Source organism: Linepithema humile, chromosome 6 (genome assembly GCF_040581485.1).
Source record: "Linepithema humile isolate Giens D197 chromosome 6, Lhum_UNIL_v1.0, whole genome shotgun sequence".
Classification (NCBI taxonomy): Eukaryota; Metazoa; Arthropoda; class Insecta; order Hymenoptera; family Formicidae; genus Linepithema; species Linepithema humile.
This window is the reverse complement of record NC_090133.1, coordinates 24,596,178-24,717,108: the sequence shown is the minus strand read 5'-3', so window position 1 is coordinate 24,717,108 and position 120,931 is coordinate 24,596,178. Positions and strand designations below refer to the sequence as shown.

The window sequence follows — 120,931 nt, the reverse complement described above, 5'->3', positions numbered from 1 at the left end:
TATTTATGTAACTTACAAAAAAAACTTAAGAAAGGTTCTGCAACCTGGAAATTCTAATAAATCTGAAACTTTGCAGAAATGTAATGAATATGAATCTAATCGTAAAGCTAATTGGTTTAGATTTTTTATAATTTTTAGATTGTCCAACTTTCCTTGTCAGGCGCCAACAGTGCTGCCACATAAAATACTGATTATAAAAGACTGTCAAATTTGCATGCGTAGCTAGCTGACACTTTTCACCGCCGTCTAATGTATAAAAATTGTAACGCACACGACGACGATGACTTGATTAGACTTTTTGACTTTTGAACTGTTACATCTTTGTTTATCGGGGAGGAATCGGGAACAAAAAACATTTTTCTTATATAATTTGAGTATGCACAATCAATTGTTATCAAATCAGTTGACCCAGATGTTATTGAAATCCAATAACTTCGGCTCTTCTCAACTCGTTTGCTCGTGTACAGATACACGGTCGCTTTTTACACATTATACGCGTGAACTTGACACGAGACACGTCCGTGCTTTTTTTATGTAGATGCAAGATAAATGTGAAATATACACGGTGGCTTTTCTGCGTACTGCGCGTTAACTTAACGCGAGACATGACTATGTTTCTTGATGTAGTAATAGGATGTGGATATTAAAGATAAGTACACAATCGCATTTTTGCGCGATGGCATAAAGGTGATGCCAGACACAATCGTGTCTCTTGGTGTAGAAACAGGATGTAGATGTCAAGGATGAATATATACAGGATGACACATTATAATCTATGTATAGATTTTTCTCCAAAAGTTCAAGTAAAAAAAAAATTATGTACAGAGGTTAATTTGTATCGAGAAAAACATGACATACTGCACGTGTTTGTCTTAAGAGTGGAGGCATTTTGGACATTTCAAGGTTAATTTCATTTTTTTAAACAATGCCATCTATTTTTTTATCATAAATCAGTCCTTTCTATTATTCTGCATATAAAAGTGTTAGGGTAAGATATTATAAAATGAATAGTTCAGAAGATATTTCGATTTTTCGTACCTTTTATTTAACGTTTGTTATGAAATTCAATTAACTAAAATCTAATATGGATACTACTTGAGAGATTATCGTAGACATAACATGAAATAATTAAATATATTTATTTTATGATAAATGTTCAAATACACCTCGTTTGTATTTGTGTTTGCCTCGGACATCATTACATTTTTAAACATGAATCTTGAAGCTATGTTGAACTGCTATTATTATAATATTATTATTATAATATAACTATTATAATTAATATTAGCATTTCTGGGGTGATACGTTGAACTACATCTGAAATATTTTTTTTTATAACTTCAGAACTTGTTGATTTAATAAAAAGAAAAATAATTAATATTTTGCCGTAGATTATTGTAAAAAAAATATTGGACAAAACAATGCTTATAATATGTTTATAGTATTATAACTTTTCTGCAATAGTCGCATTTCTTATTTTATAATTATTAATTGTGCACAAATATGTTTAGGTATTTTTTATAAAAATAAGAATTAAAAATTGTACTAAATCACGAATGGAAGTATGTAAGTTTTGTTTAGTACAATTTTTAATTTGTATTTTTTTAAAAAGCTTTTTGATTTTTAATTATGTATTCAGTCAAATAGTTAAATTTCTAATTATTCTTATTTTAAGGTTTCTTTCCTTATAAGATCGAATTCTATGGTTCTGTCAATGTTTTATTTTGTAATTAAGAATCAGAGAAGAATTTTATTTATTTATAACGAATAACTGACTTATTTATGGAGAATGACTTCTGATAGATGATTACCTTCATCTTAGTCCTTGTGAATAATGTTTCAATATGCGTGCGAAAGGAAAAAACTAGATTCGTTGTTTTTCTGGTTTAAAAACAATTCTGTTGGCGTTAAAAATTTTATTTTCGATACACTGAACAAGGCTAAAAACTATGGCCGAAACGTATATACTTAACATGTAAATAAACAATTTGAGCACGTTAAACTAGCGTTCTGGCTCTAATGGCTCATATTTTTTGAATCTTTTTATTTTATTATTAATATGTTTTTATGTTTCCAATCCAAATATTTATTAAATCAAATTAAATAAGCACAGACATTTAAAATAAAAAAAAACTTACATTGCAAGAAATGAACAATAATGAAAAAATTGTTAATTATAATTCAATTATTGAAAAAATTGTTAATTAAATTGTTATATTGTATATCCAATGTATGATAAACGAATACATATTGTAATACATATATAAAAATGTTATATTATATCAACAAATTTTAAAAATGTATACATTATTTATAATAAATGTATAAAGTAAGTTATAAATTATCTACATTATCATATAAAATATATGATATTATACATTATCACACATTAAATATGTCAGTATATAAATAGAAAGAATTAATTAAATTATGAGCACTTCAGATGTATACTATGTTGAGTCACATGAATATAACTTTTCAGAAGAAAAATCTAAAGAGATTTTTTGCTTTTGATATACTCTCAGTAAAATGCTTATGATGTTTTACAGATCTGTGATTAATGAATGATTAATGAATGATTATGTGATGCGATTTTTTGAATGTAATGACCTACAATTAGTACTGTTCAATGTCATCACATTATGACTTTGCATTTTGCGTTATTGCACATTGTACGCTACGCAATAACGTCACATTCAATATGCATTTACAATATTTTTTATTGATTGTATCAATTATGTTGTCATATACTGTGCCTATATAAAGTCTGTCTTGTATTGGCGTCCAACAGACACTTAATAGCAGTGACAGTGTTTAAGTCATTACATTGAGATTGTTACAAAATTATTGGAAGTTGTGTACACGATTTTTGGTACAAAGAATTAATATTAAAAACTTTCTTAAAAATAAAGCAATATCTTACGGTGAGATCCTTAGAAAAATAACGTAATAAAATAATTCTTAACAAGGTAAACTCTACATTCTTATTTATACTAACAATAGTGCATAATATTAGAGTATTTGTTATATCATGGGTTTTGGATATTAAAGAAAAAGCTTTTAATCTTATTGTAAAACATAGTTTATGCATGGTTAAAATTTCATAAAATGTATATTTTATATAACTTATTCTATTTAAAATTTATATCTATTCGAAAAATATGATACTTTTATTCGATTGTAAGATGTTTATTCGTTATAATAACATATTTTTTAATGCAAAATATCTATTTTGTTACAATTCGTAATTTATATAACAATTTGTTTTAGGTATATTTATTAAAACATAAATAATTTTAAATATAATTCTATTAAAAAAAGCTGTGGTACAAAGAATATTGCAAAATTATAGTAACACAATGGAACTTGTTAATATATTTCTTTATTATTTTTTAAAATTATGTACAATTTTTATATTTAAATTACAAAGGCAGTGCATAAAGTTAATCGCGATTAGAAATGTATTATGTATTGTTGAAAAGGTTTCGCTAAATAGAGTCCATTTGTGTGACGCATTATATTAGAGAATTTATTGCTTGCTAGCAGTGTTATTATATAAAATAAATATTTATAAACTTCTACAAATTTTAAACAATATTTAATAAAATTATAATTAGCGCGCTTATAGCTGTTTTTACATATGAGCTATTCAATTATATATTATATAAACAATAAAAAGACAATAATTGTGATTCCATATAAATGCAAATAAAATATAAATGTTAATATTTTATTAAAATTTTACAATGAAGAAATTTTATAAGATAATTGTCATATAAAATAATGATAATGCAAGAACGCGCTTTCGACAATATTAAATCATATGTTAGGTCTACCGAAAAGTTTTGTTCATTTTGCATAATTATTTTAAGCACGTAAAAAAATGTTATAATGAAAGATATATGACTCATTCTTTTTACCGTTATATTTTATCATTGGTGCCCTTCAACATACATTGAAACAAATATTTTATTCTTCTTATAAACAAATATTTCATTCTTCTTATAAACTTCAAATTATTAAATATTTTATTATCTGTAGGTACTTACTAAGGAATAATAAAAGATAGATGTCTGTCAATTAGATTTATTTACGGCACTTTATGAATACGCAGACTTTAACCTTGAAGATGAACCACGAAAAATCTTTTGTGATCGATGATGATATTCTTCGTAACATTTTGGAAAAAGATCCGTTTTTATTAAGAAGTTGTTAATATTAATGGAAATTATATCTGTTAACTAAATATTAATAAATACTACAAACATTTATTATTTTCGCTTACTTAAAAAGCGGATAGAACTTTTCGGTAGACCTAATATTTTTTTTAGATATAACTGAATATATAAATCAAAAAATTACACTTTTATATTACTCATATCATTATTTCTCTTTACTACAAATTTTTTATTTTTTTTTATTTATACACAAATTTATTCACAGATAAATAAAATGACTTTAATTATTGCATAACGATTTGTTTATCGATATTCTTATTTATAAAAAGTACAAACGAGATAAAAATATTGATGTATTGAACGTAATATAATTCGTCATTTCGTAATTTCTTATCGTAATTTCTTATCGTACGATACTGCAGTTATTGCAACATTATTTTTGCGAGTGTAGATCGAGAAATTGGCGAGTTGTTTGCCAGCGCTTGGTTGGGTAGTTTTAATTTGTCACAGCACTTTTGTATTTTTGGGTATGAATAGAAATATGAAATATGAAATATGAATACAAATTTACAAAAATACACATTATAAATAAATCATTAAACAAGCTAATTTAGAAAATGTTTTATTAAATTTATATATTATTATGCGCGCAAGTGACAAATTTTTTATTATAATATAAATTAATACATTAATTTTTAAAAATATAGTGATAAATGGGATCGAGAGCCAATGCCGGATGTTCTTCGTTGTTTATTCTTTTTCCAAATTTTCTTTATTAATGAGTATACGTTTTGGCCACTATTGGGTTATCTTCAATACAATAACTAAAATTCGACGGTTAAAAATTACCAATACATTCTCGACAGTGTAAATTAGTTCGTTGTAACATATCTGGTATTTAAAAAAATCTATTTAAAACAGTCTGATTTGCATGTTGTATGTGACAAGTGAACACTACTGTGTGATAAAAGATGACAGAATTAGAGAAGAAAAGACCGGAAAGAAACTGGTCACGAAAAACACATTAAAAAAAAAACAAAAAAAAAAAAAATAATAATTAATAAAAAAACAGAAGAATGAAAAATGTCTAAAATGTTAATTACTTGTGAGACGTGTTTGCAATTGACGCCTAGTGATGTCAGTGGCTGACTGTGTGAGGTCGAAACTGGTAAATCTTTATTAAAACCCACCTTTATTAAAACCCACCAAGACAACTTAAACAAATTCTCGCAGTGCAATGTAGTTTACAAAATTTCTTGCAATGATTGCCAAGCAACATATATCGGACAGACAAAAAGACAATTGAAAACCAGAATCAACGAACACAAGAACAACATTAATTCCAACAATCTCTCCGTAATATCGTTGCACCGCAATGATTTTAATCACAGCTTTGATTGGGATGAGGTAAAGATAATGGACAGGGAGAACTCTTATTGGAAGAGACTATCATCTGAGATGATTCAAATTAAACGCCAAAAATCGGCCATAAATAAACAGAGCGACACAGACCTTATGTCCGAAGCCTATTTACCTATCATAAAATTGTTATCGTATCCTAATTGTTATCGTATACCTAATCCTCCTTCCGAAATTCCCCTTTCCACAACGTTATTCTCTTTCTGTACCATACGTTTTACCAGTTTCGACCTCACACAGTCAGCCACTGACATCACTAGGCGTCAATTGCAAACACGTTTCACAAGTAATTAACATTTTAGACATTTTTCATTCTTCTGTTTTTATTATTAATTATTATTTTTTATTTTTTTGTTTTTTTCAATGTGTTTCTCCAGTTGACCAGTTTCTTTCCGGTCTTTTCTTCTCTAATTCTGTCATCTTTTATCACACAGTAGTGTTCACTTATCACATACAACATGCGAATCAGACTGTTTTAAATGGATTCTTTTAAATACCAGGTATGTTACAACGAACTAATTTACACTGTCGAGAATGTATTGGTAATTTTTAACCGTCAAATTTTAGCTATTGTACTGAAGATGGTCCGATAGTGACCGAAACGTATATTCATATATAAAAAAAATTTGAAAACAGAATAAACAGCGAAGAACATCTGGCATTGGCTCTCGATCCCATTTATCACTATATTTTATTAGTTATTGTGAGCTCTTCAAGATTACTTGTTATTAATTTTTTAATATTTTCTTAAAAATATTAGTAATAAAATAAAATTAATTTATTTTAATGTATATTTTATGGCGTTTAAAATATCAAGACAGCAGGTTTTTATTGTATGAAGCAAATATATATTTTGCGACATAAATCAAGAAGGAAAAGTCTTACGAACGTAAGAAAGTAAAAAGTCCAAGGAAAAATGATTATCAGTATATTGTTATTATTTTTCTTTATCTTATTGATGTATAATTATTACGTACATCATGGAAGATCTGGTCGACTCATTAATCTTATACCGGGACCAAAAGTTACTCCGATTTGTGGTAATGCATTTTTATTCCAAGGTTCACTCGGTAAGTAAAAATATTTATTATGTTTCCATTATTTTAATTATTTGTATTAATATTCATGTAAGTAAAAATTAAATTTTCTGTTTTAAAGTATATTTATAACTGCCAACATTGTGAACTAATTCCAAATAATCGGTTAAGTTCTTTAAAATTTTTGTTGTAATAATATTTATATTTTGAATTTTTATAATTTATTTGTTAATTTTTGTATATTTATTTTTAATATTTATGCATATTTTTTAGAGGACATTTGGAAGAATTGGCGTTCTCTCTCTGATGACTTTTATCCTATAACGAAATTCTGGATGTTTTTTACGCCCGCAGTGTTAATTCGTCATCCAGATCATGTAGAAGTAATAAAAAATAAAAGAAATTTATTTCTGTAATTATTATTAATAATTAATGGATTTCAAAAATTTATTGTTAATGTATTTTTGCAAAAAAATTTTGGCTCGTAAAAAATGACTTTTAAACATATACAAAATATTTAATACAGTTACAAAAATCGACTGATTGATTATTTTTGTGTAAGAACTAACGTAATATATAATAAACATATGTACATAATTTAATTTTTTTACGATTTTAGAAAATACTAAGTAATGTGAAATATATTAATAAGAGTTATTGGTATGAGATTTTACATCCTTGGTTTGGAACCGGTCTTCTCACCAGTCAAGGTAACATAACAACATTAAACTGAAGAGTGAGAGATTTAATATAAATAATGTTACTTGTATTTTATGAGAAAACGTTTTGATTACAAGTAATACCATAAGACGATTTTGCAATGTTGCAATGCAAGTTTTTGTTTTAGGTGCCAAGTGGCAGACACGACGAAAGATACTAACTCCCGCATTTCATTTTAATATATTGCAACAGTTTGTTGATATTTTAATTGAGGAGAGTGGTCGTATGATACAATCATTGAAAGATGTTGAAGGAACAGTTGTAAAAGATTTGGTACCATTTATGAGTGAACACACACTGAACGCAATATGCGGTAATTCTTTATATTCTGTGTTTATATATCATAATAATTATATAATAATTTTATTCTGAATAATTAAAAGTAAAAAAATTTATTCTCTTGCGTGAGATACAGATATCAAAATAGAAATCAATATTAATATCTGTAATGATTATTGTTAATATTATTTTTTTGCACAAGATATAACTTTGTAAATGTACTTATAGAAACTGCTATGGGTACCTCTATGCAAGGTCTCGGTGAGTCACAGCATCGGTATCGAAAAGCGGTTCACGAGATAGGCGAACTTTTAGTCCGCAGGTAATTTGTTGATATAGAAAATGATGATAATATATATTTATATAATGGATAAATATATTAATTTTTGGGGTGGTCGCACGATACAAAATGAATTATTATGTTTAATACAAATCGTCGTTTAAATTGACAATTAATAATATATTAATTAATAAGTATAAGGTTATATATACAGGGTGTATAAAAAAGGACGGGACCCTAAAATATTTTAAAAAGTTTAAGTTTTATAAAAAACGTTTAAGATAAAAGTTGTAGGGTTTAAAAAGGTCTATTTATTGATTTTATCAGTTTAACTTTGGGTAGCGTCGTCAAGGCCATGGCAAAGTAACTTTCAATTTTTTAAATAGAATCCCCAATTTTTCTACTGCATATTTTTATAGCTCTATTTGAGACCTTTTCAGAACACTATAATTTTATCCATTTTGGATCAACCGTTTCGAAGTTATCGAGGTTTATGATAAGACGTCCAGCCAACAAAGGCAAGATTCCAAACAATGAAGGCAAGATCGTGATGGTTATAAGGGCGTCAAAATAAAAACTAATCCTTGATTAGAATATGACAATTGGCTTACACATTCTGCTGATGTTTAAGTAGTAATAGTAATCGTAATAATCATTGTAATTCGATAACTTTGAAACGGGTGACCCAAAGTGGATAAAATTATAGTGTTTTAATAACATTCTATATCTGAGACATTCTTTAGTAACACTTATACATATTTTTCAAGTTGTTCTGGGGTCTCGACTTTTTTTATATACTCTGTATATATTCGATACACAAAAATCGTATAAATTTGGTTACAAAAAAAGCTAATTAAATTAATTTAATAAGTCGTATATCAGAATATCTATTAAAATACGAAAAGTATTAAATTTTTGTTATACTTTTGCTCATATTAAATTCAACGAAATTAATAAAAATGCTTTTAAAAAATGTAGTAATTTTTAAATTTTATCTATATAAACATAAAAATAATAAAGTGTAAATTTTTGAATAACAATAATGAAATAGGAACGTATCAGAACTGAAATTGATACTGTGATACAAAAGAAATATATAACAGGTTTGATTTATATATATAAAAGTCAAATCTATTATACACTTTTTTGGTGTATTTAGTTTTAGATTTTATATATTATTTTCTTATTTATTAAATACACTTGTGCAATTCCATTTAGAATGATGAGGCCATGGTTTAATTACACTCTAGTGTTTGAGTTGTCGCCAACAGGATTTCTGCAAAGAAAGATTTTGAAAATATTACATGGATTCACTGAAAAAGTGTGTAAAAATTGTGTTATTTAAGATGCTTTAAATGTTTTATTATATAAACTTCTAATAGATGCAGTAATTTTTGTTTACTATGTAAATTATTATAAAAATATTATTAGCGTGTTGTTAGTAATAATATTAATAATAAAAATAATTAATATTTTGCTCATTCGTAGATTATTGCAGAAAGGAAACTTTATCATGAACGTACCAATAATCAATATTTAAAAAGTTTTGAAAAGTACAATATAGGAGAAATAAATGGAACCGAAGTATATGGAAGTATGTGTACAATCACTATAATTTGAAATTAATTAGTTATTAATTTCTATTGTTTAATCAAAGCGACAACAATATATACTAACATATTAATTTTTTTCGTGTGACTTAGCTCGAAGAAAACGACTTGCTATGTTGGATCTTTTAATAGCAGCGTCTAAAGAAAACAATATAACGGATTTAGACATCAGAGAAGAAGTTGATACATTTATGTTTGAGGTATGTATAATTTTTTAATTTTTAATATTAATAATATTAAAAATATTAATATATTATTTAAACATAACAATGTTTATAATATGATTGTAGGGTCATGATACTACTGCGATGGCCGCATGTTTTACTTTATTATTGTTAGCAGAGCACAAAGATGTTCAGGTACCTTTCGATACACACGGACAGTATAAATTTTGTTAGAAGAAAAAACTAATTAAATTAATTTGATAAGTCATATATTAGAATATTTATTAAAATACAAAAAGTATTAAACTTTTGTTATACTTTTGCTCATATTAAATTCAATGAAATTAATACAAATGTAGTAATTTTTCTATTTTGTTTACATAAACATAAAAATAATAAGATGTAAATTTTTAATTAACATTAATGGGAAATAGGAACGCATTAGAACTGAAATTGATACCGCGATACAAGAGCATGGAAAGAAGTATACGATGACATTGTTGCAAAATCTGCCATATTTAGACAGATGTTTAAAGGAATCACTACGATTGTATCCCAGCGTGCATCTCATATCACGTGTTGCTCCAGAAGACATAAAATTAGGTGCGTATCAATTATATGTTGTGTATGTTCTTAAATATGTAACAATACAGAATATACTATTAAATAAATAAATACATGTAATGCATTAAAGAGAGAATATTACATATTTTATTTATAAAATATATTTCAAAAATTTATTAAATATAATGCGTTTTATATACAATATTTAAAAAATTAACTGTATATCTTTTTATAAGTTCTTTTACGCAAACTCTACATAAAATATAATGTATTTTACATATGTGAGTTTTTGTTTTGCAAGATTTAACGAAGTTTTTAACGTTATTTATATTATACATATATATACTTATTATATATTATTTTTAGATTCATATATAATACCTGCTGGAACATTCATGCATATTAATATCTATGATGTTCATAGAGATCCCAATTTTTGGCCTAATCCAGATGTATTTGATCCAGATAGATTTTTGCCAGAGAAAATACGAAATCGTCATTCTTATTCCTACGTACCTTTCAGCGCAGGACCAAGAAATTGCATAGGTTAGTATTGCAATTTTTATTTCTTTTGACATAAACAATCTGATATATTATAAATAACAGGTCAACGGTTTGCCATGTTGGAATTGAAAGCTATAATAGCCCCTTTAGTGCATAACTTTTACTTGGAATCTGTTGATTATTTGAAAGATGTTCGATTTAAAAGCGATCTTGTAATTCGTCCTGCACATCCAGTCCGTGTAAAATTTATTCCAATTGACCGCAATAATTCATGCGAAGCAACAACAAATTCTACCAAGATAACAGACTGACTAATGTTATGAATAAAAAACAAAATGTATGTGTGGAAACATTACATTTAATTTAGATTTAGAGTACATATCTACGAATATAAATTGTTGTAATAAAAATGAAAATTATAAATTAACTTGTGCCATAACTTGTGTCATACATAATAGATATACTAAATGTATCGATAAATATTATAAATAAAATTTCCATGATAAGAATATTTTAGATAACAGATATCTAAAGTACATACATATAATATCTAAATACACAAGTGCTTTTTTCAACAAATATAATTACAAATCATATGCAACAAACTGAAAATTTTATACAAATCTGGTAACATATTATTCTAAATATATTATTAGAAGACACGTAGTACACAAAAGTATCCGCATAGCGGTAAGTCCTCTCGCGCCGAGTTGCTCTCGACCGCCAGATAAGCACTACGTAACGCATGTTTGCCACGCCGAAGGGGTTAAAATAATTATGAAATCATTTACTTTTTTTAAATATTATATAACATATTGAAATTCAGGACGAATTAAGGAACCCAAAGAAGAAATAAAAGAAAAATTTAAGAAATTGTAATTTATTCAACAAGAAATAGTTATCACTTTACTGCTATTGTGCATCTTTTTCATATTACTTACTAGTGAAGGTAACATAATTCTCATTTCTAATATGTAGAATATTTCGAATCGGAAATGTATAAAAATTGTATTCTTTAATTTTTTATATTTATATAATTTCCGTATCCTAAATTCTGTATTTAAGTACACAATTATAAGAAATAAAAAATTAATTTCAATACAGGATTAATTACTGTCATTTTTAAATTATAATATATTTATTATAATATAAATTATAATATAATTATAATATATTATAATATATATTTTAAATTATAATATACTTTTTAAATCTTAAAAAAAGTAACATTTAGTAAAATTTTAAAAAGGTAAACAAGTAGTTTGTTACATCATTAAAAGAATTATTAACTCAGTTGTCATATGCATTATAAATATTTATGGTTATAAATAATATAAATATTTCATAATTTATTTAGTACAATATTTTACTTGCCTTTTCACAATTATAGCTTGAAAACACTTTTTAATTTGATAAGACGTACCTTATTGTAAATTCAAACCGACAATATATATAAATGTATGATTAATGCGCATTAAATGGTGTCTGTGTTTGTTTTAACTCAAATACAAGAAAACTAGCGTGACTGTTCAGCACTTGGTGACGTGCGTGTTAGAGCGATATCGAAATAAGTGTAATAATAGTAAAAAATAATTTTTTTATGTATTCTAAAGAAATATAATAAATGTTATATTTTGACAGTTATTAATGTTCAATTATGCCATAGACGGAACTAGCTTTAAAGTTAAACAAATTACAACAATAATAGAAATTTTGTTTGAAATAATTATGCATGTAAAGATGCCATGAGTTCGAATTGATCTCGGTTAGTGCGGTTGCCAGAATTACTGCTTGAATTAAATGACATAATTGATGTAAATTATCAATTGTTTCAGATGGTCGATTGAATTATTTTCTAATCATAACTTATTTTGGCGATATTTAAATTATTTACAGCAATAATATGGTAATGCAATATATGTCTGCTATAAAAAATTAAATCTATTATTTATGTACTTACAAGGAAGGTTCTGCAACCCGGAAATTCTAATAAATCTGAAACTTTGCAGAACTGTAATGAATATGAATCTAATCGTAATGCTAATTGGTTTAGATTTTTTACAATCTTCGGATTGCCCAACTTTCCTTGTCAGGCGCGAACAGTGCTGCCTTATAAAGGATTGATTATAACGACTTTCAAATTTGCGCGGCTATCTGACACTTTTCAGCGCCATCAACGCATCTAACGTCTAAAAATTGTAACACAGACGACGACGATGAATTAATTAGACTTTTCGACATTTCGATTTTTGAACTGTTACATCTTTGTTTATTGGGGAGTACAAAAAAACATTTTTTAAATATAATTCGAGTATGCACAATCAATTGTTCTAGACGTTATTGAGATCCGATAACCTCGGCTCTTCTCAACTTGTTTGCTCTCGTACAGATTCACGGTTGCTTTTTTACACATTGTGCGTGAACTTGACGCGAGACACGGCCGTGTTTTTTTACGTAGATACAATATGTATGTGTCAATGATACACGGTGTCTTTTTTGCGCACTGCGCGTCAACTTAACGCGAGACATGACTATGTTTCTTGATGTAGTAATAGGATGTGGATATTAAAGATGGGTACACGATCGCATTTTTGCGCGATGGCATGAACGTGACGCGAGACGCAATCATGTCTCTTGGTGTGGAAACAAGATGTAGATGTCAAGAATGAGTATATACAGGATGACACAATATAATCTATATATAGATTTTTTACTGAAAGTACAAGTGAAGAAAGGGTTATGTACAGAGTTTAAATTGTATCGAGGGAAACATTATATACTGCACGTGTTTGTTTTAAGAGTGGAGGCATTTTGGACATTTCAAGGTTAATTTTATTTTTTTAAACGATGCCATCTATTTTTTTATCATAAATCAATCCTTCCTATTATTCTGCATATAAAAGTATTAGAGTAAGGTATTAAAAAATGAATAGTTCAGAAGATATTTCAATTTTTCGTATCTTTTATTTAACGTTTGTTATGTTCAATTAACTAAAATCTAATATGGATACTTGAGAGAACTACTTGAGAGATTATCGTAGATATAACAAAAAGTAATTAAACATATTTATTTTATGATAAATGTTCAAGTACATCTTGTTTGTGTTTGTGTTTGCCTCGGACATCATTACATTTTTAAACATGAATCTTGAAGCTCTTTTGAACTGCTATTAGCATTTCAGGAGTGATACGTTGAAATACATTTGAAATATTTTTTTTACATAACTTCAGAACCTGTTGATTTAATAAAAATAAAAATAATTATTTTGCCGTAGATTATTGTAAAAGAAATATTCTTTGGACATAACAATGCTTATAATGTGATTATAGGATTATGACTCTTTTGCGATAGTCGCATTTTTTATTTTATTATTATTAATTGTGCACAAATATGTATAAGTACTTTTTATAAAAATAAGAATTAAAAATTGTACTAAATTACGAGTAGAAGTATGTAAGTTTTGTTTAGTACAATTTTTAATTTTTATTTTTATAAAAAGCTTTTTGATTTTTAATTATATATTCAGTCAGATGGTTAATTTTCTAATTATTCTTATTTTATGGTTTCCTTCTTTATAAGGTCGAATTCTATGGCTCTGTCAATGTTTTATTTTGTAACTAAGAATCAGAGAAGAATTTTATTTATTTATAACGAATAATTGACTTATTTATGCAGACTTCTGATAGATGACTACCTTGATCTTAGTCCTTGTGAATAATTTGTTAATAATAGTTTCAATTTGCGTGCGAAAAGGAAAAAAACTAGACTCGTTGTTTTTCCGGTTTAAAAACGATTTTGTTAGCGTTAAAAATATTATTGGCGTATAAAATATTGTTTTCAATACACTGAACAAGGCCAAAAACTATGGCCGAAACGTATGTACTTAACATGTAAATAAACAATTTGAGCACGTTAAACTAGCGCTCTGGCTGTAGTCTTATATTTTTTGAATCTTTATATTTTATTATTAATATGTTTATATATATCCAATCCGAATATTTATCAAATCAAATCAAATGTGCACAGATATTGAAAATAAAAAGAAATTTTACAATGCAAGAAATGAACAATAATGAAAAAATTGTTAATTAAATTATTATATTGTATATCCAATGTGTGATAAATGAATACATATTGTATATATAAAAATATTATATTATATTATATAAACAAATCTTAAATATGTATACATTATTTATAATAAATGTATAAAGTAAACTATAAATTATCTACATTATCATATAAAATATATGATATTATACATTATCATACATTAAATATGTCAGTATATAAATAGAAAGAATTAATTAAATTATGAGCACTTCAGATGTATACTATGTTGAGTCACATGAATATAACTTTTCAGAAGAAAAATCTAAAGAGATTTTTTGCTTTTGATATACTCTCAGTAAAATGCTTATGATGTTTTACAGATCTGTGATTAATGATTATGTGATGCGATTTTTTGAATGTAATGACCTACAATTAGTACTGTTCAATGTCATCACATTATGACTTTGCATTTTGCGTTATTGCACATTGTACGCTACGCAATAACGTCACATTCAATATGCATTTACAATATTTTTTATTGATTGTATCAATTATGTTGTCATATACTGTGCCTATATAAAGTCTGTCTTGTATTGGCGTCCAACAGACACTTAATAGCAGTGACAGTGTTTAAGTCATTACATTGAGATTGTTACAAAATTATTGGAAGTTGTGTACACGATTTTTGGTACAAAGAATTAATATTAAAAACTTTCTTAGAAATAAAGCAATATCTTACGGTGAGATCCTTAGAAAAATAACGTAATAAAATAATTCTTAACAAGGTAAACTCTACATTCTTATTTATACTAACAATAGTGCATAATATTAGAGTATTTGTTATATCATGGGTTTTGGATATCAAAGAAAAAGCTTTTAATCTTATTGTAAAACATAGTTTATGCATGGTTAAAATTTCATAAAATGTATATTTTATATAACTTATTCTATTTAAAATTTATATCTATTCGAAAAATATGATACTTTTATTCGATTGTAAGATGTTTATTCGTTATAATAACATAATTTTATATGGAAAATATTATCCATTTTGTTACAATTCGTAAATTAAATAACAATTTGTTTTAGATATATTTATTACAACATAAATAATTTTAAATATAATTCTATTAAAAAGAAACAGTGATATGAAAAATATTGCAAAATTATAGTAACACAATGTAACTTGTTAATATATTTTTGTAATATTTTTTAAAATTGTGTACAATCTTTATATTTAATTTACTAAGGCAGGGCATGAAGTGTTAATTGCGAATAGGAATGTATTATGTATAGTTGAAAATGTCTCGCCGAATAGAGTCTATTTGTGCGATAATGCATTAGATTAGAGAATTTATTGCTAGCTAGCAGTGTTATTATGTAATATAAATATTTATAAAATTCTACAGAACTCAATTTATATACATAATTTATTACATAAACAATATTTAATAAAATTATAATTAGCGCGCTTATGTTAGCTTTTTATACATTCTCTATTTAAAATGTATGATAATAATCACGAAGAAACTCTATATTAGAACTTAATCTGCGTATGTGCAATTTTGCTTCTACGTACAACACAATCCAAGCAATTTGAAATAGAAACTAACGAACAAGTAGAAACTTGTGAAATAATATTTTCATTACAAATAATTTTGAGCACTGGTTTATAATTATTATAATTATATATGAGGTTTTTAGAGGAAACATTTAACAATTAGTCTACACAAAGGACATTTGTAAATAATTATTAATTGTATAATTGAGTAGCTCATTGGCAAAAGCAATTAAATCTACTTGAATTTTGTTTAGCTAGAGCAGAACAACTTGTACTCTTGAGTATAATTTATCTCATTCAAGCTATCAAGATCTTTTTTTGAAAAATTAAAAAAATTTATTGTTTTAACAAACTGTGTATAATCAGTGTCGGATTAACACAGTAGTAAAAGTAGCATATGCTACGGGCCCCGCGTTTTCAAGGGCCCCGCGCAAAATGCCTAGAAACTATCAATCCCGATTCATCGATTCTGTACATCCTATATTACTATCGTACAATGATGAAAACTCGAGCATCCTGCAGTACGACAATATGAATGGTAGGGGCCATGCACACAAGTGGGAATCATACGCAAATCTGTGAGCGCTCGGTTGTATTCTGAGTGATAAATGAACAAAACAATTTCTATAATATGTTATAAAGCGCGTTCTAAGACTAAAATTTTATAGAGATCCCGTATTCGAGATCTGCTTCTTGCAATTTTTTTTCCGCATTTGTTTATAACAATTCTAATTAATTCTAATACTAATTCTAATACAATATTTAAATAAATTATTAAATTGTTTGTTTCGTAAAAGATATTACTTTGAAATTTAAACTAATGGTACCATCTTATGTCCTCTTCGAAATCGTTCCATTTTTATCTGAAACATTTTTCGTATCTCCTTTAGTTTTCAGAAAATCAACTGTATTTATTAAAATAAGACATCCAGTATATATATATTAAATATAACAAATATAATAAATAATATATACAGGGTGTTTCATAATGTCCGTGCCAACACTCGTGTGCGAATAGTGTTGCGACATTAAATATCAGTTGCGATAAAAACACGCGTGGGCCCACGAAAAAGGTTTCGCCGACTTCAGTCGGCATGCAACAAAGGCTTCGCCGACCTAAGACAACAAACAACCAACATGTCCGGCGTTAGCCGATAACCGCGTCACATAAGATTATGACCATTTAGATTGGTTGCTTAAAATGTATTTCTTTTGATTGGTTCCCTTCTACCACCGCAAGATGCTATATAAGCAACGAGATTAATTCACGAACCTCAGATCTATATAATATCGCGACTTTATAACAAGCCGAGATACATACGAGGCCGAATCCTCTGAAACTTACAGTATTATTTGTACGAAATATAACATAATCACAAATAAACATAGATACGAAACTAATACATTGAGTGAAATTCTTTGTATAAAAATCACGAGACGACAAATAGAGTGCGGTAAACTGAATAGAAAAGTCCTTTACCGTTTTGCAATTTTCGCAATAGTAATTGAGATATTAATTAAAAGGGATTGACGAATAATCGCGCGTTGCGCGTAGCTAGATCGTGGGCTGTACACTCTAAACGTGACAACAACGAGGATCGCATGGCAACGAAAAATAACACGTAGCGAGAGCAGGAGTGATATGCGTTGTTATTTTTCGTTGCCATGCGATTCTCATTGCTGTCACGCCTAGAGCGTACAGCCTACGATCTAGCCGCGATCAACGCGCGATTATTCGTCAATCCCTTTTAATTAATATCTCAATTACTATTGCGAAAATTGCAAAACGGTAAAGGACTTTTCTATTCAGTTTACCGCACTCTATCCGTACACGAGCGTTGGCACGGACATTATAAAACACCCTGTAGATTAAGGGCCCTGTTATAACACATGCTACAGGCTCCGCGCTTGCTTAATCCGGCACTGTGTATAATATAGCATGAGAAATACAATTTCCATTTATTAAAATAGAATAGAAATAGAAACTTAGCTGGTTGTGCAGCTGGATAAAAGGATTTAGCTGATTTTGGAACTGGTATTTGCCATTTTTATTTTAATTTAAATTAAATTAACTTTAAATTAAACATAATTTTTATAATTTGAAGCATTTTTATCACCTTAATAATATAACAAAAATTTACTTACTATATTATACTATATTATAAAACACTATACACATAACTAATAACATGTAATATTTTATATGATCATATAAAATTACATATGTTATTAGATCTTTTAATAACAAATTATATGTATATTTAAATCTGACCAATTATATCATTTTTTCTCGGGTTAAAAATGTCATGATAATTCGTAGTTTCATGATTTCTTATCGTAATTTCTTAATGTAGAACGCTGTAATTATTGCAACATTATTTTTGTGAGTGTAGATCAAAAAATTAGCTAGTAGTTATTTGCCAGCGCTTGGTTGGATAGTGTTAATTTGTCACAGCAGTTTTGCATTTTTGGATATGAATAGAAATATTACAAATTTACAAAAATACACTTTATAAATAAACCATTAAACAGGCTAATCAGACAATGTTTTTTTTTTAATTTATACATTATTATGTACTCAAGACATTATGACAAATTTTTCATTACAATATAAATAAATACATTAATTTTTTAATATTTTCTTAAAATTATTAGTAATAAAATAAAATAAATTTATTTGAATATATATTTTGTTTATTGCGTTTAGGATATCAAGAGAATAAGTTTTAATTGTATGAAGCAAATATCAAATATTTTGCGACATAAATCAAGAAAGAAAAGTCTTACAAACGTAAGAAAGTTTAAGAAAGTAAAAAGTTCAACGAAAAATGATTATTAGTATATTGTTATTATTTTTCTTTATCTTATTAATGTATAATTATTACGTACATCATGGAAGATCTGGTCGACTTATTAATCTTATACCAGGACCAAAAGTTACTCCGATTTTTGGTAATGCATTTTCATTCCAAGGTTCACACGGTAAGTAAAAATATCTATTATGTTTCCATTATTTTAATTATTTGTATTAATATTTACGTAAATAAAAATTAAATTTTCTGTTTTAAAGTATATTTATAACTGCCAACATTGTGAATTAATTCCAAATATTCGGTTAAATTCACTGAAATTTTTTAAAAATAATATTTATTTTTTAATTATTGTAATTTATTTGTTAATTTTTGTATATTTATTTATAATATTTATGCATACTTTTTAGAGGAACTTTGGAAGAATTGGCGTTCTCTCACTAACGACTTTTATCCTATAACGAAATTGTGGATGTTTTTTACGCCCGCGGTGTTAATTCGTCATCCAGATCATCTAGAAGTAATAAAAAATAAAAGAAATTTATTTCTGTAATTATGTTGATAATTAATGGATTTTAAGAATTTTTTATTTATGTATTTTTGCAAAAAAATTTTGGCTCGTAAAAAAATCTTTTTAAATATACACTAAATATTTAATACGGTTACAAAAATTGACTGATTGATTATTCTGGTAACTAACGTATTATATAAACATATTTACATAATTTAATTTGTTTTCAATTTTAGAAAATACTGAGTAATGTGAAATATATTAATAAGAGTCGTATGTATGAGATTTTACATCCTTGGTTCGGAACCGGTCTTCTCACGAGCCAAGGTAACATAACAACATTAAACTGAAGAGCGAGAGATTTAATAAAAATAATGTTATTTGTATTTTATAAAAAAACGTTCTGATTACAAATAATACGATAAGACGATTTTGCAATGCTTGCAATGCAGGTTTCTGTTTTAGGTGCCAAGTGGCAGACACGACGAAAGATACTAACTCCCGCATTTCATTTTAATATATTACAACAGTTTGTTGATATTTTAATTGAGGAGAGTGGTCGTATGATACAATCATTGAAAGATGTTGAAGGAACAGTTGTAAAAGATTTGGTACCATTTATGAGTGAACACACACTGAACGCAATATGCGGTAATTCTTTATATTCTGTGTGTATATATCATAATAATTATATAATAATTTTATTCTGAATGATTAAAAGTAAAAAAAATTTATTCTTGCGTGAGATACAGATATAAAAATAGAAATCAATATTAATATCTGTAATGATTATTGTTAATATTATTTTTTTGCACAAGATATAACTTTGTAAATGTACTTATAGAAACTGCTATGGGTACCTCTCTGCAAGGTCTTGGTGAGTCACAGCATCGGTATCGAAAAGCGGTTTACGAGATAGGCGAACTTTTTGTCCGCAGGTAATTTATTGATGTAGAAAATGATGATAATATATATTTATAGAATAAATAAATATATTAATTTTTGGGTGGTCACACGTTACAAAATGAATTATTATGTTTGATACAAATCGGCGTTTAAATTGACAATTAATAATATATTAATTAATAAGTATAAGATTATATATACAGGGTGTATAAAAAAGGTCGAGACCCTAGAATATTTCGAAAAATATAAGTTTTATAAAAAATGTTTTAGATAAAGTTGTAGGGTTTAAAAAGATCTATTTATTGATCATATCAGTTTGACTTTAGGTGGTGTCGCCAAGGCAAGGGCAAGGTAACTTTGAATTTAAAAAAAAAAAAAACCCCTCAATTTTTTTATTGCATATTTTTATAACTCTACTTGAGACCTTTTCAAAACCTTATAATTTTATCCACTTTGGATTAACCGTTTCGAAGTTATCGAGGTTTTATGATAAGATGTCCAACCAACGAAGACAAAATCCGAGGATGATCCAGACATGAAGACAAGATCGTGATGGTTATAAGGACGTCAAAATAAAAACTGATTCTTATTAGGATGTGACAATTACACATTCTGCTGATGTTTAAGTAGTAATAGTAATTGTAATAATCATTGTAATTTAATAAGCTTGAAACGGTTGACCCAAAGTGAATAAAATTATAGTGTTTTAAAAACATTTTATATCTCAAACATTCTTTTATAAAATTTATACATAGTTTTCAAATTATTCTGGGATCTCGATCTTTTTTACATATTCTGTATATATTCGATACACAAAAATCGTATAAATTTGGTTACAAGAAAAAGCTAATTAAATTAATTTAATAAGTCATATATTAGAACATCTATTAAAATACAAATAGTATTTTATATAAAAGTATAATGTAATAATTTTTAAATATTATCTATATAAACATAAAATAATAACATGTAAATTTTTAAATAACATTAATGAATAAAGAACGTATCAGAACTAAAATTGATACTGCAATAAAAAAAAAGTATATAACAGAATTGACTTATATATATAAAAGTCAAAGCTGTCATAAACTTTTTTGGTATATTTAGTTTTAGATTTTATATATCATTTTTGCTTACTTATTAAATACATTTGTGCAATTCCATTTAGAATGATGAGGCCATGGTTTTATTACACTCCAGTATTTGAGTTGTCGCCAACAGGATTTCGGCAAAGAAAGGTTTTGAAAATATTGCATGAATTCACTGAAAAAGTGTGTAAAAATTGTGGTATTTAAGATGTTTTAAATGTTTTATTATATAAAATTCTAATAGATGCAGTAATTTTTATGTACTATGTAAATTATTATAAAAATGTTAACAGCGTGTTGCTAGTAATAATACAATAATACAAATAATAAAAATAATTAATATTTTGCTCATCTGTAGATTATTGCAGAAAGGAAACTTTATCATGAACGTACCAATAATCGATATTTAAAAAATTTTGAAAATTACAATACAGGAGAAATAGATGGAACCGAGGTATATGAAAGTATGTGTATAATCACTATAATTTGAAATTAATTAGTTATTAATTTCTATTGTTTAATCAAAGCGACAACAATATGTACTATCATATTTATTTTTTTCGTGTGATTTAGCTCGAAAAAAACGACTTGCTATGTTGGATCTTTTAATAGCAGTGTCTAAAGAAAACAATATAACGGATTTAGACATCAGAGAAGAAGTTGATACATTTATGTTTGAGGTACGTGTAATTTTTTAATTTTTAATATTAATAATATTAAAAATATTAATGTATTATTTAGACATAACAATGCTTATAATATGATTGTAGGGTCATGATACTTCTGCGATGGCCGCATGTTTTACTTTATTATTATTAGCTGAGCACAAAGATGTTCAGGTACTTTTCGATACACAGGGACAGTATAAATTTTATTATAAGAAAAAACTAATTAAATTAATTTAATAAGTCATATATTAGAATATTTATTAAAATACAAAAAGTATTAAACTTTTGTTATACTTTTGCTCATATTAAATTCAACGAAATTAATAAAAATACTTTTAAAAAATGTAGTAATTTTTAAATTTTGTTTACATAAACATAAAAATCATAAGACTTTAATTTTTAAGTAACATTAATTGGAAATAGGAACGTATCAGAACTGAAATTGATACTGCGATACAAGGGAATGGAAAGAAGTATACGATGACATTGTTGCAAAATCTGCCATATTTAGACAGATGTTTAAAGGAATCACTACGATTGTATCCCAGCGTGCATCTCATATCACGTGTTGCTTCAGAAGACATAAAATTAGGTGCGTATCAATTATATGTTGTGTATGTTCTTAAATATGTAACAATACAAAATATACTATTAAATAAATAAATACATGTAATGCATTAAAGAGAGAATATTACATATTTCTTTAAAAAATATAATATTTCAAAAATTTATTAAATATAATGCGTTTTATATACAATATTACAAAAATTAACTGTATATCTTTTTATAAGTTTTTTTACGCAAATTCTACATAAAATATAATGTATTTTACATATGTGAGTCTTTGTTTTGCAAGATTTAACGAAGTTTTGAACGTTATTTATATTATACATATATATACTTATTATATATCATTTTTAGATTCATATATAATACCTGCTGGAACATTCATACATATTAATATCTATGATGTTCATAGAGATCCCAATTTTTGGCCTAATCCAGATGTATTTGATCCAGATAGATTTTTGCCAGAGAAAATACGAAATCGTCATTCTTATTCCTACGTACCTTTCAGCGCAGGACCAAGAAATTGCATAGGTAAGTATTGCAATTTTTATTTCTTTTGACATAAACAATCTGATATATTATAAATAACAGGTCAACGGTTTGCCATGTTGGAATTGAAAGCTATAATAGCCCCTTTAGTGCATAACTTTTACTTGGAATCTGTTGATTATTTGAAAGATGTTCGATTTAAAAGCGATCTTGTGATTCGTCCTGCACATCCAGTCCGTGTAAAATTCATTCCAATTGACCGCATTAAATCATGCGATGCAACAACAAATTCTAGCAAGGTAACAGACTAACTAGTGTTATGAATAAAACACAAAATGTATGTGTGGAAACATTACATTTAATTTAGATTTAGAGCACATATCTGCGAATATAAATTGTCGTAATGAAAAAGAAAATTATAAATTAACTTGTGCGTGTCATACATAATAGATTTACTAAATGTATCGATAAATATTATAAATAAAATTTGCATGATAAGAACATTTTTGATAACAGATATCTAAAGTACATATGATATCTAAATACACAAGTGCTTCTTTCAACAATTAGAATTACAAATCAGATGCAACAAATAGAAAATGTTATACAAATCTGATAACATATTATTCTGAATATATTATTAGAAGACACGTAGTACACAAAAGTATCCGCATAGCGGTAAGTCCTCTCGCGCCGAGTTGCTTTCAACCGTCAGATAAACACTACGTGGCGCATGTTTGCCATGTCAAAGAGGTTAAAAAAATTACTAAGTCTTTTACTTTTTTTAAATATTATATAACGTATTAACATTCAAGACCAATGAAAGAACCCAAAGAAGTAATAAAAAAAGAATTTTTTAAACTGTAATTTATTCAACAAAAAATTGTTATCACTTTACTGCTATTATATATGCATCTTTCTCATATTACTCCTATTCATACTACTTACTAGTGAAGGTAACATAATTCTCATTTCTAATATGTATAATATTTTGAATCGGAAATGTATAAAAATTGTATTCTTTATTTTTTTATATTCATATAAATTCCGTATTCTGTATTCTAAATTCTGTATTTAAGTACACATAATTGTAAGATGTGGAATATTAATCTCAATGCATAACTAATTGCTGTCATTTTTAAATTATAATATACTTTTTAAGTCTTAAATACAGTCATTTTTAATCATATTTAGTAAAATTAAAAAAAAAATAAACAAATAATTTGTTACATCATTAAAAGAGTTATTAACTCAGTTGTCACATGTATTATAAATATTTATGGTTATGGATAATATGGATATTTTATATTTTATCTAGTACAATATGTTATTTGCTTTTTCACAATTATAGTTTTAAAACACTTTTTAATTTGATAAGACGTATCTTATTGTATACCTTATTGAAACCGACAATAAATGTATGATTAATGTGCGTTGAATGGTGTTTGTATTTGTTTTAACTCAAATACAAGAAAACTAGCGTGACTGTTCAGCACTTGATGACGTGCGTGTTAGAGCGATATCGAAATGAGTGTAATAATAGTAAAAAATAATTATTTTATGTATTCTAAAGAAATAAAATAAATGTTATATTTTGACAGTTATTAATGTTCAATTATGCCATAGACGGAATTAGCTTTAAAGATAAAAAAATTACAACAATAATAGAAATTTTGTTTGAAATATTTGTGCATGTAAAGATGCCATGAGTTCGAATTTATCTCGGTTAGTGCGGTTGCCGGAATTACTGCTTGAATTAAATGACATGATTGATGTACATTATGAATTGTTTCATATGGTCGATTGAACTATTTTCGAAATATCATGATTTATTTTGACGGTAGTTAAATTATTTACAGCGATAATATGACTATGGTAATGCAATATATGTCTGGTATAAAATTAAATCTATTATTTATGTAACTTACAAAAATGGTTTTGCAATCTGAAAATTCTAATAAATCTGAAACTTTGCAAGAATGTAACTTTGCAGAATGTAATGGATATGAATCTAATGGTAAAGTAATTGGTTTGGATTTTTTAGAACTTTGGGATTGTCTAACTTTTCTTGTCAGGAGCCACCAGTGCTGCTTTTTTAAGGATTGATTATAAAAAAACTGTCAAATTTGCATGTGCGGCTAGCTAACACTTTTCAGCGCCGTCAACGCAACTAAAGTCTAAAAATTGTAACGCAAACGACGACGATGACTTAATTAGACTTTTTGATATCTCGACTTTTGGACTGTTATATCTTTGTTTATTGAGGATATAAAAAACATATTTTTCTTATATAATTTGAGTATGCACAATAAATTGCTATTATATCAATTGACCCAGACGTTATTGAGATCTGATAATCTCGGCTCTTCTCAACTTGTTTGCTCGTGTACAGATGCGGGTCACTTTTTTCTACGTTGCGCATGAACTTAGTGTGAGACACAACTATGTCTCATGTAGTAACAAGATATGGATATCAAGGATGAGCATATATAGGGTGACAAGAATACATCATAATCTACAAACAGGTTTTTAAAGTACAACAAATGAAAAAAGAGGTATGTACACAGGTTAAATTGTTTCGAGAGGGACATAACATACTGCACACCTTTATTTTAAGAGTGGAAGCGTTTTGTAAATTTCAAAATTAACTTAATTTTTTTAACCAGAGCCATTTATTTTTTAACATAAATCAGTCCTTCCTATTATTCTGCATATAAAAGTGTTAGGATAAGATATTCAAAAATAATTAGTCCAGGAGATATTTCGATTTTTCGTAGCATATCTTTTATTTAGCGTTTGTTATGAAATTCAATTAACTAAAATCTAATATGAATACTACTTGAGAGATTATCGTAAACATAACATAAAGTAATTGAATATATTTATTTTATGATAAATTATGATAATTCAAATACACTTCATTTGTATTTGTGTTTGCCTCGGACATCAATACATTTTTAAACACAAATCTTATTTTGAACGGCTATTAGCATTTCTGAAGTGATACGTTAAAATACATTTATAACTTTGTTTTTCATGTCTTCGGGACTTGTTGGTTTAATAAAAATAATCAATATTCCTTTCTCCGTGGATTATTGTTGAAGAAATGTTCTTTGGACATAACATTGCTTATAGTGTGATTATAGGGTAGGTCATGATACTTCTGCAATAGCCATATCTTTTACGTTATTATTATTAACTGAGCACAAAGATGTTCAGGTTCTTTTTGATATACAAGAGTCGTATAAATCTTGTTAGAAAAAAAAACACTAATTAAATTAATTTAGTAAGTCATATATTAGAACATCTTATATTACAACATCTATTAAAATAAGAAAAGTATTAAATTTTTGTTATACTTTTGCTCATATTAAATTGAATGAAATTGGTAAAAATAATGTAGCTTTCAATTTCTCTTTATACAAGGTGTCTCCCAGATCTACCTTATGATAAGTCTGGGACACGTTTTATATATAAACAAAAAATAATAAGATATAAATTGATGCTATTTATATCCCAGAGTGCACTTTATATTACAAACTGCTACAAAAGACGTAAAATTAGATGCGTATCAATTATATGTTGCATATATTTTTAACTATGTAACAATACAGAATATACTATTAAATATACATATAAATACATGTAATGCATTAAAGAGGAAATATCATATATTTTATTTAAAAAATAATATTTAAAAGTTTATAAAATATAATGCGTTTTATATACAAAACTCTATACATAAAATATAATGTATTTTACATATGTGGGTCTTTGCTTTACAAGATTTAACAATGTTTTTAATGTTTGACCTCCTCTACTTGTATATGACCGGTGGGGCGATTATTGCCAGACACCCTGTATACAGTAAGAATATATAATAAGTATACAGGGTGTTTTATAATGTCCGTGCCAACATTCGTGTACGGATAGAGTGCGGTAAACTGAATAGAAAGGTCCTTTACCGTTTTGCAATTTTCGCAATAGTAATTGAGATATTAATTAAAAGGGATTGATGAATAATCGCGCGTTGCGCGTAGCTAGATCGTGGGCAGTACACTTTAAATGTGATAACAACGAGGATCGCATGGCAACGAAAAATAAGACGTAGCGAGAGCAGGAGTGATATGCGTTGTTATTTTTCGTTGCCATGCGATTCTCATTGCTGTCACGCCTAAAGCGTACAGCCTACGATCTAGCCGCGATCAACGCGCGATTATTCGTCAATCCCTTTTAATTAATATCTCAATTACTATTGCGAAAATTGCAAAACGGTAAAGGACCTTTCTATTCAGTTTACCGCACTCTATCCGTACACGAACGTTGGCACGGACATTATAAAACACCCTGTATACTTATTATATATTCTTTTTAAAATTATATAAAATATCTGCTGGAACATTTATGCATATTAATATCTGTGATGTTCATAGAGATTCCAATTTTTAGCCAAATGCAGATGTATTTAATCCAGATAGATTTCTGCCAGACAAAATCATCATCCTTATTCCTACTTACCTTTCAGCGCAGGACCAAGAAATTGCATAGGTAAGTATTATAAGCTTTATTTCTTTTGACGCAGACAGTTTGATAAATTGTAAATAATGGTTTGCCATGTTAGAGTTGAAGGCTATTATAGCCCCTTTGGTGCATAACTTTTACTTGGAATCCCAGTTGATTATTTAAAAGATCTTTGAAGAACGATCTCGTGCTTCGTCCTGTACATCCAGTCCGTGTAAAATTCATCCCAATTGATCGCAATAAATCATGTGAAGCAACAACGAATTCTAGCAATGTAACAAGCTAACTAATGTTATGAATAAAACACAGAATGTACATATGTGTGAAAACATTACAATTAACTTAGATTTAGAGTGCATATCTGCGAATATAAATTGTCTTGATAAAGAAAAAAATTGTAAATTAACTTGTGCGTATCATACATTATAGATATATTAAATGTATCGCATGTTATAAATAAAATTTTCTATATAAGCAGATTTTAGATATCAGTAATTAAAGTATCGCTATCTACACAAGTGCTTCTTTCCGTACTTAAGTTGTTGCCATGCCATTATATCAAAAACATGATTGCAATAAAATAAATCTGTGATTACCTTATAAGACTGCTACACAAATATACAAAATCATTCATGTTTGAACGTTCAAGAAATTTACACGTAATGTTGAAGATTTATAAAATTTTGTTTTAAAGCTAAAGCATAATATTTTTAGTGGAAATTTCTACAAATGTGATTAGAATGTGCTTTTTGATCCTCGTCGAATGATGCCTAGATCTAGTCAGCTTCAGAAAAAAACACTTACTTGACTATTCAGTACTTTACAACAAGCGTCACTTGTTTGGAGCGATAAATAGGTGAGCGTATCTCGAAACGTATCTTACAATTAGTATATCTCGAAAGTGTATCTTCTAACAGAGTTTATTGTAATTTTTGAAAGAAATATTAAAATGTTTGAAAGCTAATTTATCTCATTGAAATAAATGTCATTTTTTAATAGCATTTCTATCGTTTATTATGCCAGAATTAATCTTAGAAGTAAAAAAATTATTAGTCGTCCTAACAGTAAATGACATGTGGGAAATGACTACCGGCGAGATAATGGCCCAGTACCGATTTCTGGTACTGAGTATTGGCGCGTTACTAGATGCCAGTACTGATGTGATACTGGAGAAATACTGGGATGATAGAATTGGGCCAAGACTCGAATTACAGTACTACTTTGGTACAGAATTCCAGTATTGCTGCAGTACCGATTTCCATTATTGTTACGGTACCGATTTCCATTATTGTTACGGTATTAAATCAGTACCGATTCTCAACATAACAGTACTAAAAATCAATACCAATCCCCAATACAGTAACAGTATTAAATATCTGTTCTGTTTTCAAATACTATTATAGTATCAAAAATCAATACTGATTCTCAATACTGTAACAATATTTAAGATCAGTATCAATTTCCAATAATTAGTATCAATTTTGTGTGCGATAATTAAATTAAATTACAGTATTATTATTAGAATTATTTATTATACACATATAAAATAAATTAATTACATTATAAAATATATCAATTAATAATTAATATAAAATATTTTATTTATTAAATAAAATATTAAAACAATCTAAAAAAATTAATTACCAAGACCTCAACGTCCATTGAAGCATCCAAAATATTAAAATCATCTAATATAGATATCGGTAATGTAAGTTCAATAATCTGTTTTAAAGCAGAAACTGGATTCATTTCATCTTGATAATAACGATGATGATGATATAGTCTTTAGTTTCTTTAAATCTTGATATTTTTTGGTGTAAAATTACTTCTTTTTCAGCATTTTCTATTCAATGTTTACCACTGGATATAGCTGTAATTATGAGTTATGAAATTGATATAATTGCAATTAAAAAATTATTTTCCATAATACAAAAAAAGAGAGAATTTGACAACTAGTAAAAATGATAAATAACAGAATTATCACTCACAATAACTGTTATTACTCCGTTTCTCGGCCAATTATTCAAGGTTCTCCTTTTTCGTAAAGAAATATAATTCTTTTTTACTAAGTTTATCCGTTTTGTTAATAATGCAATGGACTAGAATATAGTTTCACTTTCTGTCACATTAAAATATACAACGGTTATACTCTTTGACATTGCCTCCTATGATGTATACTAAGTATTCGATGTTCTTCTTTTGCCAATTTTAGTGCTAAAAAATTTACCGGCATTGTACCATTTCGGTACTGGCATTCAACGCTCTTCTTTTGCCAATTCCAGTACGGGCACAGTACCTTGAATTTACCGGCAGTATACCGTTTCGGTACTGTAATTTGACATTTCTTTTACTAATTTTTGTACAGGTATAGTACAAAAAAAACTACCGGCAATGTACCATTTCGGTACTGGCATTCAACGCTCTCCTTTTGCCAATTCCAGTACGGGCACAGTACCTTGAATTTACCGGCAGTATACCGTCTCAGTACTTGACATTTGACATTTTCTTTTACTAATTTTTGTACAGATACAGTACCGTAAATTTACCGGCAGTATACCATTTCAGTACCATTATTCAATACTGATTTAGATAATGGGTTAGTACTAAACCATTGTTATTTTAATACTGGTTTTGTACTATGCCAGTACCGAAACGTAAAACTCGTTTTTCGGTACTGGATCTGTAATAATAGCAATTGCTATTTGGACTAATGATAAATACATAATATTGAGGTATTAAATACATTACATCGTAAAAGCTTTAATTTTTTTATTTTAGATAAATTTTTACAAAATATATGTTTTGAATAATTTATTAAGTTGTGTCGCGCTTCGAAGAATGTTATTTATATTCAATTATGAGATTATTTTAAGATTTATTTGTTGTAATGAAATATTTTCTTATAGAGAATATAGTAACACAATGCAACTTGTTAATATCTTTTTTTAATATATTATACATATTTAATATTATGTACAATTTTTATATTTAATTTATAAGGACAGTGCATGAAGTTAATTGTGAATGGGAATGTATTATAATATTGTTGTAAAGGTCTCGAAAATAGAGTCCACTTGTGCAATATTTCTCAAATGGCGGTTCTAGAAGACGCTGTGCGCAATAGAAGCATATATTTTTAATAATCTGTAAGTTCATCATTAAGTTCAAAATAATACAAAAAAATTGGAAGAAAAGCAAAACGAGGAGAAAAAAAGCTTTGGAGTCCCATCTGGCTCGCAGCAATAGGCAGCGGTAGGCAGCGCTACAGCACTTCTCGGTGCTCGACTGCTACCCGGTTCTCCGGAGAGGAGAGGCCGGCCGTAAGTCTACCAACTTCTGAACTGTGCTCATAGCATGCTTTGCAGGAAAATATATTAATCAAGACATACGCAATTGGTTCTACTATAGATTTTTTTATACCATTTTTGCATGAATTATATTGCGCAAAGCGTTATCGAGTAGTGCCAAGTTAGCGAGACACAAGTCTCGCCTATTACTGTTGCACAAATAGACTCTACTTGGTGAGACCTCGTCAACGATACATAATACATATCCATTCGATTAATACTTTGTGCTTTGTTAGATATCTCTATGAATATGTAACTATTATCTAATGTTGCATACACCTTTTATGTAACTTAGTAAACGTTACATTCAATATGTGTTCAGATAATGTTTTTTTATTTAATGTATCATTTGCTACGCCTATATAGGATCTGTCTTACATTGCCGTCAAACAGAAACTTGATAGCAGACAGCTATATTATGATCAGCTAAAGTGTACGAAATTTATCAATTCCCGGCTTAGCTACTCGCGCCCTGATATTTTTTCTCTCTTTCTTTCTTTCCAATAATTCCTATACGTACATTAAGTTTCTCGATATATGAGAACAATGTACTTTAAATTTCATACTTTTTAGGTATGTCGATCTGAGATCGGTGTACAATCTAACTGTCTCATGTAGACTAATTTATTAATTTCTTTAAGAAAAATTAAAAATTTAGCACTAACATCCTGCAACGGCTCTTATCTCGCCATTTCATTATATTTCTCGTTTAAATATACCATTTATGTAATTTATTAAATGTATTTTTTTACGTTAACTTTTTTGATACGAGCGTTGACTATAATCGACAACCACCAACTGCAACAAATAGAAAATTTTATACAAATCAATAATACATTATAAGAAGACACGTATTACACAAAAATATCCGCGTAGCAATAAATCCTCTCTCATCAAGTTGCTCTTGGCTGTCAGATAAACACTACGTGGTGCATGTCCACCGTGCCAAAAGGGTTAAAAAATTACTAAATTATTTACCTTTTTCAAGTATAATATAACATAATAAGTATTATATAACGTTTTTAAATATTATATAACGTATTGACATTTAGGAGCAATTAAGGAACCCACAAAAGAGATAAAAGGAAAATTAAGAAAACTGTAGTTTGTTCAACAAAAAATGATTATTATTTCACTGCTCTTATGCATCTTTCTCATTTTACTGTGCCATTACCTTATTCATCATGGAAGATTTTGGCAACTTATCGATCAAATACCAGGACCACCGCCGCTCATATTACTCGGCAATACTCTTTTATGGTGCACCGGTTCATTAGGCAAGTAGAATTATGTACATTTGCAGATTAATGAATAGCATATAAATATTATGTAAAAAATGTTTCTTAGTAAGACACAAAGATATGAACAGTAAAGATGATTTGATTGCACAACATTTTATCGATAACATATAAATATAACGATAATCGTAAAATTATCAACTGTAATAATATATATATTTAAAAGCTATAATATTTAATTAGATTTATTTTTATTTTTTATGCAATAATATTTATTATTTTTGATCATTGTATATTTTTATTTTCAATTCTCACACTTAAATATAAAAAATTATGACGCAAAAATTCAGAATAATGATATTGTATTATATTATGATCAATGATACTTGTATCAGAAGTTATACAGAGATAAAAAGGGGATAACACTTATTCTATAGTTAATCAGTAGCGCACATGTATAGAAATAATTGATTGTAGCTCTTTAATAATTACGTAAATTTAAGGAAATTATTTACCATTTTCTTAAATTTGAATTTCCAGAAGAGCAATTGAAGACTCTGGAAAAATACGTTAATATTTATTATCCTATTGCTAAAATATGGTCTATTCATATTGCAATTGTTATGGCTGGTCATCCTGATGATGTAGAGGTAAAAGAAATATTTAAAGATAAGCAATCTTTATTATTATATTAAAATTTTATTAAAAATATTATTTACTTCTAATCGTTTATTTCTTTAATATTTAATAATTATATATTAGTGTTTGTTCGAACAATATAAGAATAGAAAAGTATTAAGTTATCCATACATATATGTATATGTAAATATATACATACATACACACACGCACGCACGCACGCACGCATGCACGCACGCGCACACACCAAATTCATTATAAATAAGGAATCAAGAAAAATCGCCAATTTTTATTGTATCCTGAAAAAAATCACTTAGCGATTCATCCGCTCAAATTAAAGATCCCGTAACCAAAATAACAGCCTAGTAACAGAAATTCTCTACAAATTTTTTTACGTTAGGTGTAACGTAGCAAAATCGTATATTAAAAATTTTATGTGAATTTTAATGAATCAAACTTTATCATTATACTGTTTTATAAAAAAAAAAGGATAATTAAAAATCGCAAGAGGTGTACGAAAAAAGAAGTTTCAAGTTTCAAAATGTTTTTCTTGAAATTAAAATACAACGATTTTTCGCAGAGTTACAATACTTTGCTTTACAATTTTCACCATAAAATAATTTCAGAAATGTGCAATTAGTACAGTTCATTTCGTATCGAATGTTGAAAGATATATAAAGAGTGTCCCACAGAAAGTGGGATATCCAAAACTAATTAACTGTCATTTTTAAATGCATATAAGAAACAAAAAAAATAAAATATTTTGTAACAGAGGACACTTTGCAGTTTTATTTACATATAAATCAAATATTTGTTATATATAAACTAAAAACAATATTTTTATCATTAAATACACGTTTATAAAAAATAACAAATATCATTAATCACATTTTTGAAGTGCGCGCCGACAGAATTACAATAAAACTCATGTCGCTTTTAGAAACTATAACTGTAACTCATGTTACATAAAAGATTCCAAAAGCGACTTAATTTTTGTTATAATTCATTTCAGAAACATATACTATAAAAATGAGCAAAATATGACATTTTTTAATAAATGTTTATTTAATTTATAAAAATATTTCCGATCGTCTTTAGTTTATATGTAAATAAAATTACAAAATATCTTCTATTGGAAGATATTTTACTTTTCTTGAATGTGCATTTATAATTTTTTTCCCTATGTGCCTATTTTTCCCTATTTATAATTCGCAATAATGTGCAATAATAATTTAATAGTTTCAGCAACTTCCCATGGAACACCTCGTATATAGGATACAGGTTTGGTGGGAAACGTGATTAACGCCAGAACTTTTATAAAAAATTAATATGCGAGGAAAAGCTAATTTTAGGAAAACGTAAAAAATATATTTAAAATAAATTGAACAAATAAAAATCGATTATTATTATATTAAATTTTTATAAATGATAAATAATACCGATTTTTATAATTTGTATTTTTATAATTTGTATTTACAGCTTAATACAAATAAGAATTCTTCAAAGAAAAATTAACGTTTGTTAAAACATTCTCTTAGACATAACTGTGTAATAACAATTATACTGTAGCAGGTTAACACACAAATTACATTCCATTTTTGCAATTTTCAATTAAAATATTATTATTTATTACTATTATATATAATCCTTTATATGGTTGTAGACAATATTAAGCAACCCGAAAGAGCATATTGGAAAAGGGTTTATATACACAATGATGCAGCCTTGGTTGGGAACTGGCCTACTTATTAGTGATGGTAACATAATGAATTTAACATAATTCTTATTTCTAATATGTAGAATATTTCGAATCGGAAATGTATAAAAACGGTATCCTTTATTTTTTTATGTTTATATAAATTCTGTATTATGTTAAATTATGTTTATATAATTCTGTACTCTAAATTCTGTATTAAAGTACACATAATTATAAAAAATTAAAAAATAATCTCAACGCAAGACTAATTATTGTCATAATTATATAATATACTTTGTCATATAAATCGAATAATATGGAAGAAAAGTAATTTTTTAGTCAAACTTAGTAAAATATTTTACTTCAAATATAAATTTTAATTACTAAATTTGTAAGGCAAGTATTGAATCCAATATAGTAATTTCAAGTGTTATTGCGATAAAAAAGGATGTTATCTTATTTCTATTACAGGAACAAAATGGCATGAAAGAAGAAAGATGCTAACACCAGCATTTCATTTTAATATTTTGAAACAATTTGTTAATATTTTGATCGAGGAGGGTAATCATATGTCACAATGCTTGAAAGACAATAAAGAATTGATTGTTAATGATTTACTTTCTTTTATTAGTCATCATACGTTGAATACAATATGTGGTACGTCAGTATATATTTACAAAAAATCGTTTCTGCAAAATTATTTCGACATAATCAAAAAATTATCTTAAATTATATAATACGAATCATTAAACAAATATATTATATAACTTATTACGATTGAAATAAAAATCATAATAAATATTTATATAACTTTAACAATTTAGAAACCGCTATGGGAATTTCTATGAAAGATATGGGCGAATTTCAGCAACAGTATCGCGAAGCAGTTCATGAAACCAATCAAATAATCGTCGCTAGGTAAGTATGCAATGCAACTTAACAAAATGTATAACTATTTGCAACAACACATTTAAAGATATTCGTCATTTTAAGAGGATGTTTGAATATAAATATAATAGTTATATATGTAATATTTATATATAATATAAAGTTTTGATTAATGTTTTATAAAAATATTATCGTGTAACTTAAAGAATCATTTAAACTCACACACAGACTTTAAATGTAATGCTATTGTTCCCTTATATAACGTTATATAATTGTGGACACAGATTAGCAAGACCCTGGCTTTATCCTGATGTGATATTTGCACTTTCGTCACTGGGTAGAAGGCAGGCTAAGAATTTAAAAATATTGCATGGATTCACCGAGAAAGTGAGTGAGAATCGTGCGTTATTAATATTTTACAGAATTTTTGTGTAAATATAGTCATAATAATACTTTAGTAAAATTAAAACAATCTAATTCGTATGTCAGCAGTACATTTAGCAGTACGACAGTATAAATGATAATCAGAATTTCTATTATTTTTTTTTTAGATTATTGCGGAAAGAAAACAATTTCATAAAAGCACAGACGGACAATATTTGAAGCAATTTCACAATGATTCAGTAAACGACGATGAAGATATAATAGGAGGTATGACCTTACACACATATGTATATAAAAGTATAAATATGTGTACTTGTATGCGTACATATGTGCGCTGCGTGTTACAGGATGTGTAAGTTTTCTTACCATAATCGCGCGCGCGTGTGTGTGTTGGATTAATCCGAAAATTTTCCTTTAGATTTTGCACATAGAATTTTGTCAAAAATTCGAAGAAAATTTCTGTTCAATTCAATAAATTAAATACAACATATATTAAACTAAAGTAGTGTAATCTTTTTCAGCAAGAAGAAAGCGATTAGCTTTGTTGGATCTTTTGATAGCGGCGTCCTATAACAATAAGATGAGTGATTTGGACATCAGAGAAGAAGTTGATACCTTCATGTTTGAGGTAAATATCTGAAATCATTTACATATACAGTCCACTCTGGTATTAGGGTTAGTAACGAATCTGTAAGGGTAAATAATTTACCAAAAATGTGTGTCCTTACTGCTCCAGTATACTTAAGTAACGGAAGAGAATTGAGATTATACTCTTGCATTGGAGCCGGCTTAAATACTTATTTATACATCGATTTGGTTGTATCGTGACACATGTGTGAAATACACTTCTACATTCTCGTCATACGTATACATCTTTAAGTAAAACCTAGTGAAGCCTGACGTAGTTGCAATGCAATTGTTGATTTATGCGAGATTCACCAAATATTTTTTTTATGATGACATGGTGGGAAAACAAAAAATTCAACAAAGACAAGCCCAGCTTCAATGCCAGATTAGACTGTATTAAGTAATAATATAACAAATATATGTGTAACAATGAAAATTCTAAATATGTTGTCAAATTACTTCAGACAAAAACAAATTATTTTATATAAGAATGCTTATTTATATATGACTTATTAAATAAAATAATCATTCCTACTTTAATTTTTGTACAAATATGATAGAATAAACAACGATGATATTTTTCTGAATGATAATTGTCAATAAGATTGATATAGAATTGTTCATTTTTTGAAATATTTGTTCGATATGGACGCAATATATTCAAAAATTATATGAAAAGAAGGACTTTAAAAAGTTAACAATATTAAAAATATTTTAATTTGCGTTTTATTTGGTAAGTCTTTTTATAAATGTCGTCTGTACATAACGCACAGAAATAAACAACATATCTTCTTTGCATAACAGGGTCACGATACAGTAGCAATGTCTATATGCTTCACGATATTATTATTGGCTGAGCATAAGAATATTCAGGTATATTATACATAAATGATATATTTTTAAACACACACAATAAATACTTTATTAACAGTATTGACTAAATATTTAATCAATATTATTTGTGTTTTCTGATAATATTTAAAAAATCGTTAAGATTATTAGTGTAATAAATAAATATGCAAAAGTATTCTGCTTTAATTTGTAATAAAATAAGATTGTTATGTGTTTAAATACATCAAATTAAATATAAAAAGATATATGTTTTTTTTATACTATGTGTGTGTCGCATATATAATTTAATGACAAATGCAAATCAAATAAAACATGTAAAAATTTGTTAAATAATGTAGGATCGTGTCAGAAGAGAAGTTAATGCAGTGATGCTAGAGAACAATGGAAAACTTACTATGACAGCATTAAACAATATGCCATACTTGGAAAGATGTTTGAAAGAATCGTTGAGACTGTATCCTAGCGTTCCTAACATAGTGCGAGTTGCGTCTGAAGATGTAAAGATACGTGAGTAATTAATAAAAAATATTTTTGATATCCTGGATGATCCACATAATTATGTACATTTGGAAAATGTTATTTCTTTACATCTCGGCAACTATGCAATCGATTTTAAAAGTATAAACTTTGAATTGTATAGGTCTGAATGATCTTTCAATTAGAAAGGAAGTTAGTCTCCCAATCCCGGTTGCAGGGATGGGGGTAAACATTAAAATTTTAAATAGAAATTTTTAACTGGAATTACATTTCCAGATTCTATGAAAGAAAAGAAGTTGTTATTGAAAACATTTTTTTGTCAGATAATTCTTTGAAAAAATATGACGGATTAAAGTTTTGGTTCAAGTAACTACTTGAAACGCTTGGGAATAGTTATAATGAAATCAAAATCAACACTCCATTCTGACTTATTTTATTTATTAAATGTTAAAAATGTTCATTATGGACTTGTAAACATTTATTTTTTTGAATTAGTAAAGTATTTTTAATATTTAATAGCATTTCAAGAAGATAAGCGACGCATGCGCTAAGTAGTTTGGTGACTCTCGAAATGCTATCAAATATTAAAAATACTTTATTAACTCGGATAAATATATATTTACAAGTCTGTGGTGAATATTTTGAACATTCAATAAATTAATAAGTCATAGTAAAATGTCGTGATTTTGATTTTTTATGATTATTCCTGATCGCTTTTAATAACTATGAGCCAAAATTTTTAATCGTTATATTTTTTCGAAGAAATATCTAACAAAAATATTTTGGATAAAACTGAGTTATTTTTTTTTATAGAATTTGAAAATGTAATTTTGTATAAGAATTTCCATGAAAAATTTTAATATTATCCCCTATCCCTGCAACCTTGGATTGGGAGATTAACTTCCATTTCAGTTTAAAGACCAGTCTCATTCAGTTCAAGATTAAACTTTTGAAATCAAATTGCATCATTTCCGAGATCGAGTCATAAAGAATTATGTGGATCACCCTGTATATTTTTATAAATCTTTAAAAGAAGATATGCTCATATTGATAAATCAGCTAGTTTGTGATTTCATATTGAATTGTTTCCAACGTAAATATTATTTTAAGGAATTAGTAATTTATTGTATGAAAAAAAAACTTTTATTTAAAACAATAATTTATATAGAAATGTTTATTTTACAAACTAAACATCTCTTTGTAATTTATTCTAATAAATTGCACTTTGTTTCATGATTCTTTCAGAATCATATATTGTGCCTTCTGGAACATTATTATATGTTCCTATTAAAACCATTCACAGACATCCCGATTTATGGCCAAATCCAGACGTGTTTGATCCAGACAGATTTTTACCAGAAAATTGTCAAAATCGTCATCCTTTTTCTTATTTACCTTTTAGCGCAGGATCACGAAATTGTATAGGTAATATTTGAAATATTAATTTCTTAATATGTAAACGAGTTCTAATGTTTTTAGAAATGTTTGAATGTTAATAGGTCAGCGATTTGCCATGTTCGAGTTAAAGGCTACAATAGCTCCTTTGGTGCATAACTTTTACTTGGAACCTGTTGATTATTTGAAAGATTTTCGATTCCGGTTAGATTTATTAACTCGAGTTGTACATCCAATTCGTGCAAAATTTATTCCAATCGAAAATGCAGCCATTTAAAACTAATTAAAATTTTAAAAAAGTAAACAAATAATTTGTTACATCATTAAAAGAATTATTAACTCAGTTGTCATATGTGTTATAAACATTTGTGGTTATGGATAATATGAATATTTTATTATATATTTTATTTAGTACAATATGTTACTTGCTTCTTCACTTCAATTAGTGCTTGAAAACACTTCTTTATTTGATAAGATATATTTATTATAACTAGGGCGCGGATGTTCGTGCACGATCCCGTGTCGCGCGCAGAGAACCGCTGCGTGCGAGTGAGATAGATGTATTGAATTCGGATGAATTGACAATCGGGTCTTCTCGAGAAATGCTACCTTAGCGAATACTCGACTCACTCGCACGCAGCGGTTCTCTGCGCGCGACACAGGATCGTGCACAAACATCCGCGCCCTAATTATAACGTACTTATTATAAATTCAAATCAATAATAAATGTATGGTTAATCCACGCTGAATGATATCTGTGTCTGTTTGAACCCAAATATAAAAAATTAGCGTCCTTCAACACTTGATGACGCGCGTTAGAGCAATAATGAGTAGAGCACTAAATATGTAGGTATTCTCACGTCTGCGCCATTTTCGCTCCATTCCCCCACTCCTTGCCCTCTCGCCTAATTACCATAAACTTCTTAGCTTAGCGAGGGCGAGCTAAGAAGCTAAAAGGGCGAGAGGGCAAGGAGTGGTGGAATGGAGCGAAAATGGCGCAGACACGAAAATACTCACGTTTATAGTGCCTTATATTGAGAAGAGCGTAACTATAATGTAAAAACCACTTTTTTGTATATTGTAAAGAAATGAAATAAATGTTATATTTTGATAGGTTTTTATTTTTGTTATTTGCTTTTAAGGCCTCTTTCCAGCGTTGCTCCGATGATTCGCGTTAGACATGTCATTGAGCGATTGTCATCGAGACGATTGCGTTTGACAATTTGTACGTCTGACACTGTTTAACAGCTTGTAACCTTTATTATTATACACAGAGAAGTGTTTTGAAAAAAATAAAAATGTAAATTATTATAACGAAAAAAAATGACACGTGCATTGCATGCGCTTGTGTGGCTTAATATAAATAAAAACTTCATCATAAGTAACTATCGATGATAAAAACGATGATAAAACGTTTTACATAACAGATAGATCTAAAGTACACGTGTTATCTAAACGCATAAGAGATTTTTTTCGTACTAATTGTAAATTGTTATTTATGCCGTCATTGCAAAAATATGATAATAGTGCTATATAAAACTGCTGTATGATAATGCAGATCAAAATCATTTGTTTGAGGGTCAAGAAATTTTCATCTAGTGTTCAAAGATTTACAAGATTTTGTTTTATAAATAAGACATAATAATTAAAGCGGAAATTTCTACAAACGTGTTAAGAATATATTTCTTTATATTTTTTGAACGATGTCTAGATCTAGTCAAATCCAGAAAAAGACACTTACTTGACTATTCAGCACTTTACGACAAGCGTTACTTGTTTGGAGCGATAAATAGGTGAGTGTATCTCGAAACGTATCTTACAATTAGTATATCTCGAAAGTGTTTCTTCTAACAGAGTTTATTGTAATTTTTGAAAGAAATATTAAAATGTTTAAAAGCTATTTTATCTCATTAAAATAAATGTCATTTTTAAATAATATTTCTATCGTTTATTTATGCCAGAACTAATCTTAGGAGTAAAAAATTAGTCATCCTAATAGTAAAAAAACTTATTTTAAAATATTGATACAAGTGAAAACAGTATCAGTCCGAATTTACTCATGTGTCGTATTCTGTGCGATTACCGAATTCATCAGTATTGTGAGAGTTAGTAAAATAAGCTAGTACATTGCTATTTGTACTAATAATAAATACATAATATTGTAACATTACATACATTACATTGTAAAAGCTTCAATTTTTTTATTTTAGATAAATTTTTGCAAGATATATGTTTTGAATAATTTATTAAGTTATGTCGCGCTTCAAAGAATGTTATTTATACATATACAATTATGAGATTATTTTAAGATTTATTTGTTGTAATGAAATCTTTTCTTACAGAGAATATAGTAACACAATGCAACTTGTTAATATTTTTTTTTAATATACATATTTATAATTATGTACAACTTTTATATTGAATTTGTAAGAACAGTGCATAAAGTGTTAATTGTGAATGGGAATGTATTATAATGTTGTTCTAAAAATTTCGAGAATATAGTCCACTTGTGCAATATTTCTTAAATAGCGGTTCTAGAGGACGCTGTGCGCAATAGAAGTTGTATATATTCTCAATAATCTAGTTTATTATTAAGTTCAAAATGATACGAAAAAATTGGAAGAAAAACAAAACGGAGAAGAAAAAAGATTTGGTGTTCCATCTGGCTCGCAGCAATAGGCAGCGGTAGGCAGCGCTACAGCACTTCTCGGCGTTCAACTGCTCGGTTCTCCGGAGAGGAGAGGCCGGCCGTAAGTATACCAACTTCTGAACTGTGCTAATAGCATGCATTACAGGAAAATATATTAATCAAAACATACGCAATTGGTTTTACTAGAGATTTTTTTATACTATTTTTGCATGACTTATATTGCGCACAGCGTTCACGAGAAGTGCCAAGTCAGCGAGACACAAGTCTCGCCAATCACTGTCGCACAAATGGACTCTACTTGGTGAAATCTTTCCAACGATACATAATACATATCCATTCGATTAATACTTCGTGCTTTTTTCTTGTTAGAAATATTCATGGGTATGTAAATATATCTAATTTTGCATATACTTTTTATGTAACTTAATAAACGTTATATTGGATATATGTTCAGAATATGTTTTTTTATTGAATGTACCAAATGCTACGTATATATGATCTGTCTTGTATTGACGTGAAAGAGAAACTTGATAGCAGTGACAGTGTTTAAGTCGCTACATTGAGATTGTTGCAAAAATATTAAAAGTTGTGTATATGATTGTTGGGGCAAAGAATTAATATTGAAAGATTTACAAGCTTACTTAGAAATAAAGCAGCATCTTTTACGCTGAGCTGTTTAGAAAAATAACGTAATAAAATAATTCTTAATAAGGTAAACTCTACATTCTTATTTATACTAACAATAATACCTAACATTAGAGTATTAGTTATATCATTGTACTTGGGTATCAACAAAAAAGTTTTTAATCTTTTTGTAAAACATAATTCATGCATAGTTAAAATGTATATTTTATATAAATTATTTGTATCCATTCGAAAAATGACATTTTTATTCGATTGTAAGATATTTATTTGATACAATAATATATTTTTTATGAAAAATATTATTTGTTCTTACAATTCATAAATTACATAACAATTTGTTATAAATATATTTATTACAAGATAAATGATTTTAAATATAATCCTACTAAAAAAAGCTACAATATAAGGAAAATTGCAAAATTGCAGTAACACAATGCAAGTTGTTAATCTTTTCTTTATATTTTTAAAAATTATGTACAATTTTTATATTTAATTTACAAGAGCAGAGTGCAAAGTGTTAATCGCGAATGGGAATGCATTATATATTGTTGAAGAGATCTCGAAAATTTTAAATATACTATTTATGTAATTTAATATATGTATTTTTTCACGTTAACCTCTTTGATACGAGCGTTGACTATAGTCGACAACCTCCAACAGCAACAAATAGAAAATTTTATACAAATCAATAATACATTATTAGAAGACACGTATTACACAAAAGTATCCGCGTAGCAATAACTCCTCTCGCACCGAGTTTCTGTCGACTGTCAGATAAACACTACGTGGTGCATGTCCGCCGTGCCAAAAGGGTTTAAAAATTATTAAATCATTTATCTTTTTTAAGTATAATATAACATAATAAGTATTATATAATGTTTTTAAGTATTATATAACGTATTGACATTTAAGAGCAATTAAGGAACCCACAATAGAGATAAAAGGAAAATTAAGAAAACTGTAGTTTGTTCAACAAAAAATGATTATTATTTCATTGCTATTATGCATCGTTCTCATATTACTGTGCCATTACCTTATTCACTATGGAAGATTTTGGCAACTTATCGATAAAATACCAGGAGCACCGTCGCTTTTATTACTCGGCAATTCTTTTTTATGGTACACCAGATCATTAGGCAAGTAAAATTATGTACATTTGCAGATTACTGAATAGCATATAAATATTGTGTAAAAAATGTTTCTTAGTAAAATATCAAGTATAAATGATTTGATTGCACAACATTTTATTCAATTAGATTTACTTTTATTTTTTATGCAATAATATTTACTATTTTTTATCATTGTATATTTTTATTTTCAATTCTCACACTTAAATATAAAAAATTATGACGCAAAAATTCGGAACAATGATTGTATTATGATTAATGATACTTGTATCAGAAGTTATACAGATAAAATGAGATAACACTTATTCTACAGTTAATTAGTAGCGCGCATGTATAGAAATAATTGATTGTAACTCTTTAATAACTACATAAATTTAAAGAAAATTAGTTACTATTTTCTTAAATTTGAATTTCCAGAACAGCAATTAAAGACTCTGGAAAAATACATGAATATTTATTATCCTGTTGCTAAGATATGGGTTTTTCATAGTGCAGCTGTTTTTGTTGGTCATCCTGATGACGTAGAGGTAAAAGAAATATTTAAAGATAAGCAATCTTTATTATTATTTTAAAATTTTCTTTAAAATATTAATTTCTTTTAATCGTTTATTTCTTTAATTATGTATATATTAGTGTTTGTTCAAACAATATAAGAATAGAAGAGTATTAAGGTATCCATATAATTTGTATATGTAAATATATACACATGTACACACACACGCGCGCACGCACGCGCGCGCAAACACACAACTCATTATGATTAAGGAATCAAGAAAAATCGCCAATTTTTATTGTATCCTCAAAAAAATCACATAGCGATCCACCCGCTCAAATTAAAGATCCCGCTAGTAACAGAAATTCTCTACAAATTTTTTTACGCCAGGTGTAACGTAGCAAAGTCGTATATTAAAAATTTTATTTTAATGAATCAAACTTTATCATTATACTGTTTTATATAAAAAAAAATATATAATTAAAATCCGCAAAAGGTGTTTGAAAGAAGAAGTTTCAAGTTTCAAAATGTTTTTCTTGAAATTAAAATACAACGATTTTTCATAGTTACAAAACTTTGCTTTTTTTGAGCAATTTTTCTTGATTCCTTAACTATTGTGAGTAGTGTACATCTCAAAGCTATATAGCCTCGACATTTTGATATTTTCACCATAAAATAATTTCAGAAATGTGCCATTGGTACAGTGCATTTAGTATCGGATATTGTAAGATATATAAAGGGTGTCCTAAAAAAAGGTGGGATATCCAAAACTAATTAGCTATTATTTTTAAATGCATATAAGAAACAAAAAAAATAAACTATTTTTTAACAGAGAACACTTCGCAGTATTATTTACATATAAATCAAATTTTTGTTATATATAAACTAAAGACAATATTTTATCATTAAATACACGTTTATAAAAAATGACAAATATCATTAATCACATTTTTGAAGTGCGCGCCGACAAAACTACAAAAAAAATCAAGTCGTTTTTAGAAACTATAACATTAACTCATGTTACATAAAGGATTCCAAAAACTACTTAATTTTTGTTATAATTCTGACGGTGTGCATTTCAAAAACATATACCATAAAAATAAGCAAAGTATGACATTTTTTAATAAATGTTTATTTAATTAATAAAAATATTCTCGATTGTCTTTAGTTTTTATGTAAAAAAATTACAAAATATCTTCTATTACAGAATATTTTACTTTTCTTGTATGTGCATTTATAATTTTTTTCCTTATGTGCATTTATAATCTGCAATAATGTGCACTAATTATTTAATAGTTTCAGCAACTTCTTATGGGACACCTTATATATAGGATACAGGTTTAGTGGGAAACGTGATTAACGCCAGAACTTTTATAAAAAATTAACATGCAAAGAAAACGTAAAAAATATATTTAAAATAAATTGTACAAACAATCAATTATTATTATATTCAATTTTTATAAATGATAAATAATACCAAAATTTACAATTTGTATTTGGAATTGTGCTCTAACCGCTTAATACAAATAAGAATTTTTCCAAAAATTATTAACATTATTTAACATTTTCTTAGATATACATAACCATGTAATAACAATTATACCGTAGTAGGTTAACACACAAATTACATTCCATTTCTGCACTTTTTAAATTATTATTTGATATTATTATGTATAATCTTTTATATGGTTGTAGACAATATTAAGCAACTCGAAAGAGCATACCGGAAAAGGGTTTATATACACATTTATACAGCCTTGGTTGGGAACTGGCCTACTTACTAGTGATGGTAACATAATGGCTTTAACATAATTCTAATTCTTAATCTGTAAAATATTTCAAATCAAAAATATATAAAAACGGTATTCTTTATTTTTTTATGTTTATATAAATTCTGCACTCTAAATTCTGTATTTAAGCACACATAATTATAAAAAATTAAAAATTAATCTCAACGCAAGACTAATTATTGTCATAATTTTATAATATACTTTGTCATTAAAAATAGAAAATATGAAAGAAAAGTAATTTTTTAGTCAAACTTAGTAAAATATTTTACTTTAAATATAAATTTTAATTACTTAATTTGAAAGGCAAGTATTGAATCAAATATAGTAATTTCAAGTGTTATTGCGATAAAAAAGGATGTTATCTTATTTCTATCACAGGAACAAAATGGCATGAAAGAAGAAAGATGCTAACACCAGCATTTCATTTTAATATTTTGAAACAATTTGTTAATATTTTGATCGTAGAGGGTAATCATATGTCACAATGCTTGAAAGACAATAAAGAATTGATTGTTAATGATTTACTTTCTTTTATTAGTCATCATACGTTGAATACAATATGTGGTACGTCAGTATATATTTACAAAAAATCGTTTCTGCAAAATTATTTCGACATAATCGAAAAATTATCTTAAATTATATAATACTAATCATTAAACAAATATATTATATAACTTATTACGATTGAAATAAAAATCATAACAAATATTTATATAACTTTAACAATTTAGAAACCGCTATGGGAATATCTATAAAAGATATGGGCGAATTTCAGCAACAGTATCGCAAAGCAGTTCATGAAACCAATCAAATAATCATCGCTAGGTAAGTATGCAATGCAACTTAACAATATGTATAACTATTTGCAACAACACATTTAAAGATATTCGTCATTTTAAAAGGATGTTTGAATATAAATATAATAGTTATATATGTAATATTTATATATAATATAAAGTTTTGATTAAATAAAAATTTTATAAAAATATTATCGTGTAACTTAAAGAATCATTTAAACTCACATACTTTAGACTTTAAATGTAATGCTATTGTTCCCTTATATAACGTTATATAATTGTGGATACAGATTCGCAAGACCCTGGCTTTATCCTGATGTGATATTTGCACTTTCGTCACTGGGTAGAAGGCAAGCTAAGAATTTAAAAATATTGCATGGATTCACCGAAAAAGTGAGTGAGAATCGTGCGTTATTAATATTCTACAGAGTTTTTGTGTAAATATAGTCGTATTAATATTTTAATAAAATTAAAACAATCTAATTCGTATGTCAGCAGTACATTTAGCAGTACGACAGTATAAATGATAAACAGAATTTCTATTTTTTTTCTTTAGATTATTGCGGAAAAAAAACAATTTCATAAAAGCACTGACGGACAATATTTGAAGCAATTTCAAAATGATTCAGTAAACGACGATGAAGATATAATAGGAGGTATGACTTTACACACATATGTATATAAAAGTATAAATATGTGTACTTGCATGCGTACATATGTACGCTGCGTGTTACAGGATGTGTAAGTTTTCTTACCATATTCGCGCGCGCGCGTGTGTGTGTTGGATTAATCCGAAAATTTTCCTTTAGATTTTGCACATAGAATTTTGTCAAAAATTCGAAGGAAATTTCTGTTCAATTCAATAAATTAAATACAACATATATTAAACTAAAGTAGTGTAATCTTTCTCAGTAAGAAGAAAACGATTAGCTATGTTGGATCTTTTGATAGCGGCGTCCTATAATAATAAGATGAGTGATTTGGACATCAGAGAAGAAGTTGATACCTTCATGTTTGAGGTAAAAAAAAAGGATAATCTGAAATTATTTACATATACAGTCCACCCTGGCATTAGGGTTAGTACATGTCTGTAGGGGTAAATAATTGACCAAAAACGTGTGTTCCCACTACTCCAGTATAAGTAAGAAAGGAGAATTGAGATTATACTCTTGCATTGGAGCCGGCTTAAATATTTATTCATACATCGATTTGGTTGTATCGTGACACATGTGTGAAATACACTTCCACATTCTCGTCATACGTATACATCTATAAGTAAAACCTAGTGAAACCTGACGTAGTTACAATGCAATTGTTGATTTATGCGAGAGTTCCCAAATATTTTTTTTATGATGACATGGTGGGAAAACAAAAAATTCAACAAAGACCGGCCCAGCCTCAATGCCAGATTTGACTGTATTAAATAATAATATAACAAATATATGTGCAACAATAAAAATCCAAAATACGTTATCAAATTACTTCAGATAAAAACAAATTATTTTATATAAGAATGCTCATTTATATATAACCTATTAAATAAAATAATTATTCCTACTTTAATTTTTGTACAAATGTGATAGAATAAACAATGATATTTTTTCGAATAATAAGTGTCAATAACATTGATATAAAATTGTTCATTTTTTGAAATATTTGTTTAATATGGACGCAATATATTCAAAAATTATATGAAAAGAAGGACTTTAAAAAATTAACAACATTAAAAATATTTTAATTTTCTTTTTATTTGGTAAGTCTTTTTATAAATGACGTCTGTCCATAACGCATAAAAATGAACAAAATAACTTCTTTGCATAACAGGGTCATGATACAGTAGCAGTGTCTACATGCTTCACAATATTATTATTGGCTGAGCATAAGACTATTCAGGTATATTATACATTAATTATATATTTTCAAACACACACAGTAAATACTTTATTAACGGTATTAACCAAATATTTAATTAATATTGTTTGTATTTAACATTGTCAGTGTTTTCTGATAATATTTAAAAAATAGTTAAGATTATTAGTGTAATAAATAAATATATGCAAAAGTATTCTGTTTTAATTTGTAATAAAAAATAGTTGTTATGTATTTAAATATATCAAATTAAATATAAAATATATAATTAAATATAAAAGAATATATATTTTTTTTATATTATGTGTGTGTCGCATATATAATTTAATGACAAATGCAAATCAAATAAAACATGTGAAAATTTGTTAAATAATGTAGGATCGTGTTAGAAGAGAAGTTAATGCAGTGATGCTAGAGAACAATGGAAAACTTACTATGACAGCATTAAACAATATGCCATACTTGGAAAGATGTTTGAAAGAATCGTTGAGACTGTATCCTAGCGTTCCTAACATAGTGCGAGTTGCGTCTGAAGATGTAAAGATACGTGAGTAATTAATAAAAAATATTTTTGATATCCTGGATGACCCACATAATTATGTACATTTGGAAAATGTTATTTCTTTACATCTCGGAAACTATGCAATCGATTTTAAAAGTATAAACTTTGAATTGTATGGGTCAGAATAATCTTTCAATTGGAATGGAAGTTAGTCTTCCAATCCTGGTTGCAGGGATGGGGGTAAACATTAAAATTTTAAATAGAAATTTTTAACTAGAATTACATTTCCAGATTCTATGAAAGAAAAGAAGTTTGTTATTGAAAACATTTTTTTGTCAGATAATTCTTTGAAAAAATATGACGGTTTAAAGTTTTGGTTCAAGTAACTACTTGAAACGCTTAGGAATAGTTATAATGAAATCAAAATCAACACTCCATTCTAACTTATTCAATTTATTAAATGTTAAAAATGTTCATTATGGACTTGTAAACATTTATTTTTTTGAATTAGTAAAGTATTTTTAATATTTAATAGCATTTCAAGAAGATTAGCGACGCATGCGCTAAGTGGTTCGATGACTCTCAAAATGCTATAAAATATTAAAAATACTTTAACTCGGATAAATAAATATTTACAAGTCTGTGGTGAACATTTTATACATTTAATAAATTGAATAAGTCATAGTAAAGTTTCGTGATTTTGATTTCGTGTGTTTATTCCTGATCGCTTTTAATATCTATGAGTCAAAATTTTTAAGTGTTATATTTTTTCGAAGAAATATCTCACAAAAATATTTTGGATAAAATTGAGATATTTTCTTTTATAGAATTTGAAAATGTAATTTTGTATAAGGATTTCCATGAAAAATTTTAATATTAATCCCTATCCCTGCAATCTTGGATTGGGAGATTAACTTCCATTTCAGTTTAAAGACCAGTCTCATTCAGTTCAAGATTAAACTTTGAAAATCAATTGCATCATTTCCGAGATTGAGCCGTAAAGAGTAATGTGGATCACCCTGTATATTTTTATAAATCTATAAAAAAAGATATGCTCATATTGATAAATCAGCTAGTTTGTGTTCCATATTAACTTGTTTTCAACGAAAATATTATTTCAAGGAATTAGTAATTTATTGTATTGAATTGTGAAAAAAAAACTTTTTTAAAAGAATAATTTATATAGAAATGTTTACTTGACAAACTAAACATCTCTTTTAATTATTCTAATAAATTGTACTTTGTTTCGCGATTTTTTCAGAATCATATATTGTGCCTTCAGGAACATCATTATATGTTCCCATTAAAACTATTCACAGACATCCCGATTTATGGCCAAATCCAGACGTTTTTGATCCAGATCGATTTTTACCAGAAAATTCTCAAAATCGTCATCCTTTTTCTTATTTACCTTTTAGCGCAGGACCAAGAAATTGTATAGGTAATATTTAAAGTATTAATTTCTTAATATGTAAATCATTTTTAATATTTTTATGGATATTTATAGGTCAGCGATTCGCCATGTTTGAATTAAAGGCTATAATAGCTCCTTTGCTGCATAACTTTTACTTGGAACCTGTTGATTATTTGAAAAATTTTCGATTCCGATTAGATTTAATAACTCGAGTTGTACATCCAATTCGTGTAAAATTTATTCCAATCGAAAATGCAGCCATTTAAAACTAATTAAAATTTTAAAAAGGTAAACAAATAATTTGTTACATCATTAAAAGAATTATTAACTCAGTTGTCATATGTGTTATAAACATTTGTGGTTATGGATAATATGAATATTTTATTATATATTTTATTTAGTACAATATGTTACTTGCTTCTTCACTTCAATTAGTGCTTGAAAACACTTCTTAATTTAATAAGACATATTTATTATAACGTACTTATTATAAATTTAAATCAATAATAAATGTATGGTTAATCCACGCTGAATGATATCTTTGTTTGTTTGAACCCAAATATAAAAAATTAGCGTGCTTCAACATTTGATGACGCACGTTAGAGCAATAATGAAAAGAGCGTAACTATAGTGTAAAAATTACTTTTGCGTATATTGTAAAAAGATGAAATAAATGTTATATTTTGATAGTTTTTTAATTTTATTATTTACTTTTGAGGAGTTCTGGGGTAAATAAACCGTAAGGTGTGTAGTTATTTTATAGATTGATGTCAGGATGTAGAGAACATACTTTATTACTCGGTAAGAATACACCGTAAAATACAATAAAAGGCGCAACGCATGTTTTTATTATTACTCTTTTCCGCGTTGTTCCCACTCAAAAAAATGATCTTGCAATAATAGCTAAAATTTTCTAGGTGTAAAAAATTAATTAAAACAGATAAATGATTAGCAACTGTTGTGATATTGCATATGTAATTACTCAATCAGTTTAGATGACAGAAACAGAATATATATCTGTATTGTTTGTGAACTTTAAAAAGAAAGTTTTTCTAAAGCGCCTATCTATATAAGATCAATCACGTGTTAGATCATGCAATGAATAACATTTAGCAATGGTACCTAAATTTTTCAGAAGCTATTGCTAGAACATTACTGCTATAAATTCTATATGTGACAAACAATGTTTTCACAGATACGAAAAATAGCGATCCATTCTTGTTGCGATATCTAGAAATCTAACTACATCAGCGAAATATTTTTTTGAGTGCCGTTGATTCGCGTTGAGCATGTCATCGAGTGATTGTCATTGAGATGATTGTGTTTGACAATTTGTACATCTGACACTGTTTAACAGCTTGTAACCTTTATTATTATACAAAGAGCGGAAGTGTTTTGAAGAAAATAAGAATGTAAATTATTATATCAAGAAAAAATGGCACGTGCATTGTACGCGCTTGTGTGGCTTAATATAAATAAAATTTTCATTATAAATAACTATAAACTATCGATGATAAAAACGTTTTACATAACAGATATATCTAAAGTGCACGTGTTATCTAAACGCATAAGAGGTTTTTTTATACTAATTGTAAATCGTTGTTCATGCCGTCATTGCAGAAATATGATAACAATGAATGTGCTACATCATTGCTGTCAGCTATTTGCAACTTTCGGCCGGATTTCTCGATGCACGCCTACTGCTCCCCCCAAAGTTGCAAATAGCTGACTGCACTGTGCTATATAAAACTGCTGTGATGATATGATGCAGATCGAAGTCATTTGATTGAGCGTCAAGAAATTTTCATCTGGCGTTCAAAGATTTACAAGATTTTGTTTTATAAATAAAGCATAATATTTTAAGTGGAAATTTCTACAAACGTGTTTAGAATATATTTTGTGATCCTCTTTGAACGATGTCTATTCAGATTCAGGAAAAGACACTTGATTGCATTTGACGACAAGCGTCTTGTTTAGAGCGATAAATAGGTGAGTGTATCTTCAAATGTATCTTTTATGTATTTCGGAAGTGTATCTTCTAACAGAATTTATTGTGACTTTGGAAAGAAATATTGAAATGTTTGAAAGGTATATTTTATCTGATTAAAATAAATATCATTTTTTGACAGTATTTCTATCGTTTATTTATAAACCAAAATTAATCTTAGAAATAAAAAAATTAATCAATATTTTTTTTAATAACTTGAAATATTTTGTTTAATATCATAAATTACACGGTAATATTAAATTATGTAGAGATGTTTATGAATAAATAACTAGTTTTTAAATAACTCTTTATGCAGTTTTCATAAAGCTTTTTACATTAATAATTTATTAAAATGATAACTCACGGCATAATATGGATATTACAGGTACTTATTTCTTGTGCGTACTGATATTCAAGAATCAATAAAAGAAATAAAAGAAAATTTAAGAAGAGTTTATTCACTTAACAGATAACTATGATCATCACTTTATTGATATTATGCTTTGTTCTTTTATTACTGTACGATTATTTTCAACGTTATGGAAAATTCGGACAATATATCAATCGAATACCTGGAAACACATCACTTCCAATAATCGGCAATGGTTTGGAGATATTTGCTCGTCCGTTAGGCAAGTAAAATTTTGATAATTTTTAAGTTATTAAGTAGTATTTGATTGCTTTATAAAAAATATTTATAAAATATATATATTGACGATATAAGAAAATAAATGGCGTTGACAATGTAACTACATAATTTTTTTCTCATACTTACATTTGAAATAATAATACACATAATAATGACGCAAAAATCGGGGTGATTCTATCATTATCTCTCAATCTTGTATCAATCTTACTAAAAATGCAAATAATAAAAAATATTTTTCTTGGTTATTTAATAGACGACACATACATAAAAATAATTGCTTATATTGATAAGAATTACGAAACAAAATTTGTTAATTCTTTTATATAAATTAAAAATTTCAGTGTGGACCAGGAAGTATTACGATAAATTATCGAACACATATTATCCTATTTTTAAGTTTTGGCTTTTTCATTTGGCATTTATCGGCATTCGTCACCCAGACGATGTAGAGGTAAAAAGAATATTACAAAACAAGTAGAACTTTATTATAATATTAAAATTTTATTAATAACGCTGATAATTACAGTTTTTATTTAAAATTGGATATGTATTTTTAAGCCAATGAGAGTTTATTAAACGTAACTTTTTAGGTGCAACTGTGTAATGTAGTAGCCGAATAATTGCAGAATAATTTCTATTATTCTATTATTACACATTACATTTCACTTTTTTAGCGCTCTATGTTTAACACAAATATCAGTAAGTATTTAACTTTATCAGTATATCAGTGTAGAATCTTGTCTATGATTGTAGATAATATTAAGCAACTCAAAACAGCATCTACAGAAAGGATTTATATACACGTTTTTGTATCCTTGGTTGAGAACTGGTCTACTCACTAGCGAAGGTAATGCAATAATTCTAACACAATTTTAAATTGCAATATTATATATATATAGAATAATATTATATATATATATATATATATATATATATATATATATATATATATAGGATTGATCAGAAAGATTCTTCGGATTTTTGTATTTATTGTTATCAACAAATAAAGAAACAGAGAAATGTATTTTCAAACAAAATTAATTGTCATTATTTTTAACTTATATTGCATATTACATATCGTATATGATATAAAAAAAATGTAATTTTTTAATTATATTATTATAATTTATTTTTATAATTAATTAAATTATTTATCACAGATAAATCGGAATAACATAATCTATAAGTAATACAAAGACAAATATTAGTGCATTAAACTATTGCAATAAAAAGCTAAATGTGTTATTTTATTTCTGTGTAGGAGCAAAGTGGCATAAAAGGCGAAAGATACTAACTCCAGCATTTCATTTCAATATGTTAAAGCAATTTGTTGATGTTTTCATTGAGGAAGGCAATTATATGACGCAATGTTTGAAGGGCAACGAAGAATTGATTGTTAACGATTTAATCTCTTTTGTTAGTCAACATACATTGAATGCAATATGTGGTACGCTAGTATATATTTGCAAAGAAATTTTTCTCGACAAGAATTTTCAATTAATTAAACATAGATTATAATTACAATAAATTTTATTAATTATTATTTTTGGACACTCGTAAATTTTTATATTTTTTAAAGAAAAATGTGTTTAGTTATTAAATTTAATTAGAAGATTGCTTAGAAATATACATAATGTAATGTATAACAATATCAAAAAATTATCTTAAACTATGTAATAATAATTAATTAATATATTTAAAATAAAATATTGAACAAATATTTATATAACTTTAGCAAATAATTTATAGAAACTGCCATGGGAACTTCTTTGAAGAATGTGGGTGAATTCCAACAACAATATCGTGAAGCAGTCCATGAGATGGGTAAATTTATTACAAAGAGGTAATGTGTGTAAAACACAAGTGTAGATATACGTCAAGATTGAGATATAAAGACACTTTTAAAAATGAAAAAAAATATAATGTTTCGACAATTGATATTTAATAAAAATATTTTAGCATAAATTATATAATTATACAATTTTAATTTAAAATATAAAATAACTATTTTTTTGTTCATTTCATGTGTTTCATGTTACATAATTATGTATATAGAGTGTTGAGACCGTGGTATTATCCTGATATGATATTTTCTTTCTCGTCAATGGGTAGAATGCAAGCTAAGTGTTTAAAAATATTGCACGGTTTTACCGAAAAAGTAAGTAAAAATCGCATTATTAAAATTTGGTACAGACTTTTTCTTTAAATAAAATTTTAGTAATAAGTATGTAAGATATATAAACAAAATTATAATATTGAATTTGTATGTTGGCAGTACATAGTAGTACAGTAAGTAAAAGATGAGCTGATCTAAATTCTTTTCTTGCAGATTATTGCTGAAAGAAAACAATATCATGAAAGTACGAATAGGCGATATTTGAAACAATTTGAAAATGATTCAATAAACAATGACGAAGAAGTAATAGGAAGTATGTATATACATATAACACACACACACAAACACACACACACACACACACACACACACACACACACACACACACACACAAATAAAAATTATCTATATTGTCGTAAATACATGCATATACCCGAGAAAAAAATGGTATAATATGGTGAAATGTAAATATATATAATTAGTTATGAAAAGATCCGACAACACGTAATATTTTATATGATCATATAAAATTACATATGCTATCATTTATATGTTATCATTATACCATTTTTTCTCGAGTATGTTTTATATGTCTCAGATCGGAAAAAACGATTAGCAATGTTGGACCTTCTCATAGCGGCACACTACAATAACGAGTTAAATGATTTGGACATCAGAGAAGAAGTTGATACTTTTATGTTTGAGGTAAAAATCTGTATTTTATTGGCATTTTTTATTTAAAAAATTTGTGTTATAGAAAATTATCGGAATACTTCATATTTACACATTTTATCATTACTTCTTTAAAAATAATTTTTAATTTACATATAACAATATTTTAATTTGCCTTTTATTCGTTGAGTCCATCTATATTTCTACATAATTCGTACGTAAGACAGAAATAAATAAAATTAATTTTTTTCTGTTATAGGGTCACGATACTGTAGCAATGGGTATGACCTTCGCCATATTGTTATTAGCTGAGCATAAAGATATACAAGTATATTTTATATAAATTGTTAATTTAAACAGTAAACACATAAATTTTATTAAATAAACTTAATGATGTAAATTTAATCTTCTTTGCGTTTCTTCTAAATAATATTCAAACAAATAGAGAAATACCACGTAAAAAAATATATACAAAAGTAATTTGCTATTATAATGAAATAAGATTATTTTTTATATAAAAAAGCATACATTCTATATTGTGTGTTTATTTGATTTACTTAACTACAATACGCGAATGCAAAGCAAATAGAACAGTCAAAAATCTGTTCAATAACGCAGGATCGTGTCAGGAGTGAAGTCAATGCAGTAATGAAAGAAAATGATGGAAAACTTACTATGTCAGCATTAAACAATATGCCCTATTTGGAAAGATGTTTGAAAGAATCGTTGAGATTATATCCTAGTGTTCCTATAATAACGCGAGTTATATCAGAAGATGTAAAGTTACGTGAGTAATTAATTTTTTATTATACAAATTAATATTTGTGTAATTATATTTTTAATACATATATTTTTATTTTTAATTATAAATAAAAACGTTATTATACATAACATTTAATCTAATTGCTTGATGTTTTAACATTAACTTGTAATAAACTCTTTTTGTAAGAGATTTTTGACATTTTGTGGTTGGCTACATAATATTCTGAGTACTAATATTGCAAGAATAAATTTTGTAAATTTAGTATTTTCATAATAAGCGTTTTTTTTTGTAACAAATGTATTAATTGACAAAATTAGTGACTTACTTACTGTATGAAAAAACTCATGTTTAAAGATAATTGATAAATAAATATCTATCTTGTTATTAAAAAAATTTATTATTATTCCAATTAATTACATGCTTTGTTCTATGGTATTTTCAGAATCATATATGGTGCCTTCTGGAGCAATATTACATATCTCTATAAAAAATGTTCAAAGAGATCCTAATTTTTGGCCAAACCCAGACGTTTTTGATCCAGATAGATTTTTACCAGAAAATTGTCAAAATCGTCATCCTTTTTCTTATATACCTTTTAGCGCAGGATCACGCAATTGTATAGGTAATGTATAAAATATAAATATCTTGGTATATAAACAATTTCTAATGTTTTTATAAATAATAGGTCAACGATTTGCCATGTTCGAATTGAAGGCTTTGATAGCCCCATTGGTCCACAACTTTTATTTCGAACCCATCGATTATTTGAAAGATCTCCAACTCCCGATGGATATAATACTAAGAGTTGAACATCCGATTCGGTTAAAATTTATTCCAATCAAATACATATAGCTATTCGCACAACATATATAATTTTATCTATGTTTTTATAATTTTATCTATGTTTGTATTAGTTAGTTAATATTAAGCAAGACAATACCGTGTGTTCTTTTTTCTTATTTAGGGATTAACTCTGGCAAAGTCGATTTTCTATTAAGATATCGCCAGAACGCTGCCATTTATTTTTCAATTTTGTATTTTTTTGATTTTTAATGAACTGCTCATTTTCGTAAAATTACCTTTGATTCTTACAGAGAGGTTATATAAAAATTTTTCCTTGACATGGACATTTAATCATAGATTAAATATAGATTAATTATAAATTATAATTAATTATCACATAATTTTTATTAGTGATACTTTATTTTTAAATATTAATTGTATTTCTTTATCTTTTAATAAAATATATTAGATTATAATGTAATTTTCAGTCTTTCAAAGCACATCAAATTTGTAGTGTAAAGTACACACTAAAACAAAATTGCATCAATTTGTTTATATATTTGTCTAAATATGGAAAATTTTATAATGTGTGTGTTGAAAGTTTTCTCTTTGTTTTTGTATCGCAGTATTGACTTTAATTTTGACACGATCCTGTTCCATCAATTAATTAAAACTTTATATTTTACTATTAATATGTTTTTATATATCTAATCCAAAGATATATCCAAATCAAACGCACACAACTGTTACAAATAAAAAGTAACTCTACAATGCGGAAAGCGAACATATTCAAATAATGAAAAAGATTGTTAATTAAATTCTTGTATATATGTAGGTTAAATTATTGTATATGTTATGTGTCAGCAGGGATAGAATATATCCACACTGTGATTCTGCATATAAAAATTTAGTTTATTGATTCACGTTCTGAGATAATACAGTTTTGTGGTTTTTTACACACACTAATATTTGCGACGACGCTTAGGGGCTTTCGAACGCCCTGAGTCGCATGGACCTCGCCTAGGGGCGTTATGTCTTTCACTCTGAGTCCTGGTGGTCGGACGAACCGCGACAACGCCTAGAGACGAATCATCTTGAGTCGCGTGTTTATTGTTATGGATATGCACACACACACACTCGGTATCGATTTTTCGCTTTACTTTTATCGTATGAACGCTTCAAAAAAAGAGTCTAGCTGTAGAACCGTCGACTAGCTCGGGCAGAACAGTATTGAATAATAATTTAGTCTTTCCAACCTAGGTTTCTTGGATCCGGCTTCTGATTGGTTCTGAACTCCTATTGGTTCATATACATAAGGTGACATCAACAATATGCCGACAAAGATTGTTGTTTTTAAATTTACCCACGATGAAAAAGATCAAAAAATACCGCCAATATAAAAAAAGTCAGAAAGTACCGCCGACGCTATCGTTAGACATTGCGCGGCCTTTAGATCTTTGCCGAATTTATAAGATCCGTGTATGTATGTGTATGTATGTATGTTAACGCATTATTCCGTCCGACCATTATATTTATTTTCTATTATTGCTTTATTGCAATATTAATTTATGTGCACAACGCATAAAGAGCTCTCATACGTGACAGTATATCTATAGGTTCTTTAATATTATCAAAGATATTTGTCCAGTATAAAATGAGATACAAGTAGAAGTCAAACAATTGTACATTGTTCGCGAAAATGCGTCGTCATTTTTTAATGTTCACTTGTCAAAGGTCACGGACGTTCTCTCTAAAAGACGGCTGTCATCATCGATCAAAAGTAATTTTTAAAACAGAAGACTTAATGATTCGAACTAACACCAGCTGCCGATATGCCCTTGTTATTTGACACATAGTACTCGTATATTGACGCGCGCCAATATATAAGATCTTCCTACATATCCAATGTTATAAATAAAATGTATATTGTCTATATAAAAATATTATGTTAAACAAATCTTAAAAATGTATATATTATTTATAATAAACGTATAATATAAAAAATAAATTATTTATATACATTATCATACATTAAATATGTTAGTATATAAGAAAAAAAATTAATTAAATTATATGGTTATTATATGTGCACCATAAAAAATTATATGCACAATGTGCATTGTACACTAATAACGTCGTATTCAAAATGTATTTATAATAGGTTTTTTTATTTGATGTATCAATTGCTATGCATCAGTGATCACAGTTTGAGTCCGCTCGAAGCACTTGGTCACCGCTAGATCACCTTGGCAGAAGAGATACGCACACAAGCGAAAACCGTGTCCGTGTGCGCTCCGTGCACGAGATAGTTAACATTTATAAAAGTCGGTTTTATGTTGACGTCCAACAGAAGCTTAAGAGCAGTGATAATGTTGAAATCGCTACATTGAGACTATTAACAAATATTCGAAGTTGTATATTTCAACGGTAATACACATCCATTCGCGATTAATATTTTCTGCAGTTCCCTTATTTGAAATTTTTATAAATATGTAAATATATCTATTTTAAATATACTTTTTATGTAATTTAGTGAATGTATTTTTTTATGTTAAAAAATTACGAAATTACTTACCTTTTTAAATATTACGTGACTCGTATTGACATTCAGGACCAATTAAGAAACCCAAAGAAGAAATTTAAAAAAAATTTTTTAAATTGTAATTTATTCAACAAAAAATGATTATCACTTTATTTCTATTATGCATCTTTCTCATATTACTGTGTCATTACCTTATTCATCATGGAAGATTTTGGCAACTTATCGATCAAATACCAGGACCACTGCCGCTTTTAATAATCGGACATGCTTTTTTATGGTGCACCAGTTCATTAGGCAAGTAAAATTATATACATTCACAGATTAATGAATAGCATATAAATATATTGTGCAAAAAGTGTTTCTTAGTAAGATACAAAAATATCAACAGTATAGATGATTTGATTGCACAACATTTTGTCGATAACATATACATATAACGATAATCGTAAAATTATCAACTGTAGTAATATATATATTTAAAAACTATAATATTCAATTAAATTACTTTTATTTTTTATGTAATAATATTTATTATTTTTGATTATTTTATATTTTTATTTTCAATTCTCACACTTAAATATAAAAAATTATGACGCAAAAGTTCAGAATAATGATATTGTATTATATTATGATCAATGATACTTGTATCAGAAGTTATACAGATAAAATGAGATAACACTTATTCTATAGTTAATCAGTAGCGCGCATGTATAGAAATAATTGATTGTAGCTCTTTAATAATTACGTAAATTTAAGGAAATTATTTACCATTTTCTTAAATTTTAATTTCCAGAAGAGCAATTGAAGACTCTGGAAAAATACGTTAATCTTTATTATCCTATTACTAAGATATGGACTGTTCATGTTGCAGTTGTTATGGCTGGTCATCCTGATGATGTGCAGGTAAAAGAGACATATAAAGATAAGCAAATCTTTATTATTTAAACAATTTTTAATTTTATTTAATATTTTCTTTTAATTATTTATTCTTTGATATTTTGTGTATATGTTAGTGTTTGTTGTTCAAATAATATAAGAATAGAAGAGTATTAAGATATATATGTATATATGTATATACTACTTGCAATAATTAAAGGGTCACGAAAAATTGCTTAAAAACGAAGCAATTTTTAAGGTAGTTGTCTCGTAACAATATGATCTAAATTAAGTCTTTCATTAAAAAAAACTCAAACAATAAAGTTCATAGATATATTATTACATGTTATTTAATTTATTATACGAACAATTTATTACTAAAAAGAAATTCAATTGAAAGTTTAATAATAATTTAAAAGTAGTTAATAAATTAATTTCTTGCATTTGCTAGAGTAAATTTTTGGTTGAATTAGGTTAGATTTTTCTAAGGACTTCTGACAATTTCCTCAGCATTCGGTCGCGGCAAACTAATCATTTTTTGGCTTCCTACGTCTTCAGAATTAACGTTAGAATTTTTATAAGTAATCAACATGCGAGAAAAACGTAAAAAATATGTTTAAAATACATTGTACAAACGTAACGCAATTCCTATCATTATATTAAAGTTTTTCATAAATAATAAATAATACCGATATTTACAGTTTGTATTTGGAATTGTGTATTTACCATCTAATGCAAATAAAAGTTCTTCAAAAAATAATTAACTTTATTTAACATTTTCTTAGACATAACTGTGTAACATTTACACTTGTAACAAATTTACACACAAATTATATTCCATTATTGCATTTTTTAATAAAAATATAATTATTTAATATAATTTTTTACATGGTTGTAGACGATATTAAGCAACTCAAAAGAGCATCTTGGAAAAGGGTTTATGTATGCATTTATGCATCCTTGGTTGAGAACTGGCCTACTTACTAGTGAAGGTAACGTAATAGATCTAACATAATTCTTATTTCTAATATATAAAATATTTTGAATTGAGAGTATATAAAAATTATATTTTTTATTTCTTTATATTTATATGAATTTTTTATTTAAGTACACATAATTATAAAAAATTAAAAATTAATCCTAATATAGGACTAATTACTATCATTTTTAAATTATAATATATTTTATAAAATATTGCACATCTGCAAAAAAAATGACACAAGTCAAACAAACAAAATTGTTCACGAAGGAAGAAAGAAGGAATTGCGTTAATAATAAAATTTTCTATTAAGAATATTATGAATTGACTTTTATCTCAAATTCTGTCGCAAATTATAAATTGTCTGAAACAAACTTGATTTTACGGAAAATAATTTCACATGTCTATGCTTGGTTTAACAATAATTTAAAAATTAATTATTTACTGCAGTATTAAACATAGTCGACTTACACGAAAAGTATTTGAATTTAACTTCTATCACTTTTTCTGATTGAAGACCGATATAATTAGTAAACAATTTGCACATAAAACAAAATTCAAAAAATTTCGACTTGGGTCACTTTTCTTGCGGGTGTACGACATATGATATAGAAAAAAGTCACTTTTTAGTCCAATTAAAATAGTCCAATTTTTTACCTAAAATATAAATTTTAATTACTTAATTTATAAGACAGGTATTACGGCAAATATTAGTAATTTAGAGTGTTATTGCAATAAAAGAGGATTTTATCTTATTTCTATTACTATTACAGGAACGAAATGGCATGAAAGAAGAAAAATGCTAACGCCAGCATTTCATTTTGATATGTTGAAACAATTTGTTGACATTTTCATTGAGGAAGGCAATTACATGACGCAATGTTTAAAAGATATTAAAGGATCGACTGTTAATGATTTAATCTCCTTTACTAGTCGTCATACATTGAATGTAATATGTGGTATGTCAGTATATATTTACAAAAAATTTCTGTTTGACATAGATAGTTAATTGATTAAACATTAATTATAATTATAATTTTGAAATTATACAATATATAATAATTAATCAATTATAAGAAATGTAAAATATATAATATATTACAATTTTGTATTAATTATACTTAATCTATGAGCATTGATAAACTTTCTTTACATTATAATATGTTGGATTGTAATTTTTAATTGACAGATTATCTTAAAACCTATAATAATTATTAATGTATAAATATAAAATATAATTTATTAGGATTGAAATAAAAATTGCAATAAGTATTTATATAACTTTAACAAACAATTTAGAAACCGCTATGGGAATTTCACTGAAAGATATGGGCGAATTTCAACAACAGTATCGCGAAACAGTTCATGATACCAATAAACTGATCATAGCTAGGTAAGTATGCAATGCAACTTAACAATATGTATAACTATTTGCAACAACACATTTAAAGGTATTCAACATTTTAAGAGGATGTTTGAATGTAAATATAATATAAAGTTTGATTAATGTTTTATAAAAATGTTATCGTGTAACTCATAGAATCATTTAAACTTACACACAGACTTTAAATGTAATGCTATTGTTTCCTTAAGTAATATAATTATGCACATAGATTAACGAGCCCGTGGTTTTATCCTGATGTGATATTTGCACTTTCGCCAATGGGTAGAAGGCAAGCGAAGAATTTAAAAATATTGCATGGATTCACCGAGAAAGTGAGTGAGAATCACGCGTTATTTAAATTATACAGAATTTTTGTGTGAATCAAGTTATAATAGCATTTTAATAAAATTAAAACAATCTAATTTGTATGTCAGCAGCACATTTAGTAGCACGACAATTTAAATGATGAACGAATTTATATTCTTTTTCTTTAGATTATTGCGGAAAGAAAACAATATCACAGAAACACTAATGGGCAATATTTGAAACAATTTGAAAATGATTCAGTAAACAATGATGAAGAAATAATAGGAAGTATGAACTTACACACACACATGTATATAAAATTATAAATATGTGCACTTGCATGCGTGCATATGTGCGCTGCGTGTATACAGAATGTGAAAATTTTATTTATTATTATATTCATATTATATACATATAATATATTGGATTGATCCAAAAACTCTCCTTTAGATGTTGCATATTTATTTTTGTTAAAAATTCGAAGGAACTTTCTGATCAATTCAATAAATCAATATAACATAAATTAAATATAAATTAAAATGTAATCTTTCTCAGTAAAAAGAAAGCGATTAGCTATGTTGGATCTTTTGATAGCGGCGTTCTATAATAATAAGATAAGTGATTTGGACATCAGAGAAGAAGTTGATACCTTCATGTTTGAGGTAAATATCGGAAATCATTTACATATACAGTCCACTCTGGCATTAGAACCAGTACGGGTTTATAGTAAATAATTTATCAAAAATGTGTGTCCTTACTACCGAAGTATAAGTGACAGAGGAGAATTGAGACTACACTCTTGCATTGGAGCATTTAAATACTTATTCACACATCGATTTGGTCATATCGTGACGCATGAAATACACTTCCACATTCTCATCGTATACATATACATTTATAAATAAGACCTAGTAAAACCTGATGTAGTGATTGATTATTTATACGGGCGACCCCAATGCCAGATTGGACTGCATTAAAAAATATCATAACATATATATTTTGACAATAAAAATTCATTATCAAGTTACTTCAAATAAAATCAAATTAATTCATAAAATGCTCATTTATATTTAATAAAGCTATTCAATGAAATAATTTGTGCAATAAATGATTTCTTTCATATGGACGCAATATGAAAAAATTATATGAAAAGAAGCACTTTATACGACTAACAGTATAAAAAATATTTTAATTTACTTTTTATTTGTTAAGTCTTCTTATATAATATAGGTTGTACATAACGCACAGAAATGAATAAAATAACCTCTTCGCATTACAGGGTCACGACACAGTAGCAGTAGCTATATCCTTCACGATATTACTATTGGCTGAGCATAAGAATATTCAGGTATATTATATATAAATTATTTATTTTTAAACACACACAGTAAATACTTCATTAAATGTATTAATTAAATGTTTAAATAGTTAAATTTTATATTGTGTTTTCTGATAATATCAGAGTTAAGATAACAGTGATTATAATAGTTAAGATTATTAGTGTAGTAAATAAACATATGCATAAGTATTCCGCTTTAATTTATAATAGAAAAAAATTGTTATATATTTATATACATTAAATTAAATATAAAAGAATATATGTTTTATAATATGTGTGTGTGTGTCGTATATAATTTAATTGAATATGACACAAATGGAATATGAAATATGTAAAAATTTTTTTAATAATGTAGGAACGTGTTAGAAGTGAAGTTAGTGCAGTGATGCTAGAGAACAATGGAAAACTTACTATGACAGCATTAAACAATATGCCATATTTGGAAAGATGTTTAAAAGAATCGATGAGACTCTACCCTAGCGTTCCTAACATATTTCGAGTTGCGTCCGAAGATTTAAAGATACGTGAGTAATTAATAAAAAAATATTTCTTATATATAGGATGACCTATATAACTTTTTACATCTGGGTATTTCGAAAACTGTGCGATCGATATTGAAGGTCTTGATTTATATGAATCTGAACAACATTTAAACTGGAATGAATATTAGTCTCTCAATCCCGATTGCGTAGATGGAGCGGAGATTAATTTAAAAATTTTAAATAAGAACCTCTATACAAAATTACATTTTGCGATTCTATGAAAGACAACAACTCAGTTTTATCGGAAACATTTTTTCGTCATATATTTCTTTGAAAAAATATGACAGTTTGAATTTCGATTTATAGTTACTTGAAGCACTCGGAAATAGTCATATCAAATCAACATTCTTCTCTGACTTATTCAATTTATTAAATGTTTAAAATGTTCACCATGGTCTTGTAAATATTTATTTATCCGAGTTAATACAGTATTTCTAATATTTAATAGCATTTCGGGAGTCACTAAGGCACCAGCGCATGCGTCGCTTATCCTCTTGAAATACTATTAAATCTCAAAAATACTTATTTATTCGAATAGCTACACAATTCAAATAGCTATAGGTCGGAACGTTAAATCGTCATATTTTTTCAAAGAATAAATTTTCAAAAAATATCTCACAAAAAATTTTTCGGATAAATGATTATTTTCTTTCAGAATCTAAAAATGTAATTTTGTATAAAGATTAAAAAATTTCCCATTAAAAAATTTAATGTTAACCCCCACTCCACTCCTGCAACCGGGAGACTAACTTCCATTCTAGTTTAAACACTTTCAGACCAACACAATTCAAGATTAAAATTTTTAAGATTAATTGCATAGTTTCCACGATCGAGCTGTAAAAAGTTATGTGCGCCATATAACTATAAAAAAAAAAAAAATATTCTTATACTGACAAACCGTTTGTAACTTAATATTAATTTATAATTTAATATTATTTTGTTTCTAACGAAAATATTGTTTCTAAAAATTAGTAATTTATTGCATTCTAAAAAAATTTCTATTTAAGAAAATAATTTATACAAAAATGTTCACTTTACAATCTAAACATTTTTTTTTAATTATTCTAATAAACTGTATTTTGTTTCGTGATTTTTTCAGAATCATATATTGTGCCTTCTGGAGCAATATTATATATTCCCGTTAAATCCATTCATAGAAATCCTGATTTTTGGCCAAATCCAGACGTTTTTGATCCAGACCGATTTTTACCAGAAAATTCTCAAAATCGTCATCCTTTTTCTTATTTACCTTTTAGCGCAGGACCAAGAAATTGTATAGGTAATATTTAAAGTATTAATTTCTTAATATGTAAATCATTTCTAATATTTTTATGGGGATATTTATAGGTCAGCGATTCGCCATGTTCGAATTAAAGGCTATAATAGCTACTTTGGTGCATAACTTTTATTTGGAACCCGTTGATTATTTAAAAGATCTTCGATTCCGGCTGGATTTACTAACTCGAGTTTCAGATCCAATTCGTGTGAAATTTATTTCAATCGAACAAATGCAGGCATTTAAAGTTAATTAACATGTTAAAAGAGTAAACAAATAATTTGTTGCACTAATAGAATTATTAACATAGTTTTCATATGTATTATAAACATTTATGGTTATGATAATATAAATATTTAAATGATAATAGGATAATATGAATATTTTATATTTTATTTAGTACAATATATTACTTGCTCCTTCACAATTAGTGCTTGAAAACACTTCTTTATTTGATAAGATATATTTATTATAACGTACTTATTATAAATTCAAATCAATAATAAATGTATGGTTAATCCACGCTGAATGATATCTGTGTCTGTTAGAACCCAAATATAAAAAATTAGCGTCCTTCAACACTTGACGACGCGCGTTAGAGCAATAATGAGTAGAGCACTAAAGATGTAGGTATTCTCACGTCTGCGCCATTTTCGCTCCATTCCCCCACTTCTTGCCCTCTCGTCTAATCACCATAAACTTCTTAGCTTAGCGAAAGCGAGCTAAGAAGCTAAAAGGGCGAGAGGGCAAGGAGTGGTGAAATGGAGCGAAAATGGCGCAGACACGAGAATACTCACGTTTATAGTGCCTTATATTGAGAAGAGCGTAACTATAATGTAAAAACCACTTTTTTGTATATTGTAAAGAAATGAAATAAATGTTATATTTTGATAGGTTTTTATTTTTGTTATTTGCTTTTAAGGCCTCTTTCCAGCGTTGCTCCGATGATTCGCGTTAGACATGTCATCGAGCGATTGTCATCGAGACGATTGCGTTTGACAATTTGTACGTCTGACACTGTTTAACAGCTTGTAACCTTTATTATTATGCAAAGAGCAGAAGTGTTTTGAAAAAAATAAGAATGTAAATTATTATAACGAAAAAAAATGGCACGTGCATTGCACGCGCTTGTGTGGCTTAATATAAATAAAATTTCATCATAAGTAACTATCGATGATGAAAACGTTTTACATAACAGATAGATCTAAAGTGCACGTGTTATCTAAACCAGTGCTCGGAATTAGTCTGAACATTTCAGCCGATTTCCGTGGTATACGCCTCCTTTCCTCTCCTTACCGCGCGCGCCGCAGCCGCTCGGGCCAGCGCCGCCGAGCGTTAGGAGCGGCACTATCTGATTAGGTTCTATGAGTAGGTTCTTCTCCCTATTTATTAAAATTTAAAAAAAGTTATTAAAATTTATTAAAAATAAATTTTTTTTTTAAATTTATTAAGTGGAAATATTTCAATAGATTTCTACGTCACCCATGAGGTACTAATACTGACACGTTTTTCAAAAAGTGGTTTCTATCTACATTATTGCATCAATTGTTCATTCTCATAAAAGGCCAAGAAAATCTAATTAAGAAAATTTTTTTTATATATATTTTTTTTTTAAATTAAGAATTTATTTAATAAACAATTTATTTTTAATAAATTTTAATACATTTTTAAAAATTTTAATAAATAGGAAGAAGAACCCACTCATAATCAGATAGTGTCGCTCCTAACGCTCGGCGGCGCTGGCACAAGCGGCTGCGGCGCGCGCGGTAAGGAGAGGAAAAGAAGCGTATACCACGGAAATCGGCTGAAATGTTCAGACTAATTCCGAGCACTGATCTAAACGCATAAGAGGTTTTTTTCGTACTAATTGTAAATCGTTGTTCATGCAGTCATTGCAGAAATATGATAACAGTGAATGTGCCATATAAAACTGTTGTGATGATATGATGCAGTTCGAAGTCATTTGATTGAGCGTCAAGAAATTTTCATCTGGCGTTCAAAGATTTACAAGATTTTGTTTTATAAATAAAGCATAATATTTTAAGTGGAAATTTCTACAAACGTGTTTAGAATATATTTTGTGATCCTTTTTGAACGATGCCTGGGTCTATTCAGATTCAGAAAAAGACACTTGATTGCATTTGACGACAAGCGTCTTGTTTAGAGCGATAAATAGGTGAGTGTATCTTCAAATGTATCTTTTATGTATTTCGGAAGTGTATCTTCTAACAGAATTTATTGTGACTTTGGAAAGAAATATTGAAATGTTTGAAAGGTATATTTTATCTGATTAAAATAAATATCATTTTTTGACAGTATTTCTATCGTTTATTTATAAACCAAAATTAATCTTAGAAATAAAAAAATTAATCAATATTTTTTTTAATAACTTGAAATATTTTGTTTAATATCATAAATTACACGGTAATATTAAATTATGTAGAGATGTTTATGAATAAATAACTAGTTTTTAAATAACTCTTTATGCAGTTTTCATAAAGCTTTTTACATTAATAATTTATTAAAATGATAACTCACGGCATAATATGGATATTACAGGTACTTATTTCTTGTGCGTACTGATATTCAAGAATCAATAAAAGAAATAAAAGAAAATTTAAGAAGAGTTTATTCACTTAACAGATAACTATGATCATCACTTTATTGATATTATGCTTTGTTCTTTTATTACTGTACGATTATTTTCAACGTTATGGAAAATTCGGACAATATATCAATCGAATACCTGGAAACACATCACTTCCAATAATCGGCAATGGTTTGGAGATATTTGCTCGTCCGTTAGGCAAGTAAAATTTTGATAATTTTTAAGTTATTAAGTAGTATTTGATTGCTTTATAAAAAATATTTATAAAATATATATATTGACGATATAAGAAAATAAATGGCGTTGACAATGTAACTATATAATTTTTTTCTCATACTTACATTTGAAATAATGATACACATAATAATGACGCAAAAATCGGGGTGATTCTATCATTATCTCTCAATCTTGTATCAATCTTACTAAAAATGCAAATAGTAAAAAATATTTTTCTTGGTTATTTAATAGACGACACATACATAAAAATAATTGCTTATATTGATAAGAATTACGATACAAAATTTGTTAATTCTTTTATATAAATTAAAAATTTCAGTGTGGACCAGGAAGTATTACGATAAATTATCGAACACATATTATCCTATTTTTAAGTTTTGGCTTTTTCATTTGGCATTTATCGGCATTCGTCACCCAGACGATGTAGAGGTAAAAGGAATATTACAAAACAAGTAGAACTTTATTATAATATTAAAATTTTATTAATAACGCTGATAATTACAGTTTTTATTTAAAATTGGATATGCATTTTTAAGCCAATGAGAGTTTATTAAACGTAACTTTTTAGGCGCAACTGTGTAATGTAGTTGCCGAATAATTGCAGAATAATTTATTCTATTATTACACATTACATTTCACTTTCTTAGCGCTCTATGTTTAACACAAATATCAGTAAGTATTTAACTTTATCAGTATATCAGTGTAGAATCTTGTCTATGATTGTAGATAATATTAAGCAACTCAAAACAGCATCTACAGAAAGGATTTATATACACGTTTTTGTATCCTTGGTTGAGAACTGGTCTACTCACTAGCGAAGGTAATGCAATAATTCTAACACAATTTTAAATTGCAATATTATATATATATAGAATAATATATATATATATATATATATATATATATATATATATATATATATATATATATATAGGATTGATCAGAAAGATTCTTCGGATTTTTGTATTTATTGTTATCAACAAATAAAGAAACAGAGAAATGTATTTTCAAACAAAATTAATTGTCATTATTTTTAACTTATATTGCATATTACATATCGTATATGATATAAAAAAAATGTAATTTTTTAATTATATTATTATAATTTATTTTTATAATTAATTAAATTATTTATCACAGATAAATCGGAATAACATAATCTATAAGTAATACAAAGACAAATATTAGTGCATTAAACTATTGCAATAAAAAGCTAAATGTGTTATTTTATTTCTGTGTAGGAGCAAAGTGGCATAAAAGGCGAAAGATACTAACTCCAGCATTTCATTTCAATATGTTAAAGCAATTTGTTGATGTTTTCATTGAGGAAGGCAATTATATGACGCAATGTTTGAAGGGCAACGAAGAATTGATTGTTAACGATTTAATCTCTTTTGTTAGTCAACATACATTGAATGCAATATGTGGTACGCTAGTATATATTTGCAAAGAAATTTTTCTCGACAAGAATTTTCAATTAATTAAACATAGATTATAATTACAATAAATTTTATTAATTATTATTTTTGGACACTCGTAAATTTTTATATTTTTTAAAGAAAAATGTGTTTAGTTATTAAATTTAATTAGAAGATTGCTTAGAAATATACATAATGTAATGTATAACAATATCAAAAAATTATCTTAAACTATGTAATAATAATTAATTAATATATTTAAAATAAAATATTGAACAAATATTTATATAACTTTAGCAAATAATTTATAGAAACTGCCATGGGAACTTCTTTGAAGAATGTGGGTGAATTCCAACAACAATATCGTGAAGCAGTCCATGAGATGGGTAAATTTATTACAAAGAGGTAATGTGTGTAAAACACAAGTGTAGATATACGTCAAGATTGAGATATAAAGACACTTTTAAAAATGAAAAAAAATATGATGTTTCGACAATTGATATTTAATAAAAATATTTTAGCATAAATTATATAATTATACAATTTTAATTTAAAATATAAAATAACTATTTTTTTGTTCATTTCATGTGTTTCATGTTACATAATTATGTATATAGAGTGTTGAGACCGTGGTATTATCCTGATATGATATTTTCTTTCTCGTCAATGGGTAGAATGCAAGCTAAGTGTTTAAAAATATTGCACGGTTTTACCGAAAAAGTAAGTAAAAATCGCATTATTAAAATTTGGTACAGACTTTTTCTTTAAATAAAATTTTAGTAATAAGTATGTAAAATATATAAATAAAATTATAATATTGAATTTGTATGTTGGCAGTACATAGTAGTACAGTAAGTAAAAGATGAGCTGATCTAAATTCTTTTCTTGCAGATTATTGCTGAAAGAAAACAATATCATGAAAGTACGAATAGGCGATATTTGAAACAATTTGAAAATGATTCAATAAACAATGACGAAGAAGTAATAGGAAGTATGTATATACATATAACACACACACACAAACACACACACACACACACACACACACACACACAAATAAAAAATATCTATATTGTCGTAAATACATGCATATACCCGAGAAAAAAATGATATAATATGGTGAGATGTAAATATATATAATTAGTTATGAAAAGATCCGACAACATGTAATATTTTATATGATCATATAAAATTACATATGCTATCATTTATATGTTATCATTATACCATTTTTTCTCGAGTATGTTTTATATGTCTCAGATCGGAAAAAACGATTAGCAATGTTGGACCTTCTCATAGCGGCACAGTACAATAACGAGTTAAATGATTTGGACATCAGAGAAGAAGTTGATACTTTTATGTTTGAGGTAAAAATCTGTATTTTATTGGCATTTTTTATTTAAAAAATTTGTGTTATAGAAAATTATCGGAATACTTCATATTTACACATTTTATCATTACTTCTTTAAAAATAATTTTTAATTTACATATAACAATATTTTAATTTGCCTTTTATTCGTTGAGTCCATCTATATTTCTACATAATTCGTACGTAAGACAGAAATAAATAAAATTAATTTTTTTTTGTTATAGGGTCACGATACTGTAGCAATGGGTATGACCTTCGCCATATTGTTATTAGCTGAGCATAAAGATATACAAGTATATTTTATATAAATTGTTAATTTAAACAGTAAACACATAAATTTTATTAATTAAACTTAATGATGTAAATTTAATCTTCTTTGCGTTTCTTGTAAATAATATTCAAACAAATAGAGAAATACCACTTAAAAAAATATATACAAAAGTAATTTGCTATTATAATGAAATAAGATTATTTTTTATATAAAAAAGCATACATTCTATATTGTGTGTTTATTTGATTTACTTAACTACAATACGCGAATGCAAAGCAAATAGAACAGTCAAAAATCTGTTCAATAACGCAGGATCGTGTCAGGAGTGAAGTCAATGCAGTAATGAAAGAAAATGATGGAAAACTTACTATGTCAGCATTAAACAATATGCCCTATTTGGAAAGATGTTTGAAAGAATCGTTGAGATTATATCCTAGTGTTCCTATAATAACGCGAGTTATATCAGAAGATGTAAAGTTACGTGAGTAATTAATTTTTTATTATACAAATTAATATTTGTGTAATTATATTTAATACATATATTTTTATTTTTAATTATAAATAAAAACGTTATTATACATAACATTTAATCTAATTGCTTGATGTTTTAACATTAACTTGTAATAAATTCTTTTTGCAAGAGATTTGACATTTTGTGGTTGGCTACATAATATTCTGAGTACTAATATTGCAAGAATAAATTTTGTAAATTTAATATTTTCATAATAAGCGTTTTTTTTGTAACAAATGTATTAATTGACAAAATTAGTGACTTACTTACTGTATGAAAAAACTCATGTTTAAAGATAATTGATAAATAAATATCTATCTTGTAATTAAAAAAATTTATTATTATTCCAATTAATTACATGCTTTGTTCTATGGTATTTTCAGAATCATATATGGTGCCTTCTGGAGCAATATTACATATCTCTATAAAAAATGTTCATAGAGATCCTAATTTTTGGCCAAACCCAGACGTTTTTGATCCAGATAGATTTTTACCAGAAAATTGTCAAAATCGTCATCCTTTTTCTTATATACCTTTTAGCGCAGGATCACGCAATTGTATAGGTAATGTATAAAATATAAATTTCTTGGTATATAAACAATTTCTAATGTTTTTATAAATAATAGGTCAACGATTTGCCATGTTCGAATTGAAGGCTTTGATAGCCCCATTGGTCCACAACTTTTATTTCGAACCCATCGATTATTTGAAAGATCTCCAACTCCCGATGGATATAATACTAAGAGTTGAACATCCGATTCGGTTAAAATTTATTCCAATCAAATACATATAGCTATTCGCACAACATATATAATTTTATCTATGTTTTTATAATTTTATCTATGTTTGTATTAGTTAGTTAATATTAAGCAAGACAATACCATGTGTTCTTTTTTCTTATTTAGGGATTAACTCTGGCAAAGTCGATTTTCTATTAAGATATCGCCAGAACGCTGCCATTTATTTTTCAATTTTGTATTTTTTTGATTTTTAATGAACTGCTCATTTTCGTAAAATTACCTTTGATTCTTACAGAGAGGTTATATAAAAATTTTTCCTTGACATGGACATTTAATCATAGATTAAATATAGATTAATTATAAATTATGATTATCACATAATTTTTATTAGTGATACTTCATTTTTAAATATTAATTGTATTTCTTTATCTTTTAATAAAATATATTAGATTATAATGTAATTTTAAGTCTTTCAAAGCACATCAAATTTGTAGTGTAAAGTACACACTAAAACAAAATTGCATCAATTTGTTTATATATTTGTCTAAATATGGAAAATTTTATAATGTGTGTGTTGAAAGTTTTCTCTTTGTTTTTGTATCGCAGTATTGACTTTAATTTTGACACGATCCTGTTCCATCAATTAATTAAAACTTTATATTTTACTATTAATATGTTTTTATATATCTAATCCAAAGATTTATCCAAATCAAACGCACACAACTGTTACAAATAAAAAGTAACTCTACAATGCGAAAAGCGAACATATTCAAATAATGAAAAAGATTGTTAATTAAATTCTTGTATATATGTAGGTTAAATTATTGTATATGTTATGTGTCAGCAGGGATAGAATATATCCACACTGTGATTCCGCATATAAAAATTTAGTTTATTGATTCACGTTCTGAGATAATACAGTTTTGTGGTTTTTTACATACACTAATATTTGCGACGACGCTTAGGGGCCTTCAAACGCCCTGAGTCGCATGGATTTGACACACACTAATGTTTTGCGACGAAGCTTAGGGGCCTTCGAATGCCCTGAGTCGCATGGACCTCGCCTAGGGGCGTTATGTCTGTCACCCTGAGTCCTGGTGGTCGGACGAACCGCGACAACGCCTAGAGACGAATCATCTTGAGTCGCGTGTTTATTGTTATGGATATGCACACACACACACTCGGTATCGATTTTTCGCTTTACTTTTATCGTATGAACGCTTCAAAAAAAGAGTCTAGCTGTAGAACCGTCGACTAGCTCGGGCAGAACAGTATTGAATAATAATTTAGCCTTTCCAAGCTAGGTTTCTTGGATCCGGCTTCTGATTGGTTCTGAACTCCTATTGGTTCATATACATAAGGTGACATCAACAATATGCCGACAAAGATTGTTGTTTTTAAATTTACCCACGATGAAAAAGATCAAAAAATACCGCCGATATAAAAAAAGTCAGAAAGTACCGCCGACGCTATCGTTAAACATTGCGCGGCCTTTAGATCTTCGCCGAATTTATAAGATCCGTGTATGTATGTGTATGTATGTATGTTAACGCATTATTCCGTCCGACCATTATATTTATTTTCTATTATTGCTTTATTGCAATATTAATTTATGTGCACAACGCATAGAGAGCTCTCATACGTGACAGTATATCTATAGGTTCTTTAATATTATCAAAGATATTTGTCCAGTATAGGCGTATAGCCTAATGGATTGTGTTCGACTGGTGAGAAGTGAGAGAGAGTCAATGGTGTAGAAATGTGTTTATTTCTTTGTCAGAGAAAAGTATGTATGTACAGGTGTGTGTGTAACTTGAGTGCGCCAGCGGCGCATTCGCGGCAGAGTGTAAGGCCGCGAGTTTCGAATGAAAGGTGACGGGCGCGGTAAGATATTACCGGCCGCGTCTGCGTGGTTGGAATCGGGTCCTTAACAGGACGATTCATGCGAGGGTGCGTGTTGCATCCCGGCGGTGAGGTTTGCGTTGCGGTGGAGTCTGTCTCCGTTGTGCCATGCGCTGCGACCGTCCGGTTCTCGATGTGAGTCGCGAGTGAGTCTGCGAGCCGAGGCGGGAGAGGCCTTCGCATTCGGATGTCCCCGGAACGTGAGTGTCACGTGGGGGCCGAGTCAACCGGGCACAGAACTCTAAGGAAATTATTTTCCGCTGTAGAGTCTGTGGCGGCGACGGCGATGCTGGTGCGTCAGCTGACCGTAGCTGAACATCCTACGTGAGGTGTGCGGTCAGAGCTGAGACTGAGTCTTTCGCTTCCGTGCCTTCCCAGGCACTGTGAAAAGTCGAGAAGACTTGCTGGTTGCGCTCTTCGAAGCAGAGCTGTGACTCCGTTCAAGGGCCCTTAGTGAGAGCTCGCCTTGAAGCGAGTGAGTGAGTAAAGATCTGCGGAGCAGCTCTTTTATATCTCCTCGATCGAAGCTTGATCGCGAGAAAGCTCTTCACCGCCTGTGCCACCTGGCGGTGGGTCCGCAAGCTTATAACTGGTAGAAGGCCTGCGGCGCGTAGCGGCGCCGCGGCGTATTATGCCGCTTCAGTAAGCTGTGTGGCGGTGAGCCGCCACATCCAGTATAAAATGAGATACAAGTAGAAGTCAAACAATTGTACATTGTTCGCGAAAATGCGTCGTCATTTTTTAATGTTCACTTGTCAAAGGTCACGGACGTTCTCTCTAAAAGACGGCTGTCATCATCGATCAAAAGTAATTTTTAAAACAGAAGACTTAATGATTCGAACTAACACCAGCTGCCGATATGCCCTTGTTATTTGACACATAGTACTCGTATATTGACGCGCGCCAATATATTAGATCTTCCTACATATCCATTGCTATAAATAAAATGTATATTGTCTATATAAAAATATTATGTTAAACAAATCTTAAAAATGTATATATTATTTATAATATATATAAACGTATAATATAAAAAATAAATTATTTATATACATTATCATACATTAAATATGTTAGTATATAAGAAAAAAAATTAATTAAATTATATGGTTATTATATGTGCAACATAAAAAATTATATGCACAATGTGCATTGTACACTAATATCGTCATATTCCATATGTATTTATAATACGTTTTTTTATTTGATGTATCAATTGCTATGCATCAGTAATCACAGTTTGAGTCCACTCGAAGCAATTGGTCACCGCTAGATCACCTTGGCAGAAGAGATACGCACACAAGCGAAAACCGTGTCCGTGTGCGCTCCGTGCACGAGATAGTTAACATTTATAAAAGTCGGTTTTATGTTGACGTCTAACAGAAGCTTAAGAGCAGTGATAATGTTGAAATCGCTATATTGAGACTATTAACAAATATTCGAAGTTGTATATTTCAACGGTAATACACATCCATTCGCGATTAATATTTTCTGCACTTCTCTTGTTAGAAATTTTTATAAATATGTAAATATATCTATTTTAAATATACTTTTTATGTAATTTAGTGAATGTATTTTTTTATGTTAAGAAATTACGAAATTACTTACCTTTTTAAATATTACGTGACTCGTATTGACATTCAGGACGAATTAAAAAACCCAAAGAAGAAATTAAAAAAAAATTTTTTAAATTGTAATTTATTCAACAAAAAATGATTATCACTTTATTCCTATTATGCATCTTTCTTATATTACTGTGTCATTACCTTATTCATCATGGAAGATTTTGGCAACTTATCGATCAAATACCAGGACCACTGCCGCTCTTAATAATCGGAAATACTCTTTTATGGTGCACCAGTTCATTAGGCAAGTAAAATTATGTACATTCACAGATTAATGAATAGCATATAAATATATTGTGTAAAAAGTGTTTCTTAGTAAGATACAAAGATATCAACAGTATAGATAATTTGATTGCACATTTTATTTCAATATAATATAACGATAATTGTAAAATTATCAACTGTAATAATATATATATATTTTTAAAAACTATAATATTCAGTTAGATTTACTTTTATTTTTTATACAATAATATTTATTATTTGTAATTATTGTATATTTTTATTTTCTCACTTTATTTCAATATAAATTAGTAAAAATTATAACGCAAAAATTCAATTCAAATCAATCGCGCGCATGTATGGAAATACTTGATTGTAGCTCTTTAATAATTATGTAAATTTAATGAAAATTAGTTATTATTTTCTTAAATTTGACTTTTCAGAAGTTCAATACCAGACTCTGGAAAAATACGTTAAGACTTATCACCCTGTTGCTAAAATGTGGAGTTTCAATCTTGCAGGCGTTCTTGGTAGTCATCCTGATGATGTGCAGGTAAAAGAGACATTTAAAGATAAGCAAATCTTTATTATTTAAAAATTTTTTAATTTTATTAAATATTTTTTTTTAATTATTTATTCTTTGATATTTTGTGTATATGTTAGTGTTTGTTGTTCAAATAATATAAGAATAGAAAAGTATTAAGTTATATATGTATATATGTATTGTTGCACTCGCGACAATCACTCGCGAATGCGCTCACGCAAGAAATAATAAACTCAATTTGAGTATAACAAACTTTAATGAACTCAACGATAACACAATTTGAACCGTAACAACAAAACTATCGTTTACAATTAGGAAAACCGTCTCACATCCGAAACGCGTCCTCACGGCACCGAGGACCAAGCGTAACTCTCACTTGACACTTTATTTACAAATTACTAAGCGACGCTTCTCTCAATGCCAACTCGCAGCCCACACGTCACAATCGACGATTTCCCGCGGCGCGAGCGCAACAGTATATACTACTTGCAATAATTAAGGGGTCACGAAAAATTGCTTAAAAACGAAGCAATTTTTAAGGTAGTTGTCTCGTAATAATATGATCGAAAAGTTAAGTTTTTCATTAAAAAAAACTCAAACAATAAAGTTTATAGATATATTATTACATGTTATTTAATTTATTATACGAACAATTTATTACTAAAAAGAAATTTAATTGAAAGTTTAATAATAATTTAAAAGTAGTTAATAAATTAATTTCTTGCGTTTGCTAGAGTAAACTTTTGGTTGACTTAGGTTAGATTCTTCTAAGGACTTCCGACAATTCCCTCAGCATTCGGTCGCGGAAAACTAATCATTTTTTGGCTTCCTACGTCCTCAGAATTAACGTTAGAATTTTTATAAGTAATCAACATGCGAAAAAAACGTAAAAAATATGTTTAAAATACATTGTACGAACGTAACGCAATTCCTATTATTATATTAAAGTTTTTCATAAATAATAAATAATACCGATATTTACAGTTTGTATTTGGAATGGTGTATTTATCATCTAATGCAAATAAAAGTTCTTCAAAAAATAATTAACTTTATTTAACATTTTCTTAGACATAACTGTGTAACAATTACATTTGTAGCAAATTTACACACAAATAATATTCCATTATTGTATTTTTTAATAAAAATATAATTATTTAATATAATTTTTTACATGATTGTAGACAGTATTAAGCAACTCGAAAGAGCATCTTGGAAAAGGGTTTATGTATGCATTTATGCATCCTTGGTTGGGAACTGGCCTACTTACTAGTGAAGGTAATAGATCTAACATAATTCTTATTTCTAATATATAAAATATTTCGAATTGAGAGTATATAAAAATTATATTCTTTATTTCTTTATATTTATATAAATTTTTTATTTAAGTACACATAATTATAAAAAATTAAAAATTAATCCTAATATAGGACTAATTACTATTATTTTTAAATTATAATATATTTTATAAAATATTGCACATCTGCAAAAAAAAATGACACAAGTCAAACAAACAAAATTGTTCACGAGAAAGGAAAGAAGGTATTGCGTTAATAATAAAGTTTCCTATTAATAATATTATGAATTGACTTTTATCTCAAATTCTGTCGCAAATTATAAATCGTCTGAAACAAACTTGATTTTACGGAAAATAATTTCACATGTCTATGCTTGGTTTAACAATAATTTAAAAATTAATTATTTACCGCAGTATTAAACATAGTCGACTTACACGAAAAGTATTTGAATTTAACTTCTATCACTTTTTCTGATTGAAGACCGATATAATTAGTAAACAATTTGCACATAAAACAAAATTCAAAAAATTTCGACTTGGGTCACTTTTCTTGCGGGTGTACGACATATGATATAGAAAAAAGTCACTTTTTAGTCCAATTAAAATAGTCCAATTTTTTACCTAAAATATAAATTTGAATTACTTAATTTATAAGACAGGTATTACGGCAAATATTAGTAATTTAGAGTGTTATTGCAATAAAAGAGGATTTTATCTTATTTCTATTACTATTACAGGAACGAAATGGCATGAAAGAAGAAAAATGCTAACGCCAGCATTTCATTTTGATATGTTGAAACAATTTGTTGACATTTTCATTGAGGAAAGCAATTACATGACGCAATGTTTAAAAGATATTAAAGGATCGACTGTTAATGATTTAATCTCCTTTACTAGTCGTCATACGTTGAATGTAATATGTGGTATGTCAGTATATATTTACAAAAAATTTCTGTTTGACATAGACAGTTAATTGAATAAACATTAATTATAATTATAATTTTGAAATTATACAATATATAATAATTAATCAATTATAAGAAATGTAAAATATATAATATATTACAATTTTGTATTAATTATACTTAATCTATGAGCATTGATAAACTTTCGTTACACTATAATATGTTGGATTGTAATTTTTAATTGACAGATTATCTTAAAATCTATAATAATTATTAATATATAAATATAAAATATAATTTATTATGATTGAAATAAAAATCGCAATAAGTATTTATATAACTCTAACAAACAATTTAGAAACCGCTATGGGAATTTCACTGAAAGATATGGGCGAATTTCAACAACAGTATCGCGAAACAGTTCATGATACCAATAAACTGATCCTAGCTAGGTAAGTATGCAATGCAACTTAACAATATGTATAACTATTTGCAACAACACATTTAAAGATATTCAACATTTTAAGAGGATGTTTGAATGTAAATATAATATAAAGTTTGATTAATGTTTTATAAAAATGTTATCGTGTAACTTATAGAATCATTTAAACACACAGACTTTAAATGTAATGCTATTGTTTCCTTAAGTAATATAATTATGCACATAGATTAACAAGCCCGTGGTTTTATGCTGATGTGATATTTGCACTTTCGCCAATGGGTAGAAGGCAAGCGAAGAATTTAAAAATATTGCATGGATTCACCGAGAAAGTGAGTGAGAATCACGCGTTATTTAAATTATACAGAATTTTTGTGTAAGTAAAGTTATAATAGCATTTTAATAAAATTAAAACAGTCTAATTTGTATGTCAGCAGCACATTTGGTAGCACGACAGTTTAAATGATGAACGAATTTATATTCTTTTTCTTTAGATTATTGCGGAAAGAAAACAATATCACAGAAACACTAATGGGCAATATTTGAAGCAATTTGAAAATGATTCAGTAAACGATGATGAAGAAATAATAGGAAGTATGAATTTACACACACACATGTATATAAAATTATAAATATGTGCACTTGCATGCGTGCATATGTGCGCTGCGTGTATACAGAATGTGGAAATTTTATTTATTATTATATTCATATTATATACTTATAATATATTGGATTGATCCGAAAACTCTCCTTTAGATGTTGTATATTTATTTTTGTTAAAAATTCGAAGAAACTTTCTGATCAATTCAATAAATCAATATAACATAAATTAAATATAAATTAAAATGTAATCTTTCTCAGTAAAAAGAAAGCGATTAGCTATGTTGGATCTTTTGATAGCGGCGTTCTATAATAATAAGATAAGTGATTTGGACATCAGAGAAGAAGTTGATACCTTCATGTTTGAGGTAAATATCGGAAATCATTTACATATACAGTCCACTCTGGCATTAGAACCAGTACGGGTTTATAGTAAATAATTTATCAAAAATGTGTGTCCTTACTACTGAAGTATAAGTGACAGAGGAGAATTGAGACTACACTCTTGCATTGGAGCATTTAAATACTTATTCACATATCGATTTGGTCATATCGTGACGCATGAAATACACTTCCACATTCTCATCGTATACATATACATTTATAAATAAGACATAGTAAAACTTGATGTAGTGATTGATTATTTATATGGGCAACCCCAATGCCAGATTGGACTGCATTAAAAAATATCATAACATATATATTTTGACAATAAAAATTCATTATCAAGTTACTTCAAATAAAATCAAATTAATTCATAAAATGCTCATTTATATTCAATAAAGCTATTCAATGAAATAATTTGTGCAATAAATGATTTCTTTCATATGGACGCAATATGAAAAAATTATATGAAAAGAAGCACTTTATACGACTAACAGTATAAAAAATATTTTAATTTACTTTTTATTTGTTAAGTCTTCTTATATAATATAGGTTGTATATAACGCACAGAAATGAATAAAATGACCTCTTCGCATTGCAGGGTCACGACACAGTAGCAATAGCTATATCCTTCATGATATTACTATTGGCTGAGCATAAGAATATTCAGGTATATTATATATAAATTATTTATTTTTAAACACACACAGTAAATACTTCATTAATTGTATTAATTAAATGTTTAAATAGTTAAATTTAATATTGTGTTTTCTGATAATATCAGAGTTAAAATAACAGTGATTATAATAGTTAAGATTATTAGTGTAGTAAATAAACATATGCATAAGTATTCTGCTTTAATTTATAATAGAAAAAAATTGTTATATATTTATATACATTAAATTAAATATAAAAGAATATATGTTTTATAATATGTGTGTGTGTCGTATATAATTTAATTGAATATGACACAAATGGAATATATGAAATATGTAAAAATTTTTTTAATAATGTAGGAACGTGTTAGAAGTGAAGTTAGTGCAGTGATGCTAGAGAACAATGGAAAACTTACTATGACAGCATTAAACAATATGCCATATTTGGAAAGATGTTTAAAAGAATCGATGAGACTCTACCCTAGCGTTCCTAACATATTGCGAGTTGCGTCCGAAGATTTAAAGATACGTGAGTAATTAATAAAAAAATATTTCTTATATACAGGATGACCTATATAACTTTTTACATCTGGGTATTTCGAAAACTGTGCGATCGATATTGAAAGTCTTGATTTATATGAATCTGAACCACCTTCAAACTGGAATGAAAATTATCTCTCAATCCCGATTGCGTAGATGGAGCGGAGATTAATTTTAAAATTTTAAATAAGAACCTCTATACAAAATTACATTTTGCGATTCTATGAAAGACAACAACTCAGTTTTATCGGAAACATTTTTTCGTCATATATTTCTTTGAAAAAATATGACAGTTTGAATTTCGATTTATAGTTACTTGAAGCACTCGGAAATAGTCATATCAAATCAACATTCTACTCTAACTTATTCAATTTATTAAATGTTTAAAATGTTCACCATGGTCTTGTAAATATTTATTTATCCGAGTTAATAAAGTATTTCTAATATTTAATAGCATTTCGGGAGTCACTAAGGCACCAGCGCATGCGTCGCTTATCCTCTTGAAATACTATTAAATCTCAGAAATACTTATTAATTCGAATAGCTACACAATTCAAATAGCTATAGGTCGAAACGTTAAATCGTCATATTTTTTCAAAGAATAAATTTTCAAAAAATATCTCACAAAAAATTTTTCGGGTGAATAATTATTTTCTTTCAGAATCTGAAAATGTAATTTTGTATAAAGATTTAAAAATTTCCCATTAAAAAATTTAATGTTAACCCTCACTCCACTCCTGCAACCGGGAGACTAACTTCCATTCTAGTTTAAACACTTTCAGACCAACACAATTCAAGATTAAAATTTTTAAGATTAATTGCATAGTTTCCACGATCGAGCTGTAAAAAGTTATGTGCGCCATATAACTATAAAAAAAAATATTTTTATACTGACAAACCGTAACTTAATATTAATTTATGATTTGATATTATTTTGTTTCTAACGAAAATATTGTTTCAAAAAATTAGTAATTGATTGCATTCCAAAAAAACTTCTATTTAAGAAAATAATTTATATAAAAATGTTCACTTTACAATCTAAACATCTTTTTTTAATTTTTCTAATAAATTGTATTTTGTTTCGTGATTTTTTCAGAATCATATATTGTGCCTTCTGGTGCACTATTACATATTCCCGTTAAATCCATTCATAGAAATCCTGATTTTTGGCCAAATCCAGACGTTTTTGATCCAGACCAATTTTTACCAGAAAATTCTCAAAATCGTCATCCTTTTTCTTATTTACCTTTTAGCGCAGGACCAAGAAATTGTATAGGTAATATTTAAAGCATTAATTTCTTAATATGTAAATCATTTCTAATATTTTTATGGATATTTATAGGTCAGCGATTCGCCATGTTCGAGTTAAAGGCTATAATAGCTACTTTGGTGCATAACTTTTATTTGGAACCCGTTGATTATTTAAAAGATCTTCGATTCCGGCTGGATTTGCTAACTCGAGTTTCATATCCAATTTGTGTAAAATTTATTCCAATCGAACAAATGCAGGCATTTAAAGTTAATTAACATGTTAAAAAAGTAAACAAATAATTTGTTGCACTAATAGAATTATTAACATAGTTTTCATATGTATTATAAACATTTATGGTTATGATAATATGAATATTTAAATGATAATAGGATAATATGAATATTTTATATTTTATTTAGTACAATATATTACTTGCTCCTTCACAATGAGTGTTTGAAAACACTTCTGAAAAAGATAAATTGTACATTATTATAAATACAAACCAACAATAAATGTATGATTAATGCACGCTGAATAATGTCTGTGTCTGTTTAAATTCAAATAACTAGCGTGACTGTTTAGCACTTGGTGACATGTGTTAAGAGCGATAACGAGATACGATAAGCGAAACGAGCGTAACAATATTAAATAAATAATTTTTTTTGTATATTATAAAGAGATGAAATTTTTTTTAATGTTATATTTTGTAGTTTTTTAATGTTTAATTATGCCATTGACCGATTTGTAAGCAACCTAATCTGAACTTTGGTCCACGATAGCTTTAAAACGGTGCGTTAGCACCGATAGCATGATAGCATGCTGATAGCATAATAGTTCTTTGACAAAGTTAATCTTTTAAAGACCTTTCGAACAGTACGTCTCTCAAGTCATAATTTTTTTGTGCATAAAAAAGATTTTTTTGAATGGCTTCACTTTTTACATTATACATTTATTTTATATTTAGCCCAATGTATTATTTTGAAAACATAAATTGTTATTCGTATTAGATAAAAAGTTTGTTTCGATGTGTATAAGTCGTTATCAGCGACTACGTTCACACGTCACCCTTAATCGGGTTCAATAATTTCCGTAGTTATGAAACTAGCCAATCACAGCTATTCCTCTGAAAAATGAAATGACTGTGATTGGCCAGTTTTATAACTACAAAAATGTTACTAAATCCGATTAAGGTTGACGTGTAAACGTAGTTTGTTAGTGATTCTTGTAATCTTAATGCAGTCTTCTAAGCGCATTATCAATGGACTCGCCGTTGTGTTTACTACATTGCATATTACATATAAACTGGTGGTTCGCAACTTACATGTTAAGTGATCTTTGAATATAAAAAGGTTGAGAACCACTGATCTATAATCTATATAAAGTAGCTATCTCATACTTCAACGTGTCAAAAAAGTAAAAGTTGTGAAACTGTCATATTGACCAAGAGTGTTATATTTTCATTAATTATAACATAGTTACAATATTATTTCTAAGTACAGTTATAATTGTTAATGCAAAACTTTAAACAGTGACATGTAATCTATAAATGTTTATAAAATTATTTACAAATAAAAACGAAATATTAAAGTGGAAGTTCTTTTTACAATTCCAGTCTGAAGATACTTCTTAATAAGGTAAGTTCTTTATTATTATAAATTTATACCGAGATATTTTAAAAATGATTAAAGTGATATATGATTGATATGTAAATAATATTGTAAAAAAAAATTTTTCAATCTTTTTTACTTGAGCTTATGAATAAAAGTTTACTTTTTTGTTTTATATTATTGATTCTAAATGCATGGAAATCATAAAACTTTTATTAATTTGACCAAATCCAGTGATCTTTATTTGTTTTATTTAAATGTTTTAAAAAATATATTGTAGAAATTAAAATATATACATAAATATATACATAAAATATATAAATATATAAATAAAATATAATATTGTGTATGGTTATTATAAGCTTTCCTTTATCGCTAATGTAACATTAAATCGATACTACATATCTAATCAATTTAATATTGATAATTATTACTGCGTGTTACAGGTGGACATAACACACATATACACACATACACTTGTACTCTTACGTTCAGAAATTAATAAATAAAAAAAATTTGACAAAACTTTATAATTTGCTCAAGAAACAATGATCATCTCCTTACTACTGTTCTGCATTTTTATTATATTACTGTGTCATTACGCCATTCATTATGGAAGATTTGGGCAACTTATTAATCGGATACCTGGAGAACCGGTGTTACCATTAATTGGTCATGTCCTTGATTGGTGCAGACGTTCATTAGGCAAGGAAAATTATATAAATTCTTATTTTAATATTTAGCATATAATTTGTTTATTAAATCTTTATACTTGTACTTATCTTTTTGAAATTTTTATTTTAGAGGACCTCTGGACATATCATCGCGAAATTGGTAAAAAGTTTTATCCAATATATAGAATTTGGCACGTGAATATAGCTTATGTTAGCATTAGCCATCCAGATGACGTACAGGTTAGCAACAAGATAAATATCAGATAATAAGTTGATTTTCATATCATTATCATATTAGATTCACGATGATTAAAATTGATATCTGTAGCTTATATTTGAAATTGTGTGTTTATCTTTTAGCACTTATAAATAAATATTTTTCACACTTAATACTTTCTTAGGTACAACTTTGCATTACACTTCCCGCATATTATCGCACGTTTTACATCCAATTTTCTTTGATAAAATAATTTCTTAATATAACTTTATCTATAATTTTAGACAATATTAACCAATCCAAAGCAACATCTTGGGAAAGGATACATATACACATTTCTTCATCCTTGGTTGAATACCGGCCTACTCACTAGCGAAGGTAACTCAATAGATCTAACATACTTTTAATTCGAATATATTAATTCTATTTAATAGAAAGCATAAAAATTGTTATTTTATATTTTTTCATAGTTAAATAATTTTCTATATCTAATTATATTTAATTGTTACAAACGGATATAAACGGAAAAATTATCTCATGTTAGTGCAGAATTAACTGCTGTCATTTTCATATTATATATGTCTTATAAAATACGCGACATAAAAAAATAATAAATAATAATGACTTTTCAATCAAAATATTTGACATATTTTTCCTAAAGTATAAATCTAAGTAACATAATTTAGATATCAGATGTTAATGCTTTTCATTATTATTATTGAAATGAAACTAAATTAAAACTAAAGTTATCTTATCTTTGTTCCAGGCATAAAGTGGCATAAAAGACGAAAGATACTAACGCCAGCATTTCATTTTAATGTGCTAAAACAATTTGTTGACATTTTGATCGAGGAGGGCAATTACATGACGCAATGTTTGAAAGATAGTAAAGAATCGACTGTTAATGATTTAACCTCCTTTACTAGCAATCATACGTTAAATGCAATATGCAGTACGTCAATATGTATATTTATAAGATTAAAAAATTTTTCTTTATATAGATTTACATTTCAACTGATTAAATATTGATTATAATTATAATAACTTTAATTAAATATATTTAATCTTTGAACATTAATAAATGCTTTTTACATCTTTTTAAAAAATAATGTATTGGATTGTAACATTTAATCGAAAGATCTTCTTTAATGACAATTATTATAATTCAAATAATATTTTTAACAAATATTTATATAATTTTAATCAATAATTTATAGAAACTGCTATGGGAACTTCTTTGAAAGAAATGGGCGAATTTCAGCAAGAGTATCGTCACGCAGTACACCAAATAGGTAAAATTGTCATAAAAAGGTAATTACGCAAACAATATTTGTCATTACATAAACAAATTTAGTTACATTCAATATGTATGTATATTATAAAGGCAGTTGAAATATTAAAATGCAAAATATAAAATTATTGTAATTAATATTGAATAGATACTAATATTGTATTATAAGTTATATAACTATATAAACTTATGCTTTTCAGAAAATATGTGATTATTTTCTTAAACATAATTAATTGTTACATAATTATGCACACAGATTAATGAAGATTTGGATTCATTCTGATGTGGTGTTTTCGTTTGTACCAATGGGTAGAATGCAAGCTAAGTGTTTAAAAATACTGCATGGATTCACCGAGAAAGTAAGAATTATATCCAAAATTTGCGAGCTATTGTCCTGTAAATAAAATTATAATAATTTTAATATAATTCTTTTTTTTGGCAGCACATCTTTGCAGCACAAAAATATAAATATAAAATAGATCTATATTTTTTTATTGTAGATTATTACGGAAAGGAAACAACATCATAAAAGTACTAATGGACAATATTTGAAACAATTTGAAAATGGATCAATAATTGATGACGAGGAAGTAATAGGAAGTATGTGTGTTTATATATAACAATATAGATATTTTAACATATTAGAAAAAAAGAGGAATCAAGAGCCAACGCAGGATTTTGGTTGCCTTTTACAATCTTCTTTATTCAATACACTTTATAAACATTTCAGTCGACTTTTCGACCATCTTCAGTATATAGTTTGTATTCTCATAAAACCTAATCGCGTAGATAACCAAAGTTCAATCGCAGTTCAGATTTTAAAATAATATTTGCCTGCGATAAGGAGATTGCGTGAAACCAATGTAAGCATTGCGACGTAGTCAATTAAGTGTACTGCGGACAACTGCATTTTATGTTTTATGTCGGCGATTTATCAAAATTTATCAAATGGCTCTTGATCCCTCGTTTTTTTCTAATTTGTTAATTTATTTGAGCCGAGGCTAATTTATAATAAATATTTGATATGTATAAATTAGCATAATATGAATTAAACTAAAATTGCTTTTATTTATTTTAGCTCAGAAAAAAAGACTAGCTATGTTAGATCTTTTGATAGCAGCGTCCCAGAATAATGAATTGAGTGATTTGGACATCAGAGAAGAAGTTGATACTTTTATGTTCGAAGTAAGTATATCTGCATTTTGTTGAGAATTTATATAAAATTTGCACTAAAAAATTATCGGAACAATATTTTTCATATTTACTTAAATTTATATTCACTTTACTTTTGAAAAAATGTTTTTAATACACATATATTATAAACAATTAATGTTTATATATCAGATACACATATTTTTAACAATAAAAATCATTCTTTTTTTGGATTGTAAACAGCTAAAATTTATATCATATCTTATATCATACTCTAAAATCTTCCATAATAATTATTTGATAGGCCTAGAATTTTAGAATTCACATTTTTTCACTGCAATGCATTAAAATTTTATATTTTAAGTAAAGAAGTGATCTAGAATATTAAAATGTACACTTTATTAATTTTTATGTCTTAGAATCTTATATCATGTCTTTTAGTAGGCTTAGAATTTTAAAGCAATCATTCAAATCTTATATTCTAGAATTTTAGACCATTTCTTTGTTTAAAATTTAAAATTTTAATGCATAGCAGTAAAGAAAATTAACTTTCTAAAGTTCTAACCTAACAAATGTTGCGATATAATATTAAAACGTAAAAATGAATAAAACGTATATTTTAATATTAATGTACATTTTATTTATTTCTATGCTTTATGCTTTAGAATGCCTTAGAATGCTTTAGAATCTTATATCGTTTGGCAGACTTAGAACTTTATTGCGATGCTTTGAAATGCTTATATTTCAAAAAATTATAACTTATACTTCAAAGAATTAAAAGAATTATTCTTGTACTTCAAAGAATTAAAAATTTAAACAATGTTTTAGTTTGTCTTTTATTTGCTTAATGCGTTTTGCTTGATATATATAACTTGAATGTAACATAAAAACAAGCAAACTAAATTCTTTTTATTATAGGGTCACGATACTGTAGCGATAGGTACGTGCTTCGCTATATTGCTGATAGCTGAGCATAAAGATATTCAGGTATATTAATATATACATATATATATATATATATATATATATATATATGTATGTGTATATATATAAATTATCGATTTTAATACAATAAATAATAAAGATTTAATTAATTAAATTAATTAAAAATTTAATTATTTTACTAATTTAAAATTATTTTATAAAATCTAATGCACATCTAACATACAAAAATCTATTTAATAATTTAGGATCGTATTAGGAGTGAAGTTAGTGCTGTGATGCAAGAGAATGATGGAAAACTTACCATGGCAGCATTAAATAATATGCCATATTTGGAAAGATGTTTAAAGGAATCCTTGAGATTGTATCCCAGTGTTCCCTTCATATCGCGCGTTTTATCGGAAGATGTAAAATTGCGTGAGTAGTTAGAGATTATGCGTAAATGATTGTTATTTAAAATGAGATAATATGTATATGAACAATTATTTTGTACTCTTCATATTTTTATCGTTTGTTATATTTTATTTCATACTATTTTCTAGAATCATATCTGGTACCCTCTAAAACGGTATTATTTATGCCTATCTACGATATTCATAGAGATTCCAACTTTTGGCCACAACCTGATGTTTTTGATCCAGATCGATTCTTACCAGAAAATTCTCAAAATCGTCATCCTTTTTCTTATTTACCTTTTAGCGCAGGACCAAGAAATTGTATAGGTAATTCTTTTAAAATATTAATTTCTTGATATATAAATGATTTACTTTACTTCTAATATTTTAATTGTTTTACGCATAATATTAATATGTATAGGTCAACGATTTGCTATGTTGGAGTTAAAAGCTGTCATAGCCCCTCTAGTGTACAATTTTTTTTTGGAACCTGTTGACTATTTGAAAGATCTTCGATTTATAATGGATATAGTACTTCGGGTTGCACATCCAATTCGTGTAAAATTTGTTCCAATCGTACGTACAGAGTCGTCTGAAGTAAGCGATTCGACAAATAGAAATTAATTGAAATCTTTAAGTAATAATTATTAGTGATTATTTGGTAAAAATATATTGGGGATATTTGTTATTGATTTTTGGATTTTATTGTTGGAATAAAAGTGTATGACAGAATATATATATTTTGGAATTTTTTATATTAAATATTACTTAATAATATCTTACGTTACACATGAATAATAATTTTAGCGGAATTAAATATTTTATATTTTTATTATACCGTTCAATTATTTGGATTATTATTGATACGGTCATAAATGCTTGCAAACTTTTAACTATTACTCCGTAATTACGGTCTATCTAGATTACGAATCGGATAAGTGGCAGTTTGAAGAACACCACATCGCGACTTTTAATTTATCGTTTGCGTTTGAGAGCATGCAATCCGTGGCGAGTCACCAGTCGGCACGGAAACGCCGAACCGTTTTGAAATTACGCAATAAATTCACCGGGGCTGGTGGGGGTTGGTGCAACTCGGAAAACAAGGCATGGCGGGTTAGGAGTCGTCGTTAAATATTTCGCGAGAGCCCGCGCACTCACGACTGATTTACAGACGACGGTACGTGCGTGACGTACCTGCGTATTTCACGCGCACGATCCAGCTAGCTCGTCGCTGTCATCCGTGTGTTTGCCGTTCGTTATTCTCTTTTTGCGTAAACAATCTATTTTTGCGTTAAACACAATAAGAGGTATCATACATACTCGAGCTTTCCGAACATGTGGACAAAATAGAAATTAGAATAGAGGGGACGAAAGGAAAAGCAGAGGAGAAAGACGTACGTATCAGTGAGAGACAGGAGGAACTTCGAAGTTCCTGCACGGAAATTACAGATGCAGCGTGTTTCACACTTGAACGAAAGTGTCTGGAAAAGAGTACTCAGCGAGTGTGTAAAAGAGTATATAAGGAATGAAATAAAAAAAGAGTGCGATCGTAGCCTTCCAAAGGTTTAGTAAACTTATCGTAATAACAAGAAACCTCTCTCTAGTTATAATAACAAAAAGTTTAAATTTAGAGAGAAAGAGAGAGAGAGAGAGAGAGAGTGAGTGTTTTTTAAAACAAATTTTCTCAAATTAATCATACATTTAAGTTTTAGAATATTTTTCACTGTATTTCGCTTACACGAATATCCCTTTAGTTGATTACAGGAAGTAATGAAAACTTTTAGTAGCAACAAATAGTTTGATGATGCCTCAAACGCAAGTGCAACGAAAATAAAGCACAGCGCAATAGAAAGTCCAATGTTAAATAAATATCCTCTCTATGTGCAACTTTTCCACTTTCGCAGCATTATCAAATGGCTTGGAAAGGCATTAGCGATCAAATTAGTCGAAAAATTTTGACTTCAGAGTGCCGGCGTGCCGGCGACACGGCAAGAATGGCCGCACATATCGATTATCGGTCGGCCGCATCCAGATGTGTGCCGAAACTTTTTTCCCCGCGTCAGCCCGTAAATTCTGAAGTTGAACTTTTCCACCCCTACCGGCCGGCCGGTCGCGCAAACTTGCAAGTCGCGGCGACATCATTTCGCTCGCGTGCAGCTACAAAAATCGTGCACTTGTGATGTTGCGAAATGTATTGCCCGTTTTCCTTTTTTTCGATTCTCGTGTCGAGCGATAATCTATGTCTGAGTTTTCGATGACCTACTATGAAATATATATTTCACTGTCTCTTCTTTAAGTTATATAATAACGCTACAAATTGCAGCAAACGACTGTATTGCATTGCGACTTGCCTTGCGCTTCTTTCAAGAAGCAAGAATAACATAAGAACATACTGCTCACTAGTTTCCTGGCACCAAGAGATCAGAGAGATGTTTTTTTAATGTTAATTAGAAACGATATTATCCTTCTAAAACATAGTATTACATTTCTTATTTTTGAAAGAGGTAGAGCTATGCTAGTTTTTAGTTGTGTTTTTATTTTAAGCAAAATTATTATTTTTTTAATATTTTTTTCTCACTAATGTTACGAAAATATCCGGCCAGTGCTTGGTGCAAAGATTAAAAGATCCACTAAAATTAAAGAGAACTTGTGGTGAAGTGAAAATTTTCTGTGATCCTGACGTCACATATCTCCGAAATCGGCGCTGCACATACAGCCGTGTCTTGTCGACAACGTCGTCCTCGTCGTCCCCGTTTTGGCGCGCGTATTAATCGTGCCTCTGGCTTTTATGCTCATTAAATTACACAGCCGTCGCTGGATACGGTGCCGTTAAACCAGCGACATCGTCGGTACATTCACGATCCAGCGGTTTCTCCCCTGTACCAAGCGAGCAAGACGATCGAGAAACCAGATCCAAGTACCAACCCGAGTTCTCCACCCTCGAGCCTACATCTCTCGCTGCGCAAACTTTACGTAGACCGCGAGGTTTCCGCCAGCCAGCCGTAGCATGCCGCACTGCATTTACGGTGTTAATAACGCAGACTACCAGTTATAACACTGAATATTGACGTGATAAAAGTGCGTGCTGAGAAAAGTTGATCGTTAATTCAGTATGTTTAGACTCGAGCAGCGGTCGAAGTCATCGCGAAACCTTTGATAGCCTTTCTTAACACGTAGCATTTACGCCACTCTTTTTAAGTCAATTTTCAATATTTCTACAATAATATCTGATAATTGTTTTGTATACTTGTCTAAGAAATTTATAATATTTTAATAACGTACACACGTTGTTTTATAGATGTAAAATTTAATGATTAAAATTTATGTTGTTCAAGGAAAGCGAATTAAGATATATTCTCGAGACTAGATTTCTTGTGTTAAAAAATTTCTGTTTTATTGTTTATCTTGCACGTGCTTTTGAATATTTATACAAGCAGAATCGTTCTGGTCCCAGGCGTATACTTCATCTTCTAGCGCTTCTCGTGAATCGATATGCCGGAACTGTGTAGGAACTCCTGGTTATCACACAATATGTACGTTGTAAGCCAGGCTTCTATTGTTACGATCAAATCAGCTTATCGACTTTGCTATCGCTTTATCTCGTTCGGGGAAGAAGTTTAGCGGGAATACCTTTCTGCGGATAGCACTCTAAAAGTGAGGAAAACTTCCGCCGCACGTAGCACGTCGTCAAGGTGTATTCAAAGTTTTTGGCACGCCTGATATTGATATATCGAGATACTTTCGGCCTGCGTCAGCACGTAGCCGACGGAGTTTCTTCAACCCCTTTCTTTTTCTAGATAACAGGATATTCTAACTCGGACGGCCTGCATACAATCGTGATTGGACCCGTTATTTTTCCCCTGCCAGAGGATAAAATATGTTTCTGCAGTAAAAATATTTTATTCTTAGGATATTTTAAAGCGGCGACACAACTAGCTTATATTTCTTACATTTCTTGAATGACAGATTACAGTTGGACAACAATTTTACAATTAAGATCATTTTTCTCTTAATCTTAAGATAATATTTCGTAAATTAATAGAAAGTAAATATTTTATATTTGTGGATATCTATATTCTTGCTTCTCGCAGCAAAGCTTAGAATCAAAGCTAGCAAGATCAGTGCTTCAACGCTTATACGGGAAATCCCCGCTGTTCATCCTTTCTGTGTTGACCGTGCTCGACAACGTAAACTTCATACACTCGACTTAAACAATCGACATACAAACTTACATGGTCTTAGAACATTGATTTAAGCTTCTGAAACGTCGCCCTACTTTAATTTTTAGAACTTTGCCTGCAATATCTATATCTACATCATACGCAATGTAATGTTTAAACGGATGTTGAGTCCCTGAATACGGTAAGTTTCAGGCGAATATTTCTAGCAGCATCCTTATTGCCGTCGTTGAAACGGTGCAAACTATAAATGAGGTCGCCATTTTGCACTATGCAAAAGCCCGAGTTTCTCGTGCAGATCTGCAATGAGTAGCTGGCTCATATAAATAAATTTACGTAGAATTCTCTTTGTCAGTTAAATTTTACTCCGTTATGAAGCAATTAACTTTCGAAATGTAGAACAGAAATATAAAATTGTAGATAAATATGGAAAATACGGTTTTGTGAATAAATTAAAAGAAATAAAATAATATTATTACAACATATTTCTAACTTTTATTTTTATAAATAATATATATGTAAAAGAAGTATTTTGTAAAATATAACAATCGGACTAACATATCATTTATTTCGCGTATTTTTTCATTATACAAGAAGATAATTAACGGGCTTATTTTTACATCGACGTTGCGCAAAGAATAACAGCAATGAGCAAAAATGCAAGTGCTACCTCTGCACACAACCGGCTGAAAATGCAAGCAGAAGAAGAAACGACAAAACTCATCTTTAAGTATTATACATACGACATTTGTCCTCGACAGTTTTCCGCATATTTTCTCGCGGTGGGTCTCGACTTTTTTTGTTCGCAGTTTTGTCACGGCATCTGCGGCCCTGCTTATACGTGTGATCTTCCATATTTCCACATATCGACGCTGCGTATTTTCAGACGACTACGATGCAATGCGCGAATGTGCCATACTGGACTTTATAGTTCACGAATTTTTCAGAAAAGTTCTCTGCATCTTGGATAATGGATAGTACCTGTGAGACGCATATTCCCTTAGGCCAGATTTAACAGAATGTACGAAATATTTTCAAATTAGAAGAAGAAATTGAATAAAATAAGACTTCACAGTAAGCAAGAATTAAACGCTTTCAAATATAAATTATTAGAATAAAATTATTAATTAATACGTATCAATTAATACATGCGGTAGATGGAAGCTATTTTACACGATTATCAGCTTAAATCATGCATTTGTATTCGTGCTTTGAATAGCATTGCGCCAATTCTGGAATGATAAAATTGCATATTCGAAATTTCTCGCAATATCGAGGAATGTGTCTAATGCAAATGATGTAAGTATTTAATTGGATGTATATTTCATTCCGTTTCTACATATTTCTTATTTATTACATTAATTTATAATTTTCATATTTATGCCATAGTTATTCGTCTTTAATATCAAGTAATTAATTCTTATAATATTAATTAATTGATTTTATGCTCTATTAATAATAGTTAAGGAAGTAATGACATTTTTTAATTTTTTAATGGACAACAGAGCGATGACACTGTCTGTTAATTTTGCTCGCCTTATCTTTATTGTACAACACGTATGAAATTGCATGATTGCAAATTAGGCTTACACAATAAAACGCGTTTGTACGTGCCCTTCGGCAATTGAGGCCCACGCAGGCGCGAAGTTCTCGTATATGTACGGTGCTCGTGACACACGGCCCTCGTAATTATATTAAATGAAATGAAATTAGAGCGGAGCGCAGAGGCCGTAGATAATAAAACGAGCCATACTGTCGCTTGCTTTGAAGTTCCCCGCATTTTCCGCGTCACTGCGATTCTTGTTCTCCGTTGATGATCGTGCTGTAACACTTTTGTCCCGTTTGAAATCGGAAATTCGTGCAAATATTTGCCATTAGCGTTCGTTGAAAATTTTACGATTGCGCGGAATTACATATAGTAACATCCTTCGATAGCACGGGTAATGATATTTACGGTGGACAAATAATCAGCCATTCCTCCCTTCAACATTATCACTCCTCGTTCCATTTTCCCTATATAACGTGTTTACAATATTAAAAGGCTTGAGATATATTATAAATTTTATATATAGCGTCTCGAAAATTGCATATTTGTTCTCGTAAATTTACTATTAAATATGTAGTTAATTTTTTATTCTGCTAAAATAACAGACATTTTGCTTTTTCGCTAAAATTCTTCGTTTTTTTTTTTTTAATTTATAAGTAACACATTTTTGACAATCACTATTGATTTTAATGTGCCTTCGATTTTTCATGTTAAGATCAGCATGTATTTATTATATTGCTTACATAAGAAAATTTACACGTTAAGCAATAATTTTCACTCTATTGAATAGTCACAAAAGTGCAAATTCTGAATTTCAAATATATTGTATATGGCTTTTTGCCGCAGAGATATGTTACACGCGCCAAATTGTTGGTAGTTCGTCCCGCGGTACACTTCCATTTCGTGAGTTTGTATAACCGTATTGATATCTAGTTACTATTTTGCCAACACGCGTGTGGAATTTTAACAAACGGCGGAAACTATCTCCCTTATGGCATTACTACACGCACGTGGCACCGCGATATGCAATGCATAAAATGCATTTCTATTCCCGAATCTTTCATGGTCCTCGTGCGAATAGTGTGCTCGATACATCCGCTGCATATAATCTTCATCCGGTAGATGCGAAATAACTTCTCCGCATATTGGAAAGATGCGTCACGTGAAAAAACAATGAAAAAAAAAAGGGACAAAGGGTAGAGAGAGGAATTGGAAAACGATGCGAGAGAATGCGTGAGAAAATAGTTGAAGACGTTTCGAACGCGAGTCGTCGATCGCGGACGACGCGCAAAAAACATATTCGTTCCTGGCGACAGTTATTTTCGGAATGATATGGACGCAAATAGACGTATACAGGATTATCACGGGGCAAATATCAGTGACAGACGTTGCGCGGCCACGCTCCAGAGTCCCACCGGGATTGTTATTTGCACTGGCTGGTTCTCCGCTACACGTATATCGATCGGTTCGTCGCCGTGCACCTGGTGTACAGACGCGTGCGGGCGTATGATGCTTGTTACCTGACATTAGTAACTTTGACGACTCCTAGGCGGGCGTCAAAATGAAAACGATGATTGTAAAACGATCCGAGGTACTTCTGACGGTCGATGCAACGATCGTATTGCAAGCGCGCGCGCGCGCGCCCGCAATCTACTCATCTCATTGACGTTGTTACGCGACGCGAAATTTCATTGCAAGCTGTTCGAGACGCCGTGAAGAAAATGGCGTACTCTCAGCACGGAGATTCGAAGTGGTCAGCAAATAGTCTGTCTCCAGTCTTTGAGTAATGTCGTTTCTCTTTGCAGGTTTCTCAGAGCACCGTCAGGAGAGAGTTTGTGAAGTCAGTCGGCTGGAGCATTTACACAAATGCGATTATTTGCTAGAAATGTAATTACCGAAATAATGGCAATTAATTCCGGTGGCTGCACTTGTTACGTGTTCAATATGCGGCAGTTTTGGTATGCAGCTCGTAATGCCTGCACTCGCGGTTGGCCGCATCTAATTCTATATTAACACATATGTAGACCGCGCGTGTCATACTAATGAGACTGAACAGAACGGAGCGTGTGTTCTTCGTAGACGAGAAATAAATCTTGTCGTACATCGCGCTCAAGATGAGACAACTATAATGAAACTTAGAAAATATCAGAGCGAGAATTATTTTGACGATAGTCAAAATGTATTAAGCGTTAGATTTAATGAAAAATTCCTTTGTTTGTTTGTTTGTTACAGCCAGCTATCGTTTCCTCGAATATGCCGAACCGGCGCGATTTTATCTCGGCGATCGCGCTGTGCTTGGATGATAACGCAAAAGGGGAAACGAAGAAAGGCAGCACGCAGTAGCATATCCGCCGCATTGAAAACGGCCAGTTCTGCAAAGGACGATTTATAGCGTCGGTAAGGGGCGGCGGGACGCTCGGCGCCATATAACCATCATTCATTTTGTCAATGGCGCTCACCTCTACAATGGATTTCGTGTACGTATCAAAAGTGAACAGCTTTATTCTTTCAGCGTGGCGTGGCGCGAATCCAAATGCCTCTTGACTCTCCCGGCACGTGGGGGTTCTTATTATTTTCTGCGAGGCTTCCGCACACTATTCCGCGCTTCGTGTCCATATGTTATAGCCGTCCTGACGTGAGAAACGGGCCGTGTCCCCTCACAGTTCGCGCCGTCATAGCTACTTCCCGCGCGGAGACAAAGTGGCCAAGCAATTTTCATACTTCGTTGCTGCCGTCCTGGCGAGCAGGTCGACTGACAGCAAAATCGTCGGAAGTTTCTCTGAAAACCGCTCAACGCCATCTTCGATACAGCCTCTCTCTTCGCTTTTTAGATTTTATCTTTTTACTACGTCTTCTCTAGCAAACGTAGATCATTAAAGAATAAAATGGTTATAGAATGATAAAATAATTGTACGTGATTTCGAAGGCGAACAAAATTTCCAACGTCATTTTATCTTATTTAAATAATTTTTTGATTAATTAATCACATGTAATTCAAAAATTGCCCATATTTTAACAAATCAAAACGGTTTCGACGGAATCATCTACATGTCGATATTTTAACGAACTCTAATAGCTTTTCGCTCTTTTTTCAATCGCAGATAAAAATCACCAATAAAAAAAAAGAATTCTCACGTGCCGAAAAAGTCAAAATGCATTTCGATAATAAATAAATAATTATTAAAATATTTGTTTCTTTAAATATGTGAAATATATGCATGAATTATAGAAATTAGATAATCAATTATATAGATAAATAGAATATTTTAATTGGCATAGAGCCATGTAGCACATTAATATTAACATTAATATTAACATACTGTGAATATCGAATTAATTTGCACAATTTGTTTGTGCAATAACGAATACTTATAATTTTTTGTGATAGATAACTTACAGGCAAGTCGATATAAATATATTTCAGAATAGTAGAATGTATATAAAGAATTCCGATAGCGATCGTTATGAAAATCATATATATTTTGATTCACAGATATGTAGACACATATGCAAGCAAATTGTTACAACTGGCATTATTTCATCGAATGGCAAATGGATGAGTGAGTATTCCGGTTTGCTATCGACTTGGTTGCGAAATGTATTTCCAATTATGAGCGCCAGATCGACAAGACGATTCTCACAGGGAACTTTGTCAATTAGTCTCGTTAATTAGACCGTCGAGACAGCAAGCGGACGACCTATGACCGCACTGTTGCCACGAGCCAAATCAACTTCCGCTCGCGAGGGGTTAGATAGCTTTGTAATCATAGCTGTAATAGTTCGGTGAATCGATTCTTAGGGTAAGCTACCGCTCGATAATTCACACTAGACGGTGATGCCGTTAAATTGATCGGTATTGGTGCCAAGTTTGCGGTAATCACATCATGACATTGTTATAATAATGTTTGTTATTCCCTTCGAGCGATCGCATTATCGAATCATTAATGGCTAGTAATGTTAAAACGAATGTTGTTTGCCGATTCTGCTTTTAATGTTTAGGATACAATATATATATTCTTTTGATGCATAGCTCAATATATGATTATACTTTTACCGATATTTCCATCAAACTTTTGCGCGTATTAACATTAAAAAAATAAAATTTATAGAAAAGAATTGTTTCGCTCCATAACATAAACGGAACAACAGAATTTTGCTATCGCAGCGAAATCCTCGTTGCTATTGCAAATTAGATGTGATAGCGACAAAACTTTGCTATTAATTCAAACTAATTTAAATTATTCAATATATCAGCAAAATCTATTTCGCTGGTAGAATAGATGAATTATGCTGAGTATATTTATTCGTAGAGACACATTTGTTGCTACAACAAAATAATTTATTTCTAACAAATATATTTTGCTAATGCAGTAAAATTGTCGCTGCCAATACAAATTTTGATGGCAAGGTAAAAATCAATTTGTTGCGATATAATTTGCAGATTTGGTAAAATTATTTGCAGCAAATAAAATTAACATCCGTAACAAATTTTTTTGCTATCCATATAACAACTAACACATGTTTCGCTTTAACAGCGTAAAATTTGCCAGCAAATTCTTTTTTTCCGTGTACGCATTTGTAAAATAACTTATTTAATTAATTATATTACTTGAGATATTAATATAAAAAAATTCTTTTAACGAGACACTCTAAATTGTGCTCGCTAAATATGCGGTGAAAACACGAATTAGAGTTAGCGGGAATATTTTCTTGCAAACTCTTAAAAACGCACTGATAACGCGATGCCCGCAGGCCTTCGAGTAAGATGCGCGTCTGTCAGTGAGATATGAATGTACCAAAGCGGCAGCAACGCCAGCAGCTCGGCATTTCAACGTCGGGGTTAAAGCTTATGCCGGGTAGTTTCCACCGGTGATCCCGGCAAATGGACCAGCTTCCATAAACATGAATGGGTCGGTGTGTCTGTCCCCGTCCGAGTGCACCGTTTGCTTTCCGCCGACATCGGAACGGATGCGTGGCCCAGCGATGTTGAATTCCATCGACAGACTCGCCAATAGTAACCACTAACACGGAGACGCGATCCCTTTCGTAACACGCGGCATACAGCAGTCGCTCATAAGCGGTTACATTTCCGTCGTATAGGTTGGCGCGCGTTAGGACATATGAATAGGAAATTAAGGATTTCTTCCGTGACCCGTTCGATCGAACGGAGCGGATCGCGTCTATTTTTGATCCACCATCTCGATCGGTAGGTGCAGCGACGATGCCGCTACTCGCGTCCCGCGTATATTACGAATCCGCTCCACGCAAGGACCGATCCCACGACGAAATGGTCGGTTCGTTCGCCCCCCCCCCCTTTCCCTAACCCCGGGTAGACGATATTGTCGACGATTTGCCGTTTCATCGAGGTAATTTAAGGGTGACTGCGCTCTTTACCCCCTTGTTCACCGTAATCGAGCCGACCACGTTCGCTTATAAGGAGTTCCGGGCACGTACGCCCCAAAGTCTATGCGCCACGCGCCCGACTAAACTCTGAAATTTCTACTTGAAGTCTGACCGAACAAATTTACTAATTGCGCTTATGACATGCAGGCTACATCACTCTACCGCATCAAACTTTAGTTTGACAAGCTTTGCATGTTTCTCTTCGACAAAAATAGCGGACGTCGACACGCATTAAGAAATATAATTCTTTTCAATTTTGATATTTGAATAGCTAATCCTCACAAAGTACAAAGATACAGTGGAATTTAATTGCAAACAAAAGGAAATAAATTTTTTACTTATTACATTATTTATTTGCATTTATAAAAATGTTTGTAATTTGCAGCTGATTTTAAGTTTATAGTTTCACGTGCTTATCAACTTTTAATAAATACGGACATAGAATTTTTTTTAATTGTTGTGTTAATTAAAATGTTTTAACGTAGCTGCAGTAATTCTACTTTATGCACAATACACAAAATACATTTTTCACAAATTCTGCTTGACACTGTGCGGTTTCAAAAGCTCACCTCTGCTTAAAACCCTATTTTCCGCTAAATGTGGCTGTGTAATTCTTCGTCTAATACGAAGATTCAACGTCAACATGAGATGAAGCCTGGACGGTCACATCGAGCGCAATGTGTGGTGAAAATGCGAGTCTTTGTTCCTAGTGTCGTGTCGCTGAGAAAGGTATGAAAAAAGTGATGAAAAAGAGAGAGAGAGAGAGAGAGAGAGAGAGAGAGAGAGAGAGAAAGAGGGGGAGAAAAAGAGAGAGAAAGGGAGAAAGAGAGAGAGAGAGAGAAAGAGAGAAAAAGAGAGTAACATAAATACATGCAAAAATTCCTGTAATGCAGCTTCGTACACAACTACGTCACAATCTAGATATTGTACTTACATAGTTCGAAAGAACTCGGTGAATTGCGAAAATATAATTAAATACCATACAGCCAAGACGGGTCGGCAAACCGCGATATTTTTTTGCGCGTAATGCGTTTACCCGTTTGACGTAGACGTGGCGAATTGTAACGCGGCGCCGGGAATCAACGGCTCGTAATAAAATGCAAAGGGAGGATCAGAAAACGTATTTTCATAATTCTGTCGGCATCCGAAGCACGCCGCGTGCTTGCAATTAGAACGCAATTTAACGTTAGTGGCGAAGAAAAAGGCTCTTTACTCGTTACTGAAGGTCATTTCCGTGGCTCGTCGTCAGTGAGGCGAAGGTATTTTACAGCGCTATTTTCTCCTCGCTCTACTTTGCATTATCGCATTTGCCTCAAGTTGCAAGAAGTCCATGCTAACGCTTACCATCACGATGATCACAAGAGATAATGCCAAAACTAATTTTTCCAGAATTGTCATAGAAGAATACTTAAGCGTAAGAGCTTGCACCTTATCTATCTTAAGTATATTATATACAATAAATAAATCATTTTTTATTTTATACTCGAAAGAATGTGTTAAATTTACAATTGATTGAGATGCGTCCGATTTAATTGCAGGTGTAACATAACGGCCATTTGCGCATAGATAGAGAGGGGGAGGGGGAAGAAGAGAGAGGGAGAGGGGGGAGAGAGAGAGAGCAACATTGCCGCTGATCTGCTTTCGGCCAGCAATTGGTACGTTCAAGAATAGTAGGTTGGACGGGTCAAGCTCTTGTGTTGAAGGAGAAACGCCCTCGTTAGTTAACATTTCCTTCACCCCGACGACGCTCTTTTTAACGAAAGTTTACTCTACGTCGAAGGAAGCGCATCGCAGAAAAGATTCCATATTTATTCTTATCGCGAGGTAAAGTGAATCTTTATTTAATTACGGGAAAAGAAAACATTATTTTTGGTCTCGTACATTAATAACATATAATTCAATTAATAACTACATCAGCTTACTAAAAGCAAGATTGTGAATTCTGTTAATTTCAACAGACATTGGTGAACGAACGATGCAAGCGTACACACTTTACCTTCACGACAGTACAATACTGCAGCGTAATGCTACACAATGCGCGAGAATTATTAATGAAAGCGTATGTTGCTACCCACATCTCCCGTAAAGGTGTTGCGAAGACAAACGTATGCGCAATTAATTAGTTACGCGTACGCGAGCAGATAATTTTCGTTGAGGACGACTAATTACTATCTCCCTTTCTCCCTCGAACCCCTTTGTCAATCACCGCGTGACGTTGCGGTTCGATACTGGTACGGAACGATAGCCGCTGGAATCCTATGAAGCTGCCTCTGTTGCTACGCAGCTCGACCAAAAAGCGTATCTCTATCAATCATATGCCTGATTTGAATCTCTAGCAAAAGTGCAATTAGTATAGTTGTAAAGCCATTTCTCTGGCGCGTTTATATCTCGGACGTCAGTTTCAAAAATTCGAAATTTTTTTCGTGTCCTGAAATCACGCAGGTGACAGTAATAGTTCGGGATTCTTTTGTAATTATTCCTTTGATGTTCAGGATCGGTGGAGCTTTGAGTGTCACTGTCAACTTAATTCTTGCTTAATGACATCTTTTTAATTGTTTCACTGAGTTGGTTAATGCTCTTAATTCTAAAAGTGCGAAATGTGCAATTACGCTTTGTGCAGGTTTCCTTGCATTTGTTAGGAAGTCAAGTTTTTGCGCTGCAACAGATATCCCGGTATTTTCCCCTGCGTATTTCAAAGGATTAACAAACACACGCGTCTGGCGCACCTTTGCTTGTGGCGCAAGAGCACACGCCTTCGTACAATTTTATCTTCGATAGAATATCTCGCTAAATTAAAAATCATATTTCACTGTCATCTACAAGAAGCTCGATTTTGAAATATAGTCAATATAAATATCTTTATTTTTTAGACAAACTATAAACAATAATGGAATAACAAAAGACATTGTTCAACAAATTATTGAATAATAAAATAAATATTACATTTTTCATCGGAAGATTTTTATTATGTAATATTTTGCAGGTTTTTTTACAGAATGTAGAGAAATCTTTATTTTTATAATAAGAAAATAACACAAATATTGAAGTTTCTATCAAAAATTCATCTTATGAAACAAAGTTATAAATTCTACGAGCATGTATTAGCTTTTTTTATAAACCAATACATTATGTTCTTGCAAGAAAAATTAATCTGACAAATACTGATCCTAATTGGATTACAACTAAGAGACATTTTATGAGTTTTATTCTCTACAAATACCACGTGTTTCATTTAGATTCGTTAGCAAGTCTTCATTTAAATTTGCACACTATTTTGCAAGCCAGCAACTTTATCAGGCAATTTTCAACTTTAGTGCATATACGTATGGTCGCGATTGTGAACGCGAGGACGAAGAAAAATTAATTGCGTAGTCAGCTCAGCGTGGTTACCATGCAAAAAAAATAGCTAAAGCTTTGAAATATTATCTGGCTATCGTGGAACCGTAAAGTATATACATTAAGCGCGAAATTAAGAAAATTACACTCTACACGGCAAACAAGCCGGCGTAAATTTCTCAATGTCGGCATCATTTTCCCCTTTTTTTTTATTCTCACACTCACGGGCGAGACAATAACGCGTCTGGATAAAACACGTCGGAACAAAAATTACAACGCGCGCGGCTGTTAATATCTTACGATGCACTGCATAGCATAGGAGATTCGTAATTGCATCCGCCCTGTGCAAGTCTAACCGATTTACGGCACAGTGACACTCGCGGCATTCGCCAAGCAATAAGTAACAGTAGTAGGTACCATTCGTAAGCGCGAAGAATTTATCATGATCAGAAAAGAAAAGTGGAATAATATTGTTTGATGAAGGAGGGCTAATACATTTCGTACGAAGTATATTTCAAAGTATGTAAATTAAAAATTAACTGTGACGGAATGACAAAAATATTTTATAGAAGAAATGCAAATATAATTTGCATTTCTGCATATATAGACATGTGTCAGTGGAAAAGATAAATAATTGTGCAGCATGGAATAAACGAATCATTCGTTTTATTTTATTCAAACATTTTTTATTTACTTTGTTATCGATCATTCAACGTTTAGTTTAATTGTGTATAATACGTATGACATTGTCAATATAGATAAATAGGATCTTGGAATACTAACTTTATTTAAAAAAATGCTCTTTTAATCACGTTCGAGCTGAAAGAAATAAAAATGTAACAGCGTTTAATGATACATGTTTAAACTACTTATTGTTTGAATACTTGCAACGCTGCCGGCATTAAATATCAACATAAATCTCCTCTCTTCCGCCGTACGTCTTCATCCTTCATCTTCTTAGAGATAAACGAGAAGTATTCGAGAGTTCGAGGCGCGAGAAAATGAAGAATCATTCTCCGTAGAAGCTGTAAATCTTGCGAAAGCTAACTATCGCCGAGCAGAACGGCGAAACAGCTCCTGTTGTAACACGTTTTATTACTTCGTTTTAGTGCTTGCACTAAAGGACCGTCTACTGCACCTTCGCGATATGTACAAGGTCGGCCATTAGATACTACAAACGCGACGCTGACAAAGTGAGCTGCATGCTTTCGCTGTCAAATATTTTACTATGAATGCCTAACTCGATTGCATCTGCGTGAGTCTGTACGTGAACTTACTCTAATAAGTATTAGAGTGGATTAAAAATTTAAAACCGCTGTAATGCGGTTTATAATTTGTGCGTAACTTTATTGTAATCAAAGTAGGATGCAGCCAATTGCAAATTTTGACTGTTACTATAATCAAACAAGTCTCCTAGAAAATAAAATAATAATTTTTTATACGGGCGTATTATTTTTAAGCGGGTATAATATCACCTTTACAGCTCCTCGATTTTACCTCTTAACTTATCCTCCCTTCTTGTTTTTATTGATTGTCAATATTCCACTATCCGTCGAAAGTATTCAGCCCGTCATATATGCGGCCACACGGAAGTACCGAGCCACGTCTTGAGCGCAGTTCATCCCGGACAGACGGCGAAACTATTTGGCGCATCAGAATTTTTGCGCCAGCAGCCCTGGCATGCGCGCCGTCCACTCGATGTATAAAATCTGCCGGTCTATTCCCTCGGCATGTCGGCAGTTCGACCGGAATGAAATATCGATTTTCAATCGGGCATAGTTTAACACTCGGACGATTTCGAATAAAATTGCCCGGCCTGGGAGTGTGGTCTGTGCTCGTCCCCTTCCTTTAACCCCGTACCGATTCCGCGATACACCGGCGGAGATCCCCGATCGCTGATCGGCAATCGAAACGTTCGTTACCTATCTCGGAGGAGCGGTGTTGTCATTCCGACCGGGACGTTATGGTCGGAGCCAAGAAAAATAGCCGGCCGATCCGGTCTCTTTATCCACCTACTCCCCTTTTTACGGCCGTTGCGCTGTATCCACCTTGGAAAAGCGTTAATGAGACTGGGCAGGTCGGTGTTGTATCCCCGCCGATCGTTCCGGATAGCGAGTACTTTAATTGGAAAAGTTTTTGGCTGTTCCGTCGTGCTCTTTGGGACGGCACTTCTTTTTTTTCCCTCCCCCTTCTCTTTCTCATCGCTAAAATAGGGGATTTATGTTCGATGGACTCGACCCAGTGGGCACATGCATTCATTCGCAGTCACCGTCGTTGACCGGCAAATTTGCGGCACGCTCGGCCGATCCTGCGAGCGCACAGGTGCGTGCACGATGCACGTTTATTGCAAAACACGACGGAATATCCGAGCGTAGGCGTAAAATCTGCATCTCAAAAAGCCAGCCGATAGGCTCGCGCGTCGCTGCACATTCGATAGACGCGTCGATGACAGGGACGACATACCGGTTCTCTGCTATAACCTGTGTGCACGGGCGATCCCGCGATCCCGATCTACTGGATGCGATAATCAGAATTACAAGTGTTCACGTGCAATCGCCAAAAATATTTCCGTGCGGTTGAATGGACGAACGTTATCTTGGGACCATACGACTCATTAGGCGTTGCCTCTGTGATAATGCGCGACGCTTTGCTTCATTGTGTACACGCCGCCTTTATAAATAGAGAAGCGGGCGAGCATACGGAGGTGCTGTTGTTTGAACAGCCGAGTATTTCACTGAATTAAGCGGCTCGGCATTACGAGTACACAAAGGATTGCTTGGGGTATAAATTACAAGAATTGGGCACCGGTGATTCGTTTGCCCTCTGTTCACGTTAATTTATGCCGACGGCGTGCAAGCGCTGAGAATATCGCTGAAATTCTACAATAAGAACTCACTTTACCGCAATGCTGTATTGTATAGAAACCGATGTGAAGAAAAGAAAAAGGAAACATTTACGTTTCCTCTTGTTTGGCAATTATGTTTTTTAATTGCGTTTCACTACTCGCATACCGTTAGTAGCTGTTGATTATATTTTATAGTGATATTTCAAGTATATGTAATAGACCATAACTACGTTTATATTTTCATGAATATTAATTTTGCAGCTGGCCGTAAATAGAATATATAATTTTTCCCTGTTTCCATTAACAAACAATGAACAATAAAAAAATTCATGTGCTCGATTTTCAAATTTCACTGCTATTTTACTGAATTATATGCATATTTTACATTATTTCAAAGAATTCCTCCAAATTGGAAAATGAATATATACTTCATGAATTTCATTTTTATCTCAAATTAATTAAGTTCATACTTTCAATGTGAAATCATTTTGATTATCGAAAATGTTTTTTTCCGCGCGTGCTTCATTGAAGCAAGATACAACAATCCATGTGAAAGTAATGAGTTTCTGCGATGCAAATTTGCAATTAAAGAAATGGCAAGTGGGGCGAATCGTGGGACGTAATGAGGATCGAGAAGAAGCGACGATAAATGGCTCTGGCGGATGGAAAGAGCTCGCTGATGCACGCCTAATATGCAAAGAACAAGCGTATCCCCGGAGAGGCTGCCTCGTTATCAGACGTTTACCGATAACTTCTCGAACTCGGATAATTTACTGCGCACACCGCACTTTGCTATTTATCAATACGTTAAGTGCAGATGAAGTGTGCGTGACTATCGGATGCGCGCGCAGTGCGGGTCACTGTATCGATTTGATATTCGTCGTATTTCTCACACAGAGAAGTGTATTTTTTTTTTTTTTAATTGCTCCAGTCATACACACACGCATGCCTGCGGTGCGTCGTCGGCAATGATTACGACAGAAAGGAATTTCATCAGCAATGATTACGTGCTTGTCTCGAATCTCGTGATTTCTGATATCGATACGCTGCGAAAAATGCTTAATAGGGAATAAAAATAAATGGATAAACTGCCGTGATAAATCACATTCGTCTTTGTGCGCTGTACTCTTTACAACTACAACTTGATGAATAATTAATACAATGTGTTAATAATTTTTGCAAGACATCAAATTTTTGCAAGTGATTTTTAAGTCAGTCGAGCGGGAATTATTAGTTAGCCTTACGCGTGTAAACTGCTTAGATTTACAGCGTATCGAAATACGTCAAACTGAAAAAAGCATCATCTTTTGCAAGTGAAATAATAAATGTAAGGTATCCATTAAAAAGTAATTTAAATAGCAATTTCCGCTGTCACGTCGCAAAGTGACGTTCAAGCAAAGCGAGGTTCGTTGAAGTTTACCGAAAGGTTCGTAAACAAGTTAGACAGAAAGGTAGAAAATATGTTGTTCATCTAGTAACGCATGTGTGTTACTCAGATATTTTATAGCATTGGAATTCTTGGAATCCTTTGCCTCTCAGAAGGTATGTTCTTATGCACATATTTGGATTGCAAATAATATGGTTTACATTGCACATATATTTAATAAAAATTAGAATAAAAGAGAGATAAGAGAAAGAAGAAAAATAAGATTATTATAACATCCGGAAGTGCTATATTAATATTGTAATTTCTTTCTTACGCTTACAGTAACTTTTATAAAAGAAATATCTTGCTATTATAAAATACGTATTACAAGCTTGTTATTTTTATTATAATATTGTAATACGTGTATTTTTTACTTTAAAATTGCAATACATTATAAAAAATTATTGTTAATTTTTACGAGATATGATGTCTCGATATATGCAATATTTTTATTCTTTTCATAACTGTTTGAAGATAACTGAATTAATTGTGATATTTCGTCGGCAAATTATTTTGTAAAAGAATAACTACCTGAGAAAAGGGGAGAGAATGATATATTTTTGTTACTAAATTTGTGGATTTTTCCGACTAGATAGAACTATCTATTGATGAAAATCGATATCGGCCTCAGGACACTACTCGGCACATGTCGGGCAAACGAACAACAGAACACGCCGCGCATATTTCAAAGCTTCGAGTATTTCTCTAACAACGCGACACGACCTGCTTTTTAACGTGGGTCATGCTTATAGTATTGCCAGCTTGTTTATCAAAAGACCTATGCATATGTGTCAAGTTATCTTAGATCAAAGAGTATGAAATAAATAAAATAGAAAGATTATGATATACTTACGTTTCAAAAAATATTTCCTTATTTTTTAATTTTCCCTTACTTTTCATAGATACTGTTATTTGAAAATGTTTTTAATAATGTACTATACGTAATGTTAATTAAAATAAATAAACACGTTTAAATTAGATTTGTAATTAAAAAAAAATGTAGAGCACTTAAAATATATGTATTTAAAAAAATTGATAACTGATATTACATTTTATACATCAATCACATGTTTATTTTCCAAAACATTTGTGAAGAGACTAACGATATGGGAATATATGGATATGCCGATTGCAGTTATTTGTCGCAGTTAGTGAGGGATCGATCGCAGTGCTTCTATTTGAAATTTGTGGTCATTGCCTTTTCATGTAAACGACTCTCACAGGATGATGGATCACTATTCATCATCGCATTTCGACTGCACGAATGGATATTATACGTTCCGTTTCATAAATATTGCTTAAATTATAATAATATTTAGAGAATTATATTGCGTATATTTATGTATTAACATAAAAAATATCTATCCTTACAAAAAGAAATCTATATTCGCTGAACAACTTACAATTTCTATTTTATTTTAGATCGCGCTGGTAATTGCATGAATAAATCGAGAGACATAATGAATAAATCGGATACAACGGCGTCTCTCGCTTGAGAGACACCGTCGTGCAAGGGTTTATTGCGCTACGCGCAATTGTATTTACACATAAAATGTAATATACGATCCTGCGAGCCTCTAATTTTGAAAGAAATATCAGATTGTCACAAAAAATTTGGCAAAATCTTTGTAAAAGTAACTTTTAAGACGAGCATCGTAATATGTCCAATATTATGTAGACATAAGATGAAAGCCGCCGCAATAAAACCTATATCTGATGTACCTGTGTATTTGTTGTTTTGCGAAGATTCGCCAATGCGTATATGGAAAGGACATCCTCGAGCTATGTAGGAAACGCTCAAATATTGAACGCTGAAAATTCTTTGGAAAGGAAGACAGAAACTTCCTTGGAAAGGAAGAGTGGTATCCGATGCGTTTGTGTTTTCGTAGCGCTGGGCGCGCTCGACTCTTCGAATACTTCTGAAATGTCTCAAAGGACCGTAAAGAAAACTTGTATGTATTGCCACTTTATAAGAGACGTATTTATTTTATCTCCGGCGTCTGATTTATGAAGACGATGACATTATGCCATTACAAACTCCCCCAAAATATTTATAACATTACATTTCCTTTAGACGTTCTGTGTTGCGTCCTTGTTCAGCAATATTGTATATACATACATATATATATATATATATATATATATACACACACAATAGTTGTAAATCAAGTATATGTACATAGGATATGTGGCAAAGGCAAACTGATACTGACAGCATGATTATCCCTAGGATTACTAAAGTCAATAATATATCCTAATTGATAGACACATAAGATTAATAAATTATTAATGGCAGAATAATTAAAAAAATGGTAGATTTTCAAACAAAACTCAATTTAAGTATTCAAATTATATGAAAAAACATTAGATAGGCCAAAAATAGTATCCAAGCAATCATTTCGAATAAATTTTTGATTATTTTGGTGAATTTTTGTATTGTTTTTTTTTTTACTATTATATGTTCAATAAAATAATTAAAATAATTAAGCTATCGGCCCGTTTTAAAATCGATCATATTAAAAAACTCTGCCACATAATTTTATATGTTCTACGTGAACGAGAAACGCGATAAGGAAAATCTTCTACTTTTCCCATTCCAGCTATACGGCTGGATAAAATACAAAGTTTAAAGATAACTGTTCCACTTCGCTCAGGGATAAGCCGGAGAGCGAAAGCAGTCGCGAATGTGTCTAATGTACGAATATCCGTAAGTGGAGCGTAACTCAAAGGGATGAATTAAGTTTTATACGCACTCGAGTGGTTACGAAATAAAAATATACATTTGCATTTCGTGGAAACGCCCCGACACAAAGATATGTTTAAAGAGTGAGTGATCCAATTCGCGGCAAGCCATCCGTTTTATCCTCTTAGGATACCCATTCCTGTCCACTCAGATCTAGCCGCCCATTTCTGATGTCAAAGACTGAGCACTGGAAAAACAGGCGCGATCCTCTGAAAGTTAAAGAGTGCAGCGGTTCGTGGGAAAAAGCGGCTGAGTGTCCCTTCATAAGACCTACGGCTGGAAGGACTGAGCGCGGTATTAGCCGCGATGGTAATTTTCTGATACGCTATTGTTTCTGCAAAAAGATTCCATTATGAGATTAATATATGCCTCTCGACGACGCCATTTCATACGCGTTTCAACCGACATCATGGCTTCCTTTGTGCTCATTTTTGTCGGTTTGATATATTTAGGATTATATCAAAAGACTGTAAATTAATTACATTACACCGTTGTAACATGACTGTTTGATTGTTATTTCGTAATAACTAATCGAAACAACAAAACTGTTATTTAAACAAATCCACGCGATTGGTCAATCTAATATTATCGCTTGCGCAGGTTTATGGACATTCATAACGATGTACGTGGCAATCGTGCGTTAATTGTGGTTTTATTGGAGAATTTACCTGCTCGCGCATATCCCAACATGCGCCAATCAAAGTGACATGATCTCTCCAATTGATATGCTATCGTATTACATACAACACGCAAATTATTGTTACACCGTGATCGCGCCATGTATGTCCCAGAGGTGGGTATTTGTTGGTATGTTGCTTTGACAATCATCCGTCGTAGTTTTCATGACGTTCTAACCAGCGTTATTATTAAATATTTGTACATCAAACAATGCATTTATTATTTAATCACATTAATCCGCATATTAGGTAAAGTATTAATAACATGTATCCATAAATGCGTCTTGTCACAACGCATGTCACAATAAATTTTCATCATTTTGACATAAACGTGTTTTTAGTTTCTGATAAAGAAAAGCGTCACTTCCTTCCATGCAAAAATTAAGGATCTTTTAGGTGTAATGCACATTTTGAAGTAAAATTCTTTTAAAAAAAAGTAATAAAATTTTTCGATTTAATATTTTAATAATAAATAATTAGATAAAGTTATCGATATATGACAATTCACATTATTGGAAAAGCTATTTGTGATACGCAAAGGAATTCTTTCTGTGTATGACAGTTTGAGACAAACATAAGAAAGATTAAAAGATTTCAATTGGCACAAATAATTAGTTGCATGAAAATAATTGTTTTAATTTCATTATATAATTACGTGACCATGACGAGTTTAGTAAAATGCGCGTGGATAATTGGTGATGCTTAAAGTAGTATATATCTGATAAAGGCTCGCGTATGTTCGTGCCACAGAACAGTACAAGAGTTAATCGACTAATTTGTGATAATCGTAGGAAATAGTTAATCAGGCTTGATTACATAGCCAATGAAATTAGACTTTGCGGAGAGATTAATCTTATCGATTATTTCGTGACGCAAATACACTAATGATGATTCGTTGATTTGTACTAATTATCTTAAAATTCTAGCATTAGACGCAATGCTGTTCAGCGTTAGACATAATATTTTTAATATTGTTCTAAAGAAAAAAAATGTGTTTTAATTATAAAACTGAATTTTTGTTTCTCAACAAATAATGTTGTTTCTCACAATAAAAGAAGTTATGTTAAACGGTATTATCCATGCTTTGAAAAAGCTTCAATTTGATAATAAATCGATTACACAAGAATGTGTCGCAAAGGCGTCACTCATATTTTTAAAGGTTTACTTTATCATCTCTTTCGTTATATCATCGAGTATATCTTGAATGATGTGATATATATAGTATGATATTTTTCGAAGTGTATTCAGCCTGTTCATGGAGAGTACTTTATTACGAGGACATAGCGGAACGGGATGTCAAAGGTGGTGCTAAAGCATCCCGCACGTCGTTGTATCATGATATCATAGCATGAGCGAATAAGAGATGCATCAGCCACTTGAGATGATCTTGACGTGCCCTGCAGGTTTAGAGAATACTTTTACGCGAGATACTGTTTCTGTCGAAAAATGCGAGGGAAGCCGCGTAATATTAGACGACTTGAATTCCTGGCGCCTCTCAAGGTCGAAAAACATCTAAAAGGCGTCTGAAAAACGTCTAGTAAATTAAGACATTTTTCAGGCATCCTTATAAATGTTCTTTGAGCGTTTATTTTATACTCTTTGCGTTTATAAACGCTCCAAGTTGTTCATAAAACATAAAGTAATCAAGGATAAAATTTTCAGAGGCGCTTTGCCTCTTTACATTTTTTTTATAACGATGTACAAATACAATTAGCGTGTAAGTAGACGAAATACTTGATGCGTGATGAAAATATTCGGAGTGGAATTACTCTCGTAGTTTCAAGTTTCGCATATAGTAAATTATCATTCTAATGAACCTTGTACTCATCGCGAAATCGGATATCATGTGTTTGTGCAAGTCTTGTTTTTGGTACAGATCCTAGTTTTGAACTTGTTTGTTCGAGACATTTATTAACGGTTCGTTACTACGTACGTGCTTCTCCTGAACTTATCCCGAAATTTGTTCTATATGGATCGTCGCTGTGTGCACCATAGAACAGCTTATTCGAGGATGCCTCTGGATTGCGACGCAAATTATGATTTCATTGTCGACAATTCCCGCGCTTTGCGCGCCACATTGGCCGGACAATAATAAATGAACTCTGACGTTCCCGTTCCCTCTCACTTTCACCCCTCTCTCTCTCTCTCTCTCTCTCTCTCTCTCTCTCTCTCTCTCTCTCTCTCTCTCTCTCTCTCTCTCTCTCTCTCTCTCTCTCTCTCCCTCTCTCTCTCTCTCTCCCTCTCTCTCTCTCACTCGTCCTGTCGACCCATATCATCGTTGTGCGCCCTTTCTCGCTTCGTTCTTATTCTATTGCTTACTCGTAATCATCTAGTTGTCAAATTTGTATCATAAATACGATGAGACTTGATAAACTCGTAACTAGTGCATTGGTTGCGAGGCGATGCATTAGCAATGCACTGTAATTTTCAATGAAACATACAAGTCTCGCGCCCGTATCTATTCTATTTCCTCCAGTTTATTAGATAAGCGTATGAGATATATTATCCCTACCGTGACACGTTAACAGAGATCGACGTAAAGAATTAAAGTCGAGAGACAAAAAGAAGTGTTGAAATTATACAAACAATTAAGAATTAAAATCTCGATACTTTCAGTTTTAAACAGTTGTGATTATAAATAACAAATCTTTTCATTTCAGTTAATTTCAAGCTTTATTTTAAGATTTTTAAAAATTTTACGTTTATATTTATTTATTTATTTTAAAAAAATTGAAAATTTGTATAAGATAATAGCTTTCTTCAAAAAACTTCAACTCGAAATTAATAGAAAAATTTGCGATTGAAAGATAATGTAGCATATATTACGAACATATACATAGGGAAATAGTAGCGCAGAACATATCGGGATCAGGCGCATTCAGTGTGGCAAGTTGCACGCGAAGAATCTTTTGCAGCAGATTCTCTAAATGGTATTCCGTTCAATACATATTGAAATCGAAATAGGGAAAGAGCATAGAGAGAGGGAGAATGAGAGATATACGTACAAAGAGCGGCGCAGACAAAGAGAAACTATTTCTATTAATAGTCATGGGTCCAAACGTTGATTACCTATCATGTAGTGTAGCGTATCTCTCTATTTGCGGTTTACTGGCTTTTAACCCTTTCGAACTTGTATTTTGTGTTGAATTGAGATGACTTTTTGAAGAAATATAACTTTTCGCTTTATATATAAATATTTAAATAAAGAAATACAAAAAAAAAATTAAAATATCTTTATATTATTTATATATAAAATGCGTTTACCGCATATTATCTTACATTTAATTTGACAAAAGAAAGATATCATTAAACAATAAATTTTATATTATTGTAGCATCCAAGTAACTCATAAATATTTACATATTTACGAAACAATTCGCAACAAATATTTACAGTATTCTTGATGTTATTATAAATAAAAACAACAGCTAGTGAATACAAGACACACAAAAAATCTGCTACGGACAGTTTCTACGCTTGAATTCAAACGAATAATAAATATGTAAAATTATAATTAAATAGTTTATCAAAGTGCATATAGCGTTAAAAATATGCATATGTTAAAAAAAACAATTTTAAGATCAAAAAGGGTATTTATGGACTTACATTCAGTTTCACATTTCAAAATTGCGGAAAAAAAAAACATACTAGCTGTGTATTCGCTTTAAACTCATAACACATATCATATCGAAAAAAGCGCTGTCCACGTTATCAGGATCATTTTACATATTGACACGAGACGGTATGTGTATAAAGTTTATTGCGTTTCACGGCAACTGGAGGTATCGCAAAATTACGTACGACACACGGGGGTTTTGCGAGTGCGAACAGACGAAGCCTCCATCCATCGTCGTATCCCTCGTAAAATCCTCACGATGCGCTCGTGTCCTGCATGCGGGATCCGGCAAGCGTATTAAGACGCGCGGTCGCAGGGTGCTCAGCCGGCCGTGGAGCCGCAAAACAATTAGATTTTCTTCGTAATGGCGTGCTGGCCAGAAACTATTAAGCTAATTCCACGGCGTAGCATAGCGCCGTGGTACTGCACCGTGTGCGGACGAAGGGCGGACGGGCTGCGGGTGTTAGTGGGAAGGAGATATCACGGGCACGGAGCGTAAACTATGGGCGGATATGTGGCGACAGCGGGACGGGAGGAAAGCTTACGGCCGGGCAACAAAGTTAGAATCTGATATGACCCGATCTAATTTCACGATAGGATGCAAGTTCCGGCAATCATTATCGTGTTATATCGCGAATGGTCGACGGCGCGTAGTTCACCCTTCATTTCGTATGGTAACCAATTTGCAACTTATCTAAATTTGTCGTCAACATGTATCTCGTTTCGACAGATTGCTCCGTTTTGATTTATTTTCCGTGATTTACGTGATGTGGACTTCCGTCCTCAGGATCTTCTCTCTCTCTCTCTCTCTCTCTCGCACATTAGAGTTAAAAAAATATTAACAGATTTTTCAATTTGATTGCTAATTGCCATAAAATTCTTAACAGCATGTTATAATAAAATGTACGTGACCTGTCCAGTTAATTTCTTTTAAATTGCAAAATATGATTAATTAAGAAATACGGTTTCTTGTTAAAATAATATTAGAAAAGGTATACATAGCATAAACGGTCGCGGAAATCGGGAAACTCTTCTATCGACTAACTTAATTCGATCGACCTTTTTAATAGTCAGATCGCATGTTTGCATTTTTGTGAATCGTATTTGAAGAATATAATGGAAATTTAGTAACAGAGAAATTACGTAACGGTAGTTGCAATATTTAGAATCGTTGAGGAAATTTATAAACTCTCCTTCTCACGCTCTTTCTCTCTCATTCACTCAGTAGACTGCAATGTATCGAAGTACTAAGAAAACCTTCTAAATGTGTTCAAATACTTTTCTACCTCGCGCTTTTGCTCGTCTCGGTGCGTTTTATTTTGCGCTTCTCAGTTCGCCGTCGTTTGCGGTAACTTTTGCCGTCTCACCTTGCCTCACCTGGAAAACCCGTCGGAATTGAATTACAGGTAACGACGATCTGAGAACTAATGGACTTTCCGGAGCGGGATAAGCCACCGAGAGGTGAAGCGCCGCGCGAGAGGAGCGGAGGGGAAAAAAAGGAACTGGCAAGCACGGAGGCGCGAAATGTTATCGGGCATCAACGAGCGTTCGATCGATTCGTCGTCTCGCGGCGTTGGTTCCCTTCAGCGTCGTCGAACTTCCGTTCCTCCCCGCTGCCGTGGAGTGCGAGGGCGAAAATTGAGTTACGATGTCACCGCTACCCTCCCGAAAGTCGCTCGATATGGAAACGAGGTGAGACTCGACGCCGACCGCGAAACCGGCGTCGCATCCCTCCGCTTGCAGAAACTCCATCCTCGAGCTTCGACCGCCGCGGTTCTTCTTCGCTTTAAGAGATAAAGCTCTTTTTCAGGATTTCCGCGCTCTTTGCACAAGACCGACGTCACGTATCGTTTGCTAACCGGCGGTCAGAGGTTGATCCCTTGACGTGAGTCCTGAGAGCGGATAGTGTGTACAAAATCTCAACGTTTATACTTTCGCCGGCACGTTCTCCGCTAAAACTGCGGCATTTTTCGCGGATATTCAACAGATGGGAACAGCTCGTTTTTGGCGCCGGGCGAAGCCCGAGGGGATTTCTGCGGTCGGATTACGATATCTAGCTGAATAAATGGCTAAATGATATCGCCAGTAGCGTATATCCCGCCATTTCTTAAGTCCCTTTCGTGCCGGAACGTTTCTTTCCCCGAGGATAAACGGCCGTTGTTGAAAAAGAATTTATTCTTACATTGAAATCAGTTGTAATGTAAATTAATCGTTAGAAATTCAAAGAAGCAATATGATTCCGCGCTTTGAAGATAAAAGAAGAAATATCCATTTCTTTGATCAAATACTATAATAGAATAAAATCGTCCTATTAATGATGCCCGATTTTGCATTGAAGGCGAGAGGCGGAAGAAGAGCGGTGTAAAAAAAAAAGAGCTGACGGAAAGCGGAGGAAAATCGAAGGGACTTTCTCTTGTTTCTTCAGGCCAAGGCTGCTTCCGTTTCAACCCTCTCAATTAATTCGGATCTTAGTTGGTGAGCGACGTGAAGGATAGTGGTCGTTGGAAAATGAGGAACTCAATTATTTCGCCGGGGGTTTGCATTGTATCCGGTACACGACGCGACCCCCGCCGTCGACTTTTCGATCTCATCGTCGAGCCAGCGCAGTAGACGCCCTTCGTTAGTTCAACGTTAATAGCATTGTGCAAAAACCATTACCGCGTAGTTTCGCGGCCGATTCTAAGCGAAAGCATTGAATGAAAGCATAATGCACGGTGCTGTATCCAGCGGTGATTGAATGAACGACAAAGGCAGGCCAAGGGTGTAGGTATATAGCGACGGAGACGGAGGGGAAATAGTGGACGCGGTCGTATGGCATCGCGCAGTTTTCCCGCACCATTGCCTCTGATTTGACAATTTTGATCCTACGTCGTTTAAGCGGACAAATATATCCACGAAAATTGAAAATCCTGGAAGCTTGGAGAAGGCCGCCGGCTGCATGCGGAGAGAGAGAGAGAGAGAGAAGAAGAGAGGTGGATCTACAGCAAGATTCTGAGAGAGCGCGAGAAGGAGACACGCGTTGACGGACGCAAAAAAGAAGAGGAAAAACGCGGGACGAACTGAAGGAGGATATTACAAACTCAAGAAGCGAACCGGCAGTATATATGTACGTACCAGCACGACCTCACGTAGCCCGGCAATCGTTGTAGCGTGCTGAATCAGCTATTTCTACGTGGACACGCCTGATTGGATGCGGTAAAATGACATCGAAACGTTTGAACGCCATCCACTTGACAATAATCAAGAACTATAATAATCTTAACTCTCGATTAAAAGCTTTTGTCTCTCCTTTTCGTTTCATCTTGGCGATAATGCACGTTTGTGATAACGTTCGCTGTTTTTACGACGAAAAAATAGAATCGGGTTAAAACTGAGTTATTCAAATGTAAGTACGAAAAAAGCTTGTTCTTTAATATTTAATGAATTTTAATATTCAGTAAATATGTAACCAAAAGTAACTGCGTGACTTTAGGTATATAATTCATGGACAACATTTATAAAAAAAAAATTTACACTTTGATGGAAAATGCAGAAGTTAGTAGAGAAAATTTGCATTGCAGATATTAATTTCATGTCCAATTTAGATGTTTAAATTAGCTATAATATGTTTAGCAAAAATCGGATAGTACGATTAAAATGTTTTTGTGTAATTGATGATATACCGATTAGGTTCACTAATTAAGCCGTCTCTGGTAAATTGATTTACGAATGTTATTTGCTGCTTAATTAATCGCTTGGACGGCTATAATACCTCGAATATGAGATTAATATCTGAATGCATGATTACATTGATATTGTGATTATACGAGCACGATCAATGAGAAGCACACAATACGTTCGAGAACTATGAGGGAGGGGCGAAACAGGGAAAGAAAATGTTAAGCCAACATACCCAAATAAATACGCATAGTTTTCATGTAAAACTCATTAATAATACGTCAGATAAATGATAGCTTTTTATCCCTGTTGATTTGCAATACATAGACAACATTGAATGGAAGATGTTATCGATAAAGTAAATTAACCAAGATATATAGAACAGTTACGTCGTTCAATATGATTTACATAGAATAATTTTCCATACTGTCGAGCGTGACGGTGTCACTGATCAGTTATTAATTATGCACAGTTATGTAAAAAAAATATAATGCTGATTTGTTAATAAAATTCGATTAATGACCAACAAAATTAGCAGAGCATTAGTCAAAATCTTGTCAAATTAGTAGTTATTACATTGAAATAATTATGTGTCAAACATGATTTCCTGTATTTAGTATTTGAATAATATAATGCCACATCACCAACAGAAGCACATGATGTGATTGTCATAAAAAATTACTCTGACTCCAATATTATATATTGGATATTGATTATTTCAACAACCACATT

The 120,931-nt window shown here is 29.8% G+C and overlaps 7 protein-coding genes and 2 long non-coding RNA genes across 28 annotated transcripts; 8 read left to right on the top strand and 1 right to left on the bottom strand.

Annotated features, from left to right (window-relative positions):
• Positions 1-2,789: 2,789 nt before the first annotated feature.
• On the top strand, positions 2,790-12,399 carry LOC105677042 (cytochrome P450 4C1). 5 transcript variants are annotated; one of them, XM_067357522.1, is made up of 15 exons: positions 4,733-5,883; positions 5,975-6,097; positions 6,165-6,300; positions 6,419-6,667; positions 6,908-7,017; positions 7,254-7,344; positions 7,482-7,667; positions 7,862-7,955; positions 9,132-9,234; positions 9,402-9,507; positions 9,617-9,723; positions 9,814-9,882; positions 10,122-10,290; positions 10,618-10,797; positions 10,858-12,399. In XM_067357522.1, exons 4-15 carry the CDS (start codon positions 6,514-6,516, stop codon positions 11,064-11,066), a joined length of 1,578 nt encoding a protein of 525 aa, XP_067213623.1. In that variant the 5' UTR covers positions 4,733-5,883; positions 5,975-6,097; positions 6,165-6,300; positions 6,419-6,513; the 3' UTR covers positions 11,067-12,399. The 5 variants fall into 5 exon arrangements, with proteins under 5 accessions (XP_067213622.1, XP_067213625.1, XP_067213623.1 ...); XM_067357519.1 differs by having other exon boundaries at positions 6,415-6,667; XM_067357520.1 differs by having other exon boundaries at positions 4,733-6,097; positions 6,415-6,667.
• Positions 12,400-15,407: 3,008 nt separating this feature from the next.
• Positions 15,408-23,915, top strand: LOC105677039 (cytochrome P450 4C1-like). Of its 5 annotated transcripts, none has more exons than XM_067357525.1 (13): positions 15,408-15,594; positions 19,078-19,352; positions 19,591-19,700; positions 19,928-20,018; positions 20,157-20,342; positions 20,536-20,629; positions 21,766-21,868; positions 22,044-22,149; positions 22,259-22,365; positions 22,456-22,524; positions 22,777-22,945; positions 23,275-23,454; positions 23,515-23,915. In XM_067357525.1, exons 2-13 carry the CDS (start codon positions 19,199-19,201, stop codon positions 23,721-23,723), a joined length of 1,578 nt encoding a protein of 525 aa, XP_067213626.1. In that variant the 5' UTR covers positions 15,408-15,594; positions 19,078-19,198; the 3' UTR covers positions 23,724-23,915. The 5 variants fall into 5 exon arrangements, with proteins under 5 accessions (XP_067213626.1, XP_067213627.1, XP_067213629.1 ...); XM_067357528.1 differs by lacking the exon at positions 19,591-19,700 and having other exon boundaries at positions 15,409-15,594; positions 19,078-19,161; positions 19,270-19,352; XM_067357526.1 differs by lacking the exon at positions 19,591-19,700.
• Positions 23,916-32,276: 8,361 nt separating this feature from the next.
• On the top strand, positions 32,277-39,891 carry LOC105676933 (cytochrome P450 4C1-like). Of its 2 annotated transcripts, XM_067357535.1 has the most exons (8): positions 32,277-35,510; positions 35,678-36,128; positions 36,293-36,392; positions 36,647-36,753; positions 37,557-37,625; positions 37,943-38,111; positions 39,327-39,506; positions 39,581-39,891. In XM_067357535.1, exons 2-8 carry the CDS (start codon positions 35,982-35,984, stop codon positions 39,751-39,753), a joined length of 945 nt encoding a protein of 314 aa, XP_067213636.1. In that variant the 5' UTR covers positions 32,277-35,510; positions 35,678-35,981; the 3' UTR covers positions 39,754-39,891. The 2 variants fall into 2 exon arrangements, with proteins under 2 accessions (XP_067213636.1, XP_067213635.1); XM_067357534.1 differs by lacking the exon at positions 32,277-35,510 and having other exon boundaries at positions 35,565-36,128.
• A 2,811-nt stretch (positions 39,892-42,702) lies between these two features.
• LOC105676932 (cytochrome P450 4c3-like) lies at positions 42,703-58,041 on the top strand. Its single transcript, XM_067358123.1, has 24 exons — positions 42,703-42,838; positions 43,684-43,907; positions 44,316-44,425; positions 46,087-46,180; positions 46,560-46,745; positions 46,913-47,006; positions 47,269-47,371; positions 47,535-47,634; positions 47,891-47,997; positions 48,803-48,871; positions 49,226-49,394; positions 50,611-50,790; positions 50,857-51,025; positions 53,691-53,850; positions 54,153-54,246; positions 54,661-54,846; positions 55,149-55,242; positions 55,455-55,557; positions 55,729-55,828; positions 56,108-56,220; positions 56,447-56,515; positions 56,806-56,974; positions 57,393-57,572; positions 57,636-58,041. The coding sequence occupies exons 2-24, from the start codon at positions 43,751-43,753 to the stop codon at positions 57,800-57,802; spliced, it is 2,973 nt and encodes a 990-aa protein (XP_067214224.1). The 5' UTR covers positions 42,703-42,838; positions 43,684-43,750; the 3' UTR covers positions 57,803-58,041.
• A 2,085-nt stretch (positions 58,042-60,126) lies between these two features.
• On the top strand, positions 60,127-67,874 carry LOC137000556 (cytochrome P450 4C1-like). The gene is made up of 12 exons (XM_067357532.1): positions 60,127-60,569; positions 61,069-61,178; positions 62,050-62,143; positions 62,904-63,089; positions 63,430-63,523; positions 63,744-63,846; positions 64,009-64,108; positions 64,376-64,482; positions 65,100-65,168; positions 65,515-65,683; positions 66,801-66,980; positions 67,049-67,874. Exons 1-12 carry the CDS (start codon positions 60,413-60,415, stop codon positions 67,231-67,233), a joined length of 1,554 nt encoding a protein of 517 aa, XP_067213633.1. The 5' UTR covers positions 60,127-60,412; the 3' UTR covers positions 67,234-67,874.
• Positions 67,875-68,759: 885 nt separating this feature from the next.
• LOC105677043 (cytochrome P450 4C1-like) lies at positions 68,760-74,269 on the top strand. The gene is made up of 13 exons (XM_067357536.1): positions 68,760-69,153; positions 69,537-69,774; positions 70,142-70,251; positions 70,549-70,642; positions 71,064-71,249; positions 71,552-71,645; positions 71,858-71,960; positions 72,132-72,231; positions 72,501-72,607; positions 72,834-72,902; positions 73,193-73,361; positions 73,775-73,954; positions 74,018-74,269. Exons 2-13 carry the CDS (start codon positions 69,627-69,629, stop codon positions 74,182-74,184), a joined length of 1,527 nt encoding a protein of 508 aa, XP_067213637.1. The 5' UTR covers positions 68,760-69,153; positions 69,537-69,626; the 3' UTR covers positions 74,185-74,269.
• Positions 74,270-75,002: 733 nt separating this feature from the next.
• LOC137000557 (uncharacterized) lies at positions 75,003-75,770 on the bottom strand. The gene is made up of 2 exons (XR_010890823.1): positions 75,336-75,770; positions 75,003-75,253 (listed from the first exon to the last, which is right to left on the bottom strand). It is a non-coding gene; the product is annotated as an uncharacterized lncRNA (long non-coding RNA).
• A 1,582-nt stretch (positions 75,771-77,352) lies between these two features.
• LOC105672305 (uncharacterized) lies at positions 77,353-91,508 on the top strand. Its single transcript, XM_067358122.1, has 24 exons — positions 77,353-77,902; positions 78,324-78,433; positions 79,606-79,699; positions 80,456-80,641; positions 80,982-81,075; positions 81,292-81,394; positions 81,557-81,656; positions 81,924-82,030; positions 82,648-82,716; positions 83,063-83,231; positions 84,339-84,518; positions 84,585-84,764; positions 86,639-86,806; positions 86,906-87,015; positions 87,277-87,370; positions 87,759-87,944; positions 88,210-88,303; positions 88,540-88,642; positions 88,784-88,883; positions 89,362-89,468; positions 90,354-90,422; positions 90,626-90,794; positions 90,920-91,099; positions 91,194-91,508. Exons 1-24 carry the CDS (start codon positions 77,746-77,748, stop codon positions 91,394-91,396), a joined length of 3,132 nt encoding a protein of 1,043 aa, XP_067214223.1. The 5' UTR covers positions 77,353-77,745; the 3' UTR covers positions 91,397-91,508.
• A 17,571-nt stretch (positions 91,509-109,079) lies between these two features.
• Positions 109,080-120,730, top strand: LOC105672335 (uncharacterized). Of its 11 annotated transcripts, none has more exons than XR_010890820.1 (7): positions 109,084-109,506; positions 109,577-109,622; positions 110,099-110,783; positions 110,929-111,140; positions 111,253-111,458; positions 112,107-112,558; positions 112,850-114,111. It is a non-coding gene; the product is annotated as an uncharacterized lncRNA (long non-coding RNA). The 11 variants fall into 11 exon arrangements; XR_010890816.1 differs by lacking the exons at positions 109,084-109,506; positions 109,577-109,622 and adding exons at positions 117,949-118,234; positions 118,881-120,730 and having other exon boundaries at positions 110,769-110,783; positions 112,850-113,042; XR_010890814.1 differs by having other exon boundaries at positions 109,080-109,506; positions 109,577-110,783; positions 112,850-114,116.
• The last annotated feature ends 201 nt before the right edge of the window (positions 120,731-120,931 follow it).

Excerpts from the sequence above, each read along its gene's own strand:
- LOC105677042 (XM_067357521.1), top strand. The coding sequence starts at position 6,514 with ATGATTATCAGTATATTGTTATTATTTTTCTTTATCTTATTGATGTAT. Across the intron at positions 9,508-9,616 it reads TGGAACCGAAGTATATGGAA|CTCGAAGAAAACGACTTGCT; the intron begins GTATGTGTACAA and ends CGTGTGACTTAG. Across the intron at positions 10,291-10,617 it reads TCCAGAAGACATAAAATTAG|ATTCATATATAATACCTGCT; the intron begins GTGCGTATCAAT and ends TATTATTTTTAG.
- LOC105677039 (XM_067357525.1), top strand. The coding sequence starts at position 19,199 with ATGATTATTAGTATATTGTTATTATTTTTCTTTATCTTATTAATGTAT. Across the intron at positions 20,630-21,765 it reads GGCGAACTTTTTGTCCGCAG|AATGATGAGGCCATGGTTTT; the intron begins GTAATTTATTGA and ends AATTCCATTTAG. Across the intron at positions 23,455-23,514 it reads AGGACCAAGAAATTGCATAG|GTCAACGGTTTGCCATGTTG; the intron begins GTAAGTATTGCA and ends TATAAATAACAG.
- LOC105676933 (XM_067357535.1), top strand. The coding sequence starts at position 35,982 with ATGCTATTGTTCCCTTATATAACGTTATATAATTGTGGACACAGATTA. Across the intron at positions 37,626-37,942 it reads CTGAGCATAAGAATATTCAG|GATCGTGTCAGAAGAGAAGT; the intron begins GTATATTATACA and ends TAAATAATGTAG. Across the intron at positions 38,112-39,326 it reads GTCTGAAGATGTAAAGATAC|AATCATATATTGTGCCTTCT; the intron begins GTGAGTAATTAA and ends TGATTCTTTCAG.
- LOC105676932 (XM_067358123.1), top strand. The coding sequence starts at position 43,751 with ATGATTATTATTTCATTGCTATTATGCATCGTTCTCATATTACTGTGC. Across the intron at positions 47,635-47,890 it reads CGATGAAGATATAATAGGAG|TAAGAAGAAAACGATTAGCT; the intron begins GTATGACTTTAC and ends AATCTTTCTCAG. Across the intron at positions 55,829-56,107 it reads TGACGAAGAAGTAATAGGAA|TCTCAGATCGGAAAAAACGA; the intron begins GTATGTATATAC and ends ATGTTTTATATG.
- LOC137000556 (XM_067357532.1), top strand. The coding sequence starts at position 60,413 with ATGATTATCACTTTATTTCTATTATGCATCTTTCTCATATTACTGTGT. Across the intron at positions 62,144-62,903 it reads TGGCCTACTTACTAGTGAAG|GAACGAAATGGCATGAAAGA; the intron begins GTAACGTAATAG and ends TTACTATTACAG. Across the intron at positions 66,981-67,048 it reads AGGACCAAGAAATTGTATAG|GTCAGCGATTCGCCATGTTC; the intron begins GTAATATTTAAA and ends GGATATTTATAG.
- LOC105677043 (XM_067357536.1), top strand. The coding sequence starts at position 69,627 with ATGATCATCACTTTATTGATATTATGCTTTGTTCTTTTATTACTGTAC. Across the intron at positions 72,903-73,192 it reads CTGAGCATAAAGATATACAA|GATCGTGTCAGGAGTGAAGT; the intron begins GTATATTTTATA and ends TCAATAACGCAG. Across the intron at positions 73,362-73,774 it reads ATCAGAAGATGTAAAGTTAC|AATCATATATGGTGCCTTCT; the intron begins GTGAGTAATTAA and ends TGGTATTTTCAG.
- LOC105672305 (XM_067358122.1), top strand. The coding sequence starts at position 77,746 with ATGATTATCACTTTATTCCTATTATGCATCTTTCTTATATTACTGTGT. Across the intron at positions 88,304-88,539 it reads GGTAAAATTGTCATAAAAAG|ATTAATGAAGATTTGGATTC; the intron begins GTAATTACGCAA and ends TTATGCACACAG. Across the intron at positions 90,795-90,919 it reads ATCGGAAGATGTAAAATTGC|AATCATATCTGGTACCCTCT; the intron begins GTGAGTAGTTAG and ends ACTATTTTCTAG.